The 144,179-nt window shown below is 42.5% G+C and overlaps 2 protein-coding genes across 9 annotated transcripts; one reads left to right on the top strand and one right to left on the bottom strand.

Moving 5' to 3' along the window:
- The first annotated feature begins 40,565 nt into the window (after nt 1–40,565).
- Nucleotides 40,566–81,473, top strand: LOC109898158 (protein Niban 1-like). Its single transcript, XM_020492995.2, has 15 exons — nt 40,566–40,837; nt 58,946–59,076; nt 59,194–59,322; nt 59,495–59,615; nt 61,720–61,884; nt 62,468–62,583; nt 63,067–63,171; nt 63,262–63,424; nt 65,995–66,182; nt 66,444–66,590; nt 70,854–70,964; nt 71,088–71,195; nt 77,369–77,480; nt 77,634–77,790; nt 80,415–81,473. Exons 1-14 carry the CDS (start codon nt 40,783–40,785, stop codon nt 77,750–77,752), a joined length of 1,770 nt encoding a protein of 589 aa, XP_020348584.1. The 5' UTR covers nt 40,566–40,782; the 3' UTR covers nt 77,753–77,790; nt 80,415–81,473.
- Nucleotides 81,474–82,709: 1,236 nt separating this feature from the next.
- Nucleotides 82,710–137,262, bottom strand: LOC109898157 (kinesin-associated protein 3). 8 transcript variants are annotated; one of them, XM_031833717.1, is made up of 21 exons: nt 137,062–137,256; nt 136,363–136,494; nt 135,286–135,428; nt 125,842–126,797; nt 124,828–124,880; nt 124,529–124,670; nt 123,615–123,714; nt 123,005–123,129; nt 122,641–122,739; nt 122,266–122,444; nt 118,182–118,344; nt 106,044–106,144; nt 102,376–102,484; nt 102,160–102,272; nt 99,535–99,700; nt 98,790–98,915; nt 98,414–98,512; nt 91,981–92,066; nt 88,011–88,254; nt 86,801–86,894; nt 82,710–83,497 (listed from the first exon to the last, which is right to left on the bottom strand). In XM_031833717.1, exons 5-21 carry the CDS (start codon nt 124,831–124,833, stop codon nt 83,401–83,403), a joined length of 2,049 nt encoding a protein of 682 aa, XP_031689577.1. In that variant the 5' UTR covers nt 124,834–124,880; nt 125,842–126,797; nt 135,286–135,428; nt 136,363–136,494; nt 137,062–137,256; the 3' UTR covers nt 82,710–83,400. The 8 variants fall into 8 exon arrangements, 7 of the variants coding, with proteins under 7 accessions (XP_031689577.1, XP_020348579.1, XP_020348580.1 ...); XR_004211243.1 differs by lacking the exon at nt 125,842–126,797 and having other exon boundaries at nt 82,710–83,476; nt 88,065–88,764; XM_020492990.2 differs by lacking the exon at nt 125,842–126,797 and having other exon boundaries at nt 137,062–137,262.
- Nucleotides 137,263–144,179: the final 6,917 nt, after the last annotated feature.

The raw sequence follows: 144,179 nt of genomic DNA, 5'->3' as shown, positions 1-144,179 counted from the left end.
TGGGTTTTTCTTGCTCAGTAAAGCCTCAAACATAAATTGTTCGCAACGCAGAAATGGGCTACTTCTATGTGAATTAATGAGAAGGCAGAACATACCTCAATTCAAGCTGTTGTTAGAAAACAATTTGAAATTGACAAGTTGAAACATAGCCTATAGATAATTAGCAGGCAGCGTGTGTTAACTGTCCTGTTGTGTAATAATCACATTTTGGAACCGTGAGTGCATTCTGACATCACCTGCAATAAAACAACTCACCCATTAGAGATATTTGGAACTCACATGTGAAAAGGTTCAGAGCAGTTGGAGGCCAGGGAAGGAGTGTTGTATGGCATTGAAGCTCGTTTTGGAGGTTTGTTTACACAGTGTCCAAAGAAGGGCCAGATGTATACAGAATGGTGTCGTCTGCGTAGAGGTGGATCAAAGAATTGCCAGCAGCAAGAGCAACATCATTGATATATACAGAGAAAAGAGTTTGCCTGAGAATTGAACCCTGTGGCACCCCCGTAGAGACTGCCAGAGGTCCAGAAAACAGGCCCTCTGATTTGACATACTGAACTCTATCTGAGAAGTAGTTGGTGAACCAGGCGAGGCAGTCATTTGAGAAACCAAGGCTATAGAGTCTGCGACTTCCAGCAGTAACCTTATTTTTGATCAAGTAAAGTTTTAAAAAAGGGAACATTTGCCTTTTTAATCCTATTCATTGAATATCGGTGGATTTATCATCCGATGTATATATCAGTAAAATGCTGTAACGGAGACACTTTGAGTCAAGAAGCAGGTGCAGGTGAAACGTTTAAGAACACAACAAACATGAAATGTGACAACATAACAGTGGTGTTTACACATGAACACAGAAACATTACTGACTGGGGTTGGAACCAAAGGGAGTGACAGATATAGGGGAAGTAATCAGGAAGGTAATGAGTCCAGGTGAGTATCATGATCTGCAGGTGCGCGTAATGATGGATACCAGGTGTGTGTAATGATGGTTCCCAGGACCGGTGGTTAGTATACCGGACATAACCCTCCATCCTTCTTGGCCACAAAGAAGAAAACAGCTGATGCAGGAGAAATGGATGTACAGATGAAACCTTGATGGATGTAATCCTCCATGGCCTGGGTCTCAGCCACCGACAGAGGGTACATGTGTCTGCACAGAGGTGCTGAACCTGCAAAAAGTCGCGTTTACACAGGAACAATACTGACTGAGTAAGGAACCCAAGGGAGTGACAGATATTGGGGAGGTAATCAGGAAGGGTGAGTATCATGATGATATGCAGGTGCACGTCATGATGGATGCCAGGTGTGTGTAATGATGGATCCCAGTACCGGTGGTTAGTATACGCCAGGGGAGGAGACGTGACAAATGCCAATATTGGTATATTGTTTGGGCTCTTCTGTTCACAAACCCTATTGGTCATTATGTAAACAGTGTATTATGCCATAACCTTGCTAATAAAACAAGTTATCAGAAAGCAGTTATTTTCATTCAACAGGTTGTAAAATGACCTTTGGAGTACTACTGGTTGATTTGTTCATAAGAAACTGGAACTGGAATTCTCATTTGCAATCTTCTCCAAGGCCTTCAAAAAGGTAACAACTAAACGGAATGGAATTGAACTCAATCACAAAGGAAACATAACTCTGAAATGCAGTTATTTCCCTTCTGAAATCGCTCCCCCACCTGAGGCGATGTCTGGCTGGGCAGCACACATGACAGACCATACCACAGTCACACACCCTCTGGCGTTTCTGTCTCTGTGTGTGGCTGAGCTGTTGATCACTAATGTGTGTGTGTTGACATAACCTCTGTGTAGCCAGCGGTAACTGGTGACTAACTATTGTCTGGTGATTGGTAGCTGTGATAAGGTTGCAGTTTGTAAGGTTGTGTCTGGCTCTGAGGGAATTAATTATGTAAGATAATAGAAATAGATGCATGTTAACTTCTTTGGGACTGGGGGGCAGTATTGAGTAGCTTGGATAATAAGGTGCACAGAGTAAACTGCCTGCTACTCAGGCCCAAAAGCTAGAATATGCATATAATTAGTAGATTTGGATGGAAAACACTCTGAAGTTTCTAAAACTGTTTGAATGATGTCTGTGAGTATAACAGAACTCATATGGCAGGCAAAAACCAGAGAAAAGAATCCATCCAGGAAGTTGGAAATCTGAGGTTTGTAGTTTTTCAAGTCATTGCCTATCGAATATACAGTGTCTATGGGGTCATATTGCACTTCCTACGGCTTCCACTAGATGTCAACAGTCTTTAGAACCTTGTTTGAGGCTTCTACTGTGAAGGAGGAGAGAATGAGAGCTGTTTCAATCAGAGGTCTGACTGAAGGCCATGAGCTGATCACCCGTGCGCCTGTGAGAGGTCGCTGCATCCATTGCATTTCGAAAGACAAAAAGGAATTCTTCGGTTGGAACATTATTGAAGATTTATGATAAAAACATCATAAAGATTGAGTCTATACATCGTACATGTTTCTATGAACTGTAATATAACTTTTTTGACATTTCGTCTGAACAAGTGAATGCGCATTATGCATTTGGATTACTGGGCTAAACGCGAACAAAAAGGAGGTAATTGGACATAAATGATGGACTTATTATGGACAAACATTTATTGTGGAACTGGGATTCTTGGGAGTGCATTCCGATCAAGATCATTAAAGGTAAGTGAATATTTATAACGCAATTTTCTGACACCTCTCCTTCTTTGGAAAATGGCTGGATGTTCATCTGTGACTAGCGCTGACCTAACATAATCGCAAGGTGTACTTTCACCGTAAATCGTTTTTGAAATCTGACACAGCGGTTGCATTAAGGAGAAGTTTATCTATATTTCCATGCATAACACTTGTGTCTTTTATTTTATTTATTTATTTATTTATTTATTTTTTATTTTACCTTTATTTAACCAGGTAGGCAAGTTGAGAACAAGTTCTCATTTACAATTGCGACCTGGCCAAGATAAAGCAAAGCAGTTCGACAGATAAAACGACACAGAGTTACACATGGAGTAAAAACAAACATACAGTCAATAATGCAGTATAAACAAGTCTATATACAATGTGAGCAAATGAGGTGAGAAGGGAGGTAAAGGCAAAAAAAGGCCATGATGGCAAAGTAAATACAATATAGCAAGTAAAATACTGGAATGGTAGTTTTGCAATGGAAGAATGTGCAAAGTAGAAATAAAAAAATAATGGGGTGCAAAGGAGCAAAATAAATAAATAAATAAAAATTAAATACAGTTGGGAAAGAGGTAGTTGTTTGGGCTAAATTTTAGGTGGGCTATGTACAGGTGCAGTAATCTGTGAGCTGCTCTGACAGTTGGTGCTTAAAGCTAGTGAGGGAGATAAGTGTTTCCAGTTTCAGAGATTTTTGTAGTTCGTTCCAGTCATTGGCAGCAGAGAACTGGAAGGAGAGGCGGCCAAAGAAAGAATTGGTCTTGGGGGTGACTAGAGAGATATACCTGCTGGAGCGTGTGCTACAGGTGGGAGATGCTATGGTGACCAGCGAGCTGAGATAAGGGGGGACTTTACCTAGCAGGGTCTTGTAGATGACATGGAGCCAGTGGGTTTGGCGACGAGTATGAAGCGAGGGCCAGCCAACGAGAGCGTACAGGTCGCAATGGTGGGTAGTATATGGGGCTTTGGTGATAAAACGGATTGCACTGTGATAGACTGCATCCAATTTGTTGAGTAGGGTATTGGAGGCTATTTTGTAAATGACATCGCCAAAGTCGAGGATTGGTAGGATGGTCAGTTTTACAAGGGTATGTTTGGCAGCATGAGTGAAGGATGCTTTGTTGCGAAATAGGAAGCCAATTCTAGATTTAACTTTGGATTGGAGATGTTTGATATGGGTCTGGAAGGAGAGTTTACAGTCTAACCAGACACCTAAGTATTTGTAGTTGTCCACGTATTCTAAGTCAGAGCCGTCCAGAGTAGTGATGTTGGACAGGCGGGTAGGTGCAGGTAGCGATCGGTTGAAGAGCATGCATTTAGTTTTACTTGTATTTAAGAGCAATTGGAGGCCACGGAAGGAGAGTTGTATGGCATTGAAGCTTGCCTGGAGGGTTGTTAACACAGTGTCCAAAGAAGGGCCGGAAGTATACAGAATGGTGTCGTCTGCGTAGAGGTGGATCAGGGACTCACCAGCAGCAAGAGCGACCTCATTGATGTATACAGAGAAGAGAGTCGGTCCAAGAATTGAACCCTGTGGCACCCCCATAGAGACTGCCAGAGGTCCGGACAGCAGACCCTCCGACTTGACACACTGAACTCTATCAGAGAAGTAGTTGGTGAACCAGGCGAGGCAATCATTTGAGAAACCAAGGCTGTCGAGTCTGCCGATGAGGATATGGTGATTGACAGAGTCGAAAGCCTTGGCCAGATCAATGAATACGGCTGCACAGTAATGTTTCTTATCGATGGCGGTTAAGATATCGTTTAGGACCTTGAGCGTGGCTGAGGTGCACCCATGACCAGCTCTGAAACCAGATTGCATAGCAGAGAAGGTATGGTGAGATTCGAAATGGTCGGTAATCTGTTTGTTGACTTGGCTTTCGAAGACCTTAGAAAGGCACGGTAGGATAGATATAGGTCTGTAGCAGTTTGGGTCAAGAGTGTCCCCCCCTTTGAAGAGGGGGATGACCGCAGCTGCTTTCCAATCTTTGGGAATCTCAGACGACACGAAAGAGAGGTTGAACAGGCTAGTAATAGGGGTGGCAACAATTTCGGCAGATAATTTTAGAAAGAAAGGGTCCAGATTGTCTAGCCCGGCTGATTTGTAGGGGTCCAGATTTTGCAGCTCTTTCAGAACATCAGCTGAATGGATTTGGGAGAAGGAGAAATGGGGAAGGCTTGGGCGAGTTGCTGTTGGGGGTGCAGTGCTGTTGTCCGGGGTAGGAGTAGCCAGGTGGAAAGCATGGCCAGCCGTAGAAAAATGCTTATTGAAATTCTCAATTATGGTGGATTTATCAGTGGTGACAGTGTTTCCTATCTTCAGTGCAGTGGGCAGCTGGGAGGAGGTGTTCTTATTCTCCATGGACTTTACAGTGTCCCAGAACTTTTTTGAGTTAGTGTTGCAGGAAGCAAATTTCTGCTTGAAAAAGCTAGCCTTGGCTTTTCTAACTGCCTGTGTATAATGATTTCTAGCTTCCCTGAACAGCTGCATATCACGGGGGCTGTTCGATGCTAATGCAGAACGCCATAGGATGTTTTTTTGTTGGTTAAGGGCAGTCAGGTCTGGGGAGAACCAAGGGCTATATCTGTTCCTGGTTCTAAATTTCTTGAATGGGGCATGTTTATTTAAGATGGTTAGGAAGGCATTTTTAAAAAATATCCAGGCATCCTCTACTGACGGGATGAGATCAATATCCTTCCAGGATACCCCGGCCAGGTCGATTAGAAAGGCCTGCTCGCAGAAGTGTTTCAGGGAGCGTTTTACAGTGATGAGTGGAGGTCGTTTGACCGCTGACCCATTACGGATGCAGGCAATGAGGCAGTGATCGCTGAGATCTTGGTTGAAGACAGCAGAGGTGTATTTAGAGGGGAAGTTGGTTAGGATGATATCTATGAGGGTGCCCGTGTTTAAGGTTTTGGGGAGGTACCTGGTAGGTTCATTGATTATTTGTGTGAGATTGAGGGCATCAAGTTTAGATTGTAGGATGGCTGGGGTGTTAAGCATGTTCCAGTTTAGGTCGCCTAGCAGCACGAACTCTGAAGATAGATGGGGGGCAATCAGTTCACATATGGTGTCCAGAGCACAGCTGGGGGCAGAGGGTGGTCTATAGCAGGCGGCAACGGTGAGAGACTTGTTTTTAGAGAGGTGGATTTTTAAAAGTAGAAGTTCAAATTGTTTGGGTACAGACCTGGATAGTAGGACAGAACTCTGCAGGCTATCTTTGCAGTAGATTGCAACACCGCCCCCTTTGGCAGTTCTATCTTGTCTGAAAATGTTGTAGTTTGGAATTAAAACTTCAGAATTTTTGGTGGTCTTCCTAAGCCAGGATTCAGACACAGCTAGAACATCCGGGTTGGCAGAGTGTGCTAAAGCAGTGAATAGAACAAACTTAGGGAGGAGGCTTCTAATGTTAACATGCATGAAACCAAGGCTATTACGGTTACAGAAGTCGTCAAAAGAGAGCGCCTGGGGAATAGGAGTGGAGCTAGGCACTGCAGGGCCTGGATTCACCTCTACATCGCCAGAGGAACATAGGAGGAGTAGAATAAGGGTACGGCTAAAAGCTATGAGAATTGGTCGTCTAGAACGTCTGGAACATAGAGTAAAAGGAGGTTTCTGGGGGCGATAAAATAGCATCAAGGTATAATGTACAGACAAATGTATGGCAGGATGTGAATACAGTGGAGGTAAACCTAGGTATTGAGTGATGAAGAGAGAGATATTGTCTCTAGAAACATCGTTGAAACCAGGAGATGTCATTGCATGTGTGGGTGGTGGAACTAATAGGTTGGATAAGGTATAGTGAGCAGGACTAGAGGCTCTACAGTGAAATAAGCCAATAAACACTAACCAGAACAGAAATGGACAAGACATATTGACATTAAGGATAGGCATGCTTAGTCGAGTGATCAAAAGGGTCCGGTGAGTGGAGAGGTTGGTTGGTGATTTAGACAGCTAGCCAGGGCATCGGTAGCAAGCTAGCATAGGATGGAGGTCTGTTAGCCACCCCTTACGTTCCGTCAGTAGATTAGTGGGGTTCCGTGTGGTAGAGGGGATTAATCCAAATCACACAAACAACAACAAAAATAAAAACAATAGATATAGTTATAGAGGCCCAAGAAGAAAATATAATAATAATAATTTAAAAAATAATTTAAAAAAAAAAAAAATAATAATAAAAAAAAAAAAAAATTGTCCGATTGTCTATTCAGATAGCAGCCGGTAAGACAGCTAACGGTTAGCAGGCCGCAGATGGGCGTTCAGGTAACGTCGCGACGGAGGAGCCAGCCGAATAACTCCTTCGGGTAGATAACGTCGGCAGTCCAGTTGTGAAGGCCCGGTGGGGCTCCGCGAAGGCAGTAAAACGGGTCCGGATAGGTGACTGCAGCCCAGGTGTGATTGATGGAACTCAGGAGTGATTGACGGAGCTTGCTAGCTCCGATGGTCACACGGATAGCAGCTAGCTAGCTGTGAGATCCGGGTATGAATGTCCAGGGACATGGAGAGAAAAATTGGTCCGGTATGTTCCGTTCCGAGCCGCGCTGCGCCGTACAGAACTGGCGATAGATTTTCGAGCTAAAGGATAGCTGATGACCACAAAACGATTTGCCAGTAAAGGAGCTAACTAGCTTCTGAACTAGCTTCTGGATTAGCTTCTGGCTAGTTTCAGGCTAGCTTCTTGGAGTTTCTGGCTAGCTTCTTGGAGGATTACAGATCTGAGGTAAATAATACTTTTTTATAAATATACATTGGTGAGGCGGGTTGCAGGAGAGTGTTTTGAAGATGAGTTGATGGAAAATAAAAATAAAATGTATGTGAAAAAGTTGTAAATATATATATATACAGGACACGACAAGACGAGGACAAAAGACGTCTGAACTGCTATGCCACCTTGGAGACAATTTTATCAATGTTTATTATGAGTATTTCTGTAATTTGATGTGGCTCTCTGCACTTTCACCGGATGTTAGTATGAGACAATGCATTTCTGATCATAACACACCAATTTCAAATGAGAGTTTTGGACATAAAGATAAACGTTATCGAACAAAACGCACATTTATTGTGTAACATGAAGTCCTGAGAGTGCCATCTGATGAAGATCATCAAAGGTTATACGTAAAGCGTTTTTGAAATCGGACACTGTGGCTAGATTCACAAGAAGTTTATTTTTTTAAATGGTGTAAAATACTTGTATGTTTGAGGAATTTTAATTATGGGATTTCTGTTGTTTTGAATTTGGCGCCATGCAATTTCACTTATGATCTTAGTGAATATTCATCATTGCCTAAATAGTTCTCCCCTGACGTTTGTCGTACTGCATTCCATATAAGGCATCAATACTTTATGAAACTTGTACAGTATAACCTTAATCTTGTAATAAATCAAATCTAGTGATACATAACTTGACATTCCTTCCATCCATTGTGGGAGGATAACCAACCTTCCAATTAATGGCAATACATTTCTTAGCCACTATAAATGCTAGGTTACACATTTTCTTCTGATAACAGTCTCCAGTATCAACATTTCCAAGCAAACAAAAACAGGGAGAAAGGAAATCTGTAGACATGCTGACAGAAGTACATACTCTGTGGCAGAATTCAGCCAGCCTTCACAAGACCATAGAATATGCAAATATGTCGCCTTTTGTGTTTTACACCTCCGGCAGAATAATTACATTTCCGTGTGCTTGATATTCAGTTTCACTGGCATATAGTACGTTCTAGTCATTTTTGTCTGAGAATATATGAACATGACTGGGCATTCTACCGTACCTGTATCCATTCATTACCATCAATAGCGTCTCTTGCTTGTCTAGTTTTTGCTGCACAGAAAATAGTGTTGTATCTGCAAATATTCATCTCAGCTCCATCACAGAGTGATCTTCCCTGGCTGCCTGACCCTGATGAGACCCCTGTCACCATCCGATTCTGCTCAGATGAGGCATGACAAAGAATTACATTGGTGTACAATTATACATTATATCATCATAGAATCAATGGTTCAACAATTGAATGTACCATTATTCCCAGATCCCAGAATGTAGCCTACCCATAAATTCAAGATTGGAACTTTGTATCCAATCACTGATGGTTATAATATACTGCAAAATTCACCTGAGCTCCGTAGACTGGTCTTCCCTGGCTGTCTGACCCTGCAGGGACACCTTTCACCATCTGATCCTGCTAAGACACGATGAGCATAGTGTTGTGTACTGACTGTGCACCATGACAGTGAAGCCTGTAGAGCTGTTTATACAGTGTCGGTGTGAAAAGTAGGGAATTAGCGAGTGAAACTGAAAGATCAATAATGTTACATTGCTATACTGACTAATAAAAACATACAATGTGCTAAAAAAAACGTCAGAATATCGCCCTTCAATCGTTTGGCTGCTGGTTTCGTAATTTGATTCAGGTCTAGTGTGATGGAGGTAAAAATAATAGCTAAAGTTAGTGAGCTAGCTAGCTAACGTTAGCCACCTTTTGGCAAGCTCTGCTAGCTAATGGTACATCATCAAATGTACTTCAGTTGACAAGAAAAAGGCTACAAAACATGTTCATACACACAACAGCTGTTAGATACTGCTACCTGACAGATACAATGCCTTCGGAAAGTATTCAGACATTTGACATTTTCCACATTTTGTTACGTTACAGCCATATTCTAAAATTGATTACCTTTGTTTTTTCCCTGTTTTTTCCCTCATCAATCTACACACAATGTTAACTCAAAATGACACAATGACAAGGTTCCAGTTTAACAGTGTTTACTCAACCGTATTAGCACAATACATGGTTGCCATTCCACTCAGGCCAGGTTCATCAACAATGAGACTCCTGTGCAGGCGCACCAATAACAGAGTGATAGCACCGTAATAACAGAAATATAGGGAAACTTAAAACATGAACTTAACACACCCCATAATGACAAACTAAAAACATTGTATTTTTTTTGCAAATGCATTAAATATAAAAAACTGAAATATCACATTTACATAAGAATTCAGACCGTTTACTCAGTTGTTGAAGCACCGTTGGCAGCGACTACAGCCTTAAGTCTTCTTGGGTATGATGCTACAAGCTTGGCACACCTGTAATTGGGGAGTTTCTCCCATTCTTCTGTAACGTAGCAAAATATGGAAAAGGACAAGGGGTCTGAATCCTTTCCAAATGCACTTTAGCTAGAGGCTAGCTAGAGTTGAACTGGCTGTGGTAACTGGTATCTAACTGCTAGTAGTTCATTCATTTCAGTCCAGAGGGTTGAAAAATTTGCTAACGTAAATGTCAGTTACACTACTAGCTCAGCACTGGGAATAAATAGTAGTTTGCCAGCTAGATTAGTCAACTAAAGAGTAGCCAGTTTCTGCTCTCCTTGCTTTTACAACTCGTTAAAAAAAAGTGCAACACAGACAGCAGCTGCCTCTGTTGATCTGTCCTGTGCTGGTCCTATACGCCAGCCTTTCAAAAGCCTTGCCTTCACACAGCCTGTCCAGCACGCTCTGTGGTGTCTGTGTGGTCCTAAAGCACACCGGAGCCGAGTTTTGTATCACAGCGCAATGATAAAAATGGGGGGGGGACAAAAATGTTTCAGAATGTGGGGGGGTCATGTCCCCCAGTCCCCAATGAAAGTTGCTCTCCTGTATTAATCCCCGGAAATGTATTCCATGGATCCCTTGGCCAAATCGAATCTATTAGAAATATTGATAAAATACATTTATTTTTATAAAAAATGATAAGAGACATGCCTTGCAATAAGAAAAATAAATATATTAGGCGAAATGCTGCAACCTTCTTACCAATGGCAAATGCTTCTCTTTTATCATTAGGCATATGTTTAAATGTTTTTATTAGCTTACCATTATTATAATTCCTGTGCATCAAGCATTTCCATTTCCGCCAAAATAACAATATTCACTTTCCTGTCAAGTTCAACATTGCAAAATACCAACCTTTGCAGAATACTGACACACGCAAGATTTAGAGTCTTTTTTGTGCCCACACACCTTTGATAAATGAGGCCCCTGGTCAAAAGTCATTCACTATACTGTATAGGGAATAGGGTGCAATTTGGGATGCAACCCACGCCTCAGTGGCCACCAACATAAGATATTCAACACAAGGAATAACAGCCTACTTATATATTAACTATATAACTTCACTGTAGGCCAAATAAATGAAATATTTAACACAGGAAGCAGTCACACTTTATTTGGATACTATATGTTAATAAGCAACTGCTTGCTAAGGTTACGGTAAGGTTTTGAGTAAGGGCTAGGGTAAGGGTTAAGTTTAGGGTTACGGTTACAGCTAGGGTTAGGGTTAGTAAATAGTTGAAATGTTACCGACAGCCTGTAGAGCATGCACAGATGGACTATCCAAATAAAGTGCTGCAGAGAACTACAGTATCAAATAGGCTAAGTTAGACTATGTCTTTCCTCAGTGAGCAGTTTAGTTTTAAAAAATTACAGAAATAAAACATTGACTATCGCTGTGGGGTTCGTTAATGCAATATCACAGCAAATATTTCCCAGTCTTAAACAGCAGTTAGGATTCAAACCACAGTATGAAATTACATCCTATTTTAGTCCTATTTTCCATCCACAACATCATGATAGATAAATGAATAAATAACTTGGCCTGCATTCAGTGTCATCTGTGGAACTCTCTTTCTTAAAGCCAACAGCTGTCACCTTTCTTCACCATCAGTGGGAATAAAGAATGAAGCATTTCCCATTTGTGAACAGCAGTTTTCAGTTCTTTCCACAGATTCTCGATTGGATTCAGGTCTGGACTTTGACTTGGCCATTCTAACACCTGGATATGTTTATTTTTGAACCATTCCATTGTAGATTTTGCTTTATGTTTTGGATCATTGTCTTGTTGGAAGACAAATCTCCGTCCCAGTCTCAGGTCTTTTGCAGACTCCATCAGGTTTTCTTCCAGAATGGTCCTGTATTTGGCTCCCTCCATCTTCCCATCAATTTTAACCATCTTCCCTGTCCCTGCTGAAGAAAAGCAGGCCCAAACCATGATGCTGCCACCACCATGTTTGACAGTGGGGATGGTGTGTTCAGGCTGATGAGCTGTGTTGCTTTTACGCCAAACATAACGTTTTACATTGTTGCCAAAAAGGTTTCATCTGACCAGAGCACCTTCTTCCACATGTTTGGTGTGTCTCCCAGGTGGCTTGTGGCAAACTTTAAACAACACTTTTTATGGATATCTTTAAGAAATGGCTTTCTTCTTGCCACTCTTCCATAAAGGCCAGATTTGTGCAATATACGACTGATTGTTGTCCTATGGACAGAGTCTCCCACCTCAGCTGTAGATCTCTGCAGTTCATCCAGAGTGATCATGGGCCTCTTGGCTGCATCTCTGATCAGTCTTCTCCTTGTATGAGCTGAAAGTTTAGAGGGACGGCCAGGTCTTGGTAGATTTGCAGTGGTCTGATACTCCTTCCATTTCAATATTATCGCTTGCACAGTGCTCCTTGGGATGTTTAAAGCTTGGGAAATCTTTTTGTATCCAAATCCGGCTTTAAACTTCTTCACAACAGTATCTCGGACCTGCCTGGTGTGTTCCTTGTTCTTCATGATGCTCTCTGCGCATTTAACGGACCTCTGAGACTATCACAGTGCAGGTGCATTTATACGGAGACTTGATTACACACAGGTGGATTGTATTTATCATCATTAGTCATTTAGGTCAACATTGGATCATTCAGAGATCCTCACTGAACTTCTGGAGAGAGTTTGCTGCACTGAAAGTAAAGGGGCTGAATAATTTTGCACGCCCAATTTTGCAGTTTTTGATTTGTTAAAAAAGTTTGAAATATCCAATAAATGTCGTTCCACTTCATGATTGTGTCCCACTTGTTGTTGATTCTTCACAAAAAAATACAGTTTTATATCTTTATGTTTGAAGCCTGAAATGTGGCAAAAGGTCGCAAAGTTCAAGGGGGCCGAATACTTTTGCAAGGCACTGTAGCTGTGCATGTGTACAGTACAAGACAGTCTAACTAATAATAAAACCTTGATATGATGACCAGCCAATAGATAAAAGGATGGAAGAACACAGCGTCTTGAACTCATTTAACCATTCATCAAACTGTGTGTGTGTCTGTGTGTGTCTGTCTGTCATTATGCCATTTTACGGTCACAGCAATTGGGCATTTCCAGAAAGAGTTGGACACTGTGATGAATAATTCAGCTGTTAATCAGTATCACAATAGTTTAAAATGTCTAGCATGGCGATTGTGATGTGATGACACGATTGTGATGACACAATGAGGTGAAACTAGACTCCCAGGCAGGGTCATGCACCAGAGACCTACCCAGGCATGCTATTATTACAAAGACCTTTCACTGTACATTGGGCAATTGCAGCAGACGAACACCCCGTTCCACTCCTATCAGCTAAAAGCAAGAAGAGCGGCACCAATAGGCACATGATCACCAACACAGGATAGTTGTGGAGTGCAAAAATGTTGCCTGGTCCAATGAATCCCGGTTCCTGTTGCGTCATGCTGATGGCAGAGTCAGGATTTGGCGTAAGCAGCATGAGTCCATGGCGCCATCCAGCCTGGTGTTGATGGTACAGAAGAAAATGTCCCGAAGCCACATCTCCTGTTTTTGCTTTCTCATTATGGGGTATTGTGTGTAGATTGATGAGGGAAGACAACCATTTAATCCATTTTAGAATAACGTGTAAAAATGTGGAATAAGTCCAGGGGTCTGAACACTTTCCAAATGCACTGTCAATTATTAATGGCTAACGGCATTTCTTCAGCATACAAATGTAATGGTATCTATCAAAGAGTGCAAAGTGCAAAGTGCATACATAATATTTTATTGTTTTTTCATCTGAGTTCCACAAATGTTACACCTGCCCTGTCTAATAATTTCCGATTGAGAATGTCTGGGGCAGAGGCTAAGGGTTGATTTGGAATTTACCAGGAGATTGTGGCATTTAGCTCTTACCACAGTTCCACATCTCAACCTCCAACACCTGAAACAGCGCCTCCTTTAGAGTACGGACACACATCTTCTCAGCTCCCGGGCCTCTTCTGCAACATTCTTTCTCTCCTCATCCAGTCTTCTCTCTTTCCCTCCATCATCCCTCCTCTGTTCCTTCTGCTGCTGTCCTGGGGAGGGTCTGTGTTTCTGGTGGTCACGGGTCTGGGACAGTGTTACTGCACTGATATTAAATATTATTGCAATGTTGGAGCTAGGAACACAAGCATTTCGCTACACCCGCAATAACATCTGCTAAATATGTGTATGCAGCCAATAACATTTGATTTGATCTGATTTGTGTGAGGATGGGGTTCTGTGTCCCTGTGTTTATAGAGGTCTGTGTGTGTATTTGTGCATGGAGGGGAGTCAGATTGTGGACACCAATAGTTTTGAGCCTGTCCACCTCCTCCACAAGGTTTTTTTCTTATTTTTTACATTTTTATTTCACCTTTATTTAACCAGGTAGGCAAGTTGAGAACAAGTTCTCATTTACAACTGGGACCTGGCCAAAATAAAGCAAAGCAGTTCGACACATATAACAACACACATGGAGTAAAACAAACATAGAGTCAATAATACAGTAGAAAAATAAGTCTATACACAATGTGAGCAAATGAGGTGAGAGGCAATAAATAGCTCATGATGACAAAGTAAATACAATATAGCAATTAAAACACTGGAATGGTAGATTTGACAGTAGATGAGTGTGCAAAGTAGAAATACTGGGGTGCAAAGGAGCAAAATAAATAAATAAATACAGTAGGAAGAGGTAGTTGTTTGGGCTATTTATAGATGGGCTATGTACAGGTGCAGTGTTCTGTGAGCTGCTCTGACAGCTGGTGCTTAAAGCTAGTGAGGGAGATAAGTGTTTCCAGTTTAAGAGATTTTTGTAGTTCGTTCCAGTCATTGGCAGCAGAGAACTGGAAGGAGAGGCGGCCAAAGGAGGAATTGGCTGGGGGTGACAAGTGAGATATACCTGCATGCTACCGGTGGGTGCATCTATGGTGACCAGCGAGCAGAGATAAGGTGGGAATTTACCTAGCAAGGTCTTGTAGATGACCTGGAGCCAGTGGGTTTGGCGACGAGTATGAAGCAAGGGCCAGCCAATGAGAGCATACAGGTCGCAGTGGTGGGTAGTATATGGGGCTTTGGTGACAAAACAGATGGCACTGTGATAGACTGCATCCAATTTGTTGAGTAGGGTTTTGGAGGCTATTTTGTGAATGACATCGCCAAAGTCGAGGATCGGTAAGATGGTCAGTTTTACGAGGGGATGTTTGGCAGCATGAGTGAAGGATGCTTTGTTGCGAAATAGGAAGCCAATTCTAGATTTAACTTTGGATTGGAGATGTTTTATGTGAGTCTGGAAGGAGAGTTTACAGTCTAACCAGACACGTAGGTATTTGTAGTTGTCCGAACCGTCCAGAGTAGTGATGCTGGACGGGCGGGCAGGTGCAGGCAGCGATCGGTTGAAGAGCATGCATTTAGTTTTACTTGTATTTAAGAGCAGTTGGAGGCTACGGAAGGAGAGTTGTATGGCATTGTCGCTCTTCTGGAATGTTGGTTAAACCTCTTACAGCTACCCCCCTACTTTTTTCAAATTCCGCCTGAAGACATACCCAAATCTAACTGCCTGTAGCTCAGGCCCAGGACCAGGGATATGCATATTCTTTGAAAGAAAACACTCTGAAGTTTGTGTAAATGTGAATTGAATGTAGGAGAATATAACACAATAGATCTGGTTTAGATAATACAATGAAAAAAACATACATTTTTTCATTTTTATTGTTGTATCATCTTTGAAATGAACAAGACAAAACAAACATTCAGATAGAATGATGGGGACCATTTCAGTGAAAAACATAAGAGGGCAACAGTACTTGTGCAAAGTTTCAGAATGATAACTTCCAAAATGAGTGTGCTACATGACATTTATCATGAAGTCACTCAGGTGTCCCACACAAGTAGCCCAAATGTACCCAAGTGGCCAAATTGGTGAGGTTATACATTTTGAATTGAATAACTATATACAAAATACCAAAATGGTATTCTAACACACCCCCCCCAAAAATGGAGAAAAAACATGAAAAAAAATACATTTACAAAATAACACTTTCAATATTTGGAAGACCCTCAGTCCTCTACACAATATTGTGCTGCTGATGCCAGGTGCCATAGCAGTCTCTTTCTGCTGTAAAGCAGAGGGTCACCAAGTATGTGGTGCAGGTGATGGGGGGACTTCATTTTGCAAAGAACACAGCGACGCCTACATGCTTTGCCCTTTTGGCCCTGAGGCACATCCATGCCTGCAGAAATAAATTTGGGCAGATGAACACCACTTGTGGCAGGAGCTGGATGAACCAGCTTCAGTGGGGGATGGACACCTTGGCACTGGGTGCTCCCATTCGGAGTCAGTGTCACAGTGAAAGAAAATGTTCAGTTAGAATAGTTTCACATATGAGCCCTGTATCAACAGGTATAATAAACAGATATATATAGAGTACAGGGAACATAAGGTTGAATATATTATTATAGACCTGCTAGATCTACTGTCTCATTTATATTATGACAGACCAGCACGATCTACTGTCTATTTTATATTATGACATTTCAGCTAGATCTACTGTCTCTATTATAGTATGACAGACCAGCTAGATCTACTGTCTTTATTATATTACAACAGACCAGCTGTATCTACTGTCTCCATTTCACTTTGGCCATTGTTGTGGGTCTGCCCTCCTCTCAACAGCCTCAAATAGACAATTTCACAAATAATATTTAATATTATTAATTTCAAACAACGGCATTAGCATGAGAAGAACTTACCAGTCCAAAACGATGTCCTCTCCGTTCAAAAAATATTTCTCCATTTGGGAATCGCTAAATGAATTGTCCTCCAACAATCTCTGTCTCACTTTCCCGGTCAATTTCTTCTAAAATTGTGTGTACATCTGTATATCTAGACTTAGATTTAGCTTTCCCTGACTTAGTCGCCATACTGATTGATGCGCTTTACCAAAACAATGCTGTGCGTAACATGTGTGGCTCCTTCCAGTATGAATTTTCAATGGTGAATGAACTTCTTTACGCCAGAGTTTACTACATGGGTTGGTCTTCCAACACATAAACATTACATATTGCCGTTTACCTCAGCTCATTGGCTATCTACCCAGCTAGATTTCAAGATGATCAGTGGTCATTGGGTTAAAATAGAGTCAATCAACGAAACAGAGGTGCACAATGATGTCATTACTTGTTGTCTTCAAATCGGTTTCTTTCAGTCAAATCGTCCCGCGAAATGACCCATCAGGTTTGGTTTCATTGCGAAAAGTCACGTTTAGTGTGTGTATTTACATCGAATGTGTCATCGAAAATGGAATGAGACGGAATTCACGACACAAGCGGTTCACAAAATGTTTCGTGTTAGGCTATAGAAATGGATTTTATCAAACAAAAGACCATTCATTGTGTAACAATGAGCATTGGGATTGCAAACAGAGGAAGATCGTCAAAGGTAAACAATTTATTTTATTGCAGTTTGTGATTTTGTTGCGCCTGTGCTGGTTGAAATAGTTGTTTTTTTATGGGGCTCTATCCTCAGATAATCGCATCGTATTCGTTCACAGTAAATCCTTTTTTAAATCTGACAACGCAGTTGGATTAGCAAGATTCTAGGCTTTCGAAACATGTGAGACACTTGTATTTTCATGAATGTTTAATATGACTATTTATGTAGCGATCACCGTATATTGTCGAATTTCATCCCGCTATTTCATCCCGGGTTCGGTGCGCAGAGAGGTTAACACAGTGTCCAAAGAAGGGCCAGAAGTATGCAGAATGGTGTAATCTGTGTAGAGGTGGATCAGAGACTCACCAGCAGCAAGAGCAACATCATTTATATTTACAGAGAAAAGAGTTGGCCCAAGAATTGAACCCTGTGGCACCCCCATAGAGACTGCCAGAGGCCCGGATAACAGGCCCTCAGCTTTGACACACTGAACTCTGTCGGAGAAGTAGTTGGTGAACCAGGCGAGGCAATCATTTGAGAAACCAAGGCTGTTGAGTCTGCCGATGAGGATGTGGGGATTGACAGTCGAAAGCCTTGGCCAGGTCAATGAATACGGCTGCACAGTTTTGTTTCTTATCGATGGCGGTTAAGATATCGTTTAGAACCTTGAGCGTGGCTGAGGTGGAATTATATTTTGGATGAAAAAGGGAAGAAAAAGGAAAGATCTGAATGATTGTCTCTACCCAAAGTGGCCCCCTTACAAAAAAGAGTTACTCTGGCATAGACAATGAGACAGACCTGCCCAGCAGCTCTGACTTTGTTTACATTAAACACCTTGTGCATTTTTTGACTTGGGAAATACTGTACCAAACACATTAGTTAGATATAGAATTGAGCAACTTCAACACAGTGGTGGAAAAAGTACCCAATTGTCAAACTTGAGTAAAAGTAAAGATACCTTCATAGAAAATTATTCAAGTAAAAGTGAAAGTCACCCAGTAAAATACTACTTGGGTAAAATTCTAAAAGTATTTGGTTTTAAATATACTTAAGTATCAAAAGTAAATGTATTTGCTAAAATAAATTTGAGTGTTAAAAGTAAAAGTATAAATATTTTTAAATTCCTTATATTAGGCAACCAGATGGCACCATTTTCTTATTTATTTTCTTACGGATAGCCAGGGGCTCAATCCAACACTCAGACATAATTTACAAACGAAGCATTTGTGTTTAGTGAGTCCTCCAGGTCAGAGGCAGTAGGGATGACCAGATATTTTCTCTTGATAAGTGCATGAATTTGACTGTTTTTCTGTTCTGCTAAGCATTCAAATGTAACAAGTACTTTTGGGTGTGAGTGGAAAATGCATGGAGTTAAATGTACATTATTTTCTTTAGGAATGTAGTGAGGTAAAAGTTGTCAAAAATATAAATAGTAAAGTAAAGTACAGACACCCCAAAAAACGACTTAATTATTACTTTAAAGTATTTTTACTTAAGTAAGTTACACCACTGCTAAAACAGCCTTGGCAAAAACATCAAAATTAATTACAGATTCCATGAATTATCTTAGATTCATTCTGGGGATTTTGAGGAAGTAAAATAGGCTGAATAGGTGAATGGGGGACAAACATAATTAACCAAATGTGGAATCGGTCAGGAAACGGTCCAAGACTGTAATTCAAGACTGAAAGGGATAACGACCTTCACCTGTTCCCCCTCCACCCTTCTGTAGCCCACCTGGCCACACCTGTCGTTCAATACATCTACACCTGTCTGAAGACCCAGTCACCCCGCCTCTGGGGCCAGTTCATGAAGCAGGCCTCACAAAGCAGCCGTGAGTCCCTTATGACAGACCTATATCAGCTCTGTCTGCTGATGCAGACAGAATTACAGTCTTGGACCGTTTCCTGACCGATTCCACATTTGGTTAATTATGTTTGTCCCCCATTCACCTATTCAGCCTATTTTACTTCCTCAAAATCCCCAGAATGAATCTAAGATAATTCATGGAATCTGTAATTAATTTTGATGTTTTTGCCAAGGCTGTTTTAGCAGTGGTGTAACTTACTTAAGTAAAAATACTTTAAAGTAATAATTAAGTCGTTTTTTGGGGTGTCTGTACTTTACTTTACTATTTATATTTTTGACAACTTTTACCTCACTACATTCCTAAAGAAAATAATGTACATTTAACTCCATGCATTTTCCACTCACACCCAAAAGTACTTGTTACATTTGAATGCTTAGCAGAACAGAAAAACAGTCAAATTCATGCACTTATCAAGAGAAAATATCTGGTCATCCCTACTGCCTCTGACCTGGAGGACTCACTAAACACAAATGCTTCGTTTGTAAATTATGTCTGAGTGTTGGATTGAGCCCCTGGCTATCCGTAAGAAAATAAATAAGAAAATGGTGCCATCTGGTTGCCTAATATAAGGAATTTAAAAATATTTATACTTTTACTTTTAACACTCAAATTTATTTTAGCAAATACATTTACTTTTGATACTTAAGTATATTTAAAACCAAATACTTTCAGAATTTTACCCAAGTAGTATTTTACTGGGTGACTTTCACTTTTACTTGAATAATTTTCTATGAAGGTATCTTTACTTTTACTCAAGTTTGACAATTGGGTACTTTTTCCACCACTGTGTTGAAGTTGCTCAATTCTATATCTAACTAATGTGTTTGGTACAGTATTTCCCAAGTCAAAAAATGCACAAGGTGTTTAATGTAAACAAAGTCAGAGCTGCTGGGCAGGTCTGTCTCATTGTCTATGCCAGAGTAACTCTTTTTTGTAAGGGGGCCACTTTGGGTAGAGACAATCATTCAGATCTTTCCTTTTTCTTCCCTTTTTCATCCAAAATATAATTCCATTATCCTCAAAATGGCTTGACATTAACCATGTTTCCATCCAAATGTCACATCAAGGGAAAGGATGTAGTTTATTAGGCTACCGATTAAATAAATTATGAAGAACTTCACAAGGTGGTGTAAGTGCACAGTGATAAGGTTGTTGCTCCTTTTAATAAATATGGAGGGTCTTATTCTTGTGACTTAATGATCAATTCTTTGTCAAATAAAAATTATTTCGCACTTTTGTCATGTACTTGGCTAAAACCGCACTGTATCTGCAAACTGTTGGCTAGGGCGCACATACCAATACCAGTGTGCACATTCACTATTGGCTACCTAGCAACATTTGTTGTGACTAAACCATCAGTAGGCACAGAGTTGAAAATGCGATAGAAACTCATTTAACCTGTATTTTTTATTCGGGCACTACATGCACTACATATTTCCATACATAACAAGTCAATTGGATGGAAACACAACTCTGCTGCTTAGGAGAGAGCTAGTGACCCTTGGCATAGGCCACTGTTGATTGTGATGATGGATGCGTTTTCATTGAAGTAAAACAAAAGTTAGAGAAAAAAGAATATGCCCATAGTGAAAAGCCTACAAGGGGAATATATGTTTTAATGTTGTATTGGAAGATGAGAAGAATGTTGGCACTGCCAAATGCAGGCTACGGTACAACTCCATATTCAAGTGGGATGCAATTTTTTTAACTTACATTTATTTATAATATATATTTTTTGTATTATTATTGCTGTATGTCATTGTTATTATTGTAAGCCTATTTATTCATCCAAACCAGATTTTTAAATATGCAAAACCTGTTTTGTTTAATTCTGTTGAGACATTTTCATTGGTTAAGTTCAATTAGATCTGTCTTTTTATTTGTGTGCTCCATATTTAGTTAGGTTATAAGTAGGTCTGTTGTAAAATAAATAACATTACCTATTTCTGTCATTTGTTGAGTACGATAGGCACTTGCTTTTGTTGGTAATTGCGGCAATATAGCCTGTTCAGAGCTTTGTAAAGGTTTAAACCATATTTAATTTTATTGAGTCATTTTCTTTTGCCTAATTAAGTTCAAACTGTAATGTTGTGTTTGCCGTAATATAATAGCCTACTCCTATATTCCCTATAAACAATGGCTTGACTTACTTTTTGATATTACCCCAATAAAGTTTAGAAACATTTGTGAAGGTTTGCTGTGGTGTGGCTATTATTAAGCTTTAGCTACTTTAAGCCTATGATATGAAGGCAGTGCACACCAGCGCTCAAACTGACTCCGACAGTTGAACTTGATGTGAGGAAGAATGTTTCAGGCCTATCAGATTTATACCTTTAATCTAACAATATAATGCTTATAAAAAATGCTTATCTTCATACAAAATATTTGGATAAAAAATGTGCAATTAACCTCTTTCTGAAAGTATATCTGTATAGCAGATGCAGTAGCCATCTGCCATAAAGAAGTGCATGTCGGTGGTATTGCAAGCTGCTGGCATATCTCTATCGCTCTCTCTCGCTCTATCACTCTAGGGATAGGCCTAAGCTTCACTTCCTTTATATAGGCTATATTAAAAAATATATACAGTACCAGTCAAAAGTTTGGACACGCCTACTCATTTAAGGGTTTTTTATTTATTTTTACTATTTTCTACATTGTAGAATAATAGTGAAGACATCAAAACTATGAAATAACATATGGAAACATGTAGTAACTAAAAAAAGTGTTAAACAAATCAAAATATATTTTAGATCTTAGATTCTTCAAAGTAGCCACCCTTTTCCTTGATGATAGCTTTGCACACTCTTGGCATTCTCTACCAGAGTCTTTTACAACAGAAGGAGTTCACAAATTCACTCTGTGGTCCAACTCATCCCAAAACATCTCAATTCGTTTGAGGTCGGGTGATTCTGGAGGCCAGGACATCTGATGCAGCACTCCATCACTCTCCTTGGTCAAATAGCCCTTACACAACCTGGAGGTGTGTTGGGTCATTGTCCTGTTGAAAAACAAATGATAGTGACACTAGGTGCAAACCAGATGGGATGGCGTATCGCTGCAGAATGCTGTGGTAGCCAAGTTGGTTATAAGTGTGCCTTGAATTCTAAATAAATCACAGACAGTTTCACCAGCAAAGCACCATCACACCAAACACCATCACATGCAGAGATAATCCGTTCACCTACACTACGTCTTACAAAGACACGGCAGTTGGAACCAAAAATCTAAAGTTTGGACTCATCAGACCAAATGACAGATTTCCACCTGTCTAATGTCCATTGCTCATGTTTCTTGGCCCAAGCAAGAATCTTCTTCTCATTGGTGTCCTTTAGTAGTGGTTTCTTTGCAGCAATTCGACCATGAAGGCCTGATTCATGGGTTATCCTCTGAACAGTTGATGTTGAGATGTGTCTGTCACTTGAACTCTGAAGAATTTACTTGGGCTGCAATTTCTGAGGTTGGTAACTCTAATTGATTTATCCTCTGCAGCAGGGGTAACTCTGGGTCTTCCTTTCCTGTGGCGGTCCTCATGAGAGAGTCAGTTTCATCATAGCACTTGATAGTTTTTGCGACTGCACTTGAAGCAACTTTTAAAGTTCTTGAAATTTTCCGGATTGACTGTCCTTCATGTCTTAAAGTAATGGACTGTCATTTCTCTTTGCTTATTTGAGTTGTTTTGCCATAATATGGACTTAGTCTTTTACCAAATAGGGCTATCTTCTGTATACCATCCCTATTTAACCTTTATTTAACTAGGCAAGTCAGTTAAGAACAAATTCTTATTTTACAATGGCAGCCTACCCTGGCCAAACCCTCCCCTAAACCGGACTGCGCTGGGCCAATTGTGTGCCACCCTAGGGGACTCCCGATCACAGCCGGTTGTGATACCACCTGGGATCGAACCAGGGTCTGTAATGATGCCTCTAGCACTGAGATGAGGTGCCTTACACCACTGCGTCACTCGGGAGCCCGACCCTACCTTGTCACAACACAACTGATTGACTCAAACGCATTAAGGAAAGAAATTTCACAAATTAACTTTTTACAGGGCACATCTGTTAATTGAAATGCATTCCAGGTGACTACCTCATGAAGCTGGTTGAGAGAATGCCAAGTGTGTGCAAAGTTGTCACCGAGGCAAAGGGTGGCTACTTTAAATCATTTTCTTTACTGGTACTGTATATTTTGACTGGTACTGTATATTAATATCACAGGCTGACTACACCGCTTGCGTCGCGTGCCCGAGCATTGCAAAATAAATGTAGGTATCTATATTATTCAAATATTGTACCCACTGCTTGCGCGTGTCAACGAGCGTCTGTATTGCCAAGGGCTAAAATAGAAGTCCGTTCTATTTGTGACGCACTCGCGCTGCAAGTCCTGCCTCTCCCATCTCCTCATTGGTTTCTAGAAGCAGGTACCCACGTGCTATCTCCTCATTGGTTATACCCATGTGGGTGACTGAAAGACGAACAAGGTCAGTGGCGGTAATGCACCTAATTTATGAAAGTTGCCAATCGCAATATAAAGTCAAGAGAAGAAAAATCCTGGAAGGAGATGACTAGAAGCGATTCGGTTGAATGTTTACTAAACAGGTTCTTTCGCCCAACAAAATAACTCCAGTACAGGGTAAATAAACATAAACTAAGCCTTTGACCAAAAGGCCGTGGCCAAAAAGGGAAAGCAAAAGAAATAAACGGCTACTCCTGTCTTTAGACTATCATCTAAACATAGTAGTAACATTAGGAACCTAAAGCCTGCCTTGGTTAACAGAGAACCAAGGTGCCCCAGTAAACAAAGCTTTCTCTGAGATAGGAAAATCCAACTGCCTCCCAGCTCCCTGTCTCTATTCCCCATTCTCCCCCAGCTGCTCTCCTGGCACACCTATATAGAGGAAGACACAAAGCAATTAGTGGGCCCAGGTGTGTACTATTTGGCTTTGCACTGAGTACCTATCCCCTGAGGAGGGTGCTGTCGTGTCGTCTTCCTCCGGCTGGTCACTGAACTCACAATATCGATAGATATAGACACCCTAAATACTGTGGCAAGTGCGCTAGTCCAGTGTCACTTTGATTATGCCTGCACATCATGGTTCACCAGAAACCCCAAACATCTAAAGAATAAGATATAGATTAGGATTTAATATTTTGATTAGAGCTTGGATCGGGGTGAAAAAAAAATCTGATGAGCCATACATTAAAGACATGTTATGATCCCAAGCCCAAAAAAGCCCAAATGATTGGGCCATTATCCAATACATAGCCCATCACATTATACATGGAATAAAAACATGAAAGCCCATACATGTAGCTATGCTCTCTTGGGTAAGTAAATGAAACAAGTTCCAGTAAGCTAATCATTTTGAGTGTGGACTGTATTGCTGTATTGTATTATACTGAACAAAAATATAAATGCAACATACAAGAATTTCAAAGATGTTACTGAATTAAAGTTCAAATAAGGAAATCAGTAAATTTTTAAAAAATCATTAGGCCCTGATCTATGTATTTCACATGACTGGGCAGGGGTCTAGCCATGGGTGGGCCTGGGAGGGCACTTGGCAGCCGGGCACTTGGCAGCCAGGCCCAGCCAATTAGAATGATTTTTTATCACAAAAGGGCATTATTACAGACAGAAATACTCCTCAGCAGCCCCCCCACCCCTTCAGAGACGATCCCGCAGGTGAAGAAGCCGGATGTGGAGGTCCTGGGCTGGCGTGGTTACACGTGGTCTGTGGTTGTGAGGCCAGTTGGACAAATTTGCTAAATCGACATTGGTAGAGAAATTAACATTCAATTCTCTGGCAACAGCTTTGGTGAGCATTCCTGCATTCAGCATGCCAATTGCACGCTCCCTCAAAACTTGAGACATCTGTGGCATTGTGTTGTGTGACAAAACTGCACATTTTAGAGTGGCTTTTTATTGTTCCCAGCACAAGGTGCACCTATGTAATGCTCATGCTGTTTTATCAGCTTCTTGATATTCTCACTAACAGGGATACAAACAAATGTGTGCACAAAATTTGGGAGAAATATGCTTTTTGTGCATATGAAACATTTCTGGCATTTCTTTTTCTTAAAACATGGGAACAACACTTTACATTTATATATATGTTTTCAGTGTTTATGGACTGGAATTAAGCACCTGGGACCTGGGAGAGAACATGTGATGCTGGTGCAGTACATGCGGCCTACAAAGTTACAATTATAGGCTAGCGAATTTGATTTACATTTTGAAATATAACAGGGCCTATTTTACCATTTTTATAATTATATATACACTGCTCAAAAAAATAAAGGGAACACTTAAACAACACAATGTAACTCCAAGTCAATCACACTTCTGTGAAATTTAGGAAGCAACACTGATTGACAATAAATTTCACATGCTGTTGTGCAAATGGTATAGACAACAGGTGGAAATTATAGGCAATTAGCAAGACACCCCCATTTAAGGAGTGGTTCTGCAGGTGGTGACCACAGACCACTTCTCAGTTCCTATGCTTCCTGGCTGATGTTTTGGTCACTTTTGAATGCTGGCGGTTCTTTCACTCTAGTGGTAGCATGAGATGGAGTCTACAACCCACACAAGTGGCTCAGGTAGTGCAGCTCATCCAGGATGGCACATCAATGCGAGCTGTGGCAAGAAGGTTTGCTGTGTCTGTCAGCGTAGTGTCCAGAGCATGGAGGCGCTACCAGGAGACAGGCCAGTACATCAGGAGACGTGGAGGAGGCCGTAGGAGGGCAACAACCCAGCAGCAGGACCGCTACCTCCGTCTTTGTGCAAGGAGGAGCAGGAGGAGCACTGCCAGAGCCCTACAAAAAGACCTCCAGCAGGCCACAAATGTGCATGTGTCTGCTCAAATGGTCAGAAACAGACTCCATGAGGGTGGCATGAGGGCCCGACGTGCTTACAGCCCAACACCGTGCAGGATGTTTGATATTTGCCAGAGAACACCAAGATTGGCAAATTCGCCACTGGCGCCCTGTGCTCTTCACAGATGAAAGCAGGTTCACACTGAGCACATGTGACAGACGTGACAGTCTGGAGACGCCGTGGAGAACATTCTGCTGCCTGCAACATCCTCCAGCATGACCGGTTTGGCAGTGGGTCAGTCATGATGTGGGGTGGCATTTCTTTGGGGGGCCGCACAGCCCTCCATGTGCTCGCCAGAGGTAGCCTGACTGCCATTAGGTACCGAGATGAGATCCTCAGACCCCTTGTGAGACCATATGCTGGTGCGGTTGGCCCTGGGTTCCTCCTAATGCAAGACAATGCTAGACCTCATGTGGCTGGAGTGTGTCAGCAGTTCCTGCAAGAGGGAGGCATTGATGCTATGGACTGGCCCGCCCGATCCCCAGACCTGAATCCAATTGAGCACATCTGGGACATCATGTCTCGCTCCATCCACCAACGCCACGTTGCACCACAGACTGTCCAGGAGTTGGCGGATGATGTCATCCAGGTCTGGGAGGAGATCCCTCAGGAGACCATCCACCACCTCATCAGGAGCATGTCCAGGCGTTGTAGGCAGGTCATACAGGCACGTGGAGGCCACACACACTACTGAGCCTCATTTTGACTTGTTTTAAGGACAGTACATCAAAGTTGGATCAGCCTGTAGTGTGGTTTTCCACTTTAATTTTGAGTGTGACTCCAAATCCAGACCTCCATGGGTTGATAAATTTGATTTCCATTGATAATTTTTGTGTGATTTTGTTGTCAGCACATTCAACTATGTAAAGAAAAAAGTATTTAATAAGAACATTTCATTTATTCAGATCTAGGACGTGTTATTTTAGTGTTCCCTGTATTTTTTTGAGCAGTGTATTTATAATATTTACCCTAATGTTGTACAAAGTGCATATTAGCCTACCTACCTCCTCTTTCAATTGTTGCTTCATTCCTTCCTTGCTTTCAACAGTTAGATTAAATGTTTCATTGTCCTGATTTTCATCATTTTAATGACATGCTTGGATAACATCATTGTAATGACCTGCTTGAATAGTATAGGACTACAATAAGATGCAGATGGCTTTATTTTCTCTTCATGAAGATTTAATGGTTAGGAGTCTGAACAAATAACCACTGTAAACCCCAATACATTTTTAACTCAAATACTTCTAGTAAGTGGTACTCAAAGTCATTTTTACTTAAAATGTTTGTGGTACTGACTCAAAACTAAATGAGAAGTCACATGTACTCTATTTTTGAATGTTATAGATAACACATTTTTCCCCAGCATGCTCTACTGCAGGTTGATTTTTTGGTTATTGTTTTTAATATCTGTGTTTTTGCATGTACATTGAGGTGATTGATTGATTAAATGTTGTGCTACACAAAGATAAAGACATTATTTCTAAACTAATCCAATCATTGAATTTTTGCACCTTTACTGAAATGGTTGTTCCAGTTTAAATGGTTTAGGTAGTTTCCTCCCTTGTGCTTAACCCTGGTAGTCATTATGAGTGCAGGTTGCGGGTGAATACACATTTCAACTGTTGGATAGCCTAACGCTGGCTAGATCCCAATAAGAATTACACATCACTTTGCAAGCCAGCATAATGTGATTTACAGTTAGGGTTGCAAAATTCAGGTCAATTTCCCAGATTTCCCAGAAATCCTTGTTTGTGGAATTTTGCGACTTGCAGGCCTGATGTGGCCTGTAAACTATGAGTTTCTAGCCACTGTATAAGGCCTTATGATATATGTAATGGTTAAATTACAATGTGATGTTCACCTAGGAACTCACTTGTTGAAGGCCACAGGACTGAAAATGAACGAATTCAAGACACACTGGGAAATTATAGTGGGGGCATTACATTTAAGTATACCGTACAAAAGAAACTGCATTTGTATTACTCATATGAAGGGAGTACTGCTCACTTCAGCTATTTAAGTTTCTTAACTTCTTTTTTTTTTAGGTAATCAGTTTCTTCAAAATGTTTGAGTAGGCAGAACTTATCCGGTTTTACAGTGTATAGTCTACTCCCATACGTTTTTTTCTCGTCTTTCAAACTCCCCAGACTCCCCAGTCCGTGGCCATGGGTTCAGCAAACAAGAGCTTGTATCCCTCTTCCAATAGTCTATTAGTACAACAAATGCTAAAAATAAATTATTCCAGTAAGGTATTCTAGTCTAGCTTTTCCTGGGACTCCAAGAACAAAGGAAACATTTTTAAGGAGAGGCCAGCAAGAGAGCATGGTGCATATTGCACAAGCGACAGAGGCGATAAGTTATATGCTTATTTATAGCCCATCATTGATGAACTAAATATAAGGCTAATAACTTCATTGAATATGTATACAATTAATATACAGTGGGTGGAACAATTATTTGATACACTGCCGATTTTGCAGGTTTTCCTACTTACAAAGCATGTAGAGGTCTGCAATTTTATCATAGGTACACTTCAACTGTGAGAGAGGGAATCTAAAACAAAAATCCAGAAAATCACATTGTATGATTTTTAAGTAATTAATTTGCATTTTATTGCATGACATAAGTATTTGATCACCTACCAACCAGTAAGAATTCCGGCTCTCACAGACCTGTTAGTTTTTCTTTAAGAAGCCCACCTGTTCTCCACTCATTACATGTATTAACTGCACCTGTTTGAACTCGTTACCTGTATAAAAGACACCTGTCCACACACTCAATCAAACAGATTCCAACCTCTCCACAATGGCCAAGACTAGAGAGCTGTGTAAGGACATCAGGGATAAAATGGTAGACCTGCACAAGGCTGGGATGAGCTACAGGACAATAGGCAAGCAGCTTGGTGAGAAGGCAACAACTGTTGGCGCAATTATTAGAAAATGGAAGAAGGTCAAGATGACGGTCAATCACCCTCGGTCTGGGGCTCCATGCAAGATCTCACCTCGTGGGGCATCAATGATCATGAGGAAGGTGAGGGATCAGCCCAGAACTACACGGCAGGACCTGGTCAATGACCTGAAGAGAGCTGGGACCACAGTCTGAAAGAAAACCATTAGTAACACACTACGCCATCATGGATTAAAATCCTGCAGCGCACGCAAGGTCCCCCTGCTCAAGCCAGCGCATGTCCAGGTCTGTCTGAAGTTTGCCAATGACCATCTGGATGATCCAGAGGAGGAATGGGAGAAGGTCATGTGGTATGATGAGACAAAAATAGAGCTTTTTGGTCTAAACTCCATTGTTTCAAGGAAGAAGAAGGATGAGTAACAACCCCAAGAACACCATTTCAACCGTGAAGCATGGAGGTGGAAACATCATTCTTTGGGGAAACTTTTCTGCAAAGGGGACAGGACGACTGCACCGTATTGAGGGGAATATGGATGGGGCCATGTATCGCGAGATCTTGGCCAACAACCTCCTTCCCTCAGTAAGAGCATTGAAGATGGGTCGTGGCTGGGTCTTCCAGCATGACAACGACCCGAAACACACTGCCAGGGCAACTAAAGAGTGGCTCCCTAACAAGCATCTCAAGGTCCTGGAGTGGCCTAGCCAGTCTCCAGACCTGGACCCAATAGAACATCTTTGGAGGGAGCTGAAAGTCTGTATTGCCCAGCGACAGCCCCGAAACCTGAAGGATCTGGCGAAGGTTTGTATGGAGGAGTGGGCCAAAATCCCTGCTGCAGTGTGTGCAAACCTGGTCAAGAACTACAGGAAACGTATGATCTCTGTAATTGCAAACAAAGGTTTCTGTACCAAATATTAAGTTCTGCTTTTCTGATGTGTCAAATACTTATGTCATGCAAATTAATTACTTAAAAATCATACAATGTGATTTTCTGGATTTTTGTTTTAGATTCCTTCTCTCACAGTTGAAGTGTACCTGTGATAAAAATTGCAGACCTCTACATGCTTTGTAGGTAGGAAAACCTGCAATATCAGCAATGTATCAAATACTTGTTCTCCCCACTGTATATATACTTAGGTGTGTATATTTATACACATCAATTTTGAACAGGATTATCTATTTTGGATGCAATTTGAATGGAATTGAGAGAGAGAGAGAGAGAGAGAAAGAAAAACAATGAAAGTACTCGCATGCACTCTGATTTAAAGCAACAATATTCAAGTGATGTGCTGTTTTAAAACTCTACAACTGAAATAAATAAATCTTTAAAATAAAAAAAATAAGTTGACCCATGAAAGCCAGAGTGAGATGTGTAAATTAGACACACATTTATTCCTTATCTTACTGTACAGTGTTTCCCAACCCTGTTCATCAAGTACCACCAACAGTAAACATTTGTATAGTAACCCTGGACAAGCGCACCTGATTCAACTTGTCAACTAATCATCAAGCCCTCAATGAGCTGAATGAGGTGTGTTTTCCCAGGGCTACCAACACAATCTCACACTCAATTCGTGTGTATATGTGTACAAAACAGCTTTTGTGCGTTTTGTGTGGCTTAATTCGAGTGAAAACACACAGTGTTGTGTGATTTAATTAGTAGGAAAAGAAACATGTTTGCATCTTCATTAATAGGTAAATACATTTTTGGGGGGCAAACTTCGGAACAATCTTTAGAAAGTTATTCGAGCAGTGCATGATGGGCAATGGTGTTCTACACTGCCTTTTTTTGTCCCACATTTTTATTTATATATATTAAATATATATATATATATTGTTAATCACTAAGGTTGTCACTGAAATCATTATAATATAATAGTAGCCTTTAAAAAGTATATATATATATATATATATATATATATTAATGCCAATACTGTTTCCTATGCTTGTTTTTGCTTAATACTTTGTGATACTGGTGCACTTGTAGTCAGAAAGATTCTTTTTTTGAGTAGGCAACAGTAGACCTAAACGATTTTCTTCATAACGTACTTCATATTTCGTGGAGCCTACATAACATTTTCTTCATATTGCATTTAATACAAGGCTCCACTTTTTCTGTGGACATTACATAATTTATTTCATAATAATTTTATACAAACTATGTTTGGGTTGCCAGATTGGAGAAAAAAATAGCATTTTGGGGGGGGATGGTATCAATGAAGGTATTTGATTGGGGAATGGGGATAAATTTTTATGATGGGAAATTATAATACACACACCCGCACACAAACACTTACACACATATACACACACTCCCTTTGTTTGTACTGATGTTATAGCCAACTCTTTTTATTTTATTTTTATTTTTTATTTCACCTTTATTTAACCAGGTAGGCTAGTTGAGAACAAGTTCTCATTTGCAACTGCGACCTGGCCAAGATAAAGCATAGCAGTGTGAGCAGACAACAAAGAGTTACACATGGAGTAAACAATTAACAAGTCAATAACACAGTAGAAACCAAAGGGGGAGTCTATATACAATGTGTGCAAAAGGCATGAGGAGGTAGGCAAATAATTACAATTTTGCAGATTAACACTGGAGTGATGAATGATCAGATGGTCATGTACAGGTAGAGATATTGGTGTGCAAAAGAGCAGAAAAGTAAATAAATAAAAACAGTATGGGGATGAGGTAGGTGAGAAAGGGTGGGCTATTTACCAATAGACTATGTACAGCTGCAGCGATCGGTTAGCCGCTCAGATAGCTGATGTTTGAAGTTGGTGAGGGAGATAAAAGTCTCCAACTTCAGCGATTTTTGCAATTCGTTCCAGTCACAGGCAGCAGAGTACTGGAACGAAAGGCGGCCAAATGAGGTGTTGGCTTTAGGGATGATCAGTGAGATACACCTGCTGGAGCGCGTGCTACGGATGGGTGTTGCCATCGTGACCAGTGAGCTGAGATAAGGCGGAGCTTTACCTAGCATGGACTTGTAGATGACCTGGAGCCAGTGGGTCTGGCGACGAATATGTAGCGAGGGCCAGCCGACTAGAGCATACAAGTCGCAGTGGTGGGTGGTATAAGGTGCTTTAGTGACGAAACGGATGGCACTGTGATAGACTGCATCCAGTTTGCTGAGTAGAGTGTTGAAAGCCATTTTGTAGATGACATCGCCGAAGTCGAGGATCGGTAGGATAGTCAGTTTTACTAGGGTAAGCTTGGCGGCGTGAGTGAAGGAGGCTTTGTTGCGGAATAGAAAGCCGACTCTTGATTTGATTTTCGATTGGAGATGTTTGATATGAGTCTGGAAGGAGAGTTTGCAGTCTAGCCAGACACCTACTTATAGACGTCCACATATTCTAGGTCGGAACCATCCAGGGTGGTGATGCTAGTCGGGCATGCGGGTGCAGGCAGCGACCGGTTGAAAAGCATGCATTTGGTTTTACTAGCGTTTAAGAGCAGTTGGAGGCCACGGAAGGAGTGTTGTATGGCATTGAAGCTTGTTTGGAGGTTAGATAGCACAGTGTCCAAAGACGGGCCGAAGGTATATAGAATGGTGTCGTCTGCGTAGAGGTGGATCAGGGAATCGCCCGCAGCAAGAGCAACATCATTGATATACACAGAGAAAAGAGTCGGCCCGAGAATTGAACCCTGTGGCACCCCCATAGAGACTGCCAGAGGACCAGACAGCATGCCCTCCGATTTGACGCACTGAACTCTGTCTGCAAAGTAATTGGTGAACCAGGCAAGGCAGTCATCCGAAAAACCGAGGCTCCTGAGTCTGCCGATAAGAATATGGTGATTGACAGAGTCGAAAGCCTTGGCAAGGTCGATGAAGACGGCTGCACAGTACTGTCTTTTATCGATGGCGGTTATGATATTGTTGAGTACCTTGAGTGTGGCTGAGGTGCACCCATGACCGGCTCGGAAACCAGATTGCACAGCGGAGAAGGTGCGGTGGGATTCGAGATGGTCAGTGACCTGTTTGTTGACTTGGCTTTCGAAGACCTTAGATAGGCAGGGCAGGATGGATATAGGTCTGTAACAGTTTGGGTCCAGGGTGTCTCCCCCTTTGAAGAGGGGGATGACTGCGGCAGCTTTCCAATCCTTGGGGATCTCAGACGATATGAAAGAGAGGTTGAACAGGCTGGTAATAGGGGTTGCGACAATGGTGGCAGATAGTTTCAGAAATAGAGGGTCCAAGATTGTCAACTCTTGCCTTTGTATGAATTATTTGTATCTAGTTGTCATGTATTCATTATATTTAACTGGTTAAATGTTTGTAGTTTGCATGTTTCTGTAATGATGAACATGGTTCAATAGTTGTAAATCTCTGCTTGATTTAGCTTTTGGAATATTTAGCATTTTTAGAAATATTCTGTATTTCCACTGAATGAAGCAATAATTAATCAATACACTACTGTAAATGAATGGACACTACCTGTTATAAAATGGAAATTGCTCTCTGTTAATAAATGGTGAGAAATGCTTCATGGCCCTATAATAATGATACAAGTTATATCACGTTAAAAATGGGTTATTTACAACCTCTGGGGTAAAACATGTTGGGCAAAGTGGTGTAGGAGAGTCTGACATATAACCCCTAACTTGAGTTCAGTCTTTGCCAATGAGAACCAAGAGGGGCCTAGCTTCGTCCTTTATGACTGGGAAAGGCCCCGATTCTAGGCTGTAGAAAATCCTACTCCATCTCACTAGATTAGAACAGGATGGATCAACAGTGATTGACATTACTGGTTGTTATCCAATAAAAAAGGATAGTTGTGTTTTGCTGCATAATTATCCTCTTGGTGCACCTATCCCTTTAGCGTGATAATTGTCATCAACTTCCGCTGAATTGCATAGCGTCAAATTTAAATTAAATTACAAAAAGTATTTAATTTTCATGAAATCACAAGTGCAATATAGCAAACACAGCTTAGCTTGTTGTTAATCCACCTGGCGTGTCAGATTTCAATAAAGATTTTCGGCGAAAGCATAACAAGCGTTTATGTAAGAACATCTCTCTCAGTAGACAAAATATTACAAACAGCTAGCCGCCAAGTAGATTAGTCACGAAAGTCAGAAAAGCAATAAATTAAATTGCTTAACTTTGATGATCTTCGGATGTTTGCACTCACGAGACTCCCAGTTACACAATAAATGTTCCTTTTGTTCTATAAAGATTATTTTTATATCCAAAATACCTCCATTTGTTTGGCGCGTTATGTTCAGAAATCCACAGGCTCGAGTGGTCACGACATCGCAGACGAAAATTCCAAATAGTATCCGTAAAGTGCGTAGAAAGATGTCAAATGTTTTGTTATAATCAATCCTCAGGTTGTTTTTACAATCTATAATCGATAATATGTTAACTGGAATGTAGCTTCTTCTATAGGCGTGAGAAAGAAAATGGCTGTTGCGCATGAAAAACTCTGCTGGCACCCAGCCATCCACTGACACGATGGGTTCTTTCTCGCTCATTTTTCAAAATAAAAGCCTGAAACTATGGCTAAGGACTGTTCACCGCTCGAGGAAGCCATAGGAAAAGGAATCTGGTTGATATCCCTTTAAATGGAGCGAAGGCAGGCTATGGAACATGGACCTTTCAAAATAGAAGCCACTTCCTGGTTTGATTTTCCTCAGGTTTTCGCCTTCAATATCAGTTCTGTTATACTCACAGACAATATTTTGACCGTTTTGGAAACTTTAGAGTGTTTTCTATCCTAGTCTGACAATTATATGCATATTCTAGATTATAGGCGTGAGAAATAGGCAGTTTCATTTTGGGTACATTTTTCATCCAAAAATCGAAATACTGCCCCCTAGTCTCAAGACGATAACACACTTAAATGATTTGTCTTCCAATATGATGTGGATCATTGTCAGGTTATTTGATATATAAGCTTCAGTAACAAAATAACACCATGGTCGTAACAACACTTTAAACAGTTTGTAAATGTGTAGAATGTGTTTGTTTTGGGTCCACACTGGTTAGTTAACTTATGTAATTAGACAGTCACAGAGGATTTTCTTCTGAATAACTGGTCAGTGCATAGCACTTTCCATTCAGTTTCAGGCAACTTTGATGTAGGGCTTGATCACCTGTAGTGATTACTTCAATCCATCACGCCCATTGTTGCTTATCCATTGTTCACTAGATATATCAAAGTAATTAAACCCAACACAATGTTGAAAAACAGAATGCTTCCAACCACTAGATCACATAACTAGATGTGAGCTGGATGTGATCCCAACGCTGCCACCAATGTAGTGGAAGAAAGTGAAAGCTGCAACAGAGACTCGAACCAGGGTTCATTGGTGGCAAAGTGAGCACTAATGGCAGTTGCATTGAAAGCCTGGTATGCCCTTGGGCAGTGGCAGTAGGCCTACAGTGGTAGCATATGCCTTGTTACAATAGCCTAAGTATATAACATGATTGAGACAACCATAATAATCCCCATGAAATGGCCTTGGAAGTACCATAAGTGTAAATCAAATAAAATGTTATTGGTCACATACATGTATTTAGCAGATGTTATTGCGGGGGTAGCGAAATACTTGCGCTTCTAGCTCTGACAGTGCAGTAATATCTAACAAGTAATATTTAACAGTGTCACAACATATACCCAAAATCTAAGCAAGGAATGGTTTAAGAATATACAGTACCTTGCGAAAGTATTCGGCCCCCTTGAACTTTGCGACCTTTTGCCACATTTCAGGCTTCAAACATAAAGATATAAAACTGTATTTTTTTGTGGAGAATCAACAACAAGTGGGACACAATCATGAAGTGGAACGACATTTATTGGATATTTCAAACTTTTTTAACAAATCAAAAACTGAAAAATTGGGCGTGCAAAATTATTCAGCCCCCTTAAGTTAATACTTTGTAGCGCCACCTTTTGCTGCGATTACAGCTGTAAGTCGCTTGGGGTATGTCTCTATCAGTTTTGCACATCGAGAGACTGACATTTTTTCCCATTCCTCCTTGCAAAACAGCTCGAGCTCAGTGAGGTTGACGGAGAGCATTTGTGAACAGCAGTTTTCAGTTCTTTCCACAGATTCTCGATTGGATTCAGGTCTGGACTTTGACTTGGCCATTCTAACACCTGGATATGTTTATTTTTTAACCATTCCATTGTAGATTTTGCTTTATGTTTTGGATCATTGTCTTGTTGGAAGACAAATCTCCGTCCCAGTCTCAGGTCTTTTGCAGACTCCATCAGGTTTTCTTCCAGAATGGTCCTGTATTTGGCTCCATCCATCTTCCCATCAATTTTAACCATCTTCCCTGTCCCTGCTGAAGAAAAGCAGGCCCAAACCATGATGCTGCCACCACCATGTTTGACAGTGGGGATGGTGTGTTCAGGGTGATGAGCAGGGGTTGCTTTTAGGCCAAACATAACGTTTTGCATTGTTGCCAAAAAAGTTCAATTTTGGTTTCATTTGACCAGAGTACCTTCTTCCACATGTTTGGTGTGTCTCCCAGGTGGCTTGTGGCAAACTTTAAACAACACTTTTTATGGATATCTTTAAGAAATGGCTTTCTTCTTGCCACTCTTCCATAAAGGCCAGATTTGTGCAATATACGACTGATTGTTGTCCTATGGACAGTCTCCCACCTCAGCTGTAGATCTCTGCAGTTCATCCAGAGTGATCATGGGCCTCTTGGCTGCATCTCTGATCAGTCTTCTCCTTGTATGAGCTGAAAGTTTAGAGGGACGGCCAGGTCTTGGTAGATTTGCAGTGGTCTGATACTCCTTCCATTTCAATATTATCGCTTGCACAGTGCTCCTTGGGATGTTTAAAGCTTGGCAAATCTTTTTGTATCCAAATCCGGCTTTAAACTTCTTCACAACAGTATCTCGGACCTGCCTGGTGTGTTCCTTGTTCTTCATGATGCTCTCTGCGCTTTTAACGGACCTCTGAGACTATCACAGTGCAGGTGCATTTATACGGAGACTTGATTACACACAGGTGGATTGTATTTATCATCATTAGTCATTTAGGTCCAGATTGGATCATTCAGACATCCTCACCGAACTTCTGGAGAGAGTTTGCTGTACTGAAAGTAAAGGGGCTGAATAATTTTGCACGCCCAATTTTTCAGTTTTTGATTTGTTAAAAAAGTTTGAAATATCCAATAAATGTGGTTCCACTTCATGATTGTGTCCCACTTGTTGTTGATTCTTCACAAAAAAATACAGTTTTATATCTTTATGTTTGAAGTCTGAAATGTGGCAAAAGGTAGCAAAGTTCAAGGGGGCCGAATACTTTCGCAAGGCACTGTATATACATATACACTACCATTCAAAAGTTTAGGGTCACTTAGAAATGCCCTTGTTTTTGAAAGAAAAGCACATTTTTTTGTCCATTAAAAATTACATCAAATTGATCAGAAATACAGTGTAGACATTGTTAATGTTGTAAATTACTATTGTAAATTGCTGATTTGTTAAATAGAATATCTCCATAGGCGTACAGAGGCCCATTATCAGCAAACATCACTCCTGTGTTCCAATTGCACGTTGTGTTAGCTAATCCAAGTTTATAATTTTAAAAGGCTATTTGATCATTAGAAAAGCCGTTATATCTGGAGTATTTCTCCTGTCTTACCCGGTGTTCTGTGTGAATTTAAGTATGCTCTCTCTAATTCTCTCTTTCTTTCTTTCTTTCTTTCTCTCTTTCTTTCTTTCTTTTTCTTTCTTTCTTTCTTTCTTTTTTTCTTTCAGAGGACCTGATGACTCCTTGCTGTCCCCAGTCTACCTGGCCGTGCTGCTGCTTCAGTTTCAAATGTTCTGCCTGCGGCGCTGGAACCCTGACCTGTTCACCGGACGTGCTACCTGTCCCAGACCTGCTGTTTTCAACTCTCTAGAGACAGCAGGAGCGGTAGAGATACTCTGAATGATCGGCTATGAAAAGCCAACTGACATTTTCTCCTGAGGTGCTGACCTGTTGCACCCTCGACAACCACTGTGATTATTATCATTTGACCCTGCTGGTCATCTATGAACATTTGAACATCTTGGCCATGTTCTATTATAATCTCCAGAAGAGGACTGGCCACCCCTCATAGCCTGGTTCCTCTCTAGGTTTCTTCCTAGGTTCTAGGGAGTTTTCCCTAGCCACCGTGCTTCTACACCTGCATTGCTTGCTGTTTGGGGTTTTAGGCTGGTATTCTGTACAGCACTTTGAGATATCAGCTGATGTAAGAAGGGCTTCATAAATAAATTTGATTTGATTTGAAAACCTGTTTGCAATTATGCTAGCACAGCTGGAAACTGTTGTCCTGATTAAAGAATGGGTAGTTGTTTTCTGTTTTGTGTGTTTACACCTTACTGTTTCGTTCACTCTCTTTGTTGTTTTGTTATTCAGTGTTCAGTTGATTTATTAAATATTAACATGGACACATACCACGCTGCGCATTGGTCCGATCTTGACTACTCTTCCTCAGATGACGAGGAGAACCATTACAGAACTACCCACCACAAAAGGACCAAGCAGCGTGGTAACCAGGAGCAGCAGAACTATCTGGAGAAATGGACATGGGAGGAGATACTGGATGGTAAGGGACCCTGGGCACAGGCAGGGGAATATCGGCGCCCCAGGGAAGAGCTGGAGGCAGCTAAAGCAGAGCGGCGGTGATATGAGGAGTTAGCACGGCAGCACAACAGGCACGCGAGGCAGCCCCAAAAATGTCTTGGGGGTGGGCACACGGGGAGTGTGGCTAAGTCAGGTAGGATACCTGAGCCAACTCCCCATGCTTACCGTGGCGGGCGTCGTACTGGTCAGGCACCGTGTTATGCGGTGGAGCGCACGGTGTCCCCAGTACGCGTACTTAGCCCGGTGCGCTACATCCCAGCTCCCCGCATCTGCCGGGCTAGGGTGAGGATCCAGCCAGGGCGGATGGTGCCAGCCCTGCTCTCCAGACAGCCAGTGCGTCTCCTCGGGCCAGGATATCCTGCACCGGCGCTGCACACTGTGTCTCTGCACAGCCCAGTGCGTCCTGTGCCTGCTCTCCGCACGTGTCGGGCTAGAGTCAGCATCCAGCCAGGACGGGTTGTGCAGGCCATTAGTTCGAGACCTCCAGTGCGCCTCCACGGCCCTGTGTATCCTGTGCCTCCTCCATGCACCAGGCCTCCTGTGGCAGCCCCACGCACCAGGCTGTCTCTCCGTCTCCTCCCTCCAGAGTCTCCCGCCTGTCCGGCACTGCCAGAGTCTCCCGCCTGTCCTGCGCTGCCAGAGCCTCACGCCTGTCCGGCACTGCCAGAGTCGCCCGTCTATTCGGGGCCCGCTGCAAGAGTCCCCAGTCCGAGGTCGGCGGCGAGTGTCGCCGCTCCAAAGGCGCCACTTAAGTGGGCCGAGACTAAGCTGGAGTGAGGTCCACGTCCCACGCCAGAGCCGCCACCGCGGACAGATGCCCACCCAGACCCTCCCCTATGGGGTTAGGTTTTGCGGCCGGAGTCTGCACCTTTGGGGGGGGTACCTTAGTTCCTTTGTTAGGTTTCTTGTTTAGGTTGGTCAGGGCGTGAGTTGGGGTGGGCATTCTATGTATTCTAATTTTCTATGTGTTTGGCCTGGTATGGTTCTCAATCAGAGGCAGCTGTCAATCGTTGTCTCTGATTGAGAACCATATTTAGGTAGACTGTTTTTCCCACTTGATTTGAGGGTAGTTGTTTTCTGTTTTGTGTGTTTGCACCTTACAGGTCTGTTTCATTCACTCTCTTTGTTGTTTTGTTATTCAGTGTTCAGTTGATTTATTAAATATTAACATGGACACATATCACGCTGCACATTGGTCCGATCTTGACTACTCTTCCTCAGATGACGAGGAGAACCGTTACATTGTCGAGATTGACATAGTTTATGTATTGTAGTGTTGAAAACCCAGACCATGATAATGAAGTGCCCGAAGTAGGTGTTTTGTTTATTGGTTGTGTGATGCATTTGCACAGAAACCTGTTGGTGGAAAATTTGTTGCATATATTTTATACAATTACAAATGTGGCATCAACATTTTGAAAATCTGATCCCCCTAGCTGATCATTGTCTGCAACCAGCTCTGGTCGTGAAGTAATGAAACAGGCAGGGTGAGTGAGCCCATCTGTTGTGGTCGGCTAACTCTGAACCTTCAGGCAGTAGCCCTGCCTGGCATCAATTGTGCCACAATAGCACGTTGCAAAGCTGATATCAACGTTTGAAAACTTAGGGTCGTTACATTTGTTATTCGTCGTCGTAAACATTATATTGAGTTCATTATATGAGGGGGAGGGTGATCAATTCATTTTACAGTACAAGGGGAGGGTCATGTGAAAATATGTTTTAAGTTGGGGAGGGGGGGTGATATTTTTTCTATGACAGCTTGAGTTGGACAAGCCCCAACTGGTCTTAAACATTATATTGAGTAAATGTTATGAGGGGGAACCTGTTCAATTCATTTTTACAGTACAAGGGGAAGGTCATGTGAAAACATTTTTCAATTGTGGGGAGGGGGGTGATATTGTTTTATGACAGCTTGAGTTGGACAAGCTCCCCCCTAAATGAAAGATTGATTGAGGCTGCCTGCTCCCATTTTGTGGGAATCGGCTGTTTGGTGTGTTGTATTTTCCATACCAGACTGAGGTTATTATTTTGCCTCCTGGCGTGAAGCAATACGAATCTACATATTTAGGGGCCGATGAATAAACGAGATGATGAACGAGAACGAGGAAGTCGCGCTTGTGGGATGGGGAGTTCACAATACAGCTGAAATGTCCACTCAATCCACGCCGCCTGTCATTGAATGACAGTCACTGAGCGGAAGACAGAGGCGTCTCCACCGTGCGGCGTCACGATTGATGCGACACAGTACACCTGAGGAGTGAACGATACCTGCGGAGAGTAGACTCTTCTCCAAAACCAGCTCGCCAACATGGGGTTATCACCTTCTAGTCTCCTAGATGAACATGGATCCAACTACATACGAGGTAAAGGAACACTTTTCCAAAATGATTATATGTGCTCATACTTTGTCTGCTCCAGACGCGGTTGCGTGGTAGCCTGTACCTGCGAGAGTGACAAGATTATGCAACTCTGATTTCCGCTGACAAATTTTACAAACCAATTGATTGAACTTTTTTTTATTCACACCGTCTTCAATATTTTGTTCCACTGTCGCATAGGCTGCTACCCACTGGGCAAAGACGTGAGTATAACGTCTAGTTTTGTTTTAGGTTCATTTGGTTGAAATGACTTGGAAACAATGTTGATTCAACCAGTTTTTGCCCAGTAGTTAGCTTGATTTGGTCTTTGTGAGTGGAACTGTTTTTTCTATTCATAATATCTTTTCACCTGATATGCTTGGTCAAGAAAATACAGATACAGTGCCTTCGGAAAGTATTCAAACCCCTTGACTTTTCCCAGATTTTGTTATGTTACAGCCTTATTCGCCGATTGATTAACAAAAAAAAAGCATCACCCATCTACACACAATACCCCATAATGACAAAGCGAAAACAGGTTTTTAGAATTTTTTGCAAATGTATTAAAAATATAAAACATAAATACCTTATTTACATAAGTATTCAGACCCTTTGCTTTGAGCTTCGAAATTGAGCTCAGGTGCATCCTGTTTCTACAACTTGATTGGAGTCCACCTATGGTAAATTCAATTGATTGGACATGATTTGGAAAGGCACACACCTGTCTATATAAGGTTGACAGTGCATGTCAGAGCATAAACCAAGCCATGAGGTTCAGCCATGAGGTTGAAGGAATTGTCCGTAGAGCTACGAGGCAGGATTGTGTCGAGGCACAGATCTGGGGAAGAGTACAAAACATTTCTACTGCATTGAAGGTCCCCAGGAACTCCATCATTCTTAAATGGAAGAAGTTTGGAACAACAAAGACTCTTCCTAGAGCTGGCCGCCCGGCCAAACTTAACAATCGGGGGAGAAGGGCTTTGGTCAGGGAGGTGACCAAGAACTGATGGTCACTCTGACAGAGCCCTAGAGTTTCTCTGTTGAGATGGGAGAACCTTCCAGAAGGACAACAATCTCTGCAGCACTCCACCAAATCAGGCCTTTATGGTAGAGGGGCCCAGACAGAAGCGACTCCTCAGTAAAAGGCACATGACAGCCCGCTTGGAGTTTGCAAAAAAAGGCATCTAAAGAAACAAGATTCTGCTTCAGAGCACTCAGGTCCTCAGACTGGGGCGAAGGTTCACCTTCCAACAGGACAACGACCCTAAGCACACAGCCAAGACAACACAGGAGTGGCTTCGGGACAAGTCTCAATGTCCTTGAGTGGCCAAGCCAGAGCCCGGACTTGAACCCGATCGAACGATCTGGAGAGACCCCCCAAAAAATAACTGTGCAGCAATGCGCCCCATCCAACCTGAGAGAGCTTGAGAGGGTCTGCAGAGAAGAATGGGAGAAACTCCCCAAATACAGGTGTGCCAAGCTTGTAGCGTCATACCCACAAGCAAATTAAGAAGGAAAGTTATTTTAACAAGGCACACTTGTTAATTGAAATGCATGAAGGTGGTTGAGAGAATGCCAAGAGTGTGCAAAGCTGTCATTAAGGCAAAGGGTGGCTACTTTGAAGAATCTAAAATTTTAAAATATTTTGATTTGTTCAACACTGTTTTGTTACTACATGATTCCATATGTGTTATTTAATAGTTTTGATGTCTTCACTATTATTCTACAGTGTAGAAAATAGTAAAAATAAAGAAAAACCATGGAATGAGTAGGTTTGTCAACTTTTGATTGGTACTGTATGTTTGACTAGCACTTGATGATCCTACTATGTAGAAAGATCAAATCACCAATTGCTTGGTCATTGTCATCTGAGAAAGATCAAAAGTTCAAAATCTGCAGGAGGCGTGGATGGTCACTGGTGTGATGTGATGTGGCTGTAGGATACATCATGCTACATCACTAGCCTGAGACAGACTGGGGATGTGGAGAGAACAGCAAATAAACATACATCGGAGCATAGGAGGATGTCATGGGAATTATAGAGTAGCTTCATGGAACCTTCCTGAAATAACCTTTTGGAGTTTCACCCTAGTCCTGGTTCTGCTGTTTGACTGTATCTGGCAGGGCTTTATCAAGTCAGGTCACCCCTTCTAGCCGTGCAGGCAGCTGAAAAGTGAGAAGCAGTCCTGGACCTGTTTTACCTTTCTCTCTTCAGGTTACCATGGTGTCTATTGAGAAACTTATGGGTGGGGACTGTGGACAAAGGATTATTATCTCTCTCTTTCTCTCATTCATTGTGTGTGTGTGTGTTAGCAGGTGCTAATGGACAGTGCCCTGCGGATGTTAAGCTTTGACCATGTCATTCTCTACCATAAACAACGATCTGAAATGAATAATGATAGAGATTTGCATAATTGTACATTAATAGTGATGTGCCGATATGACATTTTTGGTCGATACTGATATCCAATACCCCCCCCCCCCCCAAAAAAAAACCCGATACCGATAACCTCTATTTAAAATTTTAGCTGCCTTTTAAGCATTCTAGTACAGTTAAATAGTTTGTATGTCCCCATTACCAGTAAAACGTCATCAAAACCTCTTTCTTTCACTAACTTGCTGTGTTTTATTGTGCATTTGTTCAGTCGTTTCATTCTCAACCAGGATTTCATCATACATGTCAAGCAGTGAAGTTTCAGCTCTGTCTGTCCGTGGCCTCCCTTCCTCGGTGTGCATTGTCACTGTGTCCGATTCCATCTTGTCCAGCTGTGTATGTAACATTTCACATAAACCATGTTTCTTGTCTGCATCGAAGTAGAGGCCCTTGTACATAGCATCGAGGATGGTGGCGACACAGTAAAGAGAGAATGCCACCGAATCGCTTGTGCACAGTCTGTCGGCAGTTTTGCTGAGCAGGCGATTCAATGTCATGACGGAGGGTATCACATCGGCTGCAGGCGCAGTTGGTGAGTTTATTTCTTGAGTCAGTTGATTGAATGGAGCTAGCTAGTGTGTTCATGTTTCAAACATGTTCTCAAATGCCATTGAAATGGCAGCAGCAGTATGACAAGCAGCACATTCATGAGCATGCAATACGACTTTCCTCAGTACGAAATACTCGACGAGCCACTGCTGTCAGACTCCGCATGCTCATGGGGCTGATATTGCTGGTCCAAATTGTCAGCCGTGAAGCTAATAGCAGTTACTGTGTAACTCCGGTAGGACAACATCTGAAAAATAGCGCACTTGGTAGTGCAACGGTGCTCGACCAGTCGGTGAAAGCCAACATCACCCACGACAAAGAACAGTTGATTGCTCGACTTGTTGACTGCTCAATCCACACAGCAGACATTGTGGGCTAGGTTAGGAATGCTGTGTTGCATGTGTAGCGCCAAATTTTACGTGGCGTCATTACGTCATGTACCTACGTTATATAGGTATACACATCAGCTTTGACATCGGTTTTGCACATCGGCGTTAAACTAGATAGACATCGGGCCGATTCCGATATGTTAACCGATATATCGTGCAGCCCTACAAATTGATGCTAAAGATTCCTTTACATATACGATATGACAAAGAAAAAAGGTCTGATGAAAATATGTGAGTTAAGTCCGTCACAGATCTTTGGATCAGGGTTTCCCAAACTCAGTCGTGGGTGAACAGGGAGTACAGGAGGGGGCTGAGCACGCACCCTTGTGGGGCCCCAGTGTTGAGGGTCAGTGAGGTGGAGATGTTGTTTCCTACCTTCTCCACCTGGGGGCTGCCTGTCAGAAGTCCAGGACCCAATTGCACAGGGCGGGGTTGAGGCCCACGGCCTCCAACTTGATGATGAGCTCGGAGGGTGCTGTGTTGTTGAATGCTGAGCTGTAGTCAATGAACAGCATTCTTACATAGGTATTCCTCTTGTCCAGATGGAATAGGGCAGTGTGATGGCGATTGCATCGTCTGTGAACCTGTTAGGGCGATATGCAAACTGAAGTGGGTCTAGGGTGGCCGGTAAGGTGGCGGTGATATGATCCTTGACTAGTCTCTCAAAGCACTTCAAGATGACAGAAGTGAGTGCTACGGGGCAGTAGTCATTTAGTTCAGTTATCTTTACCTTCTTGGGTACAGGAAAAATGGTGGCCATCTTGAAGCATGTGGGAACAGCAGACTGGGGTAGAGAGCGATTGAATATGTCTGTAAACACACCAGCCAGCTGGTCTGCACATGCTCTGAGTACACGGCCAGGGATGCCGTCTGGGGCAGCAGCCTTGCAAGGGTTAACATATTTAAATATTTTACTCACGGAAAAGGAGAGGCGCAGTTCTTGTTAGTTTGCCGCGACAGTGGCACTGTGTTATTTTCAAATTGGGCAAAAAGAGTTTAGCTTGTCTGGAAGCATGACGTCGGTGTTCGTGACATGGCTGGTTTTGTTTTAGTAGTCCGTGATTTCCTGTAGACCCTGCCACATACGAGACGTATGTGTCTGAGCCGTTGAATTGCGACTCCTTTGTCCCTGTACTGGCATTTCGCTTGTTTAATTGCCTTGCTGAGGGAATAACTACACTGTTTATATTCAGCCATATTCTCAGACCTCTTTCCATCGTTAAATGCGGTGGTTCGCGCTTTCAGTTTTGAGCGAATGCCGCAATCCATTCACAGTTTCTGGTTAGGGTAGATTTTAATAGTCACAGTGGGTACAACATCTCCAATGAAATTCCTTATACCTTTTCTCAAATTTGCTTTGTTAAAATCCCCAGCTACAATAAATGCAGCCTCAGGATATATGGTTTCCAGGTTACATAGAGTCCAGTGGAGTTCCTTGAGGGCCATTTTGGTGTCTGCTTGAGGGGGAATGTACACAGCTGTGATGATAACTGACGAGAATTCTCTTGGAAGGTTATATGGTTGGCATTTGATTGTGAGGAATTCTGGGTCGGGTGAACAGAAGGACTCGAGTTCCTGTATGTTGTTATGATTACACCATGAGTCGTTAATCATGAAGCATACACCCCCGTACTTCCTCTTCCCAGAGAGGTGTTTATCTCTGTCGGCGCGATGCATGGAGAAGCCCGGTGGCTGTACCGATTCCAACAACATATCCCGAGAGAGCCATGTTTCCGTGAAACAGAGAATGTTACGATCTTTGTCTCTCTGGAAGGCAACCTTTGCTTGAATTTTGTCTACCTTGTTGTCAAGAGACTGGACATTGACAAGTAGTATATTCAGGAGCAGTTGGCGATGTGTACGTCTACGGAGCCTGACCAGGAGGCCTTTCCATCTGCCCCTTCTGCAGCGCCATTGTCTTGGGTCTGCTTCTGGGATTAGGTCCATTGTCCTCGGTGGTGGTCCAAACAGAGGATCTGCTTTGGGAAAGTCTTATTCCTGGTCGTACCATTGGTAAGTTGATGTCGCTCTTATATCCAAAAGTTCTTCCTGGCTGTATGTAATAAGAATGAAGATTTCCTGGGGTAACGATGGAAGAAATAATACATAAAAAACATAGTTTCCTATGGACTCGAAGCGAGGCAACCATCTCTGTCGGCACCATCTCACAAGTGATAGGCTAATATTGTCACTCATCAGACTATTTTTGATTTAATCTTGTCTTTACATACACTAAATAATATATGTGTGACATTTATTTTGATTTAGAATGGACCATTATCATGCACCTGTTTCGAAACAGGGGCAGGGGAAAAGAATGCATGTCATCTATTCACTTAAATAGCGAATGGAGGATGCTATCCCCGTGGTTCATTTTCATGCCAGCCAGATAGGCTAAACTAATGTTATAAAGATAAGCAATGTGCTTAATATTAGGAAAGTTAATAAGTAAATATATTATGCCTAGCCTATAGAAAGCTGATGGGATCATTCTCATTTTAATAGAAGCAATCACTCTGTTTTCTCTCGCAATTGCATAGCCTATAGAAATGTTGCGCAACATGAGCTCATGGGCTCTCATTACGTGTTTGATTCGATTTTTGATTACATTTGCAATGATGTCAGAGTGATTAGAGGGATAATAGAGTGCTGAGTACCAGGCAGTTAGCAAGACTGGTAGGATACCAATGACCATCAGCAACATCAGAGCATGGAGGAGCCTTATTACCACAACTAAATGGTCACGTGGAATTTGACTGCCTTCGTGACCTCCTGTGTGGCGGTTATAAGGTCACCGCAACAGCCCTAGGCACACTACGTCATTTCAACATGGATAATTGGGTAATATATGTTGAAAGAGAAAAACCCTTGAATGAGAAGGGGTGTCCAAACTTTTGACTGGTACTGTACATTTAGGTGCAAGTGACCAAATCCATTTGAGATTCTGCACAGTAGTTTTAAGGGTACAAATTCAACATATTTTATGAAAAGTTTGTCTGTTGAAATTTGGTTACCCTGATGACATAGTCCTGTGTTTGAAATTTCACCCTCAAAACAGGCGAATCTTGTGACAAGATTCCATGTCACAATACGTTGACAAATTACATTGAAACAATGCTGATTCAACCAGTTTGTGCCCCATGGGTTGTGACCCCTTGAGCAAGAGAGAGAGTGAGAGTCAGAGCGAGAGAGAGCGAGAGCCAAAGAGACAGAGACTGGATGACCTTGGGCTCAATAAAGAGAAAATGTAAAGCTTCCAAAGCTCATAGTGAAACCGGGAGCAGTATCACACCCCCCAAAAATGTGAGCTTAGCAGCTCAGGTATGGCTGTGGCTAGGACCAGGTGGTGTTTTTTTTAAACCTATTTGTTCTCCACTATCCTGAACTACTATACATTGTCTTGCAGGTTGTAATTCTAAAGTTGTGCTGCATACAGTAGTTGTAAAGAAAAGACACTTCATGTCCACAAAAGCCCTCTTACTCAACATCCCAGGCTTTTCCTCATTGTGAGGACAAAGATGCCTATTATATTACACAGTGCAGAGATATATTTTTCATTGGGGAAATATTAGACTTGCTTCTCAGAGTCAATACATCACTTGAGGTAGCCAGTACAGCAACACTATTGGTGACTGATACTGAGGAGCAGGTCATGACGATTAATAGAACACACCTCACAATCTCATCTGAGCACAGAACCCTTTTTACTTGTGACAACACCCACTCCACAGAATTAGGCTGCAGAACCTCCTTTCCATAATGCAATAAATGGGGTTGCGGATGGATGATGTAATGGTATAGCCGGTTGAGCTTGCCCTCCTTCAACAGAACACTATTTACACACAATTGTAAACTTCCCCCTTGTGAGCCAGCTCTGGATTGGCCAGCCTGATCGCTGGAAACTTAGTATGTAAAACCACAACTGATTATCATTATTTTACCTTTCAAAGCTTGGCAGATATGCAAACGCTATGGGACAGGCTGGCAGCCAGCGGGGGAGTGTGTGACTAGTAGGGTTGCACATTGAGGAATACTCAGGTAGAAACTTTCCATGGGAATAAACATAAATATGCAAATTAAAACCATTTTAAATGATTTTTGCATTGGATATATTTCCATATCAAATGGAGACAAACCTACCTTTTAAGTAGACAATTGCAAATGATTAAATCCTTCCAATAGAAATAAATGTAGTTACGAATTTTACTTTTTAATGAAATTAGTTGACTCTTCACAGGGGATGATTGAATGATCCCTAATGATCCATCGCATCTCCCAAAATCATTTTCAGCATACATCTGTTAAATGATAGTCTAGAAACTAAAGCTCTGGTTGTCTTCCTCTCAGGCTTCCATGTCTTCTCCCTGGACCTCAATGTCCACCTCTTGAACATCAGACTGAGGCCTCATCTTCACTGTCACTTTCCAACCTTGTTGAGGATAGATTGTTGTCAGGCTCAAAGCCTCAAATTTTCCCAGATGGCCACCAATTTTTAAACCCTTGTATTGGTCAGCCTATTGCGTGCTTTGGTGTGTGTTCCCAAACAAGGACCAGTTGCGATCTGAGGCGGCTGATGTTGGGATTTGGAGGATGATGGAGGCAACAGGGGAAAGAGCTTCAGATCCACAAAGTCCCTTCCACCAGGTGGCTGATGAGATATGTTGGCACGACTGCCATATTGCATCTCCATCCCAAAGCCCTTGTTACACACGCCTCTTAGAGAGGGAATGGAACATCCTGTTACACTCACCGCCCCGTGGAGTGAAAGAGGTATGTGACTGTAGGTGCAGGAAAAGATAAGAGGCAGAATATATTACCGTTAACAGGGAATTTATTTCTTCACACAGTAATTTGGGAGAAAAGGGGCTACCTAACTGGCACACTAACCAAAATACAGGGGATGGGCCACCCAGGTCTTACCTAGTGTGCATAGACATAGTACATACTAGAGGTATATCTATGCCTGCAGGACTCTTGCCTAAGCACGCCCAAGGTTCCTTCCCCCCTGGGAACAAATGAAACAGAATAATACCAACAAAGTGAACAATTTCACTTATAAAAAACACAGTCCTATGGCATACACAAACATCAGCAGGACCAGATACAACATACTTTACAAAAATTCATACAGACCAACAACAAAACACAGGACATACCAAGAAGCTCTCTCTTCCTTACAAATGAACACTGGCTTTTAAAGCTGCAGATGGAGTCGGTAATTGAAAACAGATGTATCTCCTGACGAGAGGGCGGGGTCAGAGCTCCAATCATCAATGGGGCCGACCAATCAGCTGCTTAGGACTTCAGGAAGCCATTTCCTGAAATACACACCTAAGTACATACAAACCCACAACAACACAGAAACTGGGGAACGTAACACCTTGCTTGGAAGTGTACTTCGCCATCCTGCCAAGAACATTGCCCACATCCAGGTCGAGGTGAAGAGACACGGTAGTGATGACACAATAGGTCTTGTTGATCTCTACACCAGACAGGATGCTCTTGCCAGCATACTTGGGATCCAACATGTACAGTACACTGCGGCGTCAATGGGCTTCAGGCAGAAGTCTATATGCTTTTTGATGTATTTCAGAACTGCAGTTTCCTCTGCTTGGAGCAACAGTGAAGTGGGCAGGGCAGTACAGATTTCTTCTCGTACATCTGCAAGCAGAGTCTGAACATCAGACAGGATAGTATTGTCTCCCTCAATCCGTGCAATGGTTACTGCTATAGGTTTCAGGAGTTTCAGGCTGCTTACCACTCTCTCCCAAAATACATAATCTAGGATGATCCTCTTGATGGGGCTGTCTGTATCAGCAGACTGTGATATGGCCATTTCTTGGAGACTCCTTCCACTCCAGGAGACTGTCAAACATTATGACAACACCACCCCAACGGGTGTTCAATGTGGTGCTCTTATTCTTCTCACTTTGCCTGGTGAGGTAGATTGCTGCTATAACTTGATGACCCTTCACATACCTAACCATTTCCTTGGTTCTCTTGTAGAGCGTATCCATTGTTTTCAGTGCCATGATGTCCTTGAGGAGCTGATTCAATGCATGAGCAGCACAGCCAATGGGTGTGATGTGAGGGTAGGACTCCTCCGTTTTAGACCAAGCAGCCTTCATGTTCGCAGCATTGTCTGTCACCAATGCAAATACCTTCTGTGGGTCAAGGTCATTGACTGCCTTCAGCTCAACAGCAATGTAGAGACCGGTGTGTCTGTTGTCCCTTGTGTCTGTGCTCTTGTAGAATACTAGTTGAGGGGTGGAGATTATATAGTCAATTATTCCTTGCCCACGAACATTCGACCACCCATCAGAGATGATTGCAATACCATCTGCTTTCTCTATGATTTGCTTGACCTTCACTTGAACTCTGTTGAACTCTGCATCCAACAAATGAGTAGATTAAGCATATCTGGTTGGAGGGGGTCTATGCTGGGTGAAGAACATTCAGAAATCTCTTCCAATACACATTGCCTGTGAGCATCAGAGGTGAACCAGTTGCATACACAGCTCGAGTATGACATTCATCAGCAATTCTCTGACTACGTCTTTCCATTGAGTCAAAAAAACTTCTGATTCCAGGAGTACCATGAGCTGTTGCTATTGATAAGGTGTGTGATTCATCATAGAAGTAGAGGGACTTTTGTCAGAGGTTGCTTGTTGTGAGCGCTGAGGAAACTTTATGCACTTGGCCAGATGATTCTGCATTTGGCACAGTATTTGCAAATGTACACAGCTTTTCCTTCCATATTAACTGCAGTGAAATGTCTCCACACATCAGATAGTGCCGTGGCATTTTCAAATCAAAGTCAAATCAAAGTTTATTTGTCACATGTGCTGAATACAACAGGTGTAGACCTTACAGTGAAATGCTTACTTATAATGTGCACTTGGTTAGGACTTGTAAGTAAAAAAATAGGTATTAGGTAAACAATAGATACGTAAAGAAATACAAAAGAAAAAGAAAACAGTGAAAATAACAGTAGCGAGGCAATATATAGTTGGTACCGGTACAGAGTCAATGTGTGGGGGCACCGGTTAGTTGGGCTAATTGAGGTAATATGTACATATAGTTAAAGTGAGTATGCATAGATGAAAAACAGAGAGTAGCAGCAGCGTAAAAGAGGAGGTTGGCAGGTGAGGGGTGGCGGGACACAATGCAAATAGTCCGGGTAGCCAATGTGCGGGGGGCACCGATTAGTTGGGCTAATTGAGGTGATATTTGCGTGAATGTGTAGTTAAAGTGACCATGAATAGATGATAAACAGAGAGTAGCAGCAGCGTAAAAGAGGGGTTGGCGGAGGGGGAGTGGCGGGACACAATGCAAATAGTCCGGGTAGCCATTTGATTAGCTGTTCAGGAGTCTTATGGCTTGGGGGTAAAAGCTGTTGATAAGCCTTATGATCCTAGACTTGGCGCTCTGGTACCGCTTGCCATGCGGTAGCAGAGAGAACAGTCTATGGCTGGGGTCTTTGACCATTTTTAGGGCCTTCCTCTGACACTGCCTGGTGTAGAGGTCCTAGATGGCAGGCAGCTTAACCCCAGTGATGTACTGGGTTGTACGCACTACACTCTGTAGTGCCTTGCGATTGTAGGCTGAGCAGTTGCCGTACCAGGCAGTGATGCAACCAATGCTCTCGATGTTGCAGAAAAAGTTGTCGTGCCCTCTTCACGTCATTTTCCTGTAAAGATTAGAAGAAAATGAGTACAAAAATAATAAATACAATTCCATGTACAGATAAGTATTTAAGCAGTTAGATTAAACTACTCGTTTGTAAGATACATGTTTAAGTTAAACTAACTAGCAGTTATTGTTAACAAGTTAGAAATGATTTAAACACACTTAGCTGTAGGCTACTATTTACTAGTTAACAAAAATGTATGCATGTCATATAAATATATTCACCCCACCCAGTATTGTAATCAAAACTTACCAGAAAGCATGTAGTCCTTGGCTCAGACAGTGTAGTGGTGTGGGCTCAATAGGATCTCATTAGTGTGCAAGATCTTGAGAATCAGCTGTACATGTGATGGAAGAATGCACTGTGCATACAGAGGCTGACCAGGTTGCAATTCCATTGATTTGGGGATAGTTTAACCAAAATATGCCACAAGACCTAGAATTGCCTTATGTGTATCCCTCAAAAAAATTTGCGCTGTTATAAGCTTACTTTTTTGATGAATTCAAGCAAAATACCCCCAAATTCCAGGGCTTAACTTTGAGAGAAAATAAGAACATTTACCAGAAAGTTTCTGACCCTTTGCAACCCTAATGACTAGCAGTCTGTCTTGTTGACACAAGCACACACACACACACACACACACACATGCTACTTCAGAGGCTGAGCATAAGGTCTTCAGAATGTCGCCCACACAATGACTGAGACGTGACAGAAACATTCATTTGTGTGACAATCATTCACTTTCCTTTACTGCTTGTGACATGAACGTTAAGAATGCTTTAGCATCTTTATTCTCTAGTCTAGGGAGAATGGCTTTATAGATGAGGTTATATGGATCAAGTGATGTGACATGTCATGTAACCTACCTCCCACTTGTGGGAGTTGATAGACACACACTATTTACAATGCCATCCGAAAGTATTCATACCCCTTGACTTCTTCCACATTTTGTTGTATTACAGCCTGAATTCCAAATGAATTAAAAAAAAAAAATTCTCTCACCCATCTACACACAATAACCCACAATTACAGCTGTGAGTCTTTCTGGGTAAGTCTAAGAGCTTTACATACCTGGATTGTACAGTATTTGCCCAATATTTGTTGAAAATTCTTCGAGCTCTTTCAAGTTGGTTGTTGATCATTGCTATAGTGCCTTGCAAAAGTATTCATCCCCCTTGGCATTTTTTCCTATTTTATTGCATTACAACCTGTAATATATGTATTTTTATTTGGATTTCATGTAATGGACATACAGAAAATAGTCCAAATTGGTGAAGTGAAATGGAAAAAATGTCAAATAAAAAAACGGAAAAGTGGTGAGTGCATATGTATTCAACACCTTTGCTATGAAGACCCTAAATAAGATCTGGTGCAACCAATTACCTTCTGAGGTCACATAATTAGTTAAATAAAATCCACCTGTGTGCAATCTAAGTGTCACATGATCTGTCTCATGATTTCAGTATATATACAACTGTTCTGAAAGGGGCACCACTAAGTAAGCGGCACCATGAAGACCAATGAGCTCTCTAAACAGGTCAGGGACAAAGTTGTGGAGAAGTACAGATCAGGGTTGGGTTATAAAAAAATATCCAAAACTTTGAACATCCTACGGAGCACCATTAAATCTATTATTAAAAAATTGAAATTATATGGCACCACAACAAACCTGCCAAGAGAAGGCAGCCCACCAAAACTCACAGACCAGGCAAGGAGGGCATTAATCAGAGAGGCAACAAAGAGGCCAAAGATAGCCCTGAAGGAGCTGCAAAGCTCCACAGCAGAGATTGGAGTATCTGTCCAAAGGACCACTTTAAGCCGTACACTCCACAGAGCTGGGCTTTACGGAAGAGTGGCCAGAAAAAAAGCAATTTCTTAAAGAGAAAAATAAGCAAACACGTTTGGTGTTCGCCAAAAGGCAAGTGGGAGACTGCCCAAACATATGGAAGAAGGTACTCTGGTCAGATGCGACCAAAATTGAGATTTTTGGCCATCAAGGAAAATACTATGTCTGGCGCAAACCCAACACCTCTCATCACCCCGAGAATACCATCAGCATCATGCTGTGGGGATGTTTTTCATCGGTAGGGACTGGGAAACTGGTCAGAATTGAAGGAATGATGGATGGCGCTAAATACAGGTAAATTCTTGAGGGAAACTTGTGTCCCAGTCTCAAATCTCTGGAAGACTGAAAGAGGTTCACTTCCAGCAGGACAATGACCCTAAGCATACTGCTAAAGCAACACTGGATTGGGTTAAGGGGAACATTTAAATGTCTTGGAATGGCATTGTCAAAGCCCAGACCTCAATCCAATTGAGAATCTGTGGAATGACTTTAAAGATTGCTGTACACCAGCGGAACCCATCCAACTTGAAGGAGCTGGAGCAGTTTTGCTTTGAAGAATGGGCAAAAATCCCAATGGCTAGATGTGCCAAGCTTATAGAGATGTACCCCAAGAGACTTGCAGCTGTAATTGCTGCAAAAGGTGGCTCTACAAAGTATTTATTTTGGGGGAGTGAATAGTTTTGCACGCTCAAGTTTTCAGTTTTTTGTCATAATTTGTTGTTTGTTTCACAATAAAAAATATGTTGCTTCGACATGGTAGGCATGTTGTGTAAATCAAACGATAATTCCATTTAAATTCCAGGTTATAAGGCAACAAATTAGGAAAATTGCTAAGGGGGTGAAAAAATTTGCAAGGCACTGTAGCTATTTTCAAGTCTTGCCAAATATTTTCAAGCAGATTTAAGTCAAAACTGTAACTCTGCCACTCAGGAACATTCACTGTATTCTTGGTAAGAAACTCCAGTGTTGATTTGGCCTTGTTCTTTTAGGTTATTTTCCTGTTGAAAGGTGATTTCATTTCCCAGTGTCTGGTGGAAAGCAGACTGAACCAGGTTTTCCTCCAGGATTTTGCCCGTGTATAGGTCTTTTCCATTTCTTTTTAATCCTGAAAAACTCCCCAGTCATTAACGATTCAAGCATACCCATAACATGATGCAGCCACCACTCTGCTTGAAAATATGTGGAGTGATTCTCCGTAATGTGTTGTTGGATTTGCCCCAAACATAACACTTTGTATTCAGGACATTGAATTGCTTTGCCACATTTTTTTGCAGTATTACTTTAGTGCCTTGTTGCAAACAGGATGCATGTTTTGGAATAATTTTATTCTGTACAAGCTTCCTTCCTTTAACTCTGTCAATCAGGTTAATATTGTGGAGTAACTATGATGTTGTTGATCCATCCTCAGTTTTCTCCTATCACAGTCAACCTCACTATTTTTAACCCACTTAAATGTAACTAAACATGTAACATCAAAAATGTAATCTATGTAATCCCCAAAAGTTATTATTTATCATGAGGGCCATAAACAATAGCTAGTAATGCTGCATACTCCAAGAAAGCTTAAATTCTCACCTTTCTGAAAAAAATATTTATAAATTGCTGAGATGTCGTCACTTTTGAGGACACAAGCTCAAGTACACAGTACAAATATGATAAAAATATGAAAACATTAAATATTTGATATTTTGTATTTCCTATTCAACAACATTGTATGAACAAGGCTTGAAAGTTTTCACAGTGCGGAAAGTATTCAGACCCCTTTTACTTTTTCCACATTTTGTTTTGTTACAGCCTTATTCTAAAATTGATAGAAAACAATTCTTACAAATGTATTCAAAATAAATAACTGAAATATCAAATTTACATACGTTTTAAGACCCTTTACTCAGTACTTTGTTGAAGCATATTTGGCAGCGACTATAGCCTCGAGTCTTCTTGGGTATGACGCTACAAGTTTGGCACACCTGTATTTGGGGAGTTTCTCCCATTCTTCTCTGCAGATCCTCTCAAGCTCTGTTAGGTTGGATGGGGAGCGTTTCTGCACAGCTATTTTCAGGTCTCTCCAGAGATGTTCAATTGGGTTGAAGTCTGGGCTCTGGCTGGGCCACTCAAGGACAGTCAGAGACTTGTCCCAAAGCCACTCCTTTGTTGTCTTGGCTGTGTGCTTAGGGTCGTTGTCCTATTGTAAGATGAACCTTCACCCCAGGTCCTGAGCAATCTGGAGCAGGTTTTCATCAAGGATCTCTCTGTACTTTGTTCTATTAATCTTTCCCTCAATCCTGACTACTTTCTCAGTCCCTGCCGCTGAAAAACATCCGCATAGCATGATGCTGCCACCACCATGCTTCACCGTAGTGATGGTGCCAGGTTTCTTCCAGAAGTGACACTTGATATTCAGGCCATAGAGTTCAATGTTGGTTTCATCAGACCAGAGAATCTTGTTTCTCAGGGTCTGAGAGTCTAGGTGGCTTTTGGCAACTCCAAGCGGGCTGTCATGTGCCTTTTACTGGGTAGTGGCCTCCGTCTGGCCACTCTACCATAAAGGCTTGATTGGTGGAGCGCTGCAGAGATGGTTGGGACCCTCAGTGGAGACCCTTGGTTGGGACCCTTGGTGGAGACGCACTGGAGGCTTGATGCGTGGGACCGGTAGCGGTGGCACAGGGCTGATGACACACACCTCAGGGCCAGTGCAGAGAGGAGGCACAGGACGCACTGACCTGAGAAGGCGTACAGGAAGCCTGGTGCGTGGAGCTGCCACAGGGCTCACTAGGCTGGGGAGACCTGGAGGCCTGGTACGTGGAATCGGAACAGGTCTCACCGGACTTTGGAGATGCACTGGAAGCCTGGTGCGTGGAGCAGGAACCGGATACACTGGGCCATGGAGGCACACTGGAGGTCTCAAGCGTAGAGCTGGCACAACCCGTACTGGCTGGATGGTTACTTTCACCCGGCAAATGCAGGGCGCTAGCACAGGACACACTGGGCTGTGCAGGCGCACCGGAGACACAGGATATCCTGGGCCGTAGAGACGCACTAGAGGCCAGATGCGCTGAGCCGGCACCATCCGTCCTGGCTGGATGCCCACTCTAGCCCGGCCGATGTGGGGAGCTGGAATATAGCTGCTCCTCCTGGCCACGCCGCTTGGTCCATTTGTGGTGGGTAGTTCTGTCATGAACTTCGTCAGGGAAATGACCGGACCAAGGAGCAGCGTGGTGAGCGTACATTTTACTTTATTATAAATTTCGCCAACAAAACAAGAAACAATAAAAACGAATGTGAAGCTTAGTAGGGCTATACAGGCCACTAACAAAGACAACTACCCACAACTAAGGTGGCAAAACAGGCTGCCTAAGTATGATTCCCAATCAGATACAACGATAGACGGCTGCCTCCACACTCGGCCAAACACACAGAAATACAAAACATAGTATGCCCACCCCACATCACACACATTTCTCTAACCAAATAGAGAAATAAAACAGCTCTCTAAGGTCAGGGCATGACACTGCCAATAGGTGCCCTTCTTTGTGAGGCAATGGAAAACCTCTGAAAAGTTGAGTAAACTAGAAAAGGCTGTGAAACCAATTACTTAGTAATAATAATAATTACATTTTTTTTTACAGTGCAGGCTGCCTCAACACCAACATTATACACACCTGGACAAGGGTGCCCCACACACACGTAGAGAGACACACCACACCACACCACACCACACCACACACACACACCTGAGAAAAACAGCCTCGCACACCTCAAACCGGTTGGCCGAGGTAGGTCCGGGACATCCAGGTATATCAGGTTGTAAGGTTATCAAATCTAGGTAGTAAGCTTATCATTTGTTTGATACAAACAATCCTTGCATTCACACACTAATGCATCCATACGCACGCACGCATACACAAACAAGAATCTTGAATGAAATGGAAGCAATAGCATTACAGGTTGGGTAGGATATCCACTTCCGTAGCCAGGGGAATTTGTATACCAGAAATGATTTATTTTACTTATGTGTGTGTAAAGTGTTACTGTTCTCAGATGTTTTACTAATAGATTTGAGATTTCTTTGCTAATTGCTATATATCATTTTTTTGTTTGTTGCTGGAATGGAATGTTCATATCCTGTATATTTGACTGATATGTGGTTCTCACCTAGCTATCTTAAGATGAATGCACTAACGTTGATGTTGATAAACCTAGCAGTACTACTTGTTTCTGTAAAAGTGAGGCAGGTATATACTGTAGCGTTGTGCAAAAAAAAAAACATGATTATTTGTCTCTCTAAAAGGAAACCATCAAGTGATAGATTTGAACCAAATACGTGTCTGTCACTGAATAACCCCATGTTATGATTAGATAGTGAAAAAACACCAATTTCTTTCATAAGATTTTTTAAACAATAAAATCTAATATGTCAACTTAAAAAAAAAATATATATATATATATATATATTGATTCATTTGAAGTAAACCTTACGAAGCGGCCCCTTTAGAACTTCCCCTTTTTCCTCTCAATTACAGTGCTATTCTTAACACGGTTACTATGAATTATCATTGCCATTACCAATTCTTCTACTAGTCACTATATTGTATTACTATTACATCTGCTACTACATACTGTACACTGAGTGTACAAGACATTAGGAACACCTTCCTAATATTGAGTTACACTCCCCTTTTGCCCTCAGAACAGCCTCAATTCGTTGGGGCATGGACTCTACAGGGTGTCGAAAGCGTTCCACAGGGATGCTGGCCCATGTTGACTCCAATGCTTCCCACAATTGTGTCAAGTTGGCTGGATGTCCTTTGGGTGGTGGACCATTATTGATTCACGTGGGAAACTGTTGAGCATGAAAACCCTGGTAGCGTTGCAGTTCTTGACACAAACCGGTCCACCTAGCACCTACTTCCTTACCCTGTTCAAAGGCTCTTACATTTGCCCCCCCCCCCAAATACCCTCTGAATGGCTCACATACACAATCTATGTCTCAATTTTCTCAAGGCTTAAAAATCCTCTATTAACCTGTCTCCTCCCCTTCATCTAAACTGATTGAAGTGTATTTAACAAGTGACATCAATAAGGGACCATAGCTTTCACGTGGATACGCTTGGTCAGTCTATGTCATAGAAAGAGCAGGTGTACTTAATGTTTTGTATATTTAGTGTATAATGCTATTTACTGTATGTTTGGGTGATGTTGTTTGTAGGTTGTGCAGAGGCAGAGTTGAAAGAGTTCGGTCCCCACTACAGGACACAGTACTCTGTGGTCTTCTTCTCCCAAGTCCAGGATGAGCTGGAGCAGCCAAAAGAGAAAATAAAACAGCTCCTCAAACAGAGGGTAAGGTGTGTGTGTGTGTGTGTGTGTGTGTGTGCGCGAGTGTATGTGTTCAATGGATCTCTCCATTGATTACCGCTGAGGACATGGTATCATGACATACTCTCTGTGTTGATCCAGGGTCCTCCGGAGGCGGGGGAGGTGCTGTATGAGGAACAAGTCCTTCATTTTGAAGCAACCAGGAAGTGGGAAGAGAGGTACGTGGTGGTGCGTGGCAACTACTGTCTGGAGTGCCACAACAGCTTTGAGGTGAGCAGGACACTCTTATGAGACTCTTTTTAGGAGGACATAGTCATTGGGGAGACATTTTGTCTGAATAGGTGAATGAATAAGCAGCATAAGAAAAATGTATACAGTATTTGAGCTAAATAAATAACAGACAAATGGAAATAGACCTCGTGCAGTGACTCCTTTCTTCCAGACCTTTGTGAAGGGTGTGCCCCCGCGCCACAAGCTGCTGCCAACAGGGGGCACAGTGCTCACCACAGAGGAGAAATACATGGCCATGGTGGACAAATGCTTCCCTGTTTCTGAAACCAACAGTGAGTATATCATGTAATAGGATGTCCTTTGTTTGCTCTCCCCAGAGCAATTGAACTTATTCCAGATGCTGACCCAAAACAACACCGGCGGAGACAAGGTACTTGAGGCGGTCTTCCGGTCTGACTTAGGAAGCATGCTCACCACCCACCACTCCCAAGTATTTTACTCGCTAATGTCCAATCTCTGCATAATAAAACTGATGAGCTCAAGGCGAGAGTTGCTTTTCATAGAGACACCAGGGATTGTAACATACTGTGCTTCACAGAAACATGGCTCACTAGAGATATACTGTCTTACTCTGTAAACCCAGTTGGATTCTCAGTACATCGCACCGACAGGAACAAACATCTCTCCGGGAAGCAGAAGGGTGGAGGTATATGTTTTATGATTAATAACTTATGGTGTAACTGTGATAACACACAGGAACTCAAGTCCTTCTGTTCACCCGACCTAGAATATCTCACAATCATTTAAAAAAAATATTTGACCTTTTATTTAACTAGACAAGCAAGTTAAGAACAAATTCTTATTTTCAATGACGGCCTAGGAACAGTAGGTTAAATGCCTTGTTCAGGGGCAGAACAGCAGATTTTTACCTTTCAGTTACTAGTTCAATGCTCTAACCACTAGGCTACCTGCCGACCTTACTATCTCACAAGATAATGTTTGTCAATAATAGCCACAGCCCCCCCTAAGCGGATAACACGACGGCCCTCAACGAACTTCCCTGGACATCCTCTGCAGCAGAAGTAACTCCGGTTCTTCCTTTCCTGTGGCGGTCCTCATGAGAGCCAGTTTCATCATATTGCTTGATGGTTTTTGCGACTTCACTTGAAGAAACTTTCAAAGTTCTTGACATTTTCCGTATTGACTGACCGTCATGTCATAATGTAATGATGGACTGTCATTTCTCTTTGCTTATTTTGAGCTGCTCTTGCCATAATATGGACTTGGTATCTTACCAAATAGGGACATTTTCTGTATACCAACCCTACCTTGTCACCACACAACTGATTGGCTCAAACGCATTAAGAAGGAAAGAAATTCCACAAATTAACTTTTAATAAGGCACACCTGTTCATTGAAATGCATTCCAGGTGACTACCTCATGAAGTTGGTTGAGATAATGCCAAGAGTGTGCAAAGCTGTCATCAAGGAAAACGGTGGCTACTTTGAAGAATCTCAAATGTAAAATATATTTGGATTTGTTTAACACTTTTTTGGTTACAACATTCCATATGTGTTATTTCATAGTTTTGATGTCTTCACTATTATTCTACAATGTAGAAAATAGTTGAAATAAAGAAAAACCCTTGAATGAGTAGGTGGGTGTGTGTGAGTATGAATGTGTATGGCTTAAGTTACACGCCCGATCTGTTGCTACACAACATTGCGCACTCACAATGATAATCCCTTCTCGCAGACAGTCTCTATGTAGGGTTTGCTTGGTTTCCTACTTGTCTAGTGAAATGTCAATGCAAATACCCTGGAAACAAACATTCTGGCCTAAAACCTGTTCAATCCTGCCTACAGGGACACAGAAGCGTAGGGAAACCAGTCTTTATATCCGGACTGATAATACCATTCCATCCACTGAGCACTGATACATACTGTCTCTCTCTGTTGGCAGATTCTTTCATTTAGTTTCTGTTGCCATTCCGAAGACTTATTTTGAAAGTTGCCAAATTTCAGTCGAATACTTTGTTGTTCCCAACTCTCACCTCAACTGCTTTTAGATGTGTAGAGAGCACAGTGAGTGTTTTTTTTTTTTTTTTTTGTCCTTGCTACTCTGGGAGAAGCAGCATTACCTTTCCTATTACAGACGGTCATAAATGCATATCATGGCTGCTGTTTTTATCACACTTGATCATATGTTTTCTCATGAGAGATGAATACTACCTCCAAATAGATACCTGATCATCAAATGTTTCGTCCTTTGCAATAGCCAGTGTGCTCCTCTAGAAAAACCAGGCAGGCTGGTGTGCGTGTGTGTGTGTTGTGTGGGTGCGTGTGTCTGGGTGGGTGGGTGTATGTGTGGCCCAGCATGATGTGTGTAATAGCCAATGTGGTATGACCAACATGATGTGTGTTTTTCCATTGCAGATGAGAATGAAAAGTTTGCCCCTCCTATAATCGGCATGCCTGGACAGTTCCCTGTGTACCTCAGGCTTCCGTACCGTAGGGATTACTACTTCTGCTTCCGACAGGATGCTCGCCAAGCTGAATTCCTCTCCATCCTCTCCGACTGCATCCGCCACCAGAACCAAGGTAACTAACCAGCCAGAACGAACGGTTACCATGGTAGCAGGTTCGCCACACCAGCACTGAAGCAAAGATGCATAGGCATAACTTTTAATAACATTTTCATGTAGTGTCTCCTGAGGGAGGAGAGCAAACACAAGGCCCAGTCAGAACTAAGGCCGTGCTGTGCTCCAATTCTCCACCATTCACTCTGAAGTGTGCAGTCACTTACCCCCCTCTCTTGTGTGTATGGGACATAGTGGAAACTCCCTCTAGCCCATGTTTTCAACATGTTTTGTTATTGCACACTTTGTGGAGACACGTAGGCAATTGGAACACAGCCCAGTTCTGACTTCCTTGTTAAGACAGAGAAGCATCACACATTTATTCCCACTCCTGTCTTCTTTCTACCTTTTCTCTCTCTCTCTACCTTTCTCTCTCTCTCTACCTTTCTCTCTCTCTCTCTCTCTCTCTACCTTTCTCTCTCTCTCTCTCTACCTTTCTCTCTCTCTCTCTCTCTACCTTTCTCTCTCTCTACCTTTCTCTCGCTCTCTACATTTCTCTCTCTACCTTTCTCTTTATCTTTCCACTTTCTCTCTCCTTCTCTCAGACTTCCTAAAGAAGAAGACAGTTGAGGTGCAGGCCTTCCTCAAAGCAGTCCACCTCTACAGACAGGTGAAGGGCAGCTATGACTCCTGGAAAATGCTGATTGGCAGTGACGTCAGGGTAGGTTACTGGTTCTGCTTCTATGCTTAAAACACTCACATCAGCAGATACTGATTCCCTTGACACTCTTTCTCTCTCTACCCCCCCATCCCCTGTTAGTTGATGGCAGTATAATTGGGCAATTGTGTGGTCACGGAACATTTGTGATACCAGGAAGTTAAGTTAGAGGTGCAGGAAACAACCCCTATTACTGCAAGGAGGCCGCCACTGTCCTACTGCACTCGCACACCTCCCCATTCACTTATTTGTGTGTGTGTGTCTGTTCTCACACCTATCTCATCAATGTTTTCAACGCCAAGTGTAGAGATGTTGCTCCCAGAGAGTTTTGCTCTGTAGTTTCACCATGTGTTTGCAGTATTACTCACCTGCATGTTTTTCAGGGGTAAATCAATCTGCACGTTGTCATATGATTTGGATGTTTGATATGCATGGTTCGTAAGATTTGTACAAATACATTGTATGTTTGTGTGTGTGTGTGTACAGGTACTGGCCAACCTGGTTATGGAGGAGCTGTTGCCCTCTTTGGAGAAGGACATGCTGCCTCATCTAAAAGCCAGGAAGACAGAGAGGAAGAGAGTGTGGTTCGCTGTGAGTCACGCTACCAATACTAAAGTATGATGATAATGATGCGTGTGTTTGTTTCCTTAAACCCTAACCCCTCTCTATTCTGCACCACAGACCGTAGAAGCGGCCTATATCCTGGTGCAGGAGTGTCTATTTGAGGGTATGTCTGCTCTGAAGGAGGAGTGTAGGAAGGCAGCTCACCAGCAGGAGGTGCTGATACGCTCTGATATGGACCAGATCCTCAACTCCAGAACCTACCTGGAGGGAAAACTACGAGGTACCGACTAACCCTGGAGAGAGAATCAATCCAAAATCTGCCCCCATACTATACTTTTATACGGTTAGGGGTTCATTTAGAAATCAGCAAGAGAGTTAGGGCTATGCAGCTCTCAGTCACTACAAGACAAACCGGCTGTACAAATGCAATCCGTTACTTGTAATTTGTCACATGATACTGTTTTACATGAATAGATCCATATGAGCGTGAACATGGCAGGTTAACTGCATGTATTTGTGTGTGTATAACTATTGTCGTGTCTTTGGCTATGCCGGATTAAGTGATATGACATGCTATTCTTTAAAATAATTTCTCCATAGTTAATATTACCTGATTGAGCTAATCATGTCAAATTAATTAACTAGAGAGTCGGGCACCACAAAATAATATTTATAGAGCTGTTATCTTCTGAATAAACTCTTACAGACCTAGTAATATTTGACCTCAATAGCAGTCAATATTAATCGTCATCTTAATTCAGTCTCATCTGAAAGTTGTACATTCTTGGTTATCTGCACAAACCCTGGCTCACAATTTGAATCAGCAATACAAAATTGGGTTTAATTATTTATTTACTAAATACCTAACTAATCACACAGAATTACACATAATGACATCATACCTTGATTACAAATTACGTCATAAAGGAAAATGTCCCTAGCGGGCGGAACAGATATGACAGCTTGTTACACAAAAGAAAAGGGTCTGAGTTTGAGTGAAAGAGCGGGAAGACTGAGGAACAAAGGGAAGAAGCTGTGCTATCGTAAATACAGTATCTTATGTATTCTAAATGACCGCCCATTTGGAAAAGGAAAATGCAATAAATATTTACTCTGAGCTGCGCTTCGGTAGGTTAGTGGTAGATGGAAGGCCGTGTTGCCCAACCGAGTCCTTTGAAGAATGTCTCTGGTTGTCAATTGGATACGTTGTAGTAACGCCGTTGGGTGATAGACGGGATACTCTGTCTGTTCCTTCCTAACCCTCGTTTGCATCTGCTGGTGCAAACTCAACGGCTAGGAGGTATCACTTCTGTAGTGAATAAGAGTTCAAAGTTCATACCATTCGCAACCAAAGCTCACGCTGATTTTGGCTTCGTTCTGTAGTTATTATCTGAACCATTCTGACATAGGACCGTCGTCCTCACGTCCTCGGAACAGGAGGTTATATTGTTGTCAAGGGCTTATATAGGAAGGGAGAGGAGGGCGTGTTTGAAAAGTTTTATAGCCCATGTCCCTTCACAGGGGCGGGCCACTGATTGAGCAGAGCCCTAACTTATGAAAACCCAAATCTCACATTTTAGAAGCTAAAATCACATTTCATCCCATCACAAATAATTTAATATTCAAACATTTAAATTGAACAACAATTCCATGTGAATCCGATAACTCTGAGTAGACTTTCCACTGTAGAGTTTGTCATCTTATCATTGATGAATGTTTCAGATGACAACCGAACTGACATCATATTCATTAAGTACCACCGCATATCTTCCATTGGTCGGATGACCAGAATATAGTTCATTTCCCCCCCACCTTCTGATGTTCCCAGAATCTCTATGTTCACCAATGGTTTTGCAAATGTAACATCAGTAGGGTAGAGAGAGGAAAAGGGGGGAAAGAGGTATTTATGACTGTCATAAACCTACCCCCCCCAGGCCAACGTCATGACACTATACTTGTGGGGACCAAAAGCCCCCACAAGAATAGTGAACAAACAGAAAATTGGACTAACTGGGGGACATTTTGTTAGTCCCCACAAGGTCAAATGCTATTTCTAGAGGGTATAAGGTCAAGGTTAGAATTAGTGTTAGGGTTAGCATTAGGTCTAGGGTTAGTGATAGGAGCTAGGGTTAGTTTTAGGATTAGGAGCTAGGGTTAGGTTTAGGGTTAACGTTAGGTTTTCGGATTAAGGTTAGGGGTTAGGGAAAATAGGATTTTGAATGGGACTGTATTGTGTGTCCCCGCAAAGGTTAGTTATACAAGACTGTGTGCGCACATGTTCGTGCATGTGTGCTTGCGTTTGCGTACGTGTGAGATTGTGTGTGTCTGATTTTAGGGGGCTGGGTAGACCTGTTGGAGATCCAGCAGGGCTTAGGTCAGGGTGTGGTATTGGGGCGTTGTACATTATTCTTTTGTTCTGTTCAGTGTTGTTGACACTGATACCTAGCTAACTCCCTGGGAGAGTGAATGTCTCTGTGGGGGACAGTAAATGCCACCCAGCAGATTTGATGACTGTACACTAGACTTTATACAATATTCGTGTCCAGGCAGTTTACACACAAGCCCAATACCCTCCGTTCAACGAGTTACAATTATCCATTTTAGTCAGCAGCACTTAAGATAGATAACTTGTTTTATAATCATTAAACGCTGTTTTTATTGCATTAATGGAACAGGAGCACTATAGATTAAATCAAGAGAGAGCTTAAACTATGATTCAATGTACAGTACTGTATCTTGTTCTATTGACCAAGCCCTAGCTTGTGGTCTGATGCATGAATCTACGAATGTATCTGTCCTCCTGTAGCAGGTTTATCAGAGCAGCTAATGAATGTATCTGTCCTACTGTAGCTAGTGTATTGGAGTCAGCAGAGAAGTTCTGTTTGGAGAGCGTGCAGCCCTACCTGGCCTCCGTACTGGAGGAGCTGATGGGACCAATCAGCTCAGGGTTCCAGGAAGCACGGCTCCTGAGTGACAGCCAGATGGACCAACTGTGTCAGGACTTCCAGGAGGGCGGGGTTACCAATGAACTCAAGCAGGTGCAAACTTCCTCTCCTCGTCTTCTCACAAACAGTCCTGTCTGAGCTATCATTTACTCAAACTATTGACCCCCACTTTGTTGATCCCGCTTGCTCTTTCTTCTCACCTTTTCCCTCTCTCCCTCACCCCTTTTTCCTCTTTCTCATCTATTCCCTTTTTTATCAAACTCCTTCACCCGTCCTCCCTTTCTGTTGCTTCCTTTTTCATCACCCTCTCTCTCCTTCCTCTCATCCCCTCTCTTCCCCTCTGCCTCTCTCCAGGCCCTAGCTAAACTGAGTAGGCCCAATCTGTTGAGTTGTTACCAGAGGATCAACTCTCTTCACGACCAGCTGCACGACCTGCAGGAACGCTTTGGCTTCTCCAACATCAGCAGCCTGGTCCACAGCACCCAGATAGACCTACAGCAGGTAAACATTACACACACACACACACTAAGTGACTAACTAAGATTTTCCACACTTTAATACTCATCAGACAGTCTCAGTTGTTGTGAATCCGACAGACAGTGTTGACCTGTTGATGGTGATGAAAAATAATAGCTACAGAACCAGTCAAAAGTTTGGACACACCAACTCATTCAAGGGTTGTTATATATTTTTACTATTTTCTGCATTGTAGAATAATAGTGAAGACATCAACACTGTGAACTGTGTGGCAGGGTTTGCAAACCATTACAGACTACAAAGGGAAGCATAGCCGGGAGCTGCGCAGTGACATGAGTCTACCAGACGAGCTAAACTTATTCTATGTTCACTTCAAGGCAAATAACACTGAAACGTGCATGAGAGCACCAGCTGTTCCCGGAAGACTGTGCGATCATGCTCTCCGCAGCCGATGTGAGTAAGACCTTTAAACAGGTCAACCTTCACAAGGCCGCAGGACCAGGCGAATTACCAGGACGTGTACTGCGAGCATGCGCTGACCAACTGCGAGCATGCGCTGTGCCCAAGAACACTAAGGTAACCTGCCTAAATGACTACCGACCCTTAGCACTGAAGTGCTTTGAAAGGCTCACATCAACACCATTATCCCAAAAACCCTAGACCCACTCCAACTTTGCATACCACCCCAACAGATGCACAGATAATGCAATCTCTATTGTACTGAACACTGCCCTTTCCCACCTGGACAAAAGGAACACCTATGTGAGAATGCTATTCATTGACTACAGCTCAGCATTCAACACCATAGTGCCCTCAAAGCTCATCAATAAGCTAAGGACCTTGGGACTAAACACCTCCATCTGCAACTGGATCCTGGACTTCCTGACGGGCTTTTCCAATGACACAACAATTGTAGGCCTGATCACCGACAACGACGAGACACCCTATAGGGAGGAGGTCAGAGACGTGGCCGTGTGGTGCCAGGACAACAACCTCTCCCTCAACATGATCAAGACAAAGGAGATGATTGTGGACTACAGGATAAAGAGGACCGAGCATGCCCCCATTCTCATCGGCGCGGCTGCAGTGGAGCATGTTGAGAGCTTCGAGTTCCTTGGTGTCCACATCACCAACAAACTAACATGGTCCAAGCACAACAAAACATATTCCCCCGAAGGAGACTGAAAGGATTTGGCATGAGTCCTCAGATCCTCAAAAGGTTCTACAGCTGCACCATCGAGAGCATGCTGACTGGTTGCATCACTGCCTGGTATGGCAACTGTTCTGCCTCCGACCGCAAGGCACTACAGAGGGTAGTGCGAACAGCCCAGTACATCACTGGGGCTAAGCTTCCTGCCATCCAGGACCTCTATACCAGGTGGTGTCAGAGGAAGGCCCTAAAAATTGGCAAAGACTCCAGCCACCCTATTCATAGACTGTTCTCTCTGCTACCGCATGGCAAGCGGTACCGGTCGAGGTCCAAGAGGCTTCTAAACAGCTTCTAGCCCCAAGCCATAAGACTCCTGAACATCTAATCAAATGGCTACCCAGTCTATTTGCATTTCCCCACCCACTTTTAAACCACTGCTACTCTCCGTTGTTATCATCTATGCATATTCACTTTAATAATTCTACCTACAGTTGAAGTCGGAAGTTTACCTACAGCTTAGCCAAATACATTTAAACTCAGTTTTTCACAATTCCTGACATTTAATCCCAGTAAAAATTCCCTGTCTTAGGTCAGTTGAGCTGGTGTAACCGAGTCCGGTTTGTAGGCCTCCTTGCTCGCACACACTTTTTCAGTTCTGCCCACAAATTTTCTATAGAATTGAGGTCAGGGCTTTGTGATGACCACTCCAATACCTTGACTTTGTTGTCCTTAAGCCATTTTGCCACAACTTTGGAAGTATGCTTGGCGTCATTGTCCATTTGGAAGACCCATTTGTGACCAAGCTTTAATTTCCTCACTGATGTCTTGAGATGTTGCTTCAATATATCTACATAATTTTCCTTCGTCATGAAGCCATCTATTTTGTGAAGTGCACCAGTCCCTCCTGCAGCAAAGCACCCCCACAACATGATGCTGCCACCCCCGTGCTTCACGGTTGGGATGGTGTTCTTCGTCTTGCAAGTCTCCCCCTTTTTCTTCCAAACACAACGATGGTCATTATGGCCAAACAGTTCTATTTTTGTTTCATCAGACCAGAGGACATTTCTCCAAAAAGTACGATCTTTGTCCCCATGTGCAGTTGCAAATTGTAGTCTGGCTTTTTTATGGTGGTTTTGGAGCAGTGGCTTCTTCCTTGCTGAGCAGCCTTTCAGGTTATGTCGATATAGGACTCGTTTTACTGTGGATATAGATACTTTTGTACCTGTTTCCTCCAGCATCTTCACAAGGTCCCTTGCTGTTGTTCTGGGATTGATTTGCACTTTTCTCACCAAAGTACGTTCATCTCTAGGAGAAAGAATGCATCTCCTTCCTGAGTGGTATGACGGCTGCGTGGTCCCAAGCTGCTTATACTTGCGTACTATTGTTTGTACAGATGAACGTGGTACCTTCAGGTGTTTGGAAATTGCTCCCAAGGTTGAACCAGACTTGTGGAGGTCTTGGCTGATTTCTTTTGATTCTCGCATGATGTCAAGCAAAGAGGCACTGAGTTTGAAGGTAGGCCTTGAAATACATCCACAGGTACACCTCCAATTGACTCACATTATGTAAGTTAGCCAATCAGAAGCTTCTAAAGCCATGACATAATTTCGGGAATTTTCCAAGCTGTTTAAAGGCACAGCCAACTTAGTGTATGTGAAATTTTGACCCACTGGAATTGAGATACATTTAATAAGTTAAATAATCTGTCTGTAAACAATTGTTGGAAAAAGTATTTGTATCATGCACAAAGTAGATGTCCAAACCAACTTGCCAAAACTATAGTTTGTTAAGGATACGGCCCTTTTTTTCAATTTTCGCCTAAAATGACATACCCAATTCAAACTGCTCAGGGCCAGAAGCAAGGATATGCGTATTTCTGGTACCATTTGAAAGGAAACACTTTGAACTTTGTGGAAATGTGAAAGGAATGTAGGAGAATATAAAATAATAGATCTGGTAAAAGATAATACAAAGAAAATACCAACTATTCTTTAAAAAAATGTATTATTCCAGCCCAGGTGCAATTTAGATTTGTCCACTAGATGGCAGCAGTGTATGTGCAAAGTTTTAGACTGATCCAATGAACCATTGCATTTCTGTTAAAAATGCTTTATCAAGACTTCTCAAATGTGCCTAATGTGTTTATTAATAACTTTTCATGTTCAGAATTATGCACTCAAACAATAGCATCGTATTATTTCACTGTAATAGCTACTGTAAATTGGATAGTGTAGTTAGATTAACAAGAATGTAATCTTTCTGCCAATATCAGTTATGTCTATGTCCTGGGAAATGTTCTTGTTTCTTACAACCTCATACTAATCGCATTAGCCTACGTTAGCTCAACCGTCCCGTGGAAGCGACACCGAACCAGGAAGAAGTTAACAAGACATTTGTGGAGATGTTGAAAAACAAGTTTTAAATACTCCAACCTAAGTGTATGTAAACATTTTTTTTTAAGTGGCTGTCCCGGCCAAGTCTCTCATCGAAGGCATTGAGTTCCTCCAATGTAAGCATTGGCAGTGTAGGTTCTGTACGTACATATTACCTCAACTAACCGGTGCCCTCGCACATTTACTCTGTACCGGTACCCCCCTGTATATTGTCTCACTATTGTTATTTTACTGCTGCTCTTTATTTACCTGTTACTTTTATTTCTTATTCTTATCCATATTTTTTAAACTGCATTGTTGGTTAGGGGCTCGTAAGTAAGCGTTTCACTGTAAGGTCGACACCTGTTGTATTTGGCGCATTTATTCAGCACATAGGGGCGGCAGGTAGCCAAAGAGTGTTGGGCCAGTAACCGAAAGGTTGCTTGATCAAATCCCAGAGCTGACAAGGTAAAAATCTGTCGTTCTACCCCTGAACAAGGCAGGTAACCCACTGTTCCTAGGCCGTCATTGTATGTAAGAATTTGTTCTTAACTGACTTGCCTAGTTAAATTAAAAATGTTTTATTTTTTTAAATGTGACAAATAAAATTGGATAATTTCATAGTTTTGATGTTTTCACTACATTCTACAATGTAAAAATAAAGAAAAACTGAGTAGATGGGTCCAAACGTTTGACTAGTACTGTATGCACAGTGTGTCATTGATTGACGAGCTCCCGGTTAATTCCTCCATGTCCTGTGTTCAGCTGGTGGAGAATGCAGCGTACACATTTCATCTGCTGCTCTACAAGGACATAGAGGACAGCCCAGGCAACGCGTGCTCTGCCATGGAGAAGTCCAGGCACAGGGTGCTCAAGGTACGCTCCTTATTCATTATTACACATCTGTGTACAGTTACTTCACAGGCATACAGAGGAACTCACTGAGACAAGCACTGATCAAAATGAATGTTTATATGCTGATTAAACTCTGTGTTGCAGCAATATGACTATGACAGCAGTACGGTGAGGAAAAGGATCTTTCGTGAGGCCTTGGTGGGGATCACTCTCCCTCACATCAAGAAGACCCTGGCCCCCACTTACAAAACAGTGAGTCAATACACACACACTTTACCCTTTAACCTAACACTAGAACAAATACACATAACCTGGCCCCCACCTTGTAGCAACTTACAATATAAAAACTACCAATTATGTAATAACAGTTAATAATGTAGTAAATTTTGCATTTATAATGTAATAAATGTTGATAATGTAATAGATTGCCAATAATGTAATAAATATGCTCAATGCGTAACATAATATTTTTTCACTTAATGTAATTATTATTATTACATTCTGCGTTGATTTATAAACTGGTTTAAAAAAAGGTGATCAATAGTGTAACTCACGTCAACCCCTTTAAGGCAGTGGTCACCAACCTTTCTGAGCCAAGATCACTCAGGCCGGGATCTAGCGCTCAGAATTGGTTAAAAACTATTAAAAACAGTTCTGTAGCAATGAGGTTTGTGCAGTAGGCTATAGTCCCAATACATTATGAATGGATATTGGCAAAGCTTGAATTGCCCTGGCAATGTTGTTCTTCTCAGACCATTTAAAAAAATATATTAAAAAACTTCAGGTATATGTCACACTGGTAATAGATCCTATTTTGTTGTATTAGTTGTGAGACACAGTTGAGTGATCATAAATTGAAGTATATCATTTGCTTTCATTATTTTACTGGAGTGACGGTGCCTGCATCTGATGGTCCATCTCCGCGGAGGGAGAGCATCAGAGGGTCCGCCTCTGCTTCGAACACACCGACTGTGTCATTGCGTTTTGGTACACCAGAAGTACATTCTCATTTCCAATGGAAACGCTGCGTTTGCCTTGAAGCGTTTCGTTGCAGAGCCAGTTGCAGTGTGTTCGGTGTGATGCATAAGTTTGATTTATCGAACATATGCATCAAATTGTATGCTTAGACTTGACAGAAAGTAGCAAAATGTGAATGTAAAATTTTTGTTGCACACATATACAGTAAAAAAAGGGGGGGATTACATAATAAAAACAGTTTGATTGCATAATTTCTTTACCTATTTTATTCATTTATTTGCCAAGTAGCATACATATTATTTATTCGATGACATCAAAAAATGTATTGTGAGAGCCTATAAAATAATTTCCCTTCAAAATGCATAATTTTGGAGCGAAATGCAATAACAAATAGCCAAGACAGCAGAGAGTAGTCTCTTTTAACAATGAGACAAACGTTGAGGAAGTGGTCTTGATTGCGATGTTGGGCCGGGACCAGCCCCGTCGAAAGCTCAGGTCTATGTGGGTCCAGAGATGGTTGAAGTTCCGAAAGCAAAGTTCATCCAAGAGCTTTGACTATTTGGAGAGGAATTTCGAAGTTACTTTCGTCTGGACCGAAGCCAGTTCGATCACCTACTCCAGATGGTTGGAGCTTGGATCGCCCAGATGGACCCCAACTACCGGGAGTCCATCAGCCCAGTTGAAAGCCTGGCGATTTGTCTCCGGTAAGCTCAATTCTAGTGAATTTTTTTTGTCTTTGATACCATAATTGATTGATATTAGATATATTTTATGTGCAACCTAGCTAGCTAAAGGGCTCTCTAGTTAATAGCCCCTGTGTGACATCAGATGTACTTCATTGATGTACTTCAGAATGTTCATTAGGACTGTAACTTTTCCCAAATTTGGTTTAAAATATATTTTTTAATGATGCAATGTTACCAAATGAAAAGAAAGTTGGGATGCCTTCTGCCTTGATGAAGGTAGGCTAGTCTTCTCCAGGACCACTTGTTGTTCAAGACATTTACAGTCATTCATGACATTCTTATTGGAATCATATACACTCTTAGAAAAAAGGGGTTCCTATAAAGTGTCCTGCTTTCCCCATAGGATAACCTTTTCTGGTTCCAGGTAGAACCCTCTGGGGAAAAGTTTATACATGGAACCGAATTGGGTTCTACCTGGAACCAAAAAGGGTGCTACTGTACGTGGAACCAAAAAGGGTTCCTCAAAGGGTTCTCCTATGGGGACAGCCAGAGAACCCTTTTAAGTTCTAGATAGCACCTTTTTTTCTAAGAGTAGAGTTGGCCTGGGCTACAGTTTATTGATACAGTCATAGACTGAATTGTACTGTTTCAAGGCATTGTTAACGAGGGTTGATGATATAATTGACAATATAACTAGTAGAGCATAATAAACTGTAATGAGGTAGGTACACTACTAGTAGTAACCAAAATATATTTTTTATTTTTTATTCTTTCAAAGTAGCCACCCTAATGCGTTTGAGCCAATCAGTTGTGTTGTGACAAGGTAGGGTTGGTATACAGAAGATAGCCCTATTTGGTAAAAAACCAAGTCCATATTATGGCAAGAACAGCTCAAATAAGCGAAGAGAAATTCTGCAAGTAACCACTACTAAAGATACCAATAAGAGGAAGAGACTTGCTTGGGCCAAGAAACACGAGCAATGGACATTAGACCGGTGGAAATTTGTCCTTTGGTCCGTAGTCCAAATTGGAGATTTTGTCCCAACCTCCGTGTCTTTGTGAGACACGGTATGGGTGAACGGATAATCTCCGCATGTATTTTTCCCACCGTGAAGCATGGAGGAGGAGGTGTGATGGTGTGCTTTGCTGGTGACAATGTCTGTGATTTATTTAGAATTCAAGGCAAACTTAACCAGCATGGCTACCACAGAATTCTGCAGCGATACGCCATCCCATCTGGTTTGTGCTTAGTGGGACTATCATTTGTTTTTCAACAGGACCAGGCTGTGTAATTTTACATAGAATTAGAGTAATGGAGTGCTGCATCAGATGACCTGGCCTCCACAATCCCCTGACCTCAACCAAATTGAGATGGTTTGGGATGAGTCGGACTACAGACGGAAAGGAAAGGAGCCAACAAGTGCTCAGCATATGTGGGAACACCTTCAAGACTGGAAAAGCTTCCAGGTGAAGCTGATTGCGAGAATACCAAATATCAGTGTGCAAAGCTGTCATCAAGGCAAAGGGTGGCTATTTGAAGAATCTAAAATATATTTTTATTTGTTTTACACTTTTTTGGTTAGTACATGATTCCATATGTGTTATTTTACAGTTTTAATGTATTCACTATTATTCTACAATGTAGAGAATATTTTTTTAAAAACAAGGAATGAGTAGGTGTTCTAAAACGTTTTACCGGTATTGTATTTGAGTAGATAGAATATGTGGGTGGAATTTCAAGTTCATCACAATATTGATAATTGTTTTGAATTTTATTTCACATTCTTGGAGACCAACTGTCTGGTTGGTGAATACATGCCTGTCCCCAAGGAGGAAGACTGGAGGGCCATCGCTGCCGAGTTCCTGGAGAGGTGGAATTTTCCCAACTGTCTTGGCTCCATTGACGGGAAACATGTAGTAATCCAGGATCCACTGTGCTCAGGTTCGCAATTCTACAACTACAAAGTTACATATTCAGTTGTACTCTTGGCTGTTGTAGATGACATCTACTGTTTCCGTGGCGTTGATGTTGGTACTTACGGCAAGAGAAGTGATAGCGGGACCCTCCGGGACTCTGCCTTCAGCCAGGCACTTCAGGATGGCACCCTGGAGACTCCACCACCTGCATCACTCCCTGGGGCTGAAGACCTGGGACCCTTTCCCCACTTCTTTGTCGGCGATGAGGCCTTCACTTGAGAACCAACCTCATGAGGCCCTATGCTGGATGCCAGCTGCCATTGCCAAAGCCTGTAAGGATCTTTAACAAACAACTATCCAGGGCAAGGTTATATGTTAAATGCGCCTTTGGGATTCTTGACAGCCTGGTGGAGAATGTATTGGAGAGTGCTTGGTCTCAGCCCCTCAAATGTCGATGCCTGCGTGAAGGCCACGTGTTCTCCACAACTACCTGCGGAGATCATTCCAGGAGCCGCTCCAGTTGGAGATGGGCACGCCAAATGGTCACCTACCTGATGTCACCAACAACGCCCCCAGGTGCCAACAACGCCCCCAGACAGGCACTCCAGGTGAGGGAGAAGCTGACCACCTACTCCTCATTTAAGAGCCCCCTAACACCAAGGTTATTTTAAGAACCATCCTCCGTTGTCCATGAAATAAATACAAATTCCCAGATTATTTTTATGTCTCATTGTCTCTCTTCATTTGGAAGTTATATTTAAGTAAAATTTGGGAGTAAAGACCACACATTAACCCCTTCCCTCTCCCATTAACATCAGTATTATACACACCTGGCATGGTACATCAGGTGAGCAGGAGCTCTAATTAAGGTTATACGACATACAGTTAGTATGATAACAATGGACCCTAGGTAACCTAGGGACAATACAAATAGTAAAGTTTACCACCATCTTCACTGGTCTGACAAAATGCAGGTTAGGAAGAGAGTGTGTTTTTACTTTAATCTGGTCTTAGATCTGCAAAGGTGTAGGGAAGAAATAAGCAGATTAAGTCTAAATGAGATATTAATAAACAAATGAAACAACTGACTATGAAAACATTAGACTTGAATGAGTATTCAAGTGCAGGAAAGAACACGACAGGTATGTGTGTTGTAGAAATGTTTGTGTAGCCTGTAATCTGTAAGGGAACAACAAGAGCAAGAGCATGCACAACTGCAGACAGATACAAGGACAATTCATAAAGCCTAGACATAGTAGGGGAACTTCAGACATGGCCATAAAGAGAGCGAGAGAGAGAGAGGGCAGGGCTGTCTGTGAATGTGTAGCCACAATACAGGTAAACACACATTTCACCTTCAGTCTTGTAAAAGAACAACAAGAGCATCTGAATTCTCCGGTGGGTCAGTTTCAATTCAGTCAATTTTCATGCAATCTATGTACAACTAATAATGAATGCTGTCCTACAGTAAGTATAGAGAAACTATTTACTTTATGAATTCCATTGATTTTATACTAAAAAGCCGACTAAGAAAGGACATTAGTAAGCGGAATAAGTTAGAAAATCTCAAGTGAGGACCCTTGGAGAATATCAGTTGCATTTCCTTGATTCCTCGCGTCCTCTCCTCACCTCTTGCTCAAAACCCATTGGAGGAGAAGGTCAAAACAACAACCAGACAGCTCACCTCTTCCTGTCCTTCCTGTGAGCTGGTCGGCTAAATTGACTCCATCTCTGGAAGGGAAGAGAAAAACAACACTTACAAGCATTACATAATAAATTAACACCATAAAAGGTGATATTTATGTTAACTAAATACTGCTTGTATAGTGTAGTTAGTGGCATAAATATTGGAACAGTATGGTAACATTGGTAATTGTTGCTGTTTACTCATGGAATTTGTATTTCAGATCAAAAGATGAATATGACAGGCAAATGTTTAGACAACAAACTTGTTTTAGGATATTTTCTAACCCAGAAACAACAGCTACAGTGGGGCAAAAAAGTATTTAGTCAGCCACCAATTGTGCAAGTTCTCCCACTTAAAAAGATGAGGCCTGTAATTTTCATTATAGGTACACTTCAACTATGACAGACAAAATGAGAAAAAATATCCAGAAAATCACATTGTAGGATTTTTTATGAATTTATTTGCAAATTATGGTGGAAAATAAGTATTTGGTCACCTACAAACAAGCAAGATTTCTGGCTCTCACAGACCTGTAACTTCTTCTTTAAGAGGCTCCTCTGTCCTCCACTCGTTACCTGTATTAATGGCACCTGTTTGAACTTGTTATCAGTATAAAAGACACCTGTCCACAACCTCAAACAGTCACACTCCAAACTCCACTATGGCCAATACTTATTTTCCACCATAATTTGCAAATAAATTCATAAAAAATCCTACAATGTGATTTTCTGGAGAAAAAAATTCTCATTTTGTCTGTCATAGATGAAGTGTACCTATGATGAAAATTACAGGCCTCTCTCATCTTTTTAAATGGGAGAACTTGAACAATTGGTGACTAAATACTTTTTTGCCCCACTGTATACATTTGCCTCATATGAATCCTTTGATCTGTGAGAGCCAGCAAAAGTTCTTACATTATTAGCTCCTCTTCCATTATTGGTATTTTATTACATTATCAGTTGCTACACACCTGCAAAACAGTGTCTCTCAGCTAGCCTTCAAAACCCTCAAGAAAATAGGGAGAAAGCCAGCATAAATTATAATGCCCCCAAAATAAGTCTTTTGAGAGCACAGGCCTTTACATATTTTTTTGTGTCCTGAAATCTCATTATTGTTTAGAAAATCGCAGGTTGAAATGGTTGTTTCTGTGTCTTTAGGAGCTGCAGGGTCTTAAACAGTTCATCTATGCAGACTATTCCAACTTTGTCCATGTTCACAATATCTATGAGGGCATTTTGCTGCAGAGTCTGGACAAGGAAGTCATCAAAGGTATTGTTTCTGCTAGATATTGGAGTTATTCATTTGTATCGTATTCAATTGTAATACATATTTGAGGTATTACTACAATGTTACTCTCTCTGCTCACCCACACCAATATTATTAGTGCGCGTGCTTTTAAACACGTCTCTGTTTGCTCTACAGTGGTGGAGGAGGCAGCCAGGCTGAAGAAACACAATCTGTTCACAGACACCAGAGACCTCCTGAGCCAGTCCAGCTGCTCCAGCATAATCTCCACCCCAGCAACCCAGCCAGGATGCTAGGCTTCCCCGGACAGCTCCAGACCCAGCCCGAAGCCGAGGTAACAGCCCAGCCCGCCTCTCCTCTTCAGGGCAATGGCCCGGTGGTCGGTGGGGGTGCACAAGGATAGGGCTGTGGCGTCACGCAAATAACTGCTGTTCTCAGTATTTGACCGTTACTTAACATAAACACATTTAGCATCTCCCGGCTTCCACACACAGCCTACAAGTCACTGATGCAGACCTTTGGAACATCTACATTTGAAAAAGTCTAATAAATCCATGTAATATAGCCTAGATCATCACAATAAATCCATTAGTTATTTTAGACAGGTCTAAAGAAACATGATATCTAGAAAATGTAGTCTATTTCAGAAGAGCAGAATAGCATACTCTGATCTGGCGATGCCATATGGCTGTGGGCTACATTAGTTCATTTAGCAGACAAGATTTGCTTAGAATTTAGTGGCATTATTTTTAGATTATTTTATAGAATGAAGAATACAATTGAACATAGCTGAAGAAAATAGAAAGGATAATTTCTCCAAAAGACCTGAGGGAGTGCGCACATGTGGCTATTCTGTGTTGAGCAGTAAACAAAGAAACAGCATATATGCATCATTTGTGATTTCATTTTTAGCACATTCTAAGGCTGCATGATACAACTCTAATGATGATTTGAAAAAATGTGCATGAAAGGTACTTCAGTCCCTCATTCACAATTTGACAAGCACTTGATAATGCCTCGAATTTCCTGGCTACATCCCCTTTGTGTGGCCATAATGCCCCCTGAAAAAGTCAATTCCTTTTGCGGCCAGGGGCCGTTATGCCCTTGGGATGAATATTATAATTATAATTCCCTTCTCCCTGCTGCGTACTGAAGCACCTCTCATTCACACGGCTCTCTGTCACGTGATAGGGTCTTTATTACAGGCTACAAATGAAGACAGACACATCTTCCGAGGCACATACTGAAGATATTGAAAGAACTGTCCACATTTAATTTTTTACAGCCAACAAGCTGTGTAGGCCTAATGAATAGCAAAAGCACTAGCCTATGTCAATATACTATTCCAAAAATACAACATTTGACCTATTCTGTGCGAGAAATAAATATTCAAAATATAGTCTGACGGTTGTGGGATGCGATAGATCCCAAATGAGTACAACCACTAGCATAAAAAAAAAATGCTTTAAGCAATGAGCCTGACACAACAGATGAGAGCGTTTAACTTACGATGTTGATAAACTGTTTTTTCTTACATTATAAACGCAACAATGTGCACACGCCAGTAGGCTGCAAATGCGATTATGCATTTTTATTATAGGTCTTATTATCAAGGTGCATTTTAAGGTGAAAATGATCTTTCCTAAACTTGACACATGCGCTGTGTGTGTATGCCAGTTAGGCTCTACACCCGTTGTAACGTGGATTAATGTGCTTCATTTTAAGAAGTTATTTGGCCACTTGTTGCGATACAAGCCTATGGGAGTATGGGCTAGGCTACACGAAGTGTGTGACCATGATTTTAAAAAGTTGCAACAAAAAAAAAAACGTGTGCTGTTTCTTTTTTGCCTTAAGCTGGGCATCATTCACAAGTGATAATAAAACAGGGGCAGCAGCAAAAAATACATGTCACCTATGCAATTAAATAGCAAATGGAGGACGCTTTTCTCCTGGCTCATTTTCATGCCAGCCAGGTAGACGGTACTCTTGTTGTATAGAGAACCAACTGAGATCGTTCAATGGGACTCTCCAGTCCCAGCCGAGACAGATAAAGTGGCTAGTCCTGCTACCACGGAAACAGCACAAGTGGACATCCCTGTCCTAACTGAGGCAGCAAAAGTGGACATTCCTGCTCTTAGACCACTCATGCTGACACAGGCCCTCCAGTTGACGTAGACAATCCAATTGCCCCTGAAATAGTGACGGTAGAAGAGCCAGTCGCTGTTGAAAAAGAGAAAGTAGGGACACCGACCGAGGCAGAGACATCCATTGAAGTAGACACCCAACCACAGTAGCACAAAACAAAGCTCCTTCCCCCAGTCCGGATCCTGTCCCTGACCCACATCTCCTGTCCCTGTTTGTGTTGTCAACCATGTAGCTGTCATTGACCCAGTAGTTGTTGAAGATTCAGTGGCGTGGCTTCTCTCACGATCACCACTACTGAGCCAAAAGCTGATAGAGAGAGCAGTCCTCCTCACAGTGACCTCTAGTGGTGAGAAGCCTGTAACGGTGCCACATGCAGACTCTAGACTTGCTGCAGCAGTAGAGACCAAAGATGTGGAGGTGCCTGTGACAGCCCCATCCATCCCCGATGATGGGGATGAGGACTTGGTTACAGATAGCGAGTTGGCCCCCGTCACACATTTAGACCCCTAATGAAGATGTTACAGTGGAGTCAGGAGCAGCAGCCCCGGCCAAGGAGGTCAAAGTGTCACTAAGCAGTAGAGGAGATTAGTGTTTCTGTGACCTCTGACCTTGCATTAGAGGTCAGTGTGAGTGAATCACCTGTCAGCATCACCACCGAGCCCCTTATAGAAGTATCAGAGGGTGGACCCTGTTCCCCTTAACCATGTCGCTGAAGCAACATTAGCTTCTCTGTTAACGCCTAGTGTTGAAGTCACTGCATGTTCTGATTCAAACATAGCATCAGCAGCCAATGTGAATGTCGTCCCTCCACAGCCCCGGCCACCCTCCCTGCTGAGCCAAAGAGGCCCTCCAGGCTGGGGAGCCTGCCCCCAAGGCCCGGGACTGTGTGAAGGAGATCCGGGACCTGGTGGTGGAGGAGTTGGGAGTGGAGAAGATGGTGCAGCGTTACCCAGGTAGTCATAACCTATAAGAGAGTGGTGACAAAGTGAGGGGCCTGATGTCACACAGAGAATAAAGGATGAAAGGATCACTGTAATTGTGAGGAGTATGGAAAGGTGATAGACTATACCCTTGCTGTTGTGGAAACCGACTGAGATTGCCTTCACTGTAAAAAAAAAAAAAGTTTCCATAAAACTGGTAAAATAAGAATGTATACAATTGTGTTTGTGAGAAGATCAATGTGGTGAGATATGGCCATAAATGGATTATCAAATTCAGAACCAAGGAAAACATCAAATTGACTATTGCAATTGTGTGGCTTGAACTTCATTTGTGTCATAGATTTTTAAATGTATTTTAGATGATTTGAGAACAGTTTGATATATGCCCGTTTAAGTTGTTCAATATTAAATGAAGAACACTGCCGTATATTGAATCGGTCTGAGTAGCAATGGGAGGGTTCTACATATGGAGGGTTTAGGGATTTTCTGTTCTATGTACAGCTATCCCAATAAGATACATCCAAAGGCATCATGATTTGAGGAGTATATTATTATACTGTATATACGTAGGCCTACTGCATTGATTCCATGAAGAAGGATAAGCCATTTCCAATGGACGTGGTTGCTATGGAGACTGGTCTAGTGTCTTTATTTCTGAATAACCTTTAGCTGTGTTGAAATGTCAACATCATCCAGTGCCTGTACATAACATTTTACACTGGCAATTTGGGAAGGGGCTGTGCATATTCACTCTATATTTAACAGTTAATTGCTAGATAAATGTAATTAATTGATTGTTTTCAGCTACTTTTGTGCTCCATAAACTCGGCTATTAACCCTTCAGTGCTAAAGGAAGGCAAACGCATTAAATGTGCTTCATTTGCCTATAAAAAGGTTATTTTATTTAAATAAATAACACACTAGCACTGGACGGCTGGCTGGTTTTTCTAGACTTCATACAGTATTTTCTAGTTTCTCAGACTCTAAAATTGTTCATGGATAAACAAAATGATTGCCACCCTTGATAAAGACTGTATAATACAAATACTGAGTGTACAGAACATTAGGTACACCAGCTCTTTCCATGACAGACAGAATCCAGGTGAAAGCTAAGATCCCTTACTGATGTCACTTGTTAAATCCACCTCAGTGTCGAAGGAGAAAGGTTATAGAAGGATTTTTAAGCCTCTAGACAATTGAGACATGGATTGTGTGTGTGCGCCATTCAGAGGGCAAGACTAAATATTTAAGCTTGCTCTGTTTCCTCTACGGCATAAGTACCTTATGGTTGAAGACTCTTCTTTGAGTCATAAAAGTGCATTGAAATCACATACTTTGAAGAGGTGTGTGGCCACTTGGAAACACCAGTTAGTCCTCTTACTCAAACCCTTATGTTTTTGTCTTATTGCACCTACCCCACATTTTCCAGGAAGTCTTATGTTACTGAATGTATCCAGAGTATTTTCAGATTTCATTATCAACAAATGCAGTGAAAAGTATAGTAAATGTAAAATGCACATAAAATCAACAGTGTAATGTTTGGATTCAGTCGTGTCAGGTGAACTGTTGTGTACTCACCTTTGGTCTAATAATTTCCCCATTATCTCCAAACTGTTCCCTTTCAATATTTATTCTGTAAGAAACATTGAAATGTATCCCTATCCATATAGGCCATTTTCGTCGAGTATAAATGGTTGAAATGAGATGAACTTAAAGGCCCAGTGCAGTTCTGTTTAATATATACTTACACTATGAGGTTGGGATAATACTGTGAAATTATGATAATGCCCTTTTGGTGTCAGAGCTGTTTGAAAAGACCGCCTGAAATTTCTGCCTGTTTTGGTGGGATGTAGTTTTGGCATTCCATGGTGACATCATACTCAATATGATTTGATATGGAGATAAAAACAGCTGTATTGGACCTTTAAAAAAATAATATTTACATTTTAACGGGTGCCATTAATTTTGACACGTATCTTTTTGAGAATTGTTTTTAGTATTTGTTAAACAAAATCTATTTCTGAGCAATTGCACAAGTATAAACTAATTTTCAAAACAATGAGCATACAATATAGCTCAGTATTTTTATGATTTATTTTATACCCTTTTCTTTGATCATCTTTGAGGGTGCCAAGGACGGTACAAGGAATGGTCACCTCAAACAATGTCCGTTTTCAACACTTTTATTTTAAATATTGCACCACAGAAAAATGTGTTCTGACGAGCACCAGGCACAATGAAGAGACAACACAACAAATTGTTAATTTATATAAAAGAAAACAGTTAATTAAACATAATTACTGAATGTTTGTACAAAGGCAAAGTAAAACTGTCAGTCTCATGAATGAGGTCACCTATAAAAAGGACCGTCACAGTCACTGGACTATTAGAATAAGACTCACACCAACCAACCACCTCTACTTCGGAAATGTCATGTGTGGAAAACATCCTATGGAAACAAAGCAGCGCTCATCCTGTATAAGTTAACTTTAGTCTTAAGTATGTGTTCTTGTATTATGGTACATACTTATAGTGAACACATTGAGATATATGCAAATATATTCCAATTAAAGCTCAAAACAAATTGACATTTTTTATGACCTTAACTAGAAAAATATTTGTTTTCCAGAAAAGCGTTTGGGTAGCTTAAGATGTAATGTTAGCATTCAATAAAACAGCAACATCATCACTGCTAGAGTTTGGAATAGAGCACTTGAAGCGACTAGCTGTTAAACACACAGTAGTAGTGTTGATACGCTCATCACTACACAGCATAGCGTAGCGAGCTACACGGAGGATAGCTGTTGTCAGTCTGTGCGGTGTATTGAACCCAATTTGATCTGGAGGCCGATTCCAGCCTAGCTGTAGAAGAACTGCTCTGGCCGGAAGCCGGAAGCTGTGGCGGGGCGCTGTCCAGAGGTCACCGTCGACTGTCTAAACACATCGATATTCATACTGAAGGGTTAGAAACACACACACACACACGAGTCGACATCATGTGAGATGGTTCTAAATACCCCCACTAGGTGGCATTCTGAGACAGTGAAACATACAAGGACACAAACAAAACATGGTAAAAGGCTTCGTAGTATAATTGAACGTTAAGTGAAAGATCTTTAAAAACTTTACTCAATATTAATCTGCTCTAATACAGGGTTCTGACATAACAATGAAGCTCTGTGACAGGGCACCTGTAGCTGCAGGGGTAAACAGTGGAGGCAGCCAGTGAGCCAACTACATAAAAACAGCTAAATGTCAAAACACAGCTCCGTTAGAGACCAACAGCCAGACCTGTCTAACCTGCATGCCCTCATTCCACCCCTCCAGCAACCCCAGCCTATTTGGGGGATGATAAAGGGGCTGTAGCTACAACCATACAAATCAGTTACTATGGGGATGTGGATACAGAGGAAGCAAGGCTGGACGATTTCACGGTTGGTCGTCTCTCTGCTGTGACCAGCTGGTCTGACCGTTCAGCTGTGCAGTGGGGTCAACATGACCGTCTTGTTACCTCGGACTGGGTGAATTAACCAAACAGCGTGATGGATAAACTGCCCCTCGACAAACGACAGCATGTCCCCTTCTCTTGCACTCCACCCTCAATCCTTTTCTCTCGGTCTATACACTGTCAGTTGTTGGCTGGCCGGGCCGACATCCTAAGGCTCATTAAAATACGAGCTGTTTGCTTTGCCCCTGTGAGCTCCCATAATCATGTGTTGTTTTTAGCCCAAATCACTTCCAGTGATCAGTTACACACGCTGTACCACCCCCTCTTCCTCGTGCCCCTTCCCAACCTCTACCTCACTGGGCAGGAATATGTATTTTTAATCTCTGCTCGGCTGTCAGGGGGGATTTGAGAGGCAGGCTAAAGGAGGCTAAGAGAAACACTGGAGAAACACCAGCGCTCTGAGTCAGACAACCTGCTTGGATAGCTTGCTGCCTCACAGGCTGCCTTGATAGCACTGTCTGACTGCCTCACAACCTGCCTGGATAGCTTGCCTGCCTCACAGCCTGTCTTGATAGCACTGTCTGACTGCCTACCTCACAGCCTACCTGGAAATCCTGCCTGCCTCACTGACCATCTGTCTGACTACACCCTGGGCCTGGGAAAAAGAGAGAGACACAACCTGACCTCAGGTCAGGGCCTGCAGTCTGGTTCTGGTGGTGATGAGGAAAGGATTAACACAGTGGTATTCAAATGTCGGGGTAGCGATGGAACTGCTGCAGGATTTATTGAGTAAATGGAATTATTTTGATGAGATTAGATGTCCTGTTGATGTAAAGATCCAAATGTACAGATTTTAAGGTTGTGTCATTAGATTTGGAGTGTAGTGGGGTTTTTCTTTGGGGGAAAAATGGGTTTCCAAAAAAGTTTGAATACCACTGGTTTAAAATGCGCACGTTACGATAAAGAGGGTCAGTTGATCAACAACTCACTCACACACTTCCTCATACGAGACATGTAAATCAGCTCGTCTCTCACCTCCATTCCAGGCATGCGTGTGTGTTGTGACATTTTAAGAAAGGGAGGGTTATGTTAGCAGACAAAGGGCCCTCGTTTTTCCACCCTGGTACTACAGGCCCCAGTGAACCGGGGGGGAGGTATGGGGACACATTCTACAGAGATCATAGTGCACAGGAAGAGAAGCAGGCCCTTTTTCCTTTTTTTGCTCCCCTGACCCTCTGCTCCCTCATACGTCTGTCCCCTCCCACCTCGCCCGGCCCTCTCACCCGAGATGCTTTGATCTCTCCCCTGGCTGTCACTCCTCAGGTTACAGCTACCCACTACACAAGTGCTAAATAACCAGCTCCCCCCTCCCCCTCTTTTTCCGTCTCACCTGATTGCAACGCCGTTCTGTTTTCCTTTAGTTTTACATTCCTTAACACTCTTGACTGTCAATCACTGACAGTCCTTTCAAAGCGCTCATTGATTTGCCTGTCCGCGTGTTGTGGGGGGGATCAGAAACCCTCCAATCTCATGCTGTTGTGCACCTCTAGTAAAACCCAGACACTTCTCTTTCCACACGGGGACACGAACGGCACCCTCGCTTCGCCTCTGTCGCCTGGCCCACCTGAGGCTTCTGGGACTTATTTGAACTTTCTTTAAAATAAAGGACCTGCTCCTTCCCACCGACCCGGGACTAGAGACATTTTATATAGTTCATATAAAATAGCTCATTATGATATTTATACAAATAACAGTGATTGTATTAAACCCATTTAAAAGACCCCATTCACACCATGTTTCACACAGTTTTAAATAAGCGCTGGAGCTGGCTTTGATTATTGTGTTAACCTGGACCACTCCAGAGTACACTGGCCAAATTAAAACACTCTTACAGATGCCAATTCCCCCAGCTTGCTCAGTATATTTAAAAGGTATCAGTTACAAAGAAATTTGGGGAAAAAGCCTCCTACTCGCTTGCTCTCTCTCCGTTCCCTTCCCTCGCTCTCTCTTTGCTATCGGTTTCTCCTTACCTCCCTCCCCTCTCCTTCATCCATTTGAAAGCTGAAATAACTGTTGCATGGATTCAGCGCATTGTCCTGCTATCTGCTCTACACAGCAAGCCTCTCAACAGCAGTCAACACAAACATACTCCGACAGGAAAAAACATTTATGGCACGCAAGATGTTTGATAATAAAAAAGACAAATGACTTAAAAAACTCCCCATTTCCTCACCCATTCATCATTTTAACAGCATGTCAAATGACTTCAACTTTACATATTAGGCCTGTTTAAGACAGCAAAAATCAAAGGATAATATTTGTTTTATGATAAATATAAATATTTATTTCATTGCAGACTGTATCTGAGCCTCAACACTGTAGAGCAGAGTGTGTGTTTATTCTCAAAGCTCCAGTATTGCTGTTGATGGCCTTCTGGGATAGTAGAGGACTGTTGACACAGCCTCTGCCCCTGGTTCAATAACAAAGATCAGCGAATACTGGAGAAGAATAACACCGTTCACCAAGCAGCAGAGACTGAGGCTGAGACAGTTTGCTATGGGGTCATTGTCCTGCTTCAGGACAGCCTGTCAGTCCCATGTGGCCTACATGACTGTAGGTTGCTCTGGATAAGAGTGTCTGCTAAATTACTCAAATGTAAATGTTAATGCAGGAGAAAGACAACCAGCCCTGCTGTGGTTCTCCAGTGGATGGTGGGGTGGAGGGGGGAAAGATGCAGCTCACCGCCAAGAGGAGCCTCTAGGGGATGGGGATAGAGGTGCAGTCCAACCCCTGACCTACTCTGAGCTCACCTGCCTGGGAAGCCTCCAGCCTGGCCCATGTCTCCATTCTGGTAGCCTATGAAGAACTCTGGGCTGATGGTACTGTCTGCTGGGATGATCCCATCTGGGGAGAGACATACAACTCTTAAGTTAGAGACCAGTTTTCTATTGAGTGTCTCAACTCTCGCTCTCCGTACCTGCACTGTGGAAGAGGTTGAGTCTCTCCAGTATCCCACTCTCGCTCTTTACCCCTCTCCCACCCTCCTCCTCTTTCTCTCTGTACCTGCGCTGTAGAAGAGGTCAGGTCTTTGCCCCCCTTTCTCCTTCTCTACCTCCCTCCCTCGGTAGGGGAGCGTGGGGTAAGTTGAGCCAAAGGGGTAAGTAGAGCCACCCTTGTTTCAAGGAAACCACACAGAAAATAAATAATTTGACCAAATATTTAGGAAGAGGTCATCATTTCATGGAGTCTATGACGGAAAAAGTGGTAAGCAAGTTAGGTCCAAAAAACATATTTTTACCAAGTCAAATTAATTTGTGTTAGTGGTTTCATGATGCTTGTATCTAAAGCCAAGTTGATCATTATTTTGTTGTTGTTGTATACATCAGTTGGGTTCTCTATAAGCTTCAATATAAGTTCATAAACCTGTGTGGGTTAATATAGTCAAAATGTTTGCCTTGCGTAAGTTAAGCCAATGGCCATGGGGTAAGTTTGATCCAATGGTTGAGCCAATGGCAAGTTGAGCGCCAAGTGTTTTCTTCCCAGGCGTAATGCAAGGCCTTATTGCTGGGATAGGAGGTAACAGGCCCTAGCCTATGTATGATAAGTGTTTAAAAAAGTGTTTGTCAGGTGTTATAAGCCGGTGTTAAAAGATGCTTAAAATTATTAAAATGACAAAAAGCGATTGTGAATGATTTGAATTTTGTTTGGGAACTAAAGATAGACATGGTTAAAACAAGGTAGTGGTAAATATTTCATTCAGTACAGAAATTTGAAGGTGGCTTAACTTTCTGTTAACTTTTTTTGGGGACAAGCTAGGTTTTAAAAAAACGAATGTTTACATGACTTCTGATTATTTCCAGGGACACACAACATCCTGAAATGTATGTAGAGATCTTCGTGAGAACAAATACTATATTTCCCTTGACTGAATGTAAAAAAAAATATTTTAAAAAGTGATATTGAATGTAAAAAAAAATGGTTCAACCCCACTCTCCCCTACCTGCCTCCCTCCCGCCGTACCTGCACTGTAGAAGAGGTTGAGTCGCTGCTGAGTGTTTCTGCTTCCCTCAGTACCTGCACTGTAGAAGAGGTCGGGTCTCTCCAGAATGTCTCCGTTGTGCATGAAAGGTTCCCCGTCGTCTCCGTACATGAATGGTTCTCCGTCGTCTCCCATGGCTCTGTTGTCCACCATCTCTAACCACTGGGAGTTGTGCCAGCGGAACTTCTCACTCTGGATCTTCCTCCCCCACTCTTCATCATACTCCTACAGCAGGAAGAGAGAGCGACAGAGTGCGCGACAGAATGCGCGAGAGAGAGCGACAGAGCGCGAGAGAGAGCGACAGAGCGGGAGAGAGAGCGACAGAGCGGGAGAGAGAGCGACAGAGCGGGAGAGAGAGCGACAGAGCGGGAGAGAGAGCGACAGAGCACGCGAGAGAGCGACAGAGCGCGCAAGAGAGCGACAGAGCGGGAGAGAGAGCGACAGAGCGCGCAAGAGAGCAACAGCGCGCAAGAGAGCGACAGAGCGGGAGAGAGAGCGACAGAGCGGGAGAGAGAGCGACAGAGCGCGCGAGAGAGCGACAGAGCGCGCGAGAGAGCGACAGAGCACGAGAGAGAGCAACAGAGAGCGCGAGAGAGGAGTATGGGTTACTGGAGGTTCACACACACAGATAAAAACAGACAGTCATACACATGAATGCAAGCACACAGGCAGGCATGCACACACACTGAAAGCACTATATGGAAATCCACCATCTTCAGTTGATTGAACCCCAGCCTTAGGAGCAAACAGATGCACTCTGTGTAAACGGAGAGAGTCCACCGAACTGAACTGGAAGTGTAATTGGCTGTAGAAGAGTGGCTGGCGGGGAGTAAGCTAGGGCTGGGGGACCAGCCGGACCACTGACCACCATATTGGTCCATCTCAGCAGGGAGTGCCAGATCCTCCACAGACTACTACAGCATCCCACAATGCACTGCTCTGTGTGCCTGCACCCTACTGATGCTGTTACTAATAAAAACCTGGCGCGGTGAGATGGATGGGACTGCGATGGGGCTGTGTGTGTGTGTAGAGCTTGGCCGAGGAAGGCTGAGGAGGAACACAGATTCTGTTTTCCTTTCTCTGCGTGGGCCATTTGGGAGAAAGACCCTCTTTGAGCCGCTGTGCTCCACTCGGCCAGGCCCTGCAAATTAATCATCCAGATGCAAAGCAGAGCCCCCTGGGCACTGACAGCCACCCAAGGCCCAGGCCTCAAACGGGCCCATTGTCACATCGCAGGGCCGCTCTCCGTCCCCAAAGTGGCAGTGACACTTTTTGTCAAGCTGCAGATTTATCACGTCTAAAGCGGCTTAATGACTACACGGCTGACTTCCCCTGGACCATTAGTCTGTAGTAAGGGTTTTATATGAAGCTTAATCCATCATAACGGGAGAGCTGAGCTAATGACGTCTCAGAGGGAAGGAGCCAGCCGATATAAAACAGTACTCATGGCATTTCCAATGTTCCTCCTCAGAGAGAACCTGAATCTAAGAATTATCCTCATGAATTACCCTTCTGTCTGACCTAGTAGAACCATCTATACGTAGATTTTTCTCTCTCTGTGGGGTGTGTGTGTGGACACAATGATCAGAGAGGAAACATTCAAGAACGTACAATGAGGTAAGGTAGCCTGCAGCTCTGCTAAGGTAGCCTGCAGCTCTGAAAACTAATGATTTTGTGTGTGTTTGTGTGTGTGCGTAGGGTCTGCTTTTTCGCTCACCAACCGCGTCCTGTTACGACACTCTCCAGAGCCTGTCCTGGTCTTTCATGTGGTTCACATCTTAATAGTTCTCACTGATAATTTCAATGAAACACTTCCTCTCCCCCACGACCAGCTCCACAACCCAGCTGTAATCTATAGCTAATTACACTGATCTCAGGCCTGTGACAGATCACACCATGACTGGGACATAACCACACAGGAATAGAATGTACCAGTCCATTCAATCTAAATGTTACAATTAGAGAGATAAGTAATGCATCTTCGCAAGTACATTGTTGATTATGCCGTTATCTAGAGTTTTTCCTGGCTAGAAAACAGTTTTTCCTGGCCTGCATTAAACAGGGATGGATCAGGACAACATAGAAAATCCGGCTTTTCATTCTGTCCAGTTTCAGTTAGAAATGAATGGGAGGAAAATGTCAGAAACTAAATAGTAGGCTTCTTGAGTATGCGAAAATATGTTTTATATTATGTGAAATATCTCAAATGTAGCATTCTTTAAATGCCAGGATTACAGTTGGAAGTTTACATACACTTAGGTTGGAGTCATTAAAACTTGTTTTTCAACCACTCCACAAATTTCTTGTTAACAAACTATAGTTTTGGCAAGTCGGTTAGGACATCTACTTTGTGCATGACAAGTCATTTTTCCAACAATTGTTTACAGACAGATTATTTCACTTATAATGAATTCACTGTAACACATTTCCAGTTGGTTTACATACACTAAGTTGACTGTGCCTTTAAACAGCTTGGGAAATTCCAGAACATTATGTAATGGATTTAGAAGCTTCTGATAGGATAATTGACATAATTTGAGTCAATTGGAGGTGTACCTGTGGAGGTATTTCAAGGTGTACCGTCAAACTCAGTGCCTCTTTGCTTGACATCTTGGGAAAATCAAAAGAAATCAGCCAAGACCTCTGAAAATAAATTGCAGACCTCCACAAGTCTGGTTCATCCTTGGGAGCAATTTCCAAACGCCTGAAGGTACCACGTTCATCTGTACAAACAATAGTACACAAGTATAAACACCATGGGACCACGCAGCCATCATACCGCTCAGGAAGGAGACACGTTCGGTCTCCTAGAGATTAACATAATTTGGTGCGAAAAGTGCAAACCAGAACAGCAGCAAAAGACCATGTGAAGATGCTGGAGGAAACGGGTACAAAAGTATCTATATCCACAGTAAAACGAGTCCCATATCGACATAACCTGAAAGGTCGCTCAGAAAGGAAGAAGCCACTGCTCCAAAACCGCCATAAAAAAGCCAGACTACGGTTTGCAACTGTACATGGGGACAAAGATCGTACTTTTTAGAGAAATGTCCTCTGGTCTGATGAAACAAAAATAGAACTGTTTGGCCATAATGACCATTGCTATGTTTTGGAGGAAAAATGGGGAGGCTTGCAAGCCAAAGAACACCATCCCAACCGTGAAGCACGGGGGTGGCAGCATTATGTTGTGGGGGTGATTTGCTGCAGGAGGGACTGGTGCACTTCACAAAATAGATGGCTCATGAGGAAAGGAAAATTATGTGGATATATTGAAGCAACATCTCAAGACATCAGTCAGGAAGTTAAAGCTTGGTCGCAAATGGGTCTTCCAAATGGACAATGACCCCAAGCATACTTCCAAAGTTGTGGCAAAATGGCTTTAGGACAACCAAGTCAAGGTATTAGAGCGGCCGTCACAAAGCCCTAACCTCAATCCCATAGAACATTTGTGGGCAGAACTGAAAAAGTGTGTGCGAGAAAGGAGGGCCTACAAACCTGACTCAGTTACACCAGCTCTGTCAGGAGGAATGGGCCAAAATTCATCCAACTTATCGTGGGAAGCTTGTGGAAGGCAACCCAAAATGTTTGATCCAAGTTAAACAATTTAAAGGCAATGCTACCAAATACTAATTCAGTGTATGTAAACTTCTGACCCATTGGGAATATTATGAAATAAATAATTAGTATTAGGATTAATTGTCAGGAATAATGAAAAAATGAGTTTAAATGTATTTGGCTAAGGTGTATGTAAACTTCCGACTTCAACTGTACATACTCATTTCGGCTTTTCATCTGGTAAAATTCACTGCACACTATTGAGGAAGAGAATTGTCTGTGTTTGACAACAGCTGATAATCAGAATAGGGGAAGTGTTCTACAAAAATTAACAAAATGGCAGGGAACAAGCACAATTGCTTACTGCATACGTTTTAACTAAACAGATATACTTACAGCGATGATGTCCAGTGTGTTGTCACAGACTTTGCGTATCTCTGCGTTCTTGTCGTGCATCAGGTCAATGAGGTAGGCGGGAGCCTCTGGAGAGAGTGAGTCAAGGAGAGGACAACAGAGAAAGGGAGGGATGCATTCTACACTTTCTGGGGGATCATTTTGCTGTTCCTTCTACTCAAACAGATCATTCAATAGTGTCTCTTTAATCAAGATCACAGTTACGGAGAAAGAGGGAGAAAGAAACAAGAGAGAGGAAATACTGCTTTTGCTCTTTAATTTATAGGAAGCAGACATGAGACAGTTGCCCTGTGGCCAAACGAGCAACTATTACATTTCCTGTGATGAGAGAGAGATATGGTAAAGCAGAATAACTCGCCCAAGGCAGACCACTTGGTAGAGATCCCTCTGTAATATTCCCCATAAAATGAAAACATGAAATACAGTATTTCTGCAAGCTATTTGTAATTTAATGCCTGTCACCTCAGATCACGACTGTGCAGTGTGGAGCACTGAGGCCATGGATGGGGTAACTGAGGTTGCCATGGAAACACACATTGAAGAAGCAGGCGGGATATAGGGTGATAAATTGTGTTACAATGGTAACCAATAATAACAACAGGGTAAATAAATAAGGACTACATTGAAAGCCATTAAGGAAGATATGAGGGTTATTTGGGCAGTAATTCTGAGGTCTATATCGAGGTAAATGTAGGTATATTGTGGCATATTGAGGTAAACTGGAGTATACTGCAGCAAACGAGGCCATATTGAGGAAATTGAGGTATATTTATCCGAGTTTATCTCAATATACTGTATGTAAAATTACAGTAGATATATTGATGTATCCTGAGGTACAGTGCCTTGCGAAAGTATTCGGCCCCCTTGAACTTTGCGACCTTTTGCCACATTTCAGGCTGCAAACATAAAGATATAAAACTGTATTTTTTTGTGAAGAATCAACAAGTGGGACACAATCATGAAGTGGAACGACATTTATTGGATATTTCAAACTTTTTTAACAAATCAAAAACTGAAAAATTGGGCGTGCAAAATTATTCAGCCCCCTTAAGTTAATAATTTGTAGCGCCACCTTTTGCTGCGATTACAGCTGTAAGTCGCTTGGGGTATGTCTCTATCAGTTTTGCACATCGAGAGACTAGATCTCTGTAGTTCATCCAGAGTGATCATGGGCCTCTTGGCTGCATCTCTGATCAGTCTTCTCCTTGTATGAGCTGAAAGTTTAGAGGGACGGCCAGGTCTTGGTAGATTTGCAGTGGTCTGATACTCCTTCCTTTTCAATATTATCGCTTGCACAGTGCTCCTTGGGATGTTTAAAGCTTGGGAAATCTTTTTGTATCCAAATCCGGCTTTAAACTTCTTCACAACAGTATCTCGGACCTGCCTGGTGTGTTCCTTGTTCTTCATGATGCTCTCTGCGCTTTTAACGGACCTCTGAGACTATCACAGTGCAGGTGCATTTATACGGAGACTTGATTACACACAGGTGGATTGTATTTATCATCATTAGTCATGTAGGTCAACATTGGATCATTCAGAGATCCTCACTGAATCCTGGCTCAATCCTGGCTCAGGAAGGCCACCAAAAATTCAGAGATTTCCATACCCAACTATAACATCTTCCGTCAAGATAGAACTGCCAAAGGGGGAGGAGTTGCAGTTTACTGCAGAGATAGCCTGCAAAGTAATGTCATACTTTCCAGGTCCATACCCAAACAGTTCGAACTACTAATTTTGAAAATTACTCTCTCCAGAAATAAGTCTCTCACGGTTGCCGCCTGCTACCGACCCCCCTCAGCTCCCAGCTGTGCCCTGGACACCATTTGTGAATTGATCGCCCCCCATCTAGCTTCAGAGTTTGTTCTGTTAGGTGACCTAAACTGGGATATGCTTAACACCCCGCCAGTCCTACAATCTAAGCTAGATGCCCTCAATCTCTCACAAATCATCAAGGAACCCACCAGGTACAACCCTAACTCTGTAAACAAGGGCACCCTCATAGACGTCATCCTGACCAACTGGCCCTCCAAATACACCTCCGCTGTCTTCAACCAGGATCTCAGCGATCACTGCCTCATTGCCTGTATCCGCTACGGAGCCGCAGTCAAACGACCACCCCTCATCACTGTCAAACGCTCCCTAAAACACTTCTGTGAGCAGGCCTTTCTAATCGACCTGGCCCGGGTATCCTGGAAGGACATTGACCTCATCCCGTCAGTTGAGGATGCCTGGTCATTCTTTAAAAGTAACTTCCTCACCATTTTAGATAAGCATGCTCCGTTCAAAAAATGCAGAACTAAGAACAGATACAGCCCTTGGTTCACCCCAGACCTGACTGCCCTCGACCAGCACAAAAACATCCTGTGGCGGACTGCAATAGCATCGAATAGTCCCCGTGATATGCAACTGTTCAGGGAAGTCCGGAACCAATACACGTAGTCAGTCAGGAAAGCTAAGGCCAGCTTCTTCAGGCAGAAGTTTGCATCCTGTAGCTCCAACTCCAAAAAGTTCTGGGACACTGTGAAGTCCATGGAGAACAAGAGCACCTCCTCCCAGCTGCCCACTGCACTGAGGCTAGGTAACACGGTCACCACTGATAAATCCATGATTATCGAAAACTTCAATAAGCATTTCTCAACGGCTGGCCATGCCTTCCGCCTGGCTACTTCAACCTCGGCCAACAGCTCCGCCCCCCCCGCAGCTCCTCGCCCAAGCCTCTCCAGGTTCTCCTTTACCCAAATCCAGATAGCAGATGTTCTGAAAGAGCTGCGAAACCTGGACCCGTACAAATCAGCTGGGCTTGACAATCTGGACCCTCTATTTCTGAAACTATCTGCCACCATTGTCGCAACCCCTATTACCAGCCTGTTCAACCTCTCTTTCATCTCGTCTGAGATCCCCAAGGATTGGAAAGCTGCCGCAGTCATCCCCCTCTTCAAAGGGGGAGACACCCTGGACCCAAACTGTTACAGACCTATATCCATCCTGCCCTGCCTATCTAAGGTCTTCGAAAGCCAAGTCAACAAACAGGTCACTGACCATCTCGAATCCCACCGTACCTTCTCCGCTGTGCAATCTGGTTTCCGAGCCGGTCATGGGTGCACCTCAGCCACACTCAAGGTACTAAACGACATCATAACCGCCATCGATAAAAGACAGTACTGTGCAGCCGTCTTCATCGACCTTGCCAAGGCTTTCGACTCTGTCAATCACCATATTCTTATCGGCAGACTCAGTAGCCTCGGTTTTTCGGATGACTGCCTTGCCTGGTTCACCAATTACTTTGCAGACAGAGTTCAGTGTGTCAAATCGGAGGGCATGCTGTCCGGTCCTCTGGCAGTCTCTATGGGGGTGCCACAGGGTTCAATTCTCGGGCCGACTCTTTTCTCTGTGTATATCAATGATGTTGCTCTTGCTGCGGGCGATTCCCTGATCCACCTCTACGCAGACGACACCATTCTATATACTTTCGGCCCGTCTTTGGACACTGTGCTATCTAACCTCCAAACAAGCTTCAATGCCATACAACACTCTTCCGTGGCCTCCAACTGCTCTTAAACGCTAGTAAAACCAAATGCATGCTTTTCAACCGGTCGCTGCCTGCACCTGCATGCCCGACTAGCATCACCACCCTGGATGGTTCCGACCTAGAATATGTGGACGTCTATAAGTACCTAGGTGTCTGGCTAGACTGCAAACTCTCCTTCCAGACTCATATCAAACATCTCCAATCGAAAATCAAATCAAGAGTCGGCTTTCTATTCCGCAACAAAGCCTCCTTCACTCAAGCCGCCAAGCTTACCCTAGTAAAACTGACTATCCTACCGATCCTCGACTTCGGCGATGTCATCTACAAAATGGCTTCCAACACTCTACTCAGCAAACTGGATGCAGTCTATCACAGTGCCATCCGTTTTGTCACTAAAGCACCTTATACCACCCACCACTGCGACTTGTATGCTCTAGTCGGCTGGCCCTCGCTACATATTCGTCGCCAGACCCACTGGCTCCAGGTCATCTACAAGTCTATGCTAGGTAAAGCTCCGCCTTATCTCAGCTCACTGGTCACGATGGCAACACCCATCCGTAGCACGCGCTCCAGCAGGTGTATCTCACTGATCATCCCTAAAGCCAACACCTCATTTGGCCGCCTTTCGTTCCAGTACTCTGCTGCCTGTGACTGGAACGAATTGCAAAAATCGCTGAAGTTGGAGACTTTCATCTCCCTCACCAACTTCAAACATCAGCTATCTGAGCAGCTAACCGATCGCTGCAGCTGTACATAGTCTATTGGTAAATAGCCCACCCTTTTCACCTACCTCATCCCCATACTGTTTTTATTTATTTACTTTTCTGCTCTTCTGCACACCAATATCTCTACCTGTACATGACCATCTGATCTTTTATCACTCCAGTGTTAATCTGCAAAATTGTAATTATTTGCCTACCTCCTCATGCCTTTTGCACACATTGTATATAGACCCCCCCTTTGGTTTCTACTGTGTTATTGACTTGTTAATTGTTTACTCCATGTGTAACTCTTTGTTGTATGCTCACACTGCTATGCTTTATCTTGGCCAGGTCGCAGTTGCAAATGAGAACTTGTTCTCAACTAGCCTACCTGGTTAAATAAAGGTGAAATAAAACTGAACTTCTGGAGAGAGTTTGCTGCACTGAAAGTAAAGGGGCTGAATAATGTTGCACGCCCAATTTTTCAGTTTTTGATTTGTTAAAGTTTGAAATATCCAATAAATGTCGTTCCACTTCATGATTGTGTCCCACTTGTTGATTCTTCACAAAAAAATACAGTTTTATATCTTTATGTTTGCAGCCTGAAATGTGGCAAAAGGTCGCAAAGTTCAAGGGGGCCGAATACTTTCGCAAGGCACTGTATATACAGTTGAAGTCGGAAGTTTACATACACCTTAGCCAAATACATTTACACTCAGTTTTTCAAAGTTCCTGACAAGATCCTCACTTTATTTTAAGAATGTGTAATGTCAGAATAATAGTAGAGAATTATTTATTTCAGCTTTTATTTCTTTCATTGGGTAGCCTTCCACAAGCTTTCCACAATAAGTTGGGTGAATTTTGGCCCATTCCTCCTGACAGAGCTGGTGTAACTGAGTCAGGTTTGTAGGCCTCCTTGCTCGCACACGTTTTTTTCAGTTCTGCCCACAAATGTTCTATGGGATTGAGGTCAGGGCCTTGTGACGTCCACTCCAATACCTTGACTTTGTTGTCCTTAAGCCATTTTGCCACAACTTTGGAAGTATGCTTGGGGTCATTGTCCATTTGGAAGACCCATTTGCGACAAAGCTCATGTCTTGAGATGTTGCTTCAATATATCCACAATAATTTTCCTACCTCTTGATGCCATCTATTTTGTGAAGTGCACCAGTCCCTCCTGCAGCAAACCACCCCCACAACATGATGCTGCCAACCCTGTGCTTCACGGTTGGGATGGTGTTCTTTGGCTTGCAAGCCTCTCCATTTTTCCTCCAAACATAACGATGGTCATTATGGCCAAACAGTTCAATTTTTGTTTCATCAGACCAGAGGTAATTTCTCCAAAAGGTACGATCTTTATCCCCATGTGCAGTTGCAAACTGTAGTCTGGCTTTTTTTATGGTGGTTTTGGAGCAGTGGCTTCTTCCTTGCTGAGCGACATTTCAGGTTATGCCGATATAGGACTCGTTTTACTGTGGATATAGATACTTTTGTACCCGTTTCCTCCAGCATCTTCACAAGGTCCTTTGCTGTTGTTCTGGGATTGATTTGCACTTTTCGCACCAAAGTATGTTTATCTCTAGGAGACAGAACGTCTCCTTCCTGAGTGGTATGACGGCTGCATGGTCCCATGGTGTTAATACTTGTGTACTAATGTTTGTACAGATGAACGTGATAACTTCAGGCGTTTGAAAATTGCTCCCAATGATGAACCAGACTTGTGCAGGTCTGCAATCTTTTTTCTGAGGTCTTGGCTGATTTCTTTTGATTTTCCCAAGATGTCAAACAAAGAGGCACTGAGTTTGAAGGTAGGCCTTGAAATACATCCACAGGTACACCTCCAATTGACTCAAATTATGTCAATTATCCTATCAGAAGTTTCTAAAGACATGACATAATTTTCTGGAATTTTCCAAGCTGTTTAAAGACACAGTCAACTTGGTGTATGTCAACTTCTGACCCACTGAAATTGTGATACAATTAATTATAAGTGAAATAATCTGTCTATAAACAATTGTTGGAAAAATTACTAGTGTCATGCACAAAGTAAATGTCCTAACTGAAATGCCAAAACTATAGTTTGTTAACAAGAAACTTGTGGAGTGGTTGAAAAACGAGTTTTAATGACTACAACCTAAGTGTATGTAAACTGTATTGAGGTTTACGGTTGTAAGAGGGAGGATACGTGTGTCCTTAATGATGACATCCCTGGTGGCTTGGTGGAACACCATCTGGTAGAACACATAGACGATCTGACACACAAACTCATCGTCCTCCTGTTGGGCTACAGGCAGAGAGAGGTGAAAAAACTGACACACAAACTCATCGTCCTTCTGTTGGGCTCACGTCCACAGAAAGACTGTATGTCCATACAATCCCTCAACCAGCAAGCTAATACAAGTCGATGTACTGTATATATTGTATCATACATTTCACTCCATTTCTTCATTACTACTCATATTGTAGCTCACATAGCATGTCAGTTTGATCATAACTTGCAGGCATTTTAGTAGGATAACCCCTCCTAGCATGTGCAGGCCTGGGCCCTATCTACTACCTACAGTTGAGCAGCTCGATGAGGGCAGAGATGATGCCAGACTTGGCCATCATGGCAGCACAGGAGTCGTCCATGGACACCGTCCCTATCATGATTACCACCTCTAGGATCAGGTCATCCTCTGCCGAGCCTGGTGGGGGGCAGAGGTCAGAGGTCACAGAGATCAAAGCTGAGAAGGGAAAAGTCACTGTGTGATATCACTGTGTGTGTGTGTGTGTGTGTGTAAGATCGCTGACATCATTCAATGATGTAGGATCAGTCAATGATACTGATAGAGTGATGAAGGTTATGGGTTAGGGATTGGAGAAAGCCATGGGATAGAATTATTTCAAATTGAAAACTTGTGGAATGGCCGTACAGTATTTGCTTGTCACAAGATCTTCAGGCTGAATGCACCTGTAAGTTTTCCTTCCCCCCTTTCTCACTCTCCCTCCCTCACCACCTGGTTTGAGGCGGTCTTTGAGGCCTACCTGGTTTGAGGCAGTCTTTGAGACCTACCTGGTTTGAGGAGGTCTTTTTTTTATTTACCTTTATTTAACTAGGCAAGTCAGTTAAGAACAAATTCTTATTTTCAATGACCGCCTAGGAACAGTGGGTTAACTACCTTGTACAGGGACAGAATAACATATTTTTACCTTGTCAGCTCGGGGATTCGATCTTGCAACCTTTCGGTTACTAGTCCAACGCTCTAACCACTAGGCTACCTGCCGCACCACAAACGCCCCCTTTGAGGCGGTTTCTGAGCCTACCTGGTTTGAGGTGGTTTTTGAGGAAGGGCACCAGGTTGTACTCCTTCAGCACCAGTTCCCAGTCCAGGTCAGGGATGGTGAGGTTAGCCAAGGTCCCCAGACACTCAATCACATACTCTTCCCTCTCCTGCACTCCCGTCTGAGCAGCCAAGTCACCTACGTAGTCCTGAGGGGGGATCAGAGGGAGGTCAGTTACCATAGAGACAGAGGTCAGGGGTTCCCAAACATTTTTGGCCCAAGACCCCATTTTGATATAAAATTCTCACGACCCCAACAAAATGAAAAATGATGGAATTAACAGCCAATGTTTACTTAAAAATAATAATAATTGGGGCTATGACAGTAAATTGCAAATTAGTCTGACTTCCTTTATCTTATCTCACCACCACACATTCACTGTGGGAATTATTAAAGTGCAACGGTCAAGTATGGCCTTTACCGCGATTTAAGGGCGCTCTCTGTTTGAAACGTAACTTTTAGATTTGAATAATTTTCATTTAGATTTTTAACCTCTTGAAGATAGGGGGCACTATTTTTATGTTCAGAAAAATAACGTTCCCAAAGTAAACGGCCTATTTCTCAGGACCAGATGCTAGAATATGCATATAATGGACAGATTAGGATAGAAAACACTATAAAGTTTCCAAAACTGTCAAAATATTGTCTGTGAGTATAACAGAACTGATATTGCAGGCGAAACCTTCAGAAAAACCAAACCAGGAAGTGGCTTCTATTTTGAAAACGCCATGTTCCATAGCCTCCCATTGCTCCATTCAAAGGGATATCAACCAGATTCCTTTTCCCATCGCTTCCTCAAGGTGTCAGTCGTCAGACATAGTTTCAGGCTTTTATTTTGAAAAAACGAGCCAGAACGATAACATCGCGTCAAGTGGTCACATGAGTTTTGCTCACGCAACAGAATTTGGACAGCTATTGTTATTCCCTCTCCTATTGTGAAAGACATTTGCGGTTGATATATTATCGATGATATATTTTAAAAACAACCTGAGGATTGATTACAAAAAAACGTTTGACATGTTTCTGTGGACATTACGGATATTATTTGGAATTTGTCTGCATTGTCGTGACCGCTCTTTCCTGTGAATTTCTGAACATAATGCGCCAAACAAGGTATTTTGGATATAAAAATCATATTTATGGAACAAAATGAACATTTGTTGTGTAACTGGGAGTCTCGTGAGTGAAAACATCCGAAGATCATCAAAGGTGAACGATTAATTTGATTGCTTTTCTGATTTTCGTGACCAAGCTACCTGATGCTAAGTGTACTTAATGTTTTGTCATGTGATCGATAAACTTACACAAACGCTAGGATTGCTTTCGCTGTAAAGCATCATTTCAAAATCTGAGACGACAGGTGGATTAACAAAAGGCTAAACTGTGTTTTGCAATATTGCACTTGTGATTTCATGAATATGAATATTTTTAGTAATATTATTTGACTGAGGCGCTATGCTATTCAGCGGTTGCTGATGACAATTATCCTGCTTACGGGATGGGTAGCGTCAAGAAGTTAAGGTCAACTGCACAATGATTGAGAGACCAAGATTATTTTTTTTGCCAGGATTTTTGAAATTCTTCCACGACCCCATTTTCATATCAGGTGACCCTGTATGGGGTAGATGGAGCCTAGCTATGGATTCAGCTACTAGTATAAGAACAAGCATAGATATGGAGTCAGTAATCTACAAAACCCAGAACTAAAATCTTGCGTAATTTCTTCCGATGCTCAATTAAGTTCGGGGGGGAGACTAACGCAAAGTCAAGCAGGGCCAAATGTAAGCAGGGCCAAATGTCCCCTCCCCTTCCAAAATTTGAAAGATGGTGATTTGCAAAATTGTGATTTATCCAAATGATCAGTGACAAAAAAATCTGCATATCGGAACAAAGTTATTTGTTCGTCTTGCATCCCACAGTCTGTTGACAGTCTCTATTACCATATTACATGCATCTGTCCATGAGAGATTATGGATTCAGTGATACTATTATAAGAACACAGATCATGTTAGCCTGTCTAGCCTTACCTGCCTATATCAGGGATGGAAGCGACAAAAAAAACGGAACTCCTCACGGGCGGCAGCAGTGGCTCATGGGTCTGCATATCCATACCCACACACATGCAGTCAGAGCCGGCCCTAGCCTTTTGCCCCCCCAGCCCCTTTCCACCCTACCTTGCGAGCAAGACATGGCCCTCCTCTTGACAGCGGAGAGAACAAATGTAATTTCCTGCTATTTTACACATTTTGCCATGGGACGTAAAGAAAATGTTGCAATGTTATAACTCATTTTCATGCAATTCTACTCATTTTGCAATGGGGTGGGGAGAAATGTTTGCAGATTTTAGTGATAATTAAGTGTCTGTCAGTGACTTAAGAGAAACTGCTGAAGCAATAACCCATTTTGAAATTGGCACATTGTGTATTCCACTATTCTAACTCGCAACAGTAAGAACCATGACTGAGTTCCAAAAATATATATATTATGATCTGCAGGCCTACAAAAGGAGGGCCCCGAGCAACAGTTGACCATCCCTGGCCTATATCTATACTGAGCATGATTAAGCTCATCAGTGTTAGACTGAGTGTGAGTTAGTTTAGTACGCACTATGAAGAGGTTCTTGGTGGGTCCGTCGTGTTGAGACACGTTCCTGATCATCTTCATGGTCAGAACATCCTTTAGCTTCAGACCCCTCTTCATCAGCATCTTCAGACCATTACCTAGGAACGTAAAAACAGGATTAGAAGTGTGTGTGTGTGTATGTGTGTGTGTGTGTGTGTGTGTGTGTGTGTGTGTGTGTGTGTGTGTGTGTGTGTGTTTTACCTTCACAGATGACCTGTGCATTCCTCTTGTTGGCAGCCAGGTTGATGCAGAAGGAGATGAGCTCAGGGTCCATGGGGCTCTCACCACAATCAAACAGCATCTTCATCAACTGTCAAGCAATCAAATAATACCTAAATCAATCAATTCATCAACAATCATTATAGCTGGCCAGAAGTCAGTCAGTGTCCCAAACCTTTCACTCTATTTGAGGATGGATGCATGCTTGGTGACATCATTGGCTGAATGACATCACCATGTTGATGACACTGGTCTACATATCGTCCATACAGTCATTTAGTGGGTCGCCATGGTGACACACACTGGGTTAACCGCAGAGTACGGAAACAGAAAGGCCTTTTCTGAAGTGAGCAGATAAGTATAGGTACAGTCATTTCTGTCTAATCAGGTCTGTGCCAAGACCCTGCAGGGGACTACTGAGAGGGCTTGCAAACAGATGGAGGAGAGAGGTGGACATAGGGAGATGGAAAGAGGACATTCCATGCCTGCTTGCAATTTGTCCATTCCTCCACAATCCAAAGGCCTCTGATTCATATAGAGCATTCTACAGTCTCCTTCAATTACGTCAAAAGACAGTAAGCTTCATGTCCTTAGTGATGATGGTGGATGTGTGTGTATTTGTACATGTGTGGAGGGGGCGGTGAGGGGGGAGACGTGATGAGTGGAGCAGAAGAGGGGGCTAGGCCACCAGTTAACACCCTGGAAGTCAACTACAGAGAGAGGTGCAGGTCCACAAAGGAGTTGCTCCCAGCCCTTGTCCTCTGCTCCCCCTCTTTCCCTGCCCAGTCTCCCAGCACTCCTGCTCTGATTTAACATTAAACAGGAAAGGCTTTAAGCAGGGGCACTGCAGGTCCGCTCCCTGTGAGGAGTCAGTAGTGTGCAATCCTACTAACACACACACACACACACACACACACCTCGCATCAGGTATCACATACCAGGGGCCCTGGACCCCAAATCAGCCCCGTCTAGACTGTCTGGCACCTGCCTCTGCTTATTTACCACAGCATAGCCAGAGGAGGCTTAGCGCCACACTACACAGCAGAACCTCCATCACTCCCCTCCAACCTCCACTCCTTCCCCCCTAACCCTGCACAGCCCTTCGCCCCTTCCTCTCCCTCATAACCCCATGTCCGGCCTCTCCCTCCCAGCCCGGAACTGACCCCACCAGAAGTGGAAATGATTGGGTCAGGTCTTGCCCCAGGCCCAGGGGAAGAGGTAGAGAGGTGAAGGGCAGAAAGTAAAGGAGTAGGGGAGGCAGAGAAGAAAAGGTTGAGCTGGCCAAAGGGCAGGGGCAGAGAGGAAAAGGTTGAGCTGGCCAAAGGGCAGGGGCAGAGGAGAGGTAGCCTGATGAGGAAGCGTGTCCAGTGGGAAATAGGGAGGGAGGATAGAGAGGCGTTTGGCTCCAGGTAGGATGGGCGATATGTCCAAATTAATCATCATATTTTCCACATTGGACGGTATGACAGTATTTGAAGGTATTTTATGTTTCTGAATAATAAAAGTTCTAAATGTGCTTTGAGTAGTGCATGACCCTAGGGTGGCAAAGCATACATTATAAGTGATTTTGAAGGGGCTTTCTCCAATCTAATTGTTGTAGTGTTCAATCCAACTTCAAACAAAAAATGATTATCAGTATTTTCATAGATTTCTGCATTTCCTGCACTTTTGTTATCATTTCCACACAGTGACCTGCAGGGCTGCATGATATGGGCAAAGTTCTATAGATGGAATATAGTGGGCAGCACCTTGAATATATTGATGTTTGACATGACAGCAAATGAATAAGCCAGGAAATAATTATTGGGTAGGAACCAAAAGTGCTGGTCAGTGTTTCTAGGTGACCCTTAATTAGAAGTACCTCATCTTACCTCATGTAGCTAGCAAACATTAAAGACAGTACAGTATGAAGATAGGCAGAAACGGCTTCTCCAATAGAAATCCCCGATCACACTAGTAGGCGATGTCATGGGGACGTTGGCTAGCTAAGCTCATGCACAAAATACGTCATTGGGTTTAACATTCGCCTCGCGGCAAACTGCGGATGTGCAGACCATCAAATCAAAGGCTTTCCTTAGATATTTGTTTTGAACAAAAATGAAAACGTGTCAGTTTGTCACATTCACGAGGCTAGAGTAATAACATGTTCAACTACTTAAGATTTTGCTCGAATCTAGGTTCAGATGTTTTTTTAAATGAACTACTAAGGAAGAATGTCACTTCTCTCATTGACTTTCCAAACCGCAAACCCCGGTCTGATCTACTTTGTCTATTTCGCACGCGTTCTCGTAATGATGCGCCTCTGCGTTTAGAAACTCTGCTAACACATTCATGCTTCGCCTATGCTTACCTAGGCCTACACCAACACTGGTACCACGGTTACGTTTGCTCTGATTATTAGTACATTTAGCAAGCTAGCTAGCCATCTAACTAGCGATTAGCATTAGCGGCTAACAATATTTATTTTAGTCACAACTTTGCTAAGAAAAGACAAACTAGCAGACAGTAAGATACACAAACTAATAGTGTCATTATATAATGCTTGGGGAAAGCAGCATGTCACCAATATCTTGTTGCATCTATCTGACCATGCAGACTGCAGAGCAAACAACAAGAAAGTGCTTGGATGACAGGGGGGCAGGGCTTGGTGTGGGAAGTGGCATGCAACAGGAGGGAGAAAAACAACTCAAGTAGAAAACGGAGTAAACAAAAAAAAATGTTTACATTACACGTGTTAAAGTTGGGTATCATATTTAACAAACCAAACACTGATATACCATTATAGAAGGTAAAAGTACAAATCCAAACCGTACATCAATACCCATATATAGTAAAATACTGTAAACTGCCCAGCGCTAGCAAAAGGACCATCCCTAGAGACAGAGAAAGAGCAAGAGAACGAGAGAGAGGTCCTGGGGTCAAAGGCCACTTTCCAGTCATGCTGTTACCCAACATTCCCTCTGACCCCGCAGGGCAGATCTACTGGCGACATGACCCACTAAACAAACAACCCTGTTTATGAGCATCTGGCCCCCATTTACACCCAATCTCACAAGACAAACAAAATAAGCATTTAACTAATCTATCAATGATGAAAGACAGATGCAATCAGACTTAACTCAATCAATATGACATCTCAGTTTCATCCCGACATCACTAACATCATGTACACTTAAAATCTAGATATTCCCTATTAGTGCATTCTACGTACACCAAAAAGGCCTATACTATAGAAAAGATGGAGATAAAGTCCTTTTTCACTGAGGGCTGGTTAGACGAAGGATGCAAGGCTTTCTCCAGCGCTCCAATAAGTGGAAAGACATTTTAAAAAACGTGGACCTGTCATCAATGAGAGTGAAGGCTGAGCAGCCGTCCTTTGGCGATTTGGGTGCAAATGTAGCATGCCTCCCCCATCTCAATTCCTCTCTCTCTCTCTCCATTCCTACCACTCCACCCATTCCTGCCGCTCTCTATTCCTTCAGCTCTCTCCATTTCTCCCACCCTCTCCATCCCTCCCTCTTTCCATCCATCCTTCCCTCGCTACACCCCTTTTTCTCATGCATAATTCCAAGGCTGTTAGCCTCGATGCTAATGCTGTCTGGTCTATGGCCCCAGCCCCCGACGCTAGAGTATACACTACCCAGTCTTACCTGTGGTATGCAGTCCGTGTAGGCAAACATGGACTTGAATCTGTCGTCCACACTGATGTGGTACAGAATGCACATACACAGCTGTCTCTGGCTCTCGTCAGCTGAAACATAAACAGAGAGAAGAGAAGCACAGAGAGGGATGAATGAATGAGGAGCTGTACTTACTTTCTGCTTCATGGAGATTCAAATGTCCAAAAGTCTTGGATGAGGCTAGTGCACAACATACAGTACGTCCATTACAATACAGCTTAAATAACATAGTTAACCACCTCTCTAGGAGGATATGGTTTAGGAGAAAATCTAGTCATTTAAAGACAATGCACACATTTTCTTATTGCAGGTTTATAAGAGGTTATTTTACAGTAGTCTAAAGAACATGGCTCTGACTATGATTCAGTGTTTATGAGTTTGACCCAAACCACTGCAGGGTGACTGCAGGATGCTCCAGATGCAGCTCACCAACATCATGGGGTTAGGTGTTTGAGGGCCTAGGACCTTGTTTCATGAACACTAGTTTCTAGAGGGAGAGTGACTGCAGTGATCGACCACACTGGGTAAGAACTAGGGTGATGAAGGACCACAGATCTGACAGACCAGACCGACCCAGTCCAGTTTGAACTAGTCCCAACCTAACCAGTGGTCAGTGACCATGCAGGGCAAGCAGCCTTATCACATACAGTAGCAGCCTACTGGTACCAGATGTGCTCACCGAACCCCTGGAAACAAGAGAAAATAAACGTCTTGGAGGTTTAATTGGGAAAACAGGAGGAAGCATCAATTTTACTGCCTTTAATAAGTTAAAGGTACACTGCTCAGGCCCTTGCAGTGCTGTGATTGGCCCACACGTGCTTCTCATTAGTGGAGCCCTCAACCTATACCTTAACACATACACTCACACACTTGTTGCCTCACATGAGCTCTCTCTCTCCCCCCCGCCTGACCTGGAAAAGTCCCTCACTACACCGGTAGGAACATGGAGGATCCTTTATGGGGAAGGAGAGAGACCCCATTAAATGTTCTAAACACCACTAGAACCCCACTGAAAAAAAGATCGGAGAGCCGTTAACAATTAACTTGAGTGTTCAGGGGCAGTTCGTGAAAGAGCTAAACTCCAATTACACCCTGCTCTGATTTAAAACCACCCAACCTTCATAAAATCATACTACCATGCATTAGTGGCGCCTGGGGCAGTTCTGTGGACAGTATACTATTCTGTTAGTGCAATTTACTGAGTAAATAAGAGTACTGGTTCAGTCTTCAAAGAGAAAACACATAACACACATCAAATGGTTTCTAAGAAAAGGTCCATTGTGAAATTGTCCAAATGGAATGATTCTGGAGTAAATTGTGAGTTAAACGTGGTACTCTCTGGAGATAAGAGGGAAATCTCTGGACAGTACTTCTACACAGAAAACAGGACAGAGCCAATAGGATGATTAAGAGGACTTCAATTCTGCGCAGCTTGAAAACCACACTGACACACATACTGAACACCCACACACATACTAGGGATGTGACAAATGGGAAAAGATTCTTAAGTTTAAACTGCCATTTTGGGGGGGGGATCCGTGAGAGAAAGATTTTTTTTTACTTCCAGTGAACTCACTATGCAGCACTGCTGCCAGCAATGGTTTGGGTCTCATGGTGCATCCCTTTCAGATGGTTAACACCTTCACTGTACCGCAATTCCACCTCGCAAAGTTTGCATGTCCTTTACACCCCTGACACATACTGTGAAACAGTAGCCCAACGTTTAAGAGAAATTGGAGAGAGCAAATCATACAAGCGAACACACCGGAACACGCTCTAAATGATATCAAATTGTATTAGTCACATGAGCCGAATACAACAGGTACTACAATACAACAGGTAGACCTTACAGCCAAATGCTTACTTACGAGCCCCTAACCAACAGTGCATTTTCAGATAAGAACAAGAGATAAAAGTAACAAATAATTAAAGAGCAGCAGTAAAAAATAACAATATATAAAAGGGGGTGCCGGTACAGAGTCAATATTCGGGGGCACCGGTTAGTTGAGGTAGTACATGTAGGTAGAGTTGTTAAAGTAACTATGCATAGATGACAACAGAGAGTGGCAGTGGTGTGGAGGGGGGAGCAATGCAAAGAGTCTCGAAAGCCATTTGTTCTAGATGTTCAGGAGTCTTATGGTTGGGGGCTAGAAGCCTCTTGGACCTAGACTTGGTGCTCCGGTACTGCTTGCCATGTGGTAGCAGAGAGAACAGAATATGACCAGGGTGGCTGGAGTCATTGACAATTTTTAGGGCCTTCCTCTGACACCGCCTGGTATATAGGTCCTGGATGGCAGGTAGCTTGGCCCCAGTGACGTACTGGGCCGTTTGCACTATCCTCTGAGGCACCTTGTGGTCGGAGGCCGAGCAGTTGCCATACCAGGCAGTGATGCAACTAGTCAGGATGCTCTCGATGGTGCAGCTGTAGAACCTTTTGAGGATCTGAGGACCCATGCCAAATCTTTTCAATCTCCCGAGGGGGAATAGGTTTTGTCGTGCCCTCTTCACGACTGTCTTGGTGTGCTTGGACCACGTTAGTTTGCTGGTGATGTGGACACCAAGGAACTAGAAGCTCTCAACCTGCTCCACTGCAGCCCTGTCGATGAGAATGGGGGCATGCTCGGTCCTCTTTTTCCTGTAGTCCACAATCATCTTCTTTGTCTTGATCGCGTTGAGGGAGAGGTTGTTGTCCAGGCACCACACAGCCAGGTCTCTGACCTCCTCCCTATAGGGTGTCTCGTCGTTGTCGGTGATCAGGCCTACAACTGTTGTGTCACTGGAAAACTTAATGATGGTGTTATAGTCGTGCCTGGCCATGCAGTCATGAGTGAACAGGGAGTACAGGAGGGGGCTGAGAACGCACCCCTGAGGGGCCCCTGTGTTGAGGATCAGTGTGGCGGATGTGTTGTTACCTACCCTTACCACCTGGGAGCGGCCCGTCCAGGATCCAGTTGCAGAGGGAGGTGTTTAGTCCCAGGGTCCTTAGCTTATTGATGAGCTTTGAGGACACTATTGTGTTGAACGCTGAGCTGTAGTCAATGATATGTACACTCCCCTAAGTACGTATACGGACAAGGGTTGCAAAACTACCAAAACTTTACAGGAACTTTCAGTAACTTTGGAAATTAACAGGTAATATATGGTAATGTATACTTGATTAACTTAACAAGTGTATTAATATACAGTGCCTTCGGGAAAGTATTCAGACACCTGGACTTTTTCCAGATTTCGTTACATTACAGCCTTACTCTACAATTGGTTTAAAAATATATATATTCTCAGCAATCTAATGACAAAGCGGAAAGTTTATTTTAGCAAATTTGTTAAAAATAGAATAAACAGTAATAAATGATTTACAAGTATTCAGACCATTTGCTATGAGACACGAAATCGAGCTCAGGTGCATCCTGTTTCCATTGATCATCCATTGTGCTAAATTCAATTGATTGGACATGATTTGGAAAGGCACACACCTGTCTATATAAGGTCCCACAGTTGACAGTGCATGTCAGAGCAAAATCTGAGCCATGAGGTTGAAGCGATTGTCTGTAGAGCTCCAAGACAGGATTGTGTAAAGGCACAGATCTGGGGAAGGGTACCAAAAACTTTCTGCTGCATCGAAGGTTCCCAAGAACACAGTGGCCACCATCATTCTTAAAATGGAAGAAGTTAGGAACCACCAAGACTCTTCCTAGAGTTGGCCGCCCAGCCAAACTGTGCAATGGTAGGTGACCAAGAACCCAATGGTCACTCTGATAGAGCTCTAGAGTTCCTCTGTAGAGATGGGAGAACCTTCCAGAAGCACAACCATCTCTGCACCACTCCACTAATCAGGCCTTTATGGTAGCGAGATGGAAGCCCCTCAGTAAAAGGCACATGACATCTCACTTGGAGTTTGCCAAAAGGCACCTAAAGACTCTCAGAACATGAGAAATAAGATTTCTCTGGTCTGATGAAACCAAGATTGAACTATTTGGACTGAATGCCAAGCATCACATCTGGAAGAAACCTGGCACCATCCCTAAGGTGAAGCATGGTGTGAGCAGCATCACGCTGTGGGGATGTTTTTCAGCGGCAGGGACTTGGAGACTAGTCAGGATCGAGGCAAAGACAAACGGAGCAAAGTACAGCGATATCCTTGATGAAAACCTGCTCCAGAGCGCTCAGGACTGGGGCGAAAGATCACTTTCCAACAGAACAATGACCCTAAGCACACAGCCAAGACAACGCAGGAGTTTCTTCGGGACAAGTCCCTGAATGTCCTTGAGTGGCCCAGCCAGAGCCCGGACTTAAACCCGATCGAATGTCTCTGGAGACCTTAAAAATAGCTATGCAGCAATGCTCCCCACCCAAATTGACAGAGCTTGAGAGGATCTGCAGAGAGGAATTGGAGAAACTCCCCAAATACAGGTGTGCCATGCTTGTAGCGTCATACCCAAGAAGGCTCGAGGCTGTAATCGCTGCCAAAGGTGCTTCAACAAAGTACTGAGTAAAGGGTCTGAATCAAATCAAATTGTATTTGTCACACCAAATATCGTGAAATGAATACTTACAGGTCCTTAACCAACAATCCAGTTCAAGAAATAGAGTTAAAAAAATATTTACTAAATACATAAAAAAAAATGTAAAAAAAGAGTACAGGAGGGGACTAAGCATGCACCCCTGAGGGGCCCCAGTGTTGAGAATCAGCGTGGCAGATGTGTTGTTGCCTACCCTTAACTCCCGGGGGCGAACCGTCAGGATGTCCAGGATCCAGTTGCAGAGGGAGGTGTTTAGTACCAGGGTCCTTTGTGGGTACTATGGTGTTGAACGCTGAGCTGTAGTCAATTAACAGAATTCTGTTCCTTTTGTCCAAGTGGGAAAGAGCAGTGTGGCGTGTGATTGAGATTGCGTCATCTGTGGCTCGGTTGGGGCGGTATGCGAATTCGAGTGGGTCTAGGGTTTTCGGCATGATGGTGTTGATGTGAGCCATGACCAGCCTTTCAAAGCACTTCATGGCTCACTTATGTAAATGTTACATTCAGTTTTTTTATTTGCAAACATTTCTAAAAACCTCTTTTGCTTTGTCATTATGGGGTATTGTGTGTAGATTGATGAGGGGGAAAAAACTATTTAATCCATTTTAGAATAAGGTTAAGGTAACAAAATGTTGGACATGTCAAGGGCTCTGAATACTTTCCGAATGCACTGTATAGTAAGGATGTGCACCTTTCCCTTTCAAGTCGATTCTATATGCATCTAGATACACAGGCTCCGATACAGGAAGATACGGTTTAGTTCGGTGCGATTCGGTTTGATTAGAGAATGAATTGATGCGATTCGGCTTGATGCGATAAACTAACATTTGTTGCATAAACACATTCATTTTTCCAGACGAAATTACTACAACTACCTCTTTCGTCCATCTGGTCTGGACCCTTAGTCGACACGGCGCCCCGCCGTACCACAACGACTGGTCCACCGACTTAACGCTCTCAACCGGCATTCGCCGGACGTCAGAGCAGACGATTCTACTTACCCCGGCCTGCTAACTGTAAATGCCGTGTCTCCAGTGTGCTAGCATAGTAACGAATACCCGCGGCTTCCCTGTTCACTGGACCCTATGATCACTTGGCTACATAGCTGATGCCTGCTGGACTGTTCATTAATCACGGTACTCCATTTTGTTTATTTTTTGTATATCTGTCAGCCGCAACTCAGGCACTGTATGTAGTTAACCCGACCCTCTCTGCCCATTCATCACCATTTTACCTGTTGTTGTCTTAGCTGATTAGCTGTTGTTGTCTTACCCATTGTTGCCTTAGCTAGCTCTCCCAATCAACACCTGTGATTGCTTTATGGCTCTCAAATGTCAATATGCCTTGCACACTGTTGTTTAGGATAGTTATTATTGTCTTAGTTTACTGCGGAGCCCCAAGTAACACTCAACATGCCTCAGATACCTCCTTTGTCCCACCTCCCACACGTGATGACCTCACCCAGCATGAAAATAAAGGAGAGCCGCACACTCTAGGAGCTCAGATGCAAAAATGTAATATCCAACGTTTCGACAGCCAGGCTGTCTTCATCAGGGTATAATACTCACCCAGCATAACTAGCCCGTCCAGAGATGCGATGCAACCTCTCTTATCACTCGGTGCCTGGGATTACCTCCACTGTACCCGCACCCCACCATACCAGTCTGTACATTATGCCCTGAATCTATTCTACCACACCCAGAAATCTGCTCCTTTTATTCTGTCCCCAACGCACTAGGCGACCAGTTTTGATAGCCTTTAGCCGTACCCTCATCCTACTCCTCCTCTGTTCCTCAGGTGATGTGGAGGTTAACCCAGGCCCTGTGTGTCCCCAGGCACTCTCATTTGTTGACTTCTGTAACCGAAAAAGCCTTGGTTTCATGCATGTTAACATCAGAAGCCTCCTCCCTAGGTTTGTTTTACTCACTGCTTTAGCACACTCCGCCAACCCTGATGTCCTTGCTGTGTCTGAATCCTGGCTAAGGAAGGGCCACCAAAAATTGAGATTTCCATCCCCAACTACAACATTTTCCGTCAAGATAGATCTGCCAAAGGGGGAGGAGTTGCAATCTACTGCAGAGATAGCCTGCAAAGTTCTGTCATACTTTCCAGGTCTATGCCCAAACAGTTTGAGCTTCTAATTTTAAAAATGAATCTCCCCAGAAATAAGTCTCTCTCTGTTGCCGCCTGTTATAGACCCCCCTCAGCTCCCAGGTGTGCTCTGGACACCATATGTGAAATTATTGCACCCCATCTATCTTCCGAGTTCGTTCTGCAAGCTGACTTAAACTGGGATATGCTTACTGGGATATGCACCCCGGCAGTCCTACAATCTAAACTATATGCCCTCAATCTCACACAAATTAAACATGAGCACCCTCATAGATATCACCCTGACCAACTTGCCCTCCAAATACACCGCTGCTTTTTTCAATCAGGATCTCAGCGATCACTGCCTGCATCTGCTATTGGTCCGCGGTCAAATGACCACCCCTCATCACTGTCAAACGCTCCCTAAAACACTTCTGCGAGCAGGCCTTTCTAATCGACCTGGCCCGGGTATCCTGGAAGGATATTGACCTCATCCCGTCAGTCAAGAATGCCTGGTCGTTCTTTAAAAGTAATTTCCTCACCATCTTAAATAAGCTTGCGCCTTTCAAAAAATTTAGAACTAAGAACAGATATAGCCCTTGGTTCACTCCAGACCTGACAGCCCTCGACCAGCAGAAAAACATCCTGTGGCGGACTGCACTAAAATCGAACAGTCCCCGCGATATGCAACTTTTCAAGGAAATCAGGAACCAATACACGCAGTCAGTCAGGAAAGCAAAGGCTAGCGTTTTCAAAAATAAATGTGCATCCTGTAGCTCCTACCCCCAAAAAGTTTTGGGACAGTAAAGTCCATGGAGAACAAGAGCACCTCCTCCCAGCTGCCCACTGCACTGTGGCTAGGTAACACTGTCACCACTGATAAATCCACGATAATCGAGAATTTCAATAAGCATTTCTCTACAGCTGGCCATGCTTTCCTCCTGGCTGCCCCAAATAGAGGTCGACCGATTATGATTTTTCAACGCCGATACCGATTTATTGGGAGGACCAAAAACCAATTACAACAATACTGAATGAACACTTATTTTAACTTAATATAATACATCAATAAAATCAATTTAGCCTCAAAGAAATAATGAAACGTGTTCAATTTGGTTTAAATAATGCAAAAACAAAGTGTTGGAGAAGAAAGTAAAGTGCAATATGTGCCATGTAAGAAAGCTAACGTTTAAGTTCCTTGCTCAGAACATGTGAAAGCTGGTGGTTCCTTTTAACATAAGACTTCAATATTCCCAGGTAAGAAGTTTTAGATTGTAGTTATTATAGGAATTATAGGACTATTTCTCTCTATACCACTTGTGTCATCCATCATTATCTCCAGTATCCTATCTGACTGTGTGGCTATTCTAGTACATGTGAAAGATGATGCTACAACAATAAAAAACAGAAAACGTATGCTCTTTCTTTCTCTTTTCTTCCACCAGATCTACTGTGTTATAGTCTCCTACATTCAATTAACATTTCCACAAACTTCAGAATGTTTCCATTCAAATGATACCAAGAATATGCATATCCTTGCCTCTGGGGGTGAGCTACAGGCAGTTAGATTAGGGTATGTCTTCAGGCAGAAATTGAGAACAAAGGGATGCAGACATAACAGGTTAACTAACCTCCAAACGGGCTTCAATGCCATACAACACTCCTTCCGTGGCCTCCAACTGCTCTTAAACGCTAGTAAAACCAAATGCATGCTTTTCAGTCTGGCTAGACTGTAAACTCTCCTTCCAGACGCATATTAAATATCTCCAATCCAAAATTAAATCTAGAATCTGCTTCCTATTTCGCAACAAAGCCTCCTTCACTCACGCCGTCAAACATACCCTCGTAAAACTGACTATCCTACCGGTCCTCGACTTCGGCGATGTCATTTACAAAATAGCTTTTAATACACTACTCAGCAAACTGTATGCAGTCTATCACAGTGCCATCCGTTTTGTCACCAAAGCCAACCAACAGCCAAACCAACTGGCTCCAGGTCATCTATAAAAGTCTATGTTAGGTAAAGCTCCGCCTTATCCCAATGCTTCCAATCACTGGTCACAATAACAACACCCACCCGTAGCACACACCCCAAAGCCAAAACCTCCTTTGGCCGCCTTTCCTTCCAGTTCTCTGTTGCCAATGACTGGAAAGAATTGCAAAAATCGCTGAAGCTGGAGACTTATATTTCCCTCACTAACTTTAAACATCAACTATATGAGCAGCTAACCAATCGCTGCAGCTGTACATAGCCCATCTGTAAATAGCCCACCCAATCTACCTACCTCATCCCCATATTTTTTTAAATGTACTTTTCTGCTCTTTTGCACACCAGTATTTCTACTTGCACATCTATCACTCCAGTGTTAATTTGCTCAACTGTAATTACTTCGCTACTATGGCCTATTAACTGTCTTACCTCATTCCACCATTTGCACACACGGTATATAGACTTTCTTTTTTTTCTATTGTGTTGACTGTGTGCTTGTTTATTCCATGTGTAACTCTGTGTTGTTGTTTGTGTCACACTGCTTTGCTTTATCTTGGCCAGGTCGCAGTTGTAAAACTAGCTCATCTGGTTAAATAAAGGTGAAAAAAAAAGAATAATTCTCAATTAAAATCTGCTGCTGATGGCACTCATGAGCTGGGGCTCTCTGAGCTGTATCCGTCTGGGCTGACTTCTGTGCGTGTGCAAATTTTGTATGTGTGTGTAAGTACTATCTAGGCACCTGAGCTGAGCAATAAGGAAGACTAGGCATCTACCACCCCACTACCACTATCAGATTAAGGGGGAAATGTAGCCTGTTTTCAGTCCCTTCCACTAGTGTTCTGAAATCACCATCACCCACTAATTGTCATTTTTGCAGATTAAGTGTTTGAGCTAGTAATAACAGTCAATGAATAAGCGTACAAAACATTAAGAACACCTTCCTAATATTGAGTGGCACCCCTCCTTTGGCCCTCAGCCTCAATTCGTCAGACATGGACTTTACAAGGTGTCGAAAGCTTTCCACAGGGATGCTGGTGTAACAGTATAGCTTCCGTCCCTCTCCTCGCCCCTACCTGAGCTCAAACCAGGGACCCTCTGCACACATCGACAACAGCCACCCTCGAAGCATCATTACCCATCGCGCCACAAAAAGCAGAGGCCCTTGCAGAGCAAGGGGAACAACTACTTCAAGGTCTCAGAGCGAGTGACGTCACTGATTGAAAAGCTATTAGCGTGCACCACCGCTAACAAGCGAGCCATTTCACATCGGTTACCACTGGCCCATGTTGACCCCAATGCGTCCAACAGTTGCCTGGATGTCCTTTGGACCATTCTTGATACACACGGGGAATTGTTGAGTGTGAAAAACCCAGAAGCGTTGCAGTTCTTAACACAAATTGGTACGGATGGCACCTACTACCATACCCCGTTCAAAGGCACTTCAATGTTTTGTCTTGCCCATTCACCCTCTGAATGGCACACATACACAATCCATGTCTCAATTGTCTTAAAGCTTAAAAATCTGTCTTTAGCCTGTCTCCTCCCCTTCATCTACAATGATTGAAGTAGATTTAACAAGTGACATCAATAAGGAATCATAGCATTCACCTGGTCAGTCTAAGGTCATGGAAAGAGCAGGTGTTCAGTGTATAGCACAAGAAAGGATTTCACCCACATCTAAAAATCGAATGGTTATTACGTTTTTACGGAGTGAGCTTATTTTGTGCACCTTCGCAAAAGTGATTGCTGTCCTCGTTATAAAATGATAAATCAACTTTACCCTGTATATCTAAAAATGACCACAGACCCTGTTTAAAGCAAAACTATTGCTGTAGGTGAAAATTAACAAAAATAAAATATATTGTAAGCCCCATTCAGCAGGTTCAGACAGATGAGAGTTGTCTTCGGTAAACCACCATTTTCAACAGCGCATAGATAACAATGACCTAGGAAATTACATAGGTTGTCACTCAACAGGGACTAGCTTCAGGGGGAAGCTTGTTCCAACATTTGTGGTGCCAGGACAGAGAAGAGCATCGACTGGGCCGAGTGGGAGCTGCCCTCCCATATGGGTGGGAGGGCCAAGAGACCAGAGGTAGCAGAACGGAGTGCTCGGGTTGGGGACTAACATACCCTCTCTTTGCAACCCTAATTTAGACAGTGACTCCAAAATGTCATTTTTTTTGTGTCACTTTTATTGCAAGTAAGAATAGAAAATGTTTGTACATTCATTACGTGAATGTGGATGCTACCTTAATTCTGGATAATCAGCAATGAATGGTGAATGAGAAAGTTAGAGGGACAAAGAACATACACCCCCCAAAAATGCTAATCTCCTTCATTATTGGTAACAATGCACCTGCATTTGGACTGGCAGGTAACCTAGTGTTGGGCCAGTAGGTAGCCTAGTGTTGGGCCAGTAGGTAGCCTAGTGTTGGGCCAGTAGGTAGCCTAGTGTTGGGCCAGTAGGTAGCCTAGTGTTGGGCCAGTAGGTAGCCTAGTGTTGGGCCAGTAACCGAAAGGCTGCTGGATCGCATCCCCAAGCTGACAAGGTAAAAATCTGTCGTTCTGCCTCTGAACAAGGAAGTTAACCCACTGTTACCTGGTAGGCCGTCATTGTAAATAAGAATGTGCTCTTAACTGACTTGCCTAGTTAAATTAAATAAACTTTCTCATCATTAGTCATGATCCATTCATGATTTTTCTTAAAACACTGCATTACTAGGATTGGTTTAGATGTGTATAGAGACATCTTACATACTCACTTAGAAAGAAAATTACTCCAGTCACCATTCACCACCAAAACAAACTGCAAATGCATCCAACATGTTTGTAGAGTCACGCTTGATTTAGTCATTGCGTGCTAGAATATGTGACCTACACTATTAAGTTAAATTTGTCCAAATACTTATGACATTTTCAAATGCGGGACTAGATGTAGGCTTTAAAGAGCTTTCATTTCTAAATGGTAAATCAGATATGTATGGAAATACCCTCAAATAAGACAACATTCTGTACCGTCACCTCCTAGGAAACATCTGATCTCAAGTAAAAAATGCTGGAGTAGAGGCAAATCAATAAAAAAAAAAATGCATCACTGTCCAAATGCATACGTTAGGGAATGTATTCGGCTATGTTTAGCTTAAGCGTTGACTGGCATGCACCTGCATATCATGTGTGTGTGCGCTCATGTGCGTGCACAAGTGCGTGTCTCATTCATAAAGTAAAAATCCCCTCAGCCTTTCCGGCCAGCTCCTGCAAAAACATAATTTATGCTGCGGCCCAGCGTATTTTTCTAACAAATATATTATATTAATTATGCACATTACCCGACCTCCCTGAAGAGATTTTAAAAAGGCCCATCACAGATGCTCCCAGCCGTGCCACATGACCCCCTGGACGAGCTTACACACCAGTCACACACAGGATCTAGTTTCAGGAGTAGGCCTCGCTGGCTCTGGTTCTGGTGGCAATTACCCACATACACAGTTGTGTCATTGAATAGTGTACCTAGCAGTGCGGAGAGTTTGGGGATGAGTCCAGCCTGGACCATCTGGCTGCGAAGGCCTGTGTCAAAGGAGAGGTTGAGGAGCAGGCGCAGCGTAGTGTTCAGTAGGTCTTCATGCTTACAGGGCAGCAGCCTGGCCAGTTTCTCCACAGCATATGTCTCTGCCTGAACACCAGAGAACAGAGAGGAGACAGTGAGGGAGACATTGTCAACAAGTCCTTTAGCACAACCCAATAAAATGTGCACCGATACACACACTACTTCAACAACCAATCTCACAATACCCGTTCCTGCAACAGAGAGACCACAATGATACTTTCTTTGACGTCAGACAAATCAAATCACATTTTATTGGTCACATACACATGGTTAGCAGATGTTATTGCGAGTGTATCAAAATGCTTATGCACAGTTTCCTAAGGACTAGAAGCGAAGCTGTCATCTCTATCGGCACTAACTTCAACAACACAGACTTCACCTGTGTTGGGGGTCAATTTCATTTTAACTCCGTTCATTCAATTAATTACTTCAAAACAAATTCAACTTATTTTATCATTTGGGAAGAATGTTGTCCTGAATGTAAAGAGAAAGCAGTGTTGACAGGTAGGTGCAAGTGTTGAGCAGACGCATCAAGGACCAGTCTATAAGGCACCACGAAGAGTAGCAAACCATATGGCCTGCACACTGGGACTGGAGGTGTGGGTGTGTGTGTGTCAATTACACTGCTACTGTGTTCAAAAGGAAATCCACTGACACCAACACAAATTGTGTCTGCACAGTAATCAATTACAGTTCTAAAGCCATCTTACAACTGTTATCTGGTGTTGAATACAAACGTGTGAATAAGTAGAATGGATGACAAATCGCTAACCAATTATCTTTTTGTAGCTAATCAGCGTGCAACTAAAACCTTCCCCTGAGATAAAGTGATACACTGTGAATAACATGGATGAGAGCACTACTCTTCTGTTCTGCTGGACTCATGTAGACAATGGGCAAGAACCCCGAAGGGTTCTTTTATCAGAGTCAAAGATACACTAAAAGGAAACAAAGAAAAAAAAAACTGTTCCTATCTCAGTCTGGCTTTAATAAAAGGCACACAAACTGGCTGAGATTGGATCCAGGTGGGACTGCAGTAAGACAGGGAAGTAAAAGCAATGATCACTGAAGTCCTACAACTGTACTATAAAAAATAACTAAATGTAAACTAGTACAAATCTTTAACAAATACCACAAAATAATATTATTATTATACATTCTCAATCTACAGTAAATCAGAGGACCTGAGACTTTGTATGTACAGTGAGCTTCAAAAGTATTGGGACAGCGATACATTTGTTGTTTTTTCCTCTGTACTCTGGAACTGTAGATTTGAAATGATTCAATGACTGAGGTTAAAGTGCAGACTGTCAGCTTTACATTGAAGGTATTTTCATCCATATGAAAAACCAGCACCCCCCCCCCCCCCCCCCCCCCATGGGGACCAAAACATTTGGGACTAACACACTTACAGTGCATTCAGAAAGTATCAAGATCACTTGACTTTTTCCACATTTTGTTGTGTTACAGCCTTATTCTAAAATTGATTACATTGTTTTCCCCCTCAATCAATCTACAGGCAATACCCCATAATGACATAGCAAAAACAGGGTATGGGCAGGCATAAGTTATGGACAACAAACAGAATTGCATTTTATCGATTGCAGTTTGAATGCAGAGATACCGTGACAAGATCCTGAGGCCCATTGTCGTGCCATTCATCCGCCGCCATCACCTCATGTTTCAGCATGATAATTCATGGCCCACAGGTTCTTATTTCTGTTTTTTATAAATTTGCAAAAATGTACATAATCGGGTATTGTGGATAGATTGATGAAGGAAAAATGTAATTGAATCCATTTTAGAATAAGGCTGTAAAGTAACAAAATGTGGAAAAAGGGAAGGGGTCTGAATACTTTCCGAATGCACTATATGTGTATTAAAGCAGTCCAAACTTTATTTGGTCCTATATTCCTAGCACGCAATGATCACATCAAGTTTGTGACTACAAACTTGTTGGAAGCATTTCCTGTTTGTTTTGGTTGCGTTTGATTATTTGGTGCACAATAGAAATGAATGGTAAATAATGTAGTCACTTTCATTGTAAATAATAATGTAATATGTTTCTAAACACTTCTACATTAATGTGGATGCTACCATGACTATGGATAGTCCTGAATTAATCGTTAATAATAATAATAATAATAATAATAATAATAATAAAGTGAGATGCACAAATATCACACCAAGACATGCTAACCTCTCACCATTACAACAGGGGAGGTTAGCATTTTGGGGAGGGGGTATGATATTTACAATAAAAATGACTCAATGCATTTTTACCATTCATTTCTATTGGGCACAAAATAATCTGAAACACAACCAAAACAAGCAACAAATGCATCCAACAAGTTTGTAGTGTCACAAGCTTGATGTTTTTAATTTTTAATTTTACCTTTATTTAAGGTAAAAGTCAAGTCAGTTAAGAACAAATTCTTATTTTCAATGAGGGCCTAGGAACAGTGGGTTAACTGCCTGTCAGATCTGTACCTTGTCAGCTCAGGGATTCGAACTTGCAACCTTTCGGTTACTAGTCCAAAGCTCTAACCACTAGACTACCCTGCCGCCAATGTAATCATTGTGTGCAAGGAATATTGGATAAAATACTAAACATTTGACTACTTTAATACACATATGTAAACTTGTCCCAATACTGTTGGTCCCCTACATTGGGGGGACTATGTACACTGAACAAAAATATAAAACGCAACATGCAACAGAAAACGTTTGACCTCTGTCATTGCCAACAAAGGGTATATAACAAAGTATTGAGAAACTTTTGTTGTTGACCAAATTCTTATTGGCGGCGGATGAATGGCACGACAATGGGCCTCAGGATCTTGTCACGGTATCTCTGTGCATTCAAACTGCAATCGATAAAATGCAATTCTGTTTGTTGTCTGTAACTTATACCTGCCCATACCCTAACCCCACCATGGGGCCCTCTGTTCAAAACATTGACATCAGCAAATCGCTCGCCCACATCTGCCATCTTCCCGGTACAGTTGAAACCGAAGAGCCCACTACTCTAGCGTGCCAGTAGCCATCGAAGGTGAGCTTTTGGCACTGAAGTCAGTTACGATGTAGAACTCAGGTCAAGACACTGGTGAGGACGACGAGAATGCAGATGAGCTTCCCTGAGACGTTTTCTGACAGTTTGTGCAGAAATTCCCCAGTTGTGCAAACCCACAGTTTCAACAGCTGTCCGAGTGGCTAGTCTCAAACGATCCCGCAGGTGAAGAAGCCGGATGTGGTGGTCCTGGGCTGGCGTCATTACATGTGGTCTGCGGTTGTACTTACTGCCAAATTTTCGAAAATTACGTTAAAGGCGGATATGGTAGAGAAATTATCATGAAATTCTCTGGCAACATTCTCTGGTGGACATTCCTGCAGTTAGCATGCCAATTCACGCTCCCTCAACTTGAGACATCTGTGGCATTGTGTTGTGTGACAAAACTGCACATTTCAGAGTGGCCTTTTACTGTCCCCAACACAAGGCACACCTGTATAATGATCATGCTGTTTAATCAGCTTAATGATATGCCACACCTTTCAGGAGGATGAAGTATCTTGGCAAAGGAGAAAAGCTCACTAATAGGGATGTAAAAAAAAATTGCACACAACATTTTAGAGAAATAAGCTTTTTGTGCCTATGGAACATTTCTGGTATTTGGATGAAAATACCCTGAAATTAAAGCTGACAGTCTGCACTTTAACTGAAGTGCTAGGGTAGAGCCAAAACAACAAAAAAGGGGTCACTGTCCCAATACTTTGAGCTCACTGCATTTTCCTCACCTTGTTGCAATTCCTCTCCATCCATCCCTCCCTCCCTCCCTCCTCCCCTCTCACTCTATCACTCACCATGTCTTTCTTGTTCTCCAGGAAGATGCTGAGCTTCTTGAGGAAGGAGACCACCAGCTCCTGTACCCCTCTCCCTATATCCCTCCCTCTTCTCTGGCCCTCTCCCTCCATCCTTCCCTCTCTCACCATGTCATTCTTATTCTCCAGGAAGATACTGAGCTTCTTGAGGAAGGAGACCACCAGCACCAGCAGCTCCTCGTCTTCCCGGTCCAGGGTCTTCACCAGGGTGTGGACGATGTTCTTGTTCCTCATCTTCAGCTCCGTGCGCGTGTCCTCAGCAAGGTTCAACAACAGGTGCAGAGCCACTGTGAAGCAATAGGGAGAGGAGGGGGGACTGTAGAATCAAATAGTGATCCAACTTGATATTACTATGTAATAACCAATGTAGTTGCTACTACTATGTAATTCCATCATTGCATTATCAAGCACTAATAGTGCTGTCTGTAACAAACATCACTACCCCTCTGCTAGACATGGTAGTGTGCTACACAGTTACTGTACCTTGTAGAAGCTGCTCCTGCTTGATCAGTAGACCTTGGTACTTCTTGAAGGCTTTCTCATGCTCCTTCTTCACATTCTGGTTCTTATGGTCATTGTCACGTGAGATCAGTCAAGGAAGGAGTGTTGCTGTATTGAACCAATGAACTCACTATATAGTAGTGTTTTATAATCAGTCGGCACTGAGGGCAGAAGGAACCCTGAGGCATTGACCCTCTGTCTATGTTTCCGTTATGTGCCGGACCCCAGTAAGACTAGCTGTTGCCATTGGCGTCGGCTAATGGGTATCCTAATAAAATAAAATAAAATCAAGCAGCAAGGTATGTAAACATCATTTAGGTGACCTTTGACTTCAGCTGAAGGATATAGGCTGCCGCTTTCTTCTGCAGTTCGTCCTGCCAGAGGTCGTACCTCTTCAGCTCGTGTTCAATTATGTTCATACAGAGGGCTCCGATCTTATAGTGAGTCACCTGCCCATGGAACTGGGAGAAACTGGGGAAGGGTAGAGAAAAGGTTTACAAGGCTTCCACTTATTCAAAAGTGCATTTCGTTCATCGTTATGCAACACCTATTTTTGTAGCACAGTCGGGTGTTCAGATTGAAATTATCCTATCAGCTGAGAGCTTAGTCCAAAAGTCAACTGCAAAAAAAAGGACAAGAAAGATTGAGTAAAACAGTATGTCTCATCTCCTACTCATAATCAGCCAGACACAAACCAAATCATTTCAAAACCAAAACAGCTCTGCCACGGAGCGGGGCCAAGAAGGACTATCAGTTTTCAGAACTACGTAGATCCTCTCACAACTCAAATCGCTCGACAAGTATTTTATTTCCAATTCTATCAAGGGTAATTATTGTTTCCTCAAAAGTAAGGTTTTGTCATATGTTGTCATAGTTGTGTGATTGCTGTCAGAATGAGAGAGAGCAGAACATGAAAACAAAAGAGGTTCTGGCGAGTGAGAGAGGGAGTTGTATACCTGGAGAAGCAAAAGAAGACGTAGATAATGGTGGTTGCCAGGTCAACGCTCTGTTTCCAGTCCTCCCGCAGAACTCTGGCCAGGGCTCCCAGGGCCGTCTCTGATGAGCAGCAGACACCACACAGGTCAGAGAGAAAGCAAGAGAGAGGTGGGGAGGTGAGAAGAGAGAGAGAGAAAGAGTGAGGAAAGTGATATATATATATATTTATGATGTGTGTATGTGTGTGGGGGGGGGGGGGGGCAAGGGGAGTGATTGAGGAAAAGGAGGGGGATTATTTGAAGTATGTTAGGATTTGAAAGGGAAGTATGCATTTGGGGTGGAGGTTTGGCAGGTAGTGGAAAGAGTCTAGCATGGAGATGACAGTCAGCTTGGGGTGGGAGTTTAAGGTAAGGAATCTGGGGGAATGTAAAGGGTTCCTGGCTCCCATGGCTTGAGCTATGGGTGATCTTCATTGTAAAGATACATATCACATTGTTCCATTTCCCCTGGCCATCTCCACTTTCCTCACTGACCCGAGGTCTCATGGTTCACATGCATGTTCTACCGTTATCACCGTCTGACCGTGTGATCCTTTACGACAGACAAAGTGAGCCTGTGATGCATAGTGACAGTTACAAAATGAAGCCATGCCATCATTTGACAGCTGTAATGGATGAGGACCCTGTGCTGTTGTGAGAGAAAACAGCTCTGTCGTCAGGGAGGGGAATAGGAACGACTAGTACTAGGCTGTGTTTTCTTATGAACGGGATGGGCTGGTGAGAGAGTCTGTGGATTATATCAACCAATGACAATAGAGTTTGTCTAGCCTGGCCTGTACAACTTTTAAACACCCAGCAGAACAGAGAAGATGAACATAGCATGAACGTAGCATTCTCTGGAACGTAGCATTGTGACAGATGGGGAAGGAACATACCATTCTGCAAGAGCTCCTCCAGGTTGTCTGGGTTGCGGGCGAGATGGAGGATGAGGGTGGCACCCCTGACCTTCTCTGGGATGTCCTCATACAGCAGCTCCACATAGTGATCTATCCTGTTGATGTTGGCCTCCTCATCCAGCTGAGAACAGAGATATACTATAGGTGAGGAATGGCGAGGGTTAAAAATCATACAGACAACACAGTGATAATCATGCTATAAAACACACAGAAACAGACTTGGACACGAACAGACACACAGTCAGACACGTACACAATTTTGAAGATGCTCTGCTTACCTCCATCCCCTCAAATGGTGCGAGGTCTCTCGGCGAGTGTTTCTCTCGTTTGTCTGTGAGGAGGACAGGACAGCATGTGCACTAGTAAGCATGATAAAGGTGTATTTACACAATGAATTAACTTTTATTGGTCAAGTACACATACTGTATTTTGCAGATATCGCAGGTGCAGCGAAATGCTTATGTTTCTATACTGCACGGATTCCAACACCTACTCATTCAAGGGTTTTTCTTTATTTTTTACTATTTTCCACATTGTAGAATAATAGTGAAGACATCAAAACTATGAAATAACACATGGAATCATGTAGAAACTCACAAAAAAGTGTTCAATAAATATATTTATATATTAATATATCTAGCCACCCTCTGCCTTGATGACAGCTGTGCACACTCTTGGCATTATCTCAACCAGCTTCATGAGGTAGTCACATGGAATGCAATTTTAATTAACAGGTGTGCCTTGTTATAAATTAATTTATGGAATTTCTTTCCTTAATGCATTTAATCAGTTGTGTTGTGACACAGTAGGGCTGGGTGATATGGCCAAAATATTATATCATGGTATTTTTTTTTACTGGATTTTAGTTTTTAATAATAAGTGTTCTACATTTGCTTTATGAGTTGTGAGTGATCCTAGGGTGGCAACACATATATTCTAAGTGATTTCTAAGTCTTTTATACTGTTCAATTCAACCTAAACAAATGTCAGCACTTTTATAATTTATGCATTTCCTGCACTCAACTGCAGTGGTGGAAAAAGTACCCAATTGTCATACTTGAGTAGAAGTAAAGATATGTTAATAGAACATGAAAGTCCCCCAGTAAAATACTTGAGTAAAAGTCAAAAAGTATTTGGTTTTAAATATACTTAAGTATCAAAAGTAAAAAAACAGATAGCACCATTTTCTTCTTTTTTTATTTTATTTACGGCTAGCCAGGGGCACACTCCAACATAATTTACAAACAAGGCATGTGTTTAGTGAGTCCTCCAGATCAGAGGCTGTAGATTACCAGTGATGTTCTCTTGACAGGTGCGTGAAATGGACCATTTTCCTGTCCTGCAAAAAATTCATTATGTAACAAGTATTTTTAGGTGTCAGGAAAAATGTGTTGTAAAAAGTACAGTATTTTCTTTTGGAATGTAGTGAAGTAAAAGTAGTCAAAAATAAAAAATAGTAAAGTACAGATACAATTTTCTTTTGACATAAGTAGCACTTGAAAGTATTTTTACTTAAGTACTTTACACCACTGTTCAATTGAGATCATTTCCACACTGCCACGTAGGGCTGCACGATATGGGCAAATAATCTAGGACTTATTTTTAACCAAATGTTGCAATTGCAATTTGACTTGCGAATAAGAGCAAAACTGTTGGAATCATGGATTCTGTAACTGTAATTCTACAGTTAGAATATAATAGTGGGCATTTTGAATACAGTGTAGTTTGAGATGACAACAAATTAAAATGCCAGGGAGGAGTTATTGTGACAGGGTAGGAACTAAAGTGTTGATAAGTGTTTCCTAGGGGACCCTATAAGCTTGGGTTACTTTGCATGTTCTCTCTTAGCTAGTTCATGTAGCTAACATTCTTGCTTTGCATATTCCTCTTTGATTTAGAAGATACTGTTGCTCAAACAACATGCTGATTTTGGTCTACACCATCACTGGTATTATCAGGCTGTATTAGCTGGCTATGTTTGCTCTTACTCAGTACATAATGCTATTAGCATTAGCGGCTAACAACTAGCGTCTCAAGATTTAGGGTAACTTGCAAGCTAGCTGTTTGCTGATGTAAGAAACAAAAACTAATAGTGTCATTATAGAACGCTAGTGGATTTATATTAAAACAGCATTATTGTCATCAACATTGTTGCATGTGCTGCATTGACCATGCAGACTGAAGGCAAGTGTATCCTGGTTGAGGAACATCAAATGCGCTCCTTGAGTGACAGGGGGCGTGGCTAGATCTGTGTGGAAAGTGGCACAGAGAGAAAGAGCGTTAAGATATGACTCAAGTAGCGAAGTAAACTATAAAAACAGACTTTACACATGTCGTATCACATTTAACAAACCAAACATTCAAATCCCAGTATAGAAATAAAACCCAAACCAGTCTCTGCATCAATACCGGTATACCGCACAGCCCTAGGTGGTATACTAACCGGTCCTCGACTAACCGGTGCCCCCGCACACCGACTCTACCAGTGCCTCCTGTACAGTTGAAGTCGGAAGTTTACATACACTTAGGTTGGAGTCATTAAACATGGTTTTTCAACCACTCCACAAAGGTCTTGTTAACAAACTATAGTTTTGGCAAGTCGGTTGGGACATCTACTTTGTGCATGACACAAGTCATTTTTCCAACAATTGTTTACAGAAAGGTTATTTCACTGTATCACAATTCCAGTGGATCAGAAGTTTACATACACTAAGTTGACTGTGCCTTTAAACAGCTTGGAAAATTCCAGAAAAGTATGTCATAGCTTTAGAAGCTTCTGATAGCCTAATTGACATAATTTGAGTAAATTGGAGGTGTACCTGTGGATGTATTTCAAGGCCTACCTTCAAACGCAGTGCCTCTTTGCTTGACATCATGGGAAAAATCAAAAGAAATCAGCCAAGACCTCAAAACAAATTGTAGATCTCCACAAGTCTGGTTCATCCAAGGGAGCAATTTCCAAACGCCACGTTCATCTGTACCAACAATAGTATGCAAGTATAAACACCAAGGGACCATGCAGCTGTCATAACGCTCAGGAAAAAGACCGCGCTTGGTCTCCTAAAGTTAAATGTACTTTGGTACGAAAAGTGCAAATCAATCCCAGAACAATTGCAAAAGACCTTGAGAAGATGCTCGAGGAATCAGGTGGTTGGCTGCAGGAGGGACTGGTGCACTTCACAAAATAGATGGCATCACGAGGAAAGGAAAATTATGTGAATGTATTGAAGCAACATCTCAAGACATCAGTCAGGAAGTCAAAGCTTGGTCGCAAATGGGTCTTCCGACTGGACAATGATCCCAAGCACACTTCCAAAGTTGTGGCAAAATGGCTTAAGGACAACAAAGTCAAGGTATTGGAGTGGCCATCACAAAACCCTGACCTCAATCCTGTAGAAAATGTGTGTGCAGAACTGAAAAAACATGTGCAAGCAAGGAGGCCTACAAATCTGATTCAGTTACACCAGCTCTGTCAGGAGGAATGGACCAAAATTCACCCAACTTATTGTGGGAAGCTTGTGGAAGGCTACCCGAACATTTGACCCAAGTTGACCAATTTAAAGGCAAAACACTAAATTTGTTTTTGGTAGCATGTAAACTTCTGACCCACTGTGAATTTGATGAAAGAAATTAAAGTTGAAATATTTCACTCTACTATTATTTTGACATTTCACATTCTTAAAATAAAGTGGTGATCCTAACTCACCCAAGACAGGGAATTATTACGAGGATTTAATGTCAGGAATTGTGAAAAACTGAGTTAAATGTATTTGGCTAAGGTGTATGTAAACTTCCGACTTAAACTGTATATAGCCTCGCTATTGTTATTTTACTGCTGCTGTTTAATTATGTTACTTTTATTTCAATTTTTTTACGAAACCTTTTTTGTTCTTAAAACTTCTTACAGAATTGTTGGTTAAGGGCTTGTGAGTAAGCATTTCACTGTAATTCTGCACCTGTTGTATTCGGCACATATATTTGATATATACAAGATAGCTCTATTTGGTAAAAGACCAAGTCCATATTATGGCAAAAACAGCTCAAATAAGCAAAGAGAAACGAGAGTCCACCATTACTTTAAGACATGAAGGTCAGTCAATCCGGAAAATGTCAACAACTTTGGTTTTTGCGACTGCACTTCAACATCAAGCGCAATGATGAAACTGGCTCTCATGAGGACCACCACAGGAAAGGAAGACCCAGAGTTACCTCTGCTGCAGAGGATATGTTCATTAGAGTTAACAGCCTCAGAAATTGCAGCCCAAATAAATGCTTCAGAGTTCAAGTAACAGACACATGTAAACATCAACTGTTCAGATGACACGGCGTGAATCAGGCCTTAATGGTCGAATTGCTGCAAAGAATGAGATTTTTGGTCCCAACCGCCATGTCTGTGTGAGACGCAGAATAGGTGAACGAATGATCTCCACATGTATGGTCCCCACCGTGAAGCATGGAGGAGGAGGTGTGATGGTATGGGGGTGCTTTGCTGGTGACACTGTCAGTGACTTGTTTAGAATTCAATGCACACTTAACCAGCATGGTTACCACAGCATTCTGGAGCGATATGCCATCCCATCTCATTTGCGTTTAGAAGGACTATCATTTGTTTTTCAACAGGAAAATGACACAACACACCTCCAGCCTGTGTAAGGGCTATTTGACCAAGAAGGAGAGTGAAGGAGTGCTGCATCAGATGACCTGACCTCCACAATCACCCGACCTTAACCCAATTGAGATGTTTTGGGATGAGTTGGACCGCAGAGTGAAGGAAAAGAAGCCAACAAGTGCTCAGAATATGTAGGAACTTCTTCAAGACTGTTGGAAAAGTATTACAGGTGAACCTGGTTGAGAGAATGCTAAGAGTGTGCAAAGCTCTCAAGGCAAAGGGCGGCTACTTTGAAGAATCTCATATATAAAACATATTTTGATTTATTTAACACTTTTTAGTTACTTTATGATTCCATATGTGTTATTTCATAGGTTTTGATGTCTTCACTATTATTCTACAATGTAGAAAATAGTTTTAAAAAATCAGAAAAACTCTGGAATGAGTAGGTGTGTCCAAACCTTTGACTGGTACTGTATGTCAGATGTCAATACGGGCCGGGAGGTTGTCTTCTCTCAAATGAGCCATTGATCATATTTTTGCAATATTCCTACCTGAGGTCGACCAGCATGGCTGATTAATTAGGGCCAATTTCAAGTTTCATAACAATCGGCAGACAGCATTTTTTGACGCTGAATATGGCCGATTACATTGACCACCTGTTACACGAGTGCAGCAATGAGCCAAGTTAAGTTGCTAGCTAACATTACATTTATCTAATAAAAACAACTCTTAACATAATCACTAGTTAACTACACATGGGTGATAATATTATTAGTTTAACTAGCTTGTCCTGCGGTGCAAATAATCATTGCGGTGCCTGTTAATTTATCATCGAATAACAGCCTACTTCGCCAAAACGGGTGATGATTTAACAAGCACATTCACGAAAAAGCACTGTTGTTGCACCAATGTACCTAACCATAAACATCAATGCCTTTCTTAAAATAAATACACAAGTATATCTTTTTAAACCTCCATATTTAGTTAAAAGAAATTCATGTTAGCAGGCGATATAAATAGGGAAATTGTGTCACTACTCTTGCGTTCTGTGCAAGCAGTCAGGTATATGCAGCAGTTTGGGCCACCTGGCTCGTTGCAAACAGTTTGAAGACCATTTCTTCCTAAACAAGACCGTAATTAATTTGCCTGAATTTTACATAATTATGACATAACATTGAAGGTTGTGCAAGGTAACAGCAATATTTAGACTGAGGGATGACACCCAGTTCCCTATTTCACTGAGAGAATAAACGTTTTGTTTTCGAAATTATAGTTTCCGGATTTGACCATATTAATGACCTAAGGCCCGTATTTCTGTGTGTTTATTATTTTATAATTAAGCTGGTGTGTGGGATTACTGACAACAGGATACAAATATGCTTGTTATCAGAGCCTAATCTCATGTTTGAGAATACACTCAAACTGGCTTAGGCCATGGAGTCCGTGAATAGAAATGCACTGGATTTGCAGGCAAGGGGTGCAACTGCATGCCGTACAGTAAAAGAGAGCAGCTCTGAGCTCGCAGAGTTTCAAAGAAGGGAAAGCCGCGGGGCAACCCCTCCGGTTAATAGAGAATGTTATAGTTGCAAAGGCAAACACAAAGCGTTTGAATGTAAATTCAAACATGAAAAGTTTTATGCATTAGAAAAAGCTACGGGCTGCAGAAAATAAAATGAACAGAAGAAAACCGCTCAAATTAAGTAATAGAAAGTGATTGCGCAGACGCAAAGAGCAAGCGCTCTCTGTACAGTGTACAGGGGGCGAATATGAAAAAGGTGAAGCCTTTTATTGTGGAAATGGGAACAAATGGATTTAAGGTACCGTTTGAAGTAGACACAGGATGCAGCGTCACACTGATGAACGAATCCCAATCCAATGAGAAGTGGAAAAAGGTGAAGTTGACAAACAGAAAGAACATCCCCATTAAACTCAAAACGTACACATGGGAGGGGGAAAAAAACTGGGATTGGAGTTGCTGATGTTCAGGTGGAATATCAAGGACAAAATAAAAGTCTGCCTCTCTTAATAGCGGAAGGTACTGGCCCCAGCTTAATAGGGAGATGGTGGTTGGAGGAAATCAAATTGAACTGGGATGAAATCAAACATGTCACCACAGAGACATTGACACCGCAGCAGGTGCTTTCAAAGCATGACTGTTTTTTCAAAGCGCTAGGGACATTGAAAGGGGTCCAAGCTACCATTCATGTTGCTCCAGATGCTGCTCCCAGATTCTATTGGCCAAGATCAGTTCCATATGCCATGTTGTTGCCAGTGGACAAAAAGTACTCTCAGCTGGCTATCATATTCGGAATACAGAGATTCCACAAGTACTTATACGGGGTAACAGTTACTATTGTGACCGACCATAAGCCTCTGATCTCTCTGTTCCATGAACAAAAGCCAGTACCACAAATGGTCTCTCCAAGAGTTCAACGTTGGGCTGTGTGGCCCAGGGCCATCGAGTACAGAAGCCAGGTAGATACCATGAGAATGCTGATGCTCTGAGTATGCTACCGTTCCAGAAATCATCGACTCAGGAAGGAAAAAGGACCAAGTCTTGATGATCAATGTGTCGGATGATGCACCGGTGAACACAGCACAAAATCAGGCAATGGACTTCAAAGGATGTGACGCTATCACAAGTGCATGAATTTATCCTGAAAGGATGCGCTACAGTGACAGAGCCTCAGATCATGCCTTACTACGCTCGCCGCTTGGTTTTGAGTGTTTGAGATGGGTGTGTTCTGTGGGATTCAAGAGTAGTTATCTCAGTAACGGGGAATGCTACTGAAGTTGTTGCACCAAAGATGGACCAGGATGTGGAAAATGAGGTTAGCCTGTGTACAGATTGTCAGAGTAACAGGAAGTCACCCCCCTCACCGTGCCATTACATACATGGGAATGGACAGGAAAACCATGGACACGACTACATGTGGACTACACTGGACCCTTCCTAGGGAAAATGTTCCTCAAGCAGATTGATTCTCATCCGAGCTCAAATTCCAGTTCCATCCGTTGACTTGGATCAATGCTTAAACGAGCAGGACAGGACATTGGAACGTTCACCAGCGCTGCAGTTGGACAAACAACCTGAGACCAATGAGGCTCAACTTCCTGAGAGCACCAGACAACCACCTCCTGTGAAGTCGCCACAAAAGTACTTTGTTTCACCATGAAGTGGTGAAGTGCTGGTAGCACCAGCTACACTACCTCTGAGACACTATTAGAGAGAGACGTCCGCCAGACTATTTCAGATCCTATTTCTTTTCTTCAAATAGGCAAGTCAGTAAAGACGAAATTGTTATTTACAGTTTGATGGCTTGGAGATAAAAGCTGTTTTTCAGTCTCTCGGTCCCAGCTTTGTTGCATCTGTGCGGTCTCCGCCTTCTATATGATAGCGGGGTGAACAGGCAGTGGCTCGGGTGGCTGAGGTCCATGATCTACTTGGCCTTTCTGTGACACCAGATGCTGTAGATGTCCTGGGGGCCAGGCAGTGTGCCCCTGGTGATGCCTTGGGCTGAATGCGCCACCCTCTGGAGTGGTATTCATTGATGTACACGTCAAGAAACTTGAAGCTTTGTTTTGTTGACAATTGAGAGAGCGGTTGTTTTCCTGGCACTACTCTGCCAGGGCCCCTCACCTCCTCCCTGTAGGCTGTCTTATCGTTGTTGGTAATCAGGCCTACCACTGTTGTGTCGTCAGCAAACTTGATGATTGAGTTGGAGACGTGTTTGGCCACGCAGTCATGGGTGAACAGGGAGTACAAGAGGGGGTTGAGCACGTACCCTTATGTGGCCCCGGTGTTGAGGATCAGCATGGTGGAGGTGTTGTTGACTACCTTCACCACCTGGGGTCAGCCCATCAGGAAGTCCAGGACCCAGTTGCACAGGGCGGGGTTCAGACCCAGTGCCCCGAGCTTAGTGATGTGCTTGGAGGGCAATATGTTGTTGAAGGCTGAGCTTTCATCGATGAACAGCATTCTTACATACTTATTCCTCTTGTCCAGATGGGATAGGGCAGTGTGCAGTGCAATGGCAATTGAGTCTTCCGTGGGTCTGTTGGGGAGGTATGCAAAATTGTAGTGGGTCTATGTTGTTGTCGGGTAAGGTGGAGGTGATATGATCCTTAACTAGCCTATCAAAGCACTTCATGGTGACAGAAGTGAGTGCTACAGAGAGATAGTCTCATTCAGTTACTTTCGCTTTCTTGGATACAGGAACAATGGTGGACATCTTGAAGCAAGTGGGGACAACAGACTGGGATAGTGAGAGATCGGATATGTCCGTAAACACTCCAGCCAACTGGTCTGCACATGCTCTGAGGGCGCAGCTTGGAATTTGGTCTGCTATAGCCCATAGAAACTCATTGAATAACACAATCAGAAATGGCAAATCAGACAGTCCAAAAATTAATAATAAATAAAGATTGTGAAGTGTCTGTCCTATATCTAGGAGATATTAACACATATTTCACCCCTTTTTGGGGGGCACAAAACTACTTCCATCCTTCCATAATTTTTTTTTAAGCTGGTACGGGGTTAACTTCAGATGAGTCCCATGACACTTGTGGGGGTCGTAGAACAAAACAGAGAACACCATCATGTTCGTGAGAGTCAGACTGATTATCAGGATGTCTCCTGGTCTGACAAACAGCGCTGTAGCTCTGCCGCTTTACACCGCAGATGCAGAAGGCCGACATAGGTGGATGCAGTGGATTGAGACGCAGGCCATGCAATTTTGATGGGGAAAAGGTGTTTAGCTGGTCCTAATTTGCCGAAGAGGGCAGGGGAAGGCCTTGTAACTGTCCCGGAAGGGGGAGAAGCAATGGTCCAGAGTTCTCGATGTGCACAGGAGATGTGTTGGTAGCGTTTTCCTCAGATTTCCTTTATTAAAGTCACCAGCTACAATAAATGCGGCCTCAGGATATTTGCAGTTTCCAGTTTGCACAAAGTCCAGAGTAGTAGTCGCAGTGTTGGCTTGGGGGGAGATATACACGGCCGTGACGATGACAGAAGAAAATTCTCTCGGGATGTAATGTGGTCGGCATTTGATGGTGAGGTATTGAAGATCATGAAAACAAAAGGACTTGAGTTCCTGTATGTTCCCACAATCACACCATGAATAGTTAATCATGAAACATACACCTCTGCCTTTCTTTTTCTCAGAGTTGTTTCTTCCTGTCCGCACGATGGATGGATGGAGAACCCCGATGGCTGAATGTACAGGGGCAGTATATCTGGAAAGAGACATGATTCTATAAAACAGAGTATGTTACAGTCCCTGATGTCTCTGTGGAAGGAAATTATCACCCTGAGCACGTCTACTTTATTGTCCAGGGACTGAGCGTTAGCGAGTAATATACTCAGAAGTGGTGCATGGTTTGCACGCCTCCTGAGTCTGAGTAGGAGGGCACTCATTACTCCTCTTCCCCGGCGACGGAGTCTTCAAGCAGCCCCCGGTATGAATTAAATTTCTCCGGGGAGTTCAAACAAAGGATCCAATTCAGGAAAGTCAAATTGAGTGACCGCCGATCTAATCGAAGTATACACGCTGTGGACACTTTTTTTTTAGGGACCATAATGAAATTCTTCAGGAAATGGCCGTGGCTTCACAATGTTTTCAGATTTGAAGAAAATTGCAGAAAATACGCAGTTGAAGTCCAACGAGACCGGATACAAAATTAATTGCTTTAAAACCTCTACGGGATTGGTGTCCCCCCCACGGGACGGTTGAGCTAACGTAGGCTAATGTGATTAGCATGAGGTTGGAAGTAACAAGAAAAAATCCCAGGACATAAGCTTTCTGCCCATATCAGATATGTCTAAATTAGGCACATTTGGGCAGTCTTGATTTTGAACAGATATGCAATGGTTCATTGGATCAGTCTAAAACTTTGAACATACACTGCTGCCATCTAGAGGCCAAAATCTACAGAATCAACTTCCGGTAGACAGGCGTAGCACCAATATGCTCAACTGAAAGGATACTGTTTGTTTACAGTATACTAAAATTAACTAAAAGTATGTAGTATGTACTCATTAAGTATTAGTATGGGTATTCGAACACAGCTTATGTCTGTCGGCACCATCTTGCAGGGCCAGGCATTACCATGATGTAACCATTACCTGACTTCTTGCGGTTCAGCAGGTAGAAGAGCAATTGCTCCACCTCGGGTAGTTTAGATGGATGAATGAGCCTGCATTCTTCCACCACCTTCCGAGCTAGGGTGGCAATGTCTGTGTTGGCGTTCAAGCTTTTTAGGCGGATGCTGTAAATAGGAAATACACATGCAACATAATTTTGAGACATTTTCTAAGAAACATTGCTAGTTCCAATAACTCTTCAATGTGACGGGGAAGGAACGATAGTTTTGGTCTGTTTTTCCCCTGGGACCCTACTTAGTGGTGAACACGTAAAATGGTATAAAAGCACCCCTTTTCAGGTGAGTGAGTGAAAAACAACATTAATCTCATTCCTAGTAGTTTAGTAACATTAAATTACGTTAGGTTAGCCTCTTTTAGAATCCAAGAATGAAATACTTACTCTCGTCTCTAACATGTAGGCTCAGCATTCCTGAACAGTCCTGTTACAAGTCAGAATGTTGAACAAACTTCATTTCAACTTACTCTACCTGTTGTCTGCCGATCTTGGCCCTATGTCAGAGGTAATCTGAGACAAAATATCCACAGGGAAGTGTTATCAACCCAACCTTCAGTACACTGGTCTGTATATTGGTTTTTCGCATGGGACAAACACTTGCCCAATATGGCCAAACCTAACCAAACCACAGCCCGAACATTGTCCGAGGCAATCAGCTGACCAACACTTCCAGCTGATTGTGAAGAAACGTGATTTGGCCGACTATGTTCGGTTACATTCGGCTATTGTTTACATATATTGCATCATGAGCAATCCGTTAAGTAATTGAAAATACAAGTGACAGAACCTACCAGCACCGCAAAAAGCACCACAAAAATTAGTAAACAACAATTTCTTGTGGATACCCTATATCCATCTCCGATCGTCAAAACGACCAACAACACGGAAAACCAGTAAAGTGTAAATTCAACATTCTGGCTTGTAGTGACTCTTGCTTCTTTTTTGGGCAGACTCTTTCATACTGAATAGCCATGGGGTACCCATGGTTACAGTCTGATGTTTAAGCAAACATCAGGCATGTGTGTAGCTAGACCCATGCTTACATTTTCTGACACTCCTTGCGTTCCCCAACCATCGGGTCTCCCATCTCACCGAGGATAGTTGCCTCCAACTCATACTGAACGATGAGGGCTTTCTCTGTCGGGTGGACATCCAAACTCCCCCCTTTCACTTTCCTATGGAATTAGATAAATGGCCAAGTGTCACATGAAGGAAAACCGGATGATAAACCGGTTTTGATTTACAACATTTAGTTTCAACCACTAAATTGTTAGCTAGACAGTAAGCTTGAAGCCTATACTTAAATAGATGTATTTTTTAATATAATTTTAAGTCAATTGTCACGTTGTTGAATTTCAATAACAGCTGATTGCTAGCCATAGTTTGGGTGTACTCATTATTCCAAACAGTTGCATTTTCAACAAAAACAAGAGTTTCGATTGGAAAAATGTAGGTAGGTGCAGCAATGGCTAGAAGGGATTCAGCTTCTGTCAGATTTGACTTACACAGCAGGTTTACGATAATAACGTAGCCGGTTAGGAAAAGGGTTAGAATTAGCTAAAATGTCCCCCAAAAATTGAATTGAGTTAATTTAACAAAAGCTGCATCCCTACTTGCCATGACCGGTAGGCCCCTCCCCATTTTTCGTTCCGTTTAAGAAACGTTTCGCTACAGAAAAGGCGTAATGAATACGCCCCTGGCTAGCTAACGTTAGCTGCTAGTTAGTTGCTTGCAACCGTTACCTTTTCAAATACCGTGCATCTTCTGCTTGCAATTTTTCCATTTCGGAAATAATGGAAAACTCATATAAAATGTTCTTTCACAGTAATTTCATCAGAACGACTGGATTTGTTAGCTAAATGTAGAGTTCTCATCGTTTATGTTTTTGCTTTGTGTTGCTAGGGTGAGACTGTCATCCCAGCATGCAAAGCAGAAAATTTGAGAAAAAGCATAGCACGTTGAAATGCGGACAAGAGAGCAACTTATCGCCATCTGTAGGTCTGGAGGAGAACATGTACAGCTGGAAAGGGATACAGTTACAGGTGTGTGGGTGACTTCAGGTTTGTTTATCCGTTGATTGGGTTTATCAGATACTGTATGTTATCCATTGTCCAATGTCCACATATGTTGTTCCAGCCAGGGACCTCATGCAGGAACAACATGCATTATGTTGTCTCTGGTATGACATAGTCAGGCTGTGTTTGGTTGTCTTTTTTAAGTAGCGTAGCTAACATGATGGACGTTCCAACAGAAGGTTCAGGTCACTGAGGTCACAGGGTTAGGTGGCATTGACAATGGACCATACAGTTCAGGATGTAAATATGTGAACTTAGTGGCTAAACGTTATGTAACAGCTCAGAGCTAGGGAAAATGAATTATTCAAATCCATTTTCATATCTGACTATTACACTGGAATGGACTCTGATTAAGATACATTGTGTATAACAATTCAACAGTCTGAATGAATGAAGTCCATAAATAATGATTGCACATATGAAGGGTACAGAAAACGAGATATAGTTGAGTTATACTGTAAACCATTTATCATCTTAACAGTCTAGTCAACAAACCATTAATATTGACAGCACGTGTTAAAGGGACAGAACATGTGATTGCACAACTTGTGCTAGCTGATTTTAGCCTTTCGAAGTGACAGGTGATGTCATCACTCTGAAATCTGAATCCGCCGGCGAGAAGGCTACACTGGTATTTACTTTCTGGTTGAAACAGAATTTACATTTGGACAACATGTGAATTCTATGGGCAACACATTGCCTTTTACTATAAAGTCAACTGAAGTGAGTGAAAGGATGGGCGATGTTTACAGTTTGCCAATGTACATACGGTTATGTGCTGGCCAAGACTAGCTTACTGTAAAATATATGTAGGAGTGTTTAATGAGGAGTGTTTGATACTATTTACCATAAAGGAATTTGCATAGGATTGGCCATGCAGACTTGTTCTTTTTCTGATATCCTCTGCAGATCATGGTGCATCAACATCCAAGTCATTATTAAAGGCTATGTACAGTATGTTGAGGATCTGGGATCTGAAATGTTGATTGAGCATGGTGACACGTACACATTGGGGATTTCCCTGGAGACATGAAGTCAGACTAACTGACACATATCTGGACCAGAAGTTCAGAGACAACAAAAACTGAGAGGCTAGGGCGATGCTTCAGCATCTGACTATAGGCAGAAAAGAAATGTCAAACAGTTTGAGTTTTGGACCGGGTGTGCCTTATCATGTGTTAAGTCCAAATGTCTCTATTCAAAGCTTTAAATATAAATAAATATTGACATGTTGTTGAGTGAATGCATGCATGGTTTAACATACATTTAAATGACTTATCACTCAATGTGTAAATTAGGCTTCTTGAGACAAGAACACTGCATATGCAGTGCATGCTATGTATAGATACAAACATGAGAAGACATTGCTAAAAATAACTGTAACATTATACGGCTGTAAGTGCCGGGTGAATGTAAGGTCCGTCTTGTGCGCTTCTGGTATTTGTGGGTTGAAAGCTCAAATACCACTCGGCATGCCTGCTCTTCTTGAGGGAGGAGGCATCTTCTGAAACAGATAGCTAGCACCCCTCCTTCCGTCCCTGGCTCCTCTCTCACCCCTCCCAAGCCAAATGCTCAAGCAGGTGACCCGTTAAGCTGGGGTCAGTTTTCAACACCATCTCAAAACATGATCCTAGCCTATCCCTTTTGTTCACGCTGCCTGAGGCTACCACCTGACACCAGCATCCACAGACATAGCAGCACCACAGAAGCAACAACACTCTCACACTCGGTTCATACACACTACTCGCTCGCTAGACTGGACACACACAGAGTAGGGACACTGCCACAGGCACACTAGGTCACACACACACATACTGTTGGTTCACACATAGCTTGCTCGCTGTGCTGGACACAGACACAGGGCAGGGATGTCTCCGAGCCTGGAAGACACACAAAGAGCAGGGATGTCTTCCAGCCCTCGGCCTAACATGGAGATCCAAGCTCTCCACCAGGCCCATCGGAACCGCTGTAAGAACACAGATGCGTCCATGTGTCGGACTGAACTATTTGCCTGCTTCCTGTACCTGCTGGAGTAGATCCCTCTGGTTAAGGACAGAGGCGCCACCAACCCCCCTCATAGGTCTCTGGGTGTGTTTGAGCATGATGTGTGCACTTGAAAGGGTAAACGAACAGTAGTCTTACCACACAGGCAGAGATAAGGTGTGTACTGTAGGATGTAAATTATATATGTGGGTATATAATATATGAGATAATCTGTCTTAATGGGACTTCTCTGCATTAATAAAGGTTAAAAAATATATATCCAAGTACAGTGTGTGCTTGCTGGCTGTCTGATATTGCACCATACTGTCCAGCTCCTATAGAGGAGATAATGTGCACCTGATCTAATTTATAGCCCTCTAATTTATAACCCTGATTCAGGTCCTACAATCAGTTGAAAATGTCTCCCACCATCTAACCATACTGACCATCCCACCATTATTATGATCAAACAAGAGATGGAACATATGCCTCTAAATGACTGATAATATGCAAAAAAGATAGTAGCACTCTGTAATGGGCTACTACTACTGTACTTACAGTGGCCTTGCTTAATGAAAACTTGATTTCTCCAATGAGTGTTCAGTTGGTAAAACCAACCTGTCCAAAACAAGCCCTATCAATGGCATGGTATGTGTCGTTTGTAAGCATTACCTCTGCCCTGTCATGAAGTGTGTAATTCACAACAGTCAGTTTCATAGTCATATTATTTACACATGGCAGTCAGGAATTTTATGGGTTGAATAAAGGCCTGTTTTAATGTGTTCATAAATGTTACATTTACACAGGCAGCCAAATTCTGAACTTTTTTTAATATTTAAAAAAACATTTTTTACAAATTGGTCTTTTGACCAATCAGATCCCCTCTGAAAAATAGCTTATGTGGAAAGACCTGATGTGATTGGTCAAAATACCAATAAGTGGAAAAAATATCATAATTTGCCTGCCTATGTTTGAGACGATTCCATATTTTCTTGAAGGAGAACAGGTAACCAATAGTTGTCATATCCATCTTGTTATCAGATAGAGGTACAGATAGTAAGAAGATGTATTCCGTACAGCTCTGTAGTCTCATAGTAGATTGATCGTTGTGATTGTTTCAACAAGATGAAGAGGGCAAATTCAGAACAACAATGAAATGCATGTAGAAACAGTAGGTGACCTTTTGTACAGTACAGTATGTGGCGAAATTCAGGCCTTTGGTAAGAGAAGACATATACAATGTGTTTGTCCAAACAGATGGAGGTACACAAAGGCGGTTTTGGAGCAGTGGCTTCTTCCTTGCTGAGCGGCCTTTCAGGTTATGTCGATATAGGACTTGTTTACTGTGGATATAGATACCTGTTTTCTCCAGCATCTTCATAAGGTCCTTTGCTGTTGTTCTGGGATTGATTTGCACTTTTCACACCAAACTACATTCATCTCTAGGAGACAGAACACGTCTCCTTCCTGAGCGGTATGACGGATGCGTGGTCCCATGCTGTTTATACTTGCGTACTATTGTTTGTACAGATGAACGTGGTACCTTCAGGCATTTGGAAATTGCTCCCAAGGATGAACCAGACTTGTGGAGGTCTACGATTCTTTTTCTGAGGTCTTGGCTGATTTCTTTGGATTTTTCCATGATGTCAAGCAAAGAGGCGCTGAGTTTGAAGGTAGGCCTTGAAATACATCCACACCTCCAATTGACACAAATTATGTAAATTAGAAGCTTCTAAAGCCATGACATATTTTTCTGGAATTTTCCAAGCTGTTTAAAGACACAGTTAACTTATTGTATGTAAACTTCTGACCCACTGGAATTGTGATACAGTGAAATAACTTTGTCTATAAACAATTGTTGGAAAAATGACTTGTGTCATGCACAAAGTAATGTCCCAACCGACGTGCCAAAACTATAGTTTGTTAACAAGACCTTTGTGGAGTGGTTGAAAAACAATTTTTAGTGACTCCAACCTAAGTGTATGTAAACTTCCAACTTCAACTGTATATTGAAATATAATGTGAAGTCACAGTCCAACGAAGTCACAGTCCAACGATTTCTGAAAAGTGACTCCTACTGGTATATGAGCTTTGGAAACAAGCTGTGGTCGTTTGAGCTGAGATATCATGTCAACACATTTAGACATAATGATCAGGTTCCATAGTTATTTGCGAAGAATAGATTGTCCGTTATATATGTTATTCATAATGTACAGTGTATACACTATGCAAGCAGACGATACATCTCCTTCAAATGTTGATATTGGGTTGCATTTACAATTCAATATCCAGTTTGTCTACAAATGAATGATCGATATGTTGGATTCAAGTCTCCATCTCAACCAAAAATCGCATTTAAAGAATAGCGCTTAATCAAACCAGACACGAAATGCACTTCAAATAAAGTTTGATTTGATTTAGTCCTGTTCTTCCACTTCGATGTCTGTTTGAGATGGAGACATTAATCCAACATATATTAATAATTGACAGATAAAAATTGAAATCAACCAACCATCCTTCATATAGAAGACCATATACCTAGCTACAAATTGAAATTATGCTGTCCTTTGTTGTAGTCCACATAAATCCATAAATCCAACCTCACTCTGGATTTACTTTCCCATCAGCTTGTGTAAGAAAAGTTAGAGGAATTACCTTCAACTATTCAATGTTATTTTGGTAGTTATTTTGGTAGTCTACACAAATGAGTATGTAAGATCAATGTTTAAATGTGTTGACATGATAGCTCAGCTGAATCAAACACAGCTTGTTTGCGAAGCGTGGTACATAGAGGTAGGCATCTGGATGGTAGACTTCTCACTGAAGTGCATTACCCCTCATATACCAGTAGGAGTCAATGTTCAGACAGGAATTGTTGGACTGTGACTTCACATTTTATTTCAATATACCTCTTTATTTAGGTTGATGGCATGACGTTGAAACAATGACGTTGATTCAAACATACCATTTTACTATCAACTTTGAAACAAGGTCAAATAAAATATGACTAATCAAATATGAAATTCAACATCATTTCAACCATTGAATATAGGGTGACAAATATTTTTTCCGTTTCCTATTTGGAATTTTCAACACAATTTCAACATATTCATAGTTCTGATGATTATGTTGAAATTAGATTGATGTAACAATCTGTTTGTCATGTTATGTCAAGTCAATGCAGTTAAGTTGAAGTTTTACCCTAATTTCAATGTTTACAACCCTGGTTGAAATTAGATGAAAACAGTACTGAACTAAAATATAAACGCAACATGCAGCAATTTAAAATATTTTACTGATTTACAGTTCATATAAGGAAAATTTCTATAAATTAATTAGGCTGTAATCTATGGATTTCACATGACTGGGAATATAGATATGCATATGTTAGTCACAGGTTCTTAAAAAAAACAGCAAAGCACAGGTACCCACAGGCACAACGAACATTGGAACAATAATCGACAAGACAATGGTGAACAAAGGGCACCCTTATACAATTACTAATCAGGGGAGAATATGGGGACCAGGTGTGCGTAATGACACAGTTCAGTTCCTAGAGGCCGGTGACGTAGACCTCCGAAACTGGTGCACGGAATGAGCAACAGTACCAGAGGGATCCATAACAGTACCCCCCCCCCCCCCCCCTCACAGGAACGCAGTGCGGGTCGGAGTTGCGTTGTCGGACGGACCAGTTGCCGCTGCCGGAGTTGTGACAATGCAGTAATAACCAACGAGTAGTCTAACCTAACAATTCCACAACTACTACCTTATACACACAAGTGTAAAGGGATAAAGAATATGTACATAAAGATATATGAATGAGTGATGGTACAGAACGACATAGGCAAGATGCAGTAGATGGTATAGAGTACAGTATATACATATGAGATGAGTAATGTAGGGTATGTAAAAATTATATTAAGTGGCATTGTTTAAAGTGGCTAGTGATACATTTTTTACATCAATTTCCATTATTAAAGTGGTTGGAGTTGAGTCAGTATGTTGGCAGCAGGCACTCGATATTAGTGGTGGCTGTTTAACAGTCTGATGGCCTTGAGATAGAAGTTGTTTTTCAAGTCTCTCGGTTCCTGCTTTGATGCACCTGTACTGACCTCGCCTTCTGGATGATAGCGGGGTGAACAAGCAGTGACTCGGGTGGTTGATGATCTTTATGGCCTTCCTGTGACATCGGGTGGTGTAGGTGTCCTGGAGGGCAGGTATTTTGCCCCCGGTGATGCGTTGTGCAGACCTCACTACCCTCTGGAGAGCCTTACGGTTGTGGGCGGAGCAGTTGCCGTACCAGGTGGTGATACAGCCCGACAGGATGCTCTCGATTGTGCATCTGTAGAAGTTTGTGAGTGCTTTTGGTGACAAGCTGAATTTCTTCAGCCTCCTGAGGTTCATCTCCTTTGTTTTGTTGACGTTTGAGTGTGAGGTTATTTTCCTGACACCACACTCCGAGGGCCCAAACCTCCCTGTAGGCCGTCTCGTCGTTGTTGGTAATCAAGCCTACCACTGTTGTGTCGTCCGCAAACTTGATGATTGAGTTGGAGGCGTGCATGGCCACGCAGTCGTGGGTGAACAGGGAGTACAGGAAAGGGCTCAGAACGCACCCTTGTGGGGCCCCAGTGTTGAGGATCAGCGGGGTGGAGATGTTGTTACCTGCCCTCACCACCTGGGGGCGGCCCGTCAGGAAGTCCAGTACCCAGTTGTACAGGGCGGGGTCGAGACCCAGGGTCTCAAGCTTGATGACGAGTTTGGAGGGTACTATGGTGTTAAATGCTGAGCTGTAGTCGATGAAC

The sequence above is a fragment of the Oncorhynchus kisutch genome, linkage group LG10, assembly GCF_002021735.2.
Source record: "Oncorhynchus kisutch isolate 150728-3 linkage group LG10, Okis_V2, whole genome shotgun sequence".
NCBI classification, from domain to species: domain Eukaryota; kingdom Metazoa; phylum Chordata; class Actinopteri; order Salmoniformes; family Salmonidae; genus Oncorhynchus; species Oncorhynchus kisutch.
This window is presented reverse-complemented; position numbering and strand designations above follow the sequence as displayed.

Bases quoted from the DNA above. Each gene is read 5' to 3' on its own strand.
- LOC109898157 (XM_020492990.2), bottom strand. From the start codon at position 137,102: ATGGAAAAATTGCAAGCAGAAGATGCACGGTATTTGAAAAG. The intron at 124,671-124,827 runs GTAAGCAGAGCA...CTCTGTTCTCAG, and splicing joins CACCATTTGAGGGGATGGAG to CTGGATGAGGAGGCCAACAT. The intron at 86,895-88,010 runs GTACGGCGGGAG...GTCTCTCCCCAG, and splicing joins CAACCTCTTCTACAGTGCAG to ATGGGATCATCCCAGCAGAC.
- LOC109898158 (XM_020492995.2), top strand. From the start codon at position 40,783: ATGGGGTTATCACCTTCTAGTCTCCTAGATGAACATGGATCCAACTAC. The intron at 59,323-59,494 runs GTGAGCAGGACA...CCTTTCTTCCAG, and splicing joins AGTGCCACAACAGCTTTGAG to ACCTTTGTGAAGGGTGTGCC. The intron at 66,591-70,853 runs GTAAACATTACA...TCCTGTGTTCAG, and splicing joins CCCAGATAGACCTACAGCAG to CTGGTGGAGAATGCAGCGTA.